Source organism: Theropithecus gelada, chromosome 14 (assembly GCF_003255815.1).
Source record: "Theropithecus gelada isolate Dixy chromosome 14, Tgel_1.0, whole genome shotgun sequence".
Classification (NCBI taxonomy): Eukaryota; Metazoa; Chordata; class Mammalia; order Primates; family Cercopithecidae; genus Theropithecus; species Theropithecus gelada.
Genome location: NC_037682.1, coordinates 51,711,848 through 51,856,026, shown reverse-complemented (window position 1 = coordinate 51,856,026; position 144,179 = coordinate 51,711,848). Strand labels below are relative to the sequence as shown.

General features: G+C 38.0%; 1 protein-coding gene and 1 non-coding gene across 2 annotated transcripts; one reads left to right on the top strand and one right to left on the bottom strand.

Moving 5' to 3' along the window:
- Nucleotides 1-75,767: 75,767 nt before the first annotated feature.
- On the top strand, nucleotides 75,768-140,329 carry FAR1 (fatty acyl-CoA reductase 1). The gene is made up of 12 exons (XM_025357092.1): nucleotides 75,768-76,238; nucleotides 102,164-102,359; nucleotides 107,716-107,891; nucleotides 115,432-115,611; nucleotides 118,226-118,403; nucleotides 119,293-119,337; nucleotides 119,453-119,571; nucleotides 120,540-120,607; nucleotides 122,070-122,241; nucleotides 129,288-129,417; nucleotides 135,147-135,274; nucleotides 136,593-140,329. The coding sequence occupies exons 2-12, from the start codon at nucleotides 102,171-102,173 to the stop codon at nucleotides 136,753-136,755; spliced, it is 1,548 nt and encodes a 515-aa protein (XP_025212877.1). The 5' UTR covers nucleotides 75,768-76,238; nucleotides 102,164-102,170; the 3' UTR covers nucleotides 136,756-140,329.
- Nucleotides 115,070-115,176, bottom strand: LOC112607551. The gene has a single exon (XR_003115871.1). It is a non-coding gene; the product is annotated as a U6 spliceosomal RNA (small nuclear RNA).
- Nucleotides 140,330-144,179: the final 3,850 nt, after the last annotated feature.

The following is a 144,179-nucleotide window of genomic DNA, read 5'->3' as shown; positions in this document are numbered from 1 at the left end:
AACCCTCCACCCCAAATCAACAGAATATACATTCCTCTCAGCACCGCATCACGCTTATTCCAAAATTGACCACATAGTTGGAAGTAAAGCACTCCTCAGCAAATGTACAAGAACAGAAATTATAACAGTCTCTCAGACCACAGTGCAATGAAACTAGAACTCAGGACTAAGAAGCTCAATCAAAACTGCTCAACTACATGGAAACTGAATAACCTGCTCCTGAATGACTACTGAGTACATAACGAAATGAAGGCAGTAATAAAGATGTTCCTTGAAACCAATGAGAACAAAGATACAACATACCAGAATCTCTGGGACACATTTAAAGCAGTGCGTAGAGGGAAATTTACAGGACTATATACCCACAAGAGAAAGCAGGAAAGTTCTAAAATTGACACCCTAACATCACAATGAAAAGAACTAGAGAAGCAAGAGCAAACACATGCAAAAGCTAGCAGAAGGCAAGAAATAACTAAGATCAGAGCAGAACTGAAGGAGATAGAGACATAAAAACCCTTCAAAAAATCAATGAATCCAGGTGCTGGTTTTTTGAAAAGATCAATAAAATTGATAGACTGCTAGCAAGACTAATAAAGAAGAAAAGAGAGAAGAGTCAAATAGACGCAATAAAAAATGATAAAGGGGATATCACCACCAACCCCACAGAAATACAAACTATCATCAGAGAATGGCAACAAAAGCCAAAATTGACAAATGGGATCTAATTAAACTAAAGAGCTTCTTCTGCACAGCAAAAGAAACTACCATCAGAGTGAACAGGCCACCTACAGCTAGGCTACTCCCAGTTAGGCTCTCCCAGTTAGGCTACTCGGCAGTCAGGGACCCACTTGAGCAGGCAGTCTGTCCATTCTCAGATCTCAGCCTCCATGCTGGGAGAATCACTACTCTCTTCAAGGCTGTCAGACAGGGACATTTACATCTGCAGAGGTTTTCGCTGCTTTTTGTTTAGCTATACCCTGTCCCCAGAGGTGGAGTCTACAGAGGCAGGCAGGCCTCCTTGAGCTGCGGTGGGCTCCACCCAGTTTGAGCTTCCTGGCAGCTTTGTTTACCTACTTAAGCCTCAGCAATGGCGGGCGCTGCTCTCCTAGCCTCCCTGCTGCCTTCCAGTTAAATCTCAGACTGCTGTGCTAGCAACGAGGGAGGCTCCATGGGGGTGGGACCCTCGGAGCCAGGTGCGGAATAAAATCTCCTGGTGTGCCATTTGCCAAGACCCTTGGTAAAGCACAGTATTAGGGTGGGAGTGACCCGATTTTCCAGGTGTTGTGTGTCACGGTTTCCCTTGGCTAGGAAAAGGAATTCCCTTCCCCCTTGTACTTCCCGGGTGAGGCGATGCCTCGCCCTGCTTCGGCTCTTGCTTGTTGGGCTGCACCCACTGTCCTGCACCCACTGTCTGACACACCCCAGTGAGATGAACCTGGTACCTCAGTTGGAAATGCAGAAATCACCCATCCTCTGTGTTGCTTACGTCTTCTGTGTTGCTCATGCTAGGAGCTAGAGGCTGTAGCTGTTCCTATTCGGCCATCTTGGCGCCCCCTCCTCAGTGGCATTTATATATGCCAACAGTGAATGAGTTGAAAAAGAAATCAAGAAAGTAATCCCATTTACAATAGACATAAATAAAATAAAATACCTAGGAATTTACTTAACCAAAGAAGTGAAATATCTCTACGGTGAAAACTATAAACATTAATTCAAGAAATTGAAGAAGACACAACAAATAGAAAGATAATTCATGTTTATGGATTGGAAGAATCGATACTTTGTGTGTCCATACTACTCAAAGCAATCTACAGATTCAATGCAATCCCTATCAAAATATCAATGACATTCTTCACAGAAAAAGAAAAAAAAATCCTAAGTTTTATATAAAACCACAAAATACCCAGAATTGCCAAAGCTATCCTAGGCAAAAAGAACAAAACTGAAGGAATCACATTACCAGACTTCAAGTTATACTACAGAGCAGTAGTAACCAAAGCAGCATGGTACTGATATAAAAACAGACACATAGAGCAATGGAACAGAATAGATAATCCAGAAACAAATCCACACACCTACATTTTCAACAAAGGTGCCAAGAACATACATTGGGGAAAAGACTGTCTCTTCAATAAATGGTGCTGGGAAAACTGGATATCCATATGCATAAGAATAAAACTAGACCCCTATCTTTTGCCATATACAAAAGTCAAATCAAAATTGATTAAAGACTGAAATCTAAGACCTCAAATATGAAACTACCACCAAAAAAATAATTGGAGAAACTCTATAGGACATTGGAGTGGGCAAATACTTCTCTTGAGAAATACCTCACAAGCACAGGCAACCAAAGCAAAAATGGAAAAATGCGATCTACATCAAGTTAAAAAGCTTCTGCACAGCAAACAGTCAATGAACTGAAGAGACAATCCACAGAATGGGAGAAAATATTTGCAAACTGCCTATCTGACAAGGGATTAATAATCAGAATATAGAAGGAGTTCAAATAACTCTATTGGGAAAATGTAATAATCCAATTAAATATGAGCAAGAGATCTGAATAGACATTTCTCAAAAGATATACAAATGGCAAACAAGGATATGAAAAAGTACTCAACATCATAATCATCAGAGAAATGCAAATCAAACTCCAATGAGATATCATCTCACTCCAGTTAAAATGGCTTTTTTTCCAAAAGTTAGGCAATAATAAATGCTAATGAGGATATGGAGAAAAGGTAACCATTGTACACTGTGGGTAGGAATGCACATTAGTACAACCATTAGAGACAACAGTATGGCACTTCCTCAAAATACTAAAAATTGAGCTAGCATATGATCTAGCAATCCCACTACTAGTTACATGCCCAACAGAAAGGAAATCAGCACATCACAGAGATATTTGCACTCCCACATTTATTGCAGCACTATTCACAATAGCCAGGATTTGGAAGCAAGCTACGTGTCCCTCAACAGATGAATGGATAAAGAAAATGTGGTTGGTACATATACACAATGGAGTACTATTCATCATACGAAAGAATGAGATTGTGTCATTTGCAACATGGATGAAACTAGAGGTCATTAAGTGAAATAAGCAAGGCACAGAAAGAGAAACTTTGCATAGTCTCACTTGTTTGTGGGAGCCAAAAAGTAAAAGAATTGAATTCATGGAGATAGAGAGTAGATGGATGTTTACCAATGGTTGGGAAGGGTAGTGCAGGGAGGAGGCAGGAGAAAAGTGGGGCTGATTAAGGGGTACAATATAAGACAGAATAAGACATAGTATTTGATAGCACAACAGGGTGACTATAGTTAATAATAACTTAATTGTAGATTTAAAAATAACTAAAAGACTATAATTGAATTGTTTGTATCACAAAGAATAAATGCTTGAGGGGATGGATACCCCGTTTGCCCTGATGTGATTATTGTGCATTACTTGCCTGTATGAAAATATCTCATGTGCTCTATGAATATATATACCTATATGTACTCCCAAAAATTAAAAATAGCAACATTTTAAAAATTAGATTAAAAGTAAATAAGGACGAGAGGAGGCAAGAGGGTTCTAAGAAACTGTGTGTTTAACTAGGCCAGACATTAGTCTGAAAAACAAGTATATGGAGGGCAGAAAAGAAAATAAGCAGAAATTATGCTACATGGTTGTGGAGAATGGGCTGTCTGGTGATTTAGTGATTTTATAGGCAGAATTGTTCTAGGTGAAGGCAGGATCCACGGTGTAACTTTGGGCGTATGTGGATAAGGTGAGAAGGGTGGAGAAGTCCACTGAAAATAAAATAATCAAAAACCTAAAAGCCAGGGTTTTGGATAATTATTGCTGTCTAGATACTAAAGTTACCAATGTTAATGGGCAGATTAAGAGTAGAGAGAAAGATTGACCAGCTGAGTGACTGAGTCTTTGATGAATGAGAGTTGGCACCCAGGACGTCAACAGATGACAGACACAGGAAGAAGAGAAGGTAATGTGCCAAATGGCAGCAACTGTGTCAAAGCAGAGGCTTTCACAAGCATTAAAAGAGAAATGGTGAAAATCCAGCATTAAGAAACTGTGAGGAGAGAGGTTTCTGACCCCACCTCTGGTCCCTGATGCAGAGAAGTACACAGGGTTGTGAAAGAAAATTCCGCCTTCAGGTGACTGGGCTGCAGTGGACTCTGATCCAGGGAATATCTTTTAGGGACTTTATTATTTTAATACTATAGAGACATCAGATTGCATGACCATCATAACCATGAAGAATCCTCTTCCCAGCCAGCTTTGAGAATGATCTTGTAGGAGGCATGTTCCAAATGTCAGCAGCACCTGCAACTCCAGATTCATAATTTCAGGTTAAGGCCTATGAGATCTCAAATGCCCTTCAGCTTTTACATTGGGGCACAAACATGCATGATCTCTTTCCAAGGAGAGGTGAGAATGGGACAGAGGAGGAGAGGAGAAGATTAAACGTTTGAGGGAGAGATCCTCAGTGAATGAGGAGAAATGGGAGGCTGAGGACTCCTGAGGTCATATTAATAGCTCACAGTTATAACTGAGTGTTCACCTCTCAGTACTTTATGTCTAACAATTCACTGAAACTCCACAAACAACCTAGTGTTGTAAGTTCTAATATAAAACACTCTTGTTTTTCAAATGGGAAACTAAGATGCAGAGAGGTAAAGTTTCTTGCCCAAACTGAGTCATACACTGGTAAGCAGAAGAACCAGGATGGAGGCTCAGGCAGTCTTGGCCCCAGAGACCACGCTTTTACCCACCCTATCTTATGGCTTCCTGCCAAACTACATCCAGGGCCTGCCCTGGGAATCCTGAAGTATGACATAGATTTTCTTGGTTGTATTCCTTGAAGCTTTCCCATTATCCTTCAAATGGAATATCAAAGACAGTAGTCTTGGACTGTGCCAAAAATTAAAAGGAGATATAGCAGGGAACAATAGAATCAGAGTGTTACATGACAAAAAGCAAAAAAGGCTAAAATAGAGTAGAGCTCGCTCAGTAAGGTAGGAAGGTTTTCCCCATAAAACCTAGGTAAAACCAAAGGGAGAATTGGCTTTTCTGTTGGTTCCTCCATTATCTGTCATTCTTTTGGCCTTGTGGTCTGGGACTTTGAGGGAGGCACAGTCATTTTGGAGTAATGCTCTGAGTTTCATTACTCAGCTCTTAAAATCTAGGGATTGGGGGGACTTCAGGGAAGAGAGAGGAGAGGCCTCCCTTCCTCCTATATTAGTCTCAGTCCATCTTACAAAGCTCCAGACCAACTCAATTCTTTGGCATCTTTGAGGAATCCAGGCCAGGAGGGTCACTGACATATTTCAAATAATTGCAGAGTCTTTGTAATAACCACAATAAAACTTTTTTTTCACTAGTTGTTCAGAAAAGCAAGTCACAAAAGTATATACTGTTTCAGCCCATGTTTCTTGACCACCCTCCCAGAAAAACATCTCTGTATTGGTTTACAAAAATGCCATGTGGCCTATATAACCAACAGTGATTGACTTCAAGGAGCTATTACAGGTGTTTCTATAATTTTCTTCTTCTTTTTTTTTATAATGAATGTGGAACTTAAGAAAAATAAAATAAAATAATTACAATAACATTGACTGGTCACAGTGGCTCACATTTGAAATCCTAGAACTTTGGAAGGCTGAGGTGGGTGGATCACCTGAGGCCAGGAGTTTGAGACCAGCTGGGGGACATGGCAAAACCTCAACTCTACAAAAATACAAAAATTAGCTGGGCATGTAAAGAATCTCTTGAACCTGGGAGGTTGAGGTTACAGTGAACCAAGATTGTGCCAGTGCTCTCCTGCCTGGGAGACACAGCAAGACACTGTCTTCAAACAAACAAAACAATAACATTAAGAGTAGGTAAGGAATTCATTCTGCAGGATGAGGTCAAAGACATGAAGGGTTATTCCTGAAAGTTCTGCCTTTGAGAATATCATCTTTCATCATGTTTCTTTCAGGAGTGTGCCCCAGATCACCCTCTCTACTTTCTCCAAAGTGACCAATCAACACAGGGCCACATCAGTGCTCAGCACCTTCCATTTGACTTCACCTGACCCTCACTGGTTAGTTCCCATCTTGAAAGCTTCACATCTGCATTGTCAGCTATGCCTGGGTGTAATTCTGCACACCTATACCATGGCTGAACACCTGAGTAGACCATCCCATTTTTTGATGCTGTGATGCCAGAGCTGATACAACTGTGTATCTCCCAGTGTCAGTCGCAGTCTCCCATGTGAGCACCAACACTGCCACCCCCACATACTGCAGTTCTCTCATTTCTCCTCAGCCATCTTTTCATTCTCCCTGGCTTTTCTGCTATATCAAGTTGATGCATCCCAATGACATGTTTAATCCTCACTTTCCTCTTACCTGCTAGTAGCAGAGGAGAGGAAAGAAGGAAGATACCATCTCTTCTCAAAAAATGCAGCTGCTAAGGCTTACTCCAAAGACATTCATATCCCAGCTCTCTCTCTGTTAAGAGGGACTATGTCATGGAGTATGGTCCTGTGGCAAAACTGTAGTTTTACCCTAACATTTGCTGCTGAGGCCTGACTGGAGAGGCCAGCCCAGCATTATCTATATGCCTATGTTGTGCTGTGCTTAGCCCTTCCTTGTACTAGACTTCCTATGTGAGCTGAGGACGTGGGCCAGGCTCACGCTTTCCTTAGCATCTACTCTACTCGACATGAGCCATTTTCTCATGCCAAAACAACTTAATGTCATATGGATGAGAGAATTTTCCTTGGATTATTTCACTAGGAGTCTCTCAATTCTCAAGTATCTAGGAGCCCCATTTGCAAATATGCTCATGTAATTTGCATATTATGTATTCATGCCATTTTTCTCTGATGCAGACCTAATTAGCCTCTAGATTAACCAGGAAACACTAAGAAGGCCATTTTAGCCAAGACAAGTGTAATATGATGAGTTACTTAGCATTAAGCAGAACCAGATGTTTACGTAAATACTCCACAGTATTATTTGCATTCTGCCACTTAGAAGCAGCATGCTGCTTAGTTAGGAATACCAGCTTTTAATTTTCTAAAGACTGGAAAGTGTTATCTCCAGAATATACTCTTGAGGATGTTAAGTTAGGGTACTCATTGTTTTATTTAGAGCATCTTCACAACCTAGTAAGTCCATTATGAAAGAGAGAAAATAGCGGGAAAAGAGAGCCAGGGTGTTTGTCTCATGTTGGAGGAGGGAAAAGCCAGCTCCCTGCAAAGTCAGATTAGGAAAAAGTGGGAGACAGCCAGTGAAGAAGTAGGGAAGTGGGTTTCTTTAAGTGACAGAAATCAGAACTACTCAAATGCAGTGCACTGAGAAGATAAAGGTACCTGCCTTGAAACAGGGCAGCACCCTCAGTGCCAGGGTTTGGGGATCTGTGGCAGAGGTCCTTGGAGTTGAGTGGCCACAACTGAGCCATCTGCCTTCTGTGTAATGAGGTCTCATGAGCTGTCGTCCTGTGGCAAAACTCCTGGACTAAATGATGTTGGGCCTTGAACATATCTTCAGCAATGATCTCAACAGACTGAATGCCAGAGAACTCTCCCTTATTCATCCAGAACCCGAAGAAGCTCCAGAATCCTGATAAGGCCCAAAGAAAGAGAAGGGAGAGGCCAGGCGTGGTGGCTCGTGCCTGTAATCCTAGCACTTTGGGAGGCCAAGATGAGTGAATTGCCTGAGCTCAGGAGTTTGAGACCAACCTGTGCAACACGGTGAAACCCTTTCTCTACTAAGTACAAAAAATTAGCCGGGTGTGGCAGCGTGTGCCTGTAGTCCCAGCTACTCAGGAGGCTGAGGCAGGAGAATTGCTTGAACCCTGGAGGCAGAGGTTGCAGTGAGCCGAGATCGCGCCACTGCACTCCAACTTGGGTGATAGAGGGAGACTCCATCTCCAAAAAAAAAAAGAAAGAAAGGGAGTCCTGAAACATGACTGATATCAGGCTTATCACTGCTCTTGGCATAAGATTTAACTTGATACAAAAAAGAAAAAGAAATTACTGATACCTGCTGTGGTAATGGGAAGGCCTGGAGGGGCCAGTTCCCTGGAAGGAACCTGGGTGAATCTTTATATCAGTGTTTGAAGACAGAGTCAGCTTCCTTACCCCACTCTAATACCAAGGTCCCCAAAGCCTTTACATCATATCACAATCACATGTGTGAAAGTTAATTTGGTTTACTGAGTAGTGAAAGTTGTCTCTTGTACTTTCTAGGACAGATGTATATATTTATGTGTGTGTGTGTGTGTGTGTGTGTGTGTGTACACACACGGGGGTGGGGGAAGGAGAGAGAGGGACAGAAAGAGAGAGAGAGAGAGAGAGATCTATACACTTTTAAACAAACATTTACATTTCCCACAAGGAAAGTCTGAAACAGACTTGGGTGCAGGAGCTCATCCCAGGAAGGAGGATTCTGGAAATAAAGACCATGAGCAGATAAATGGAAATTGCTGAGAAGGGATGTGTTTTTCAGCTAGTCACTACATGGAAAAGTGAGATTCAGTCTCTCCTGGGAGCCTCTGAAGAACCATATAAAATGAGCCTTAGCCTTGTCCCTCTGCAGGATGAGTGTCTGGGGCATTTTTTTTCGTGGATTCCCATCTCCCACTGAGGTTTGCTCTCAGGAATATTTCCTGGCTACCCTGTGAGGGAATGACTGATGTCCCCTTGCCTCAGGAGAAGCTTTAAGGCTGAACAAAGCACAGGGAGACTGAGAGGTGGGAGAACTTGTGCATGGGAAGTACCCACTAGAGCTGCTACTAAAATCCTTGCTGGGCTGAGGGCACGTGGCTTGGACACAAAAGGCACATGCTTCAAAAACCCACATCAGGAAAGTTAATGGAAAATGTTTAACTTTTTAGAGAAGAATCTTCCTATCCCCCATCTTCCACTGCAGGGTTCTCCAGAGGAGGGTAGGTATGACATTTCCTGCTGCCTTTGCACATGCATTTTAACCTTAACTGAATTCTTTACTCAGTCAATTTCTCACTCCTGCTCTCAGTCCTGTCTGCCCTCTCAGACTTCAGAGCCTTTAGAGGTTGCCAGGCAGATCCTCTCCCTCCTAGTTATATGGCAGCCCCTTGGAGCTTATTCCAGGATTCTCATCCAGTAATACATTCTTATTCACTTTTCATCATTTAGAATTTTATTGAAATCTTTCCTGTTCTGAAGAAGAAATGTCTATTCAAAGTTTTTGCCCATGTTTTCATTGAATTGTCTTTTTATGATTGAGTTGAAAGTCTCCTTTATATATTCTGGATTCTAGTCTCTTAGTAAACTTATGATTTTCATGTTTTATCCCCTTGTGGGGGTCGTTTTTTTACTCTCAATGGTGACCTTTGAATCACAAACATTTTTAATTCAGAGGAAGAGAAATTTTAAAATATTTTCTGTAGTTGGTTGTGTTCTTACTTTTATATATAAAAAATTTTTGCCTAATCTAAGGTCATGAAGATCTACAACCTATTTTTTCTTGTAAGCATTTTATAAACTTATACATTTAGGTCTTTGATTCATTTCTAGTAAATTTTTGTGTAAGATATGAGATAGAGGTCCACATGCATTCTTTCGCATTGGGATATTCATTTGTCCCAACACCATTTATTGAAAAGATTAGTCTTTTCTGAGTGAATTGTCTTGAGGCTCTTATTGAAATATACTGACCATAGAATGTGAGAGTTTATTTCTGGACTCATAGTTCTACTTCATTGATCTATACATCCAGATCACACTGTCTTGTTTAATGTAGCTTTGTCAAAAGTTTCGATATTAGGAAGCTTGAGTCCTCCAAATGTATTCCTCTGTTTAGAGATTGTTTTTGATTAGCTATTCTGAGTTCCTTGAATTTCCATACAAATTTTTGAATTAGCCTGTCAGTTTCTGCAAAGAAGTCAATTGGAACATGTCTCACATATGATCATAACATTTGAACATGAATCTTGTGAGTTATAATTGTATTCATTATCATTGTTAATCTGCACTATGAAATTCTATGAAGTTACTCTTAGAAGGTGGCATTTGAAAGCCTAACAGAAACTTCTGTTTGTTTATGAAAATCTACTCTTTTTTTAAAAATTATCTTTATAATGCACAATAATATACACAGAAGAGTAGCACAACATGAGATGTGTTGTTATTCTTTTCAGATGTACCATGTAATAATTTTGTTGTGGAGGATGGATATTACCATAGGGCAGACAGATTTTTCTTCTTTTTGTTAACACAGTGCTGAATAGTAACAATAGAATTAAACTTTCTTTTCCTTCCTCCTCCTCCTCCTCTTCCTCCTCTTCCCACTTTTCTTCTTCTTCTTCTTCCTCTTCATTTTCTTCTTCCCTCTTTTTGACACAGTCTTGCTTTGTTGCTCAGGTTGGACTGCAGTAGCACAACCTTGAGTCACTGCAACCTCTGCCTCCTAGGCTCAAGTGATCCTCCCATCTCAGCCTCCTGAGTAGCTGGGACTATAGGTGTGCACTACCATGACAGGCTAATTTTTTTGTGGTAGAGACAAGGTTTTACCATGCTACCCAGGCTGATCTCAAACTCCTTGGCCTCCCAAAGTGTTGGAATTATACGCATGAGCCACACTTGACCAATTACACACTTGACCACTTTGGCATTAATCTTAAAGTTCAATTTTCATTTGGAGAACTCTCACATTCTTTCCAAAAAGAAAAAAAGAATACCTGTGAGTCCATCAAATATAACACTTTTAAACTAGAAATGATAAACTGAGCCCCTGTGGTATGTCTACCCATCTCTTCTTTGTGCAACTTAAGTTATCTACGCTGGTCACTTCTTTCTAACCCAGATAAAGTGTTTCTTTAATTGTTGGAGGTGGCTTCCTTACCTCACTATACAGACAGTTCTTGCCAAGGACTCCTGTGTTGCCACATCCAATGATCAGTTTTCCTTTGACCCATGTAACCTCTGCACTTCATTAGACACAATTGCCTGCTCCTTACTTTGTGAACTCACCTCCACAGCTGCTCTGGGATCATGCCACCTGGATCTTCTACTTCTGACCACCTGGTCTCTGTTTTCTCCAGTACTCTCTTCTCTCCCTCCACCACACCCCAGGCACATGCCCTAGGCTACCCTAGTCCTTGCTCACAGGTTTCACAACCATTCCTACCCTGACCTCATCTTCTCACCCAGGCTCACACCTCCTCCTTCCTACAGGACAAATCTATTTGGACATCACTTCACCTCAAATACAGTATGTCCAGTATGGACTCTCTTGACACTCCAAACCAATTTTCTTTTAACTTCATTTCTTAGTGGTAACACCCATTTCCCAAGGTCATTAGATTTCAGCATCTGCCCCCTGCTTATGCCCTGTATTCCAATCAATTGCCATAAAGTCCTGGTCAGTTGCAGTGGCTCATGCCTATAATGCCAGCACTTTGGGAGACCAAGGTCAGGAGTTCAAGACCAGCCTGGCCAACATGGTGAAACCCCGTCTCTATTAAAAATACAAAAAGTAGTAAGGCATGGTGGCACACACTTATAATCCCAGCTACTCAGGAAGCTGAGGCAGGAGGATCACCTGAGCCCAGGAGGTGGAGGTTGCAGTGAGCTGACTTTGCGCCACTGCACTCCAGCCTGGGTGGGAGACAGAGGAAGACTCTGTCTCTAAATAAATAAATAAATAAATAAATAAATAAATAAATAAAGTCCCACGATATTTTCTGACAGAATTCTCAAACCAATTTATTCATCTTCATTTCACTTCTACCACTTCTTTACTTGTTTATGAAACTTCTTGTGCGTGAGGTCAAGGGTAGCCTTGTAAGAGCTCTAATCTGACAGACATGTACCAACCTAGAAGGCAAGTTGGGCCCTAAAAACTAGGTCAGATAAAATAAGCTGTTGATCAATGTTGAGGGTCATTTTCAGATGATATCAGGAAGAACTGATGCAGCTGTTACCTCACGATTGTATTTCTACAAGTCCCTAACATGTCCCCATGATACTCTATGTTACTACCATGTTTGGCTCACACACACTTCTGTACTTTTATTTATTTGGTTAGTCTAGTTTAGTGGTACTAGTTTAGGATTATCACATTTAAAAGTGCTAATTAATGTAAAGGCTTTGGTGCCATGGTCAAAGGAAGAATGTGGTCAAGCCCATCCCTAAGTTGGCTTCCATGTGAACCAGCAGGTAGACAGGTACAAAAAGTTATAATTTTTAAGACCACAGAGTCACCAAGATTGTTTCAGACACTGGAGTTGACATGGAGTTTTCCAGAACCGGAGGGGACGAAAACCAACAGACAAATTTTGACAGGAGTTTTTCTAAACTTTCTGGCTCCTGTAAAATAAGAGCAACCCAATTCTTTACACTGGTCAGTCCCATGTGAAATTTCCTTGTCTTTGATGTCTAACAGGACTCAGTATCCCCTGCATATGAGTAGCTATCACTTATACAGCACTTTCCATGGGTTAGTGTATTCATCACAGATTTTCTATTTTATGACATTTTGACTTTTTTGGGGGAGGCTAGCTTGGCAGAAAGAGACTGCCCCTCCCAGGGTCAGCTAACTTTTATAGATGATAAACAACTGGCCTGCACATATATGTCTCATTTGCAGGCCACCAATCCCAAGTCCATATCCCCAACCTCCTCTTTCATCTAATTCATATACCAAGCCCATACTTCCTGCCCCAAATCACCCAGGGCCAGGTACTAGACAGCTAGAGATCATCCTATAACCCACAGCCCACAAACATTATTCAAAGTAGCCCATTCTAACTTGTATCCTCTGCCTTGCCTTGTTTTCCCATTGAAAACCCAAGAAAGGCTCTGGGCCAGGCTTTCCCTTTGCTCTTTTCTGCCTCCTCACGGACACTGATGCTTCCCCATGTAGCCCTGCATGGTAGGGCATGCCCCCTCCTCTAGGAAGTAACTAAAATCCTCCTTCAATGAGATTATATTTTGCTTGTGTTTACTCAATCACTTCCATAACTTAACATCCTGTAAGTATAAGACAGCTAGGAACCATTCTAAGTACCGTGGATAGATAAACTCGTTTAATTTTCAGAACAACTCTCTGAGGCATGTACTACTATATCCTTATTCTAACAAGGAGGACATGAACATACAGAGAGGTTCAGGAAGTTGTTCAAGGCCCTATGAGTGAATGGCAGAGCTAGGATGCAAACCCATTTAGCCTGTTGTCAGCCAATCTGTGATTTCACAACTGACTATACTGTCTCTTGAGGAAGCTGAGGTGTGTTATGAGCTCAAGATGCAAATCCCTAGCATTCTCCTCACCACTGCAGGTCTCTTGCAAGAATCGCCCTTTTTGTTTGAAATTCTGCTTTAAATTAGTCATCAGAATGAGGAACAGACATATCTGAGGCTAAAAAGAATCATTGTTCCTATTCCAATTGGTCCTATTCCAATTGTTCCTATTCCAATTGGTTGGCTTGGGTTGAACAAAGAAAATAACATCCACATACAATTGCCTAGAAGACTATTGTCTTACTCTGTCCCTTGGATTTATCTTTTGATAAGAATGTAGTGCCAGTAATGAACACATAAGAGCACAGTTCTTTGAGCTGCCCTAGAAGTGAACCAAATACCATGTGTAAGCCAACTACAAGCCATCCAGTATTTCTAGGGCATAAAGTGCCAGAGAGCCCTGGTGTTAGATGAGGCCAGAGAGATCCACAGGACCCAGGCCAAGGATGGGCCACAGGACTTGCCAAGAGCCTCATACGGAATAGGGAGCCAAGTTCTCTCCCTCCCTCACGCTTGAGGAATGGGAGTCTCTTAGTGATTGCCCAGTGGCTACTACATAAACAGTCATTTGGATTACCCAACATATAGGGAAAACTTTTTTATGATACTAATAAAACTTAATATCCGCATTTGACAGGCATTACTATTTTATTTTCAATTACTGCCTTGGGCCAATTCCCAGAATAAGATTGAGTCAAAGAAAATTATTATTGATTGTACTCATTACTTTTAATCTTTTTAACTTCCAAATTGCTTTCACCAAGCCCATCATTGTACATAATATACAGAGACCTGCCAGCATTGTTATGCCATGTATATTTATGCTGTTACCCTACGTTCTCTGAAAATCATGTTCACCCTTCTCCATCTTCAAATCCTCAACATCCCCTTCCCTTTTCTTACTCTCAACTGATCATCATGTAACTGCCCATCACAAATTTACCAAACCTCTAGCATATACATTCATTTACTCCATTGTCCCTTGGATTACAATGAATGGGATTGCCATTCTCTTATCTATGGACAAATCCTTACTTGTGCATCCATCTCTTCTCCTCTGCTCAGAATTCTGCTCTCCTCTCTTTTCTGAATGTCCCATGACTTTAGCGAGCTTACCGGTCTCCCCTGAGCTTAAAGCTTGTCAAACAGGCATTTCAAATGTAGCATTTCCAGAGTAAGACTCTGTTTCCTCCATCTCCCAAATCTGCTTCTCCTCCAGACTTCCTCATCTCAGATAATGCCACAGTCATTTATTCAGTTGTTCAGACCCCAGACTTGAAGTTATCCTTGATCCTTTCTTTTTAAAAATTTTTAAATTATTTTTTAAAATTTTTGTGGGTACATAGTAGATATATATATTTATGGGGTACATGAGATGTTTTGATACAGGCATGCAATGTGAAATAAACATGTCATGGAGAATGCGGTATCCATCCCCTCAAGTACTTATCTTTTAAATTATAAATAATCCAATTATATTCTTTAAGTTAGTTAAAAATATGCAATTAAGTTATTATTGACTATACTCACCCTATTGTGCTATCAAATAGTAGGCATTTTTTTGTACGCATTAACCATTCCCACCTTTCCCTCAACTATCCACGACCCTTCCCGGCCTCTGGTAACCATCCTTCTACTCTCTATCTCCGTGAGTTCAATTGATTTGATTTTTTATTACACAAATAAGTGAGAACATGCTGTTTGTGTTTTTGTGCCTGGCTTATTTCACTTGACATAATGATCTCCAGTTCTATCCATGTTGTTGCAAATGACTGGATCTCACTCTTTTATGGCTGAATAGTACTCCATTGTGTATATGTACCATATTTTCTTCATCCATTCATCTGTTGAGGGACACTTAGGTTGCTTCCAAATCTTAGCTATTATAAACAGTGCTGCAACAAATATAGGAGTGCAGATATCTCTTTGATATACTGATTTCCTTTCCTTTGGGTATATACCCAGCAGTGGGAATGCTGGATCATATGGTAGCTCAATTTTTAGTTTTTCTGAGGAAACTCTGAACTGTTCTCCATAGTGGTTGTACTAATTAGCATTCTCACCTAAAGTGTATGAGGGCTCCCTTTTCTCCATATCCTTGCCAGCATTTATAATTACCTATCTTTTGGATAAAAACTGTTTTAAACTGGAGTAAGATGATATCTCATTGTAGTTTTGATTTGCACTTCTCTGATGATCAATAATGTTGACCACCTTTTCATATGCCTGTTTGTCATCTGTATGTTTTCTTTTGAGAAATGTCTATTCAAATATTTTGCCCATTTTTGATGAGATTATTAGATCAATTAGATTATCAGATTATTCCTGTAGAGTTATTTGAGCTCCTTATATATTCTGGCTATTAATCCCTTGTCAGAAGGATAGTTTGCAAATATGTTCTCCCATTCTGTCACTTGTGTCTCCACTTTGTTGATTGTGTCCTTTGCTGTGCAGAAGCTTTTTAAATTGATGTGATCCCGTTTGTTTGTTTGCTTTGGTTACCTATGCTTATGGGATGTTGCTCAAGAAGTCTTTGCCCAGAACAATGTCCTGGAGATTAGATTTCCCCCAAAGCTTCATAATTTGAGATTTTAGATTTAAACATTTAATTCATTTTGATTTGACTTTTGTATATGGCAAAAGGTAGGGGTCTAGTTTTATTCTTCTGCATACGGATATTCAGTTCTCCCAGCACCATTTGTTGATGAGACGGTTTTTTCCCCAATGTATGTTCTTGGCACATTTGTTGAAAATGAGTAGGTGTGTGGATTTGTTTCTGGATTCTCTATTCTGTTCCGTCACTCTATGTGTCTGTTTTTATGCCAGTAGCATGCTGTTTTGGTTACTATAGCTCTGTAGTATAATTTGAAGTCAGGTATTGTGATTCCTCCAGTTTTGTTCTTTTGCTTAGGATAGCTTTGGCTATTATGGGTCTTTTGTTGTTCCATATAAATTGTAGGATTGTTTTTTTCTCTGTTTCTGTGAAGAAGTCATTTTTTAAAAAAATTCTTTTATGCTCTCATGTCCTACATCTAATCTATGTGCAATTTCTGCTACCTGTAACATCAGAATATATTCCAAATCCAGGCATTCCTCACCTTCTCCTGCACTGTCTTCTCAGCCCTAGCCACCCTCATTCCACATCTGGCTGTTGCAATAACCACCTACCTAGTCTTTCTGCTTTCACCCTTACCTTCTATATAGTGGCCAAAGTATTTCATAATATAAATCAGATTATATCACTGCCCTTATCTTAGAGCTCAAATGACTTGCCATCTCCCTACATTATCTGCCCTCTGATTGCATCTCCAGCCTTGCCTCCTCCTTCTCTTTCTCTGCTTACTCCATTCCAGCCACAGCATTCCTGCTGGTCTTCAATACATCAAGCTTGTTCCCATCTCATGGTATTTGTGCCTGTTGGGTTTCCTCTCCCAGAAATGTTTCCAGTTGGGTCACATGACCTGCTATCTCACTTCAGCAGAGTCTTCATTTATCACCTCCTTAGAATGACCTTCCCCGTCCATCTTATCTGAATAGCCTCTTGCCCCTCTCCGCTCTGCAATCGTTCACTCAGCAATATCCGTGTTTTTGCTTATTCATTTATTTTCTGCACCCTTACCCCCACCTTCCAGACCCTAGAACATAAGTGCAATGAGAAAAGGGATTTAATTTGTTCACTTCTATAGCCAGTGCCAGGAACATAATATTTGTTGAGTTATGGGTAAATAATTTAATAAAAGGAATCAACAAGGTAGTTTGCATTTTTAAGAAATATAATAGGATGTATTGATAGAAATGCAATCTTGGAGAGTTCAGATTCTGTTCATTACTCTTCAGCCCATTTGCAAAAGGGGTGTGGCCAGATGAATTAGGATCGTTATCTTCCCACATATGTCTAGTTGTATCTGCAATTTAACAGAGGCATAAAGATATTGAAAGATGTCTGATGGACCAGAGTAGGCCTGACCAAAGTCTAAATAAAAGATAGGGGGACAATGCCTGTAAAAATATACTCCCCATGAGAATCAAATTTGTATGGATCAGTGGGACAGCTTTCACTTTCAGGCCAGAGGGGAGCACTCCTTACGGAGACTGTTTCTGCCTTCCCACACTGAAGCTGTGGGTTGTTAGGTGAAAAATTGTTTTTATGTGTGAATTGAAAGAGCTGTACCACTCAAGAAATGTGCCATGTGGAACTCAGACTGTTTCTGTCACGGGAGATTGTGTCAGAGATTGTTATTTGTCCCCAATAGCTCTTCTTTCTGTTTTTTTTTTTTAAAGCAAATCCAGCAAACTTTTTCTGTGAAGGGCCAGATAGTAATTATTTTTGGCTTTGAGGGTCATGTAATACATACACAATTGGGCAGGCTCTGTTCCAATAACTTCATTTACAAAAATAGGTGCTAGTGGAAGTTGGTCTCTAGCCATAGTATGGCAACCCTTGTTATATATAACAGTAAAATTTTTAGCTGAGTATATGGCTGCCTAGCTAAAGGCTATGTTTTATAGTCTGCCTTGTAGCTATCTGTAGCGAAGTGACTGCATTTAGCATGTATTTGAATCAGAGTTTCCTTTTTCTTTCTTTCTTTTCTTTTCTTTTCTTTTTTTTTTTTTTTTTTTTTGAGAAAGAGTCTCACTCTGTCGCCCAGGCTAGAGTGCAGTGGTGCAATCTCACTGCAGCCTCAACTTCCTGGGCTCAAGTGATTCTCCCACCTCGGCCTCCCGAGTAGCTGGGACTACAGTCACATGCCAGTATCCATAACTAATTTTTATACTTTTTTTGTAGAGACAGGGTTTTGCCATGTTGCCCAGTCTGGTCTTGAACTCCTGAGATCAAGTGATTTGCCCACCTTAACCTCCCAAAGTGCTAGAATTATAGGCATGAGCCACTGAGCCTGGCCTAGACAGGATTTCTTAATTTTCAATACTATTGACATTTTAGGCCATATAATTCTTACTTATTTTTATTGATATATATTTATACTGTAAAAAATACACTGTTTTAAAGTCTACAATTCAGTGGCTTTTTAGTATGTTCACAAGTTTGTGTTCAAGAATCACTATTATCTATTTCAGTACATTTTTTTTACCCCAAAAAGAAACCCTGTAACTATTAGCAGCCATTCCTCAATCCTATTCCCACCCACAAGCCCCTGGCAGCCACTTACTTACTTTCTGTCTCTATGGATTTGCCTATTCTGGACATTTCATATAAATGGAATCATAATATATGCCCTTTTGTGTCTGGCTTCTTTTACTTAGTGTAGTGTTTTCAATGTTCATCCATGTTGTAGCGTGTATCAACAGTCCATTCTTTTTCCATGGATGAATAAATAATATGCCATTGTAGAAATATATTATATTTTGTTTACCCGTGCATCAGCTGATGAACATTTGAGTTTTTTCCGCTTTTTGGCTGCTATGAAAAATACTTTCGTGAACATCATATACTAGCTGGCCATATGGTAACTCTATGTTTAACCTTTGAAAAATTGCCACACTGTTTTCCAAAGCAGCTGCACCACTTTACATGCTCTCTAGCAATGCATGAGGGTTCCAGTTTCTTCACATCCTCACCAACACTTATTTACATTTGCTTTTTGATTATAGCCATGCTAGTGGATATGAAATGGTATCTCATTGTAACTTTGATCTGGAAATACTGCAATTTATTTATCCATTCTACTACAATAGCTTTTGGGTGACAGTTGGTTTGAGCTATAATGAATACTGTTCTGTGAACATTCTGTTACATGTCTTCGGATATGCATATTCATTCATTTCCTATATCAAGGACTGAAATTAGTTGCATCATTATGCATTTCCACTAACAGTGTTTTGAGAGATACCGTTGCTTCACAATTTCCCAGTAATGGCATTTTCACTGTTTTTTAGTTTTCGTTGTTCTGGTGAGTGCAAAGTAGTATTGCAGTGTGATTTTACCTTGTATTTCTCTAATAACTGTGCACCTTTTCAAATGTGTATTGGCCACTTGATATCCTCTTGTGAAGTGCCTGATCAACTCTCTTGCCCATTTCTAAAATTGAGTTTTCAATTTTTTCTTCTTGATGTATAGGCGTTCTTTATGGATTCCAGATACAAAGCTTTGATTAGATATAGTAATTTATGCATAGAAAGACACATATAATAATATCTTCTCAAAGCTTTTACTCTCTCTTTTTTTCTCAAGCCAAACTGTATCCAGCTTTATTAAAGATACTTTCTATAAACAATCAGGAAGGATATGGGCAGAAATTGTTAATAGTATACCACAACTTTCAAACTCCCTTCTTCAATGGATTATCAAAAATTAGAAAGCCACTGTGAAACAGAATAAAGTCTTCATCTGATGCTCTGAACGGGGGAAGTTTAGAGTGAGGGTTGACATTTCATATTCAGCATGTTGTTTAACAACTTTTCATGAGCCGACCCTGACTCTCAGGAACTGGAAAAACAATGGCAGAATTTATCTGAAGATCCACAGTCTAGAAACAGAACCACTGCTCTTTTGAAGGGCACCATCTCAGTGGCATCACTGGAAAGTCCAGATTGCCTGACACACTGGTAACCAATGACTGGGGGTCAGGTCCCAACAGGCATCTGTATTTAAGGAAGTTAAGTCTATGTTGAAAGGTGGAAAGGGAGAAGATGACATAAAAAATGGATCTCTTTTTTCATACCACAAAATATTTGTGCCAAGGTGGCCATGTGTCTCAAAGTCATGGAATCCCTCCTCCTGGGAGCCAAAAGGAAATCTGTCAAATCTAGAATGGAAAGGTGTTTTCCCCACATCAATCCAACTTTGGAGACATTCTATAAGTGACATATGTCCCTTCCCTCAAAAACAAGTGTTCTGTGTGCTAACAGCATAACTTAAAAAAAAAGTAAAACAGAATTCTGCATTTTTGTAAAACATGATAAAAATAATATTTCAAACTGTACAGTCACCAGGAGTGCACAGTTATAAAAAATGCACATACTTCACTTGGCATCTCCAGCGCCTTCAGCTTTCTGTGCCTCGTCTGTTTTGGCCTCTCCATTTTCTGCACAGTTATTTCCCTCCTTGCCAGCATCACCTTTTTCCTTTTTGCCTTTGAGTACCTTCTCTCCATTCTTTGCAGGGCCCTTTTTAGGCTTGGACCCTGGCTTTGGAGGAGCAGGTTTAGCAGTCAACCTCACAGATCTTCTCTGTGGTTTGTCTTTCACCTTGGCTTTAACTCCTTTAGCATCCCCTTTAGCCTTTCTTCTTGGGCATGGTGTCGGAGATGGTGGTAGGTGGTAGGCCCTGAGCATGGGTTGCAGTGGCCGCAGGATGCAGTGGCTGTGGTTGGTCCGGGAGTCATTCTCACCTCTTCTTCACTCTAAAGCTTTTTCTCCTAATGGTGTCTTATATTCATGAACTATATTTCTTAACTTTAACCTAATTCAATTTATCAAATAATTTTGTATATTCTAAAATCATGATAATATTCTCTGTAATACTGTAGAGGCTTTATAGGTTACTAGCTTCCACGTTATACCTACAATTTACTTGGAATTTTTTTTGTGCTCTATGTATGGTAGAGATCAAGGTATAATTACATATTATTTGTTGGCATTTAATTAACTTAGCACCATTTATTGATCTTCAGTAAAACCTTCATCATAAATCAAGTATCTAAATTCCTTGGGTCTATCTGGATCTTCTATTCTGTTCTTTGGTCTATTCATCTACTCTTTTGACAATTCCACAGTGTCTAAATTATTGTAACTTTATAAGAAGTTTTGCTGTTTTATAGAGTAAGATCTTTGTTCTTTTATAAGAGTATGATGCTACTCTTAGCTCTTTGTTTTTCCATATAAATTTTTAAGTTAGTTTGTCAGTTTCCACATATACAAAAGTACCTACTGGCATATTGATTAAAACGGCACTAAATCTAGGAATAATTTGGGGAAGAACTGATATTTTTTAATATTCAGTTTTATAATTTATGTGTAATTGTGTCTTTTTAACTTCTTTCAGTAGTGTTTTGTGATTTTCTTTTCTATTTCTTTTTTTTTTTTTTTTTTTTTTTTTTGAGATGGAGTCTCCCTTTGTTGTCCAGGCTGGAGTGCAGTGGCATGATCTTGGCTCACTGCAACCTCCACCTCTTGGGTTCAAGCAATTCTCCTGCCTCAGCCTCCCTAAGTAGCTGGGACTACAGGCATGTACCACCACACCCAGCTAATTTTTTGTGTGTGTGTTTTTAGTATAGACAAGTTTTCACCATGTTGGCCAAGCTGGTCTAGAACTCTTGGCCTCAGGTGATATGCTCACCTCGGCCTCCCAAAGTGCTGGAATTATAGGTGTGAACCACAGCACCTAGCCATGTTTTGTGATTTTCTATGTAGAAGTCTTGTGCATCTTTTTCTAGATTTATTCTTAAGTATTTACGGGTTTAAAATGTTTTTTAATTCTGAGAGAAACTATCCCATCTGAGGAGTTGTCCTATACTACTACTACTAGTAGTAATATCATAATAACTGACATTTATTGAGTGCTTACCATGTGCCAGGCACTGTGGTAGATGCTTTACACATACTAACTCACAACAAGCTTATGATATGGGCACATTTATTATCTCTATTTTACAGGTGAATACATGGAAGTTCAAAGAGAATACCATAGACACATGGTAGTAGCAGGACAAGATTTCAGCCTTTGCAGTCTGATTCCACAACCTATAATTTTAACCAGATGTGTCCGTGTTCTCTCTCTCTCTCTCTCTCTTCCTCTCTCTCTGTCTTTGAATCTGAACCCTAGTCTTGGGCAGCCCCAATCCACAGACTGACTATAACCTATGACATTGTTTCCTGTGATGCTGTGAAAATATGAGCTTGGATAATCAGATTTCCACTCTCACATCTTTGAATCAACAAATAGTAAGAAATAGAAGCATATTATTAGTGGGAGCTAAAGGAGAAAGTTTTCAATATGGAGAGAATCTGTCAAAGCCATGCTAGGCCATGTGTAAAGTAAAGACAGAGAGATTAAAAAACTATGAATAAGCCAAAGTCATGAGGCACACAAAGGGCACAATGAGAGTAGAAGAGGAGGAAGTAATCAGTAAAGAAATGGGCATATGAAGAAAATAGCTGACTCATATTGACGACAGAGTATCAAAGTGAGGATCAATAAACTCCTGTGCTGAGGTCTGAAGGACCGCCTTGGTTCCAGTTTCTGCTCCTGGGAAGCTTGGCTGTACTATAGATCCTGCTTTTCTCATAGTCTGATTGACTCATCCTGGGTTCCCAAAGCACATGGAGGGTTAGTATAAATGTGCTTTGTCAATCATGATCCAGCTAATTAATTAAATGGGTTATGGAAGCACTGAGAAGTCAAATAGGGTATGATAAGTAAAATCAGAGATTAACAATAGCAGGGATCTACTACCATGTCTAGGGCCAGAGGACAAAGGAAAGAAGTGGAATTACAAGAGCCCAAAAATGTTGCCCAGAGGGAGCTGGGACCATAGAGAGAGGAGCTATCTATCAGGAATTGGAACCAGAGACATTGCTGGAGATAGAGCAAGACATGGAGAAAAATCTAAGTTTCCTCCCTCACCTTCTGAATTCCAATTTCTCCAAAGGCCTCCCATTGGCTGAACCTACCTGGAAGCCAGTTGTCAAAGAAACTTGAGACACGGAGCTCCCTACAATGCAAAGTAAGGAATAGATTGCAGTGTAAACAGCAAAAAAACAGCATATCCTCTATTATTTGAGGTAAACCAAGGCTGTTTCTTATCCCCAAGGAGTATAATTCACAAAATTTTATTATCCTAGTGATCTCTCTTCATAGATGAGGAATGTCTTGTTAGCTATTGTGTGCATTTTCTGGAGGCGCAAGATAAGCCCCACACCTTGGAAACCATAAACTGCTCTGTGGTGACTTTGCAATGGATAGCCCAGGAATATAAGCATCAGGAGCTCCTATGAGACTAGGTCTGGAGAGGAAATCCAGATATCATTTAATAATTATATTATTATTATTCATTCTACATCCCTTCTTACCCACACCTTGGAGAATTATTGTCATAAATTGTTTAAAACTGCTAGGAGTGCTGCATAGACTGAAGGACCCAAATATGTATATTGGGAAAGTCATCTTCTATTGGTGGTCTCCTAGAGTTGGATATAATTTTTTTTCTAACCTGAGGGCCTGGTTTTGTGAAAACATGAGCCTCTCTGAGTTGGTCTGCTAAATTGGGAATATGTGGGAGTCGGCACTGGGTCATTTTATCACCACATTAAGGACTGACAGTCTTAGAAGAACTGTTGCTTACAATGTTTCATTTTTCTAAAGAGGACAGTACTCTTTGTGGGAATAATTAAGAAACTAAAAAATGCCTACATACATTTATGTCTATAATGTCCCAGAGGAAATGAACCTCTGGCTGTAAGTAGGAATGTTTTATTTTATTTATTTACACATTAACCAATGTTTTGTAAACATCTACTACACGCTAGCCACTGAGAAGACTGGAGTGGTCAAGACTGTCTTCATCCATTTCATTTTGCTATACACAATACCACAGCCTGAGTAATTTGTAAAGAAAAGACACTTATTTGGCCCACAGTTCTGGATGTTGGGAAGTCCAAGAACATCTGACAAGGACCTTCTTGCTGCTTCAGAACATGGCAGAAGGCATCACATGGTGAGAGGGCAAGAGCAAGAGAGCCAGAGAGAGCTCACTTTTATTATAAAACCATTCCTGTGACGATGAACCCACTCTGGTGATAGTGCCATTAATCCATTCATGAGAGAAGAACTTTCATTATTCATGAGAGCAGAGGGATTAGCTTTCCAACACATAACCTTGTAAGGGACACACTTAAACCATAACGAAGACCAATACAGTTTTTTCCTTCATGCTGTATATAGGAATTCAGGTCCTAATAATACAGCTATAATTGCAGTGGAAGAGACTTTTCCACATCCACCTCTGAGGACATGAAGCTCAGTATCAGTTTTAGGGTTTTTACCAAATACAACCAAGGACAAACAGGAAACATGTTCAGTGAATGAGGATAAGTTGCCTGGAATATATAGTCCATAAAAAGTTCTATTTGGACTGTCTCATAGTATCTATCGCTATTCAACATGTTTCACAGATCTGTTTGCAGGAAATACAGACAGGTGCCAAGTAATTTTTGAGGATGATCTTCATTGGTAAATTGTGTGATAAATTATATGATTTTTTAGGTTTTATGTTTTCAGAGATAACTTAATTTGTACCTTGGTTGATTCTTTGTGAATAATGCATTTACATGGACAACTGAACAAATGATGACATTATAGCCCATAATTTTTTTCTTTCCAACTTTTATTTTAGATTCAGGGAGTACATGTGCAGGTTTATTACATGGGTAAATTGCATGTTACAGGGGTTTGGTATACAGATTATTTCATCACCCAGTTAATGAATGTAGTACCTGAGAGTTAGTTTTTTATTTTCACTCTCCTCCTACCCTCCAACCTCAAGTAGGCCCTGGTGTCTATTGTTTCTTTCTTTGCATCTGTATGTACTCAATGTTTAGCTGCCACTTATAAGTGAGAACATGCAAAGTTTGATTTTCTGTTCCTGCATTAATTTGCTTAGGATAATGGCCTGCAGCTACATCTATGTTCCTGCAAAGGACATAATTTCATTCTTTTTTTATGACTGTGTAGTATCCCATTGTGTGTGTATATATATATATATATCACATTTTATAAACACAATCCACCACTGATGGGCACCTAGGTTGTTTCCATGTTTTGCTATTGTGAATAGCACTGCAATAAACATATGAGTGAAGGTGTCTTTTTGGTAGAACAATTTATTTTCCTTTGGGTATATATCTAGTAATGGGATTGCTGGGACATGTGGTTGTTCTATTTTTTAGTTCTTTGAGAAATATCCAAACTAGTTTCCACAATGGCTGAACTAATTTACATTCCCAGCAGCAGTGTATAAAATTTCCCTTTTCTCTGTACCCTCACCAACACCTGTTTTTTTTGTTGTTTTTTTTGTTTTGTTTTGTTTTTGCTTTTTTTTTTTTTTTTTTTTTTACTTTTTAGTAATAACCATTCTGACTAATGTGAGATGGTATCTCATTGTGGTTTTGATTTGCATTTCTCTGATGGTTAGTGATGTAGAGCATTTTTTATAAGCTTGTTTTATAAGCTTGTTGGCTGTGCATATGTCTTCTTTTGAGAAGTGTCTATTCATGTCCTTTGCCCATTTTTTAATGGGGTTGCTAGTTTTTTGCTTATTAATTTGTTTAAGTTCCTTATAGATTCTAGATATTAGACCTTTGTGAGATGCATAGTTGGCAAATATTTTATCTGATTCTATAGGTTGTCTATTTACTCTATTGATAGTTTCTTTTGCTGTGCAGAAGCTCTTTATTTAATTAAGTCCCATTTGACAACTTTTGTTTTTGTTGCAATTGCTTTTGGAGTCTTCATCATGAAATCTTTGCCAAGTCTTATGTCCACAATGATCTTTCCTAGGTTTTCTTCCTGGGCTTTTATAGTTTTAGGTTTTACATTTAAGCCTTTAACCAATCCTCAGTTAATTTTTGTATATGGTGAAAGGAAGGAGTCCAGTTTCAATCTTCTGCATATGCCTAGTCAGTTATCCCAGGACCATTTATTGAATAGACAATCCTTTCTCTATTACTTGTTTTTATTGACTTTGTCAGAGATCAGATGATTGTAGGTGTGCAGCTTTATTTCTGGGTTTTCTAATTTGTTTCATTGTTCTATGTGTCTATTTTTGTACCAATACCATCTTGTTTTGGTTACTGTAGCCTTGTAGTATAAGTCTGGTCAGGTAGTGTTATGCTTCCAGCTTTGCTCTTTTTGCTCAGAATTGCTTTGGCTATTCAAGCTCTTGTTTTGGTTCTATATGAATTTTAGAATAGTTTTTTCCTAATTCTATGAAAAATGTCTGGCAGTTTGATAGAAATAGCACTGAATTTGTACATTGCCTTGAGCAATATGGCCATTTTAACAATATTGATTCTTCGAATTCATGAGCCTGGAATGTTTTTCCATTTATTTGTGTAGTCTGTGATTTCTTTCTGCAGTGTTTTGTAATTCCCTTTGCAGAGATATTTCACCTCCCTAGTTAACTGTATTCCTAGCTATTTTATTTTGGTGTGTGTGGCTATTGTGAATGGGATTGCATTCCTGATTTGGCTCTGACCTTGGAAGTTATTCATGTATACAAGTTTTATATTAATATTTGTAATTGATTTTGTATTCTGAAATTTTGCTGAAGTTGTTTATCAGCTCTAGGACTTTGCGCAGAGACTATGGAGCTTTCTAGGTACAGGATCATATTGTTTATGAAGAGAGATAGTTTGACTTCCTTTCTTCCTATTTGGATGGCTTTTATCTCTTTCTCTTGCCTGATTGCTCTGGCTAGGATTTCCAGTGTTATGTTGAATGGAAGTGGTGAGAATGGACATCCTTATCTTGTTCAAGTTCTCAAGGGGAATGCTTCCAGCTTACACATGTTCAGTATGATGTTGGCTGTGAGTTTGTCATAAATGGCGCTTATTATTTTGTGATATGTTCCTTCAATGCCTAGTTTGTTGAGGGGCTTTAACATGAAGGGATATTAAATTTTATTGTAAGTCTTTTCTGCATCTATTGAGATGATCACGTAATTTTTGTTTTTAGTTCTGTTTAAACAATGAATCACATTTCTTAATTGGCATAGGCTAAACCAACTTTGCATCCCAGCAGTAAAGCCTACTTGATCATGTGGATTAACTTTTTGGTGTGCTGCTGAAATCTATTTGCTTGCATTTTGTTGAGCAGTTTTACGTCTGTGTTCATCAGGGATATTGACCTGAGTTTTCTTTTTTCATTATATCTCTGCCAGGTTTTGATATCACAGTGATGCTGGTCTTATAGAATGAGTTAAGAAGAAGTCTCTCCTCCTCAATTTTTTGCAACAGTTTCAGTAGGATTGGTACCAGCTCTTCTTTGTGTGTCTAGTAGAATTTGACTGTGAATCAATCTGGTCAGGACGTTTTCTGGTTGGTAGATTTTTTTTATTATTTAATCAATTTTGAACCTTGTTATTGGTTTACTCAGGATTTCAGTTTCTTCCTGATTCAATTTTGGGAGACTATATATTTCCAGGAATTTGTCCACTTTTCTAGTTTGTGTGTATAGAGGTGTTTAAAATAGCCTCTGAGGGTTTTATGGATTTCTATGGGGTTTGTGGTAATGTCCCCTTTGTCATTTCCAATTGGGTTTATTTGGATTCTCTTTTTCTCTTTATTAGTCTAGGTATGGATCTATCAATCTTATTTATTCCTTCAAACAACCAAATATTTTTTTCATTGGTCTTTTGTATGGTTTTTCATGTCTCAGTTTCATTCAGTTCAGCTCTGATTTTGGTTATTTATTTTCTTGTGCTAGTTTTGGGGTTAGTTTGCTCTTGATTTTCTAGTTCCTCTAGTTGTGATGTTAGGTTGTTAATTTAATATCTTTACAACTTTTTGATCTGGGTATTTAGGGCTACAAAATTTCCTCTTAACACTATGTTAGCTGTGCCCCAGAGATTCTGGCATGTTGTATCTTTGTTTTCATTACTTTCAAGGAATTTATTCATTTCTGCCTTAATTTCATTGTTTGCCCAAAAGTCATTCAGAAGCATGTTGTTTAATTTCCATGTAATTGTATGGTTTTGCAAGATCTTAGTATTGATTTCTATTTTTATTGTGCTATGTGGTCTGAGAATGTGGTTGGTATGATTTGGGGTTTTTTGAATTTGTTGAGAATTGCTTTACAGCTGAGTATGTGGTGGATTTTAGAGTATCTTCCATTTGCAAATGAAAAGAATGTATATCTGTTATTGTTGGGTGGAGTGTTCTATAGATATCTGTTAGGTCCATTTGATCAAGTGTTGAATTAGATCCTGAATATTGTTTGTTTGTTTTCTGCCCCAATGATCTGTCTAATACTGCCAGTGGGGGTGTTAAAGTCTATCATTTTTATTGTGTGTTTATCTAAGTCTCTTCTCAGGTCTCTAAGAACTTGTTTTATGAATCTGGGTGCTCCAGTGTTGAGTGCATATATATTTAGGATAGTTAAGTCTTCTCATTGAATTTGTTCTTTTTGATCATTGTTGGTTTAAAGTCTATTTTGTCCACTCTACAGACATACCACCCTGAATGCTCCCTATCTTGTCTGATCTTGGAAGCTAAGCAGGATTAGGCCTGTTACTACTTGGATGGGACAAACTCTATTTTGTCTGAAATTAGAACAGTAACTCTTGGCCTTTTTTTGTTTTCCCTTTGCTTGGTAGATTTTTCTCCGTCCCTTTACTTTCAGCCTATGGGTGTCATTGCATGTGAAATGGGTCTCTTTAAGATACCATACAGTTGGGTCTTGCTTCTTTATCCAATTTGCCACTCTGGAACTTTTAAGTGGAGCATTTAGCCCATTTACATTCAAGGTTAATATCAACATCTGTAATTTCATCCTGTCATTGTGTTGTTAGCTGGTTGTTATGTAGACTTGATTGTATAGGTGTTTTATAGCGTCAATGGTCTGTGTACCTAAGTGTGTTTTTGTGGTGGCTGGTAACAGTTTTTCGTTTCCATATTTAGCACTTCCTTAAGAACCTCTTATAAGGCATGTCTGATGGTAATAAATTCCTTTAGCATTTGCTTGTCTGAAATGGATTTTATTTCTCCTTTGCTTGTGAACTTAGTTTGTCTAGATATGAAATTCTCAGTTGGACTTTCTTTTCTTTAAGAATGTTGAATATAGGCCTCCAATCTCTTCTAGCTTGTAGAATTTCTCCTGAAAGGTCCACTGTTAGTCTGATGGGGTTCCCTTTGTAGGTGACCTGCCCCTTCTCTCTGGTTGCCTTTAATATGCTCTCCTTCACATTGACTTTAGAGAATCTGGTGAGTAGGTCTCTTGGTGATAGTCATCTTGCATAGTGTGTCACTGGGGTTCTCTGAATTTCCTGAATTTGAATGTGATCTCACTAGCAAGGTTGGGGAAATTTTTGTGGACAGTATCTCCAAATATGTTTTCCAAGTTGCTTCCTCTCCCTCTCTTTCAGGGACACCAATGAGTTGTAAATTTGGTCTTTTTATCTAATCCCATATCTCTCAGAGGTGTCATCCATTCTTTTTCATTCTTTTTAAATTATTTTTGTCTGACTGAGTTGATTCAAAGAACTAGTCTTTGTGTTCTGTGATTCTTTCCTCAATTTGGTCTTTTCTCCTGTTAATACTTTTAATTATATTATGAAATTCCTGTAATGAGTTTTCTAGCTGTATCAAATCAGTTGGCAGTTTGGTTCTTTCTTAAAATGGCTATTTCATCTTTCATCACTTGTATCATTTTATTGTATTCCTTAGATTCCTTGAATTGGAAAGTTTCAGTTTTCTCCCGAATCTTGATACATCTTCATTTCTATCCAGATTCTGAATTCTAAGTCTGTCATTTCGGCCTGATTAAGAACCATTGCTGGCTGGGCACGGTGGTTCATGCTTGTAATTCTAGCACTTTGGGAGGCCAAGGTGGGCGGATCACGAGATCAGGAGTTCGAGACCAGCCTGACCAACATGGTGAAACCTCATCTTTACTAAAAATACAAAAATTAGCCAGGTGTGGTGGTGTGCATCTGTAATCCCAGCTACTCAGGAGGCTGGGGCAGGAGAATCACTTGAACCTGGGAGCCGGAGGTTGCAGTGAGCTGAGAATGTGCCATTGCACTCCAGCCTGGGCAGCAGAGCAAGACTCCATCCCAAAAAAACAAACAACAACAACAAAAAAAACACAAACCATTGCCGGGGAGCTAGGGCAATCGTTTGGAGATTTGGAGGTAGGAATACACTCTTGCTTTTTGAGCTGCCAGTTCTCACACTGTTTCTTCTCATCTGTGTGGGCTGATGTTCCTTTAATCTTTGAAGTTGCTGCCTTCAACTGAGGGGCTCAGATCAGACTGGCCCCAACCCATGGACAAGATAGCCCTGTTCTGACCAGGTCTGACAGTCAACAAAAGCCAAATCTTTGAAGTTGCTGAAGTTCCTTTGGGGAGGGGTTTTTACTTCAATATTCTTTGATGCCCTCGAGGGTTTGACTATGGTGTAATTTGGGTTCAGTTGACTGGCTTCATTTCTGAAGGACTTCAGGGTACCCAACCTCATCTCAGCACTCCCAGGCTATGTGCTTTAATCCCAGGGGCCTGGGACCAGGCCCACAGCTTTGTTCTCTGGCCCCCAAGGTTAAGCACCTGCTGTGCTAGAGAGGTCAAGATGCTTTCAGTCTGCTGGCAGCAACACTCTGATGGTGGGTGCCAGCTAAAGTGCTTCATCAGGACGCTGGCAACAAGGTCTATGTTCATGTGCTGGCAGCAGCTTGGCAGTGGCATGGCAGGCTCTGCATGCACATGTGCCAATGGTGGCTGTGCAGCAGGGTCCGTGTGCACCAGTAGCAACAGGGTGGCAACACAGTGAGGTCCACACACACGTCAGCAGCAGCAGGGCAGTGAGGTCCCTACACATAACACATACACACACATGGAAACCAATAGGGGTAGGCTGTGGCCAGGTACATGCAGGCAAAGTGGTAGGGGGAAGCTGCTGGTGGGTTCATATTGGCAGGGACCCGTCTGCTGAAGCTCTCCAATGTTATACAGGGTTTGCTGGTGAAGAAGCTATGGTGGCAGCCACCAGGAAGTGCCCTGGTTGGGCCTCCAAGGCTGAGCTGCAAGCCAGCATGGCTAAGGAGGGACCCCAGGAGAGACTGGTAGACAGGGGGATGCTCAGATCAGACTGGTCCCATCCCATGGACAAGATAGCCCTGTTCTGACCAGGCCTGACAGTCAACAAAGGCCTAAGCCATCTAAATAAGCACAGTGAACCGTGGGGAATGGGTGTCCCTGGCCATCCTCCACTTCAGCTGTTTCCATACCAAACCCTCTGGGCCCCACACAGGCTGGAGTCCCATCCCTGCCACTTCTCCAAGCAGCTCTCCCTTCCAGCTTAAATGTCCCTGGGGAATCATGGGGTCTCCTGCAGTTAGGATTCTGGAGGTTTGTGGTAATGGTGGGCCACTCTTTGCCTATTTAACTGACACTGTTTTCAGGAGCCATTAGGGGCCAGGAACAAGTCCTGGTACTTGGCAGCTCCATACAGTGTTCCCAGCTTCCTACCCCTTCAGCCTAGGGTCTGCATCCACTCTCAATGCCTTCCTTCTGAAGATCTGTTCAGAGTGTGCCAGTATTCTTCATGGTCTGGTCTCTCAGTTGGAGATACTCTTCCTGGCTCTATCTAGTCAACCATCTTGGCTCAACTTGCCCATAATTTTAAAATAATTAAATGTATGTCTTAGATTTAAGTAAGTGGGATTTTTTTCCTCTTCTCACTCTTGCCTCTGGAATCAGAAAATGCAAACTCTTCTTTAATGGTGTTAATTTTAAATGTAATGATATTTTAACCTTGAAGAAGAAAGGGGCCTTAAAAAGGGAGAAAACAATCTCATGGTCTTTTGCTTATTAACATACAGTGCAGTGATATATATATATGTGTGTGTATATATATATATTTCTCACATTTAGTTTCTATGTGAGATATATAACATAGTAGTGTCTTTAAGAAAATATACTAATGTATTATATATTTTAATACATTAAAATAAAGACACTAACGTATGAATAAAGAGCTAACATTTATTGAGGGCTTAATATGTGCTAGATGCTGTTCTAAGAAATATTTATTTCCTTCTTTCACTGCCTAACAGTTTTACATATTGGGCACTTTTCTTAAGCCATTTTACTGAGGCAAGGAGAAATTAAGTAATTTTTCCAAGCCTCCATATTTGTTAAGGTGTGGAACTCACCTTTGAATCAAGGCAATCTCACCCAAGAATCCCCATCTTATTTACACTCTGCTACTGCATCACTTGAACACATAATTCTCAAAAACATCTGTTTTGGGTGCATGAGAGAGACTGATATATTTTAGTTATGTCAGTGAACCTGTGAGATAGGCATGGCTGTAGTGATATAAATGATTCAGCTGGTGATCGTAGAGCAGTTTTTCTGCAATGATCTGCAAAACATGGGCATAATCCTTGGCGATTACACTAATAGGCAAAATATAAAGAATAAAGCTGTACTGGCTTAAAGTTAGGTTCTCTGGAACAAATCTGTCCCAAGTCTTTTGGCAGCTCTTCTCCTGAGGATTTTATGTTACTGAGTGGATCTCTTTCACCTTTCTCTTTTGAATTCTTTTGATCCTGTTACTACTTTTCAGTTTATAATGCTTTTCTCAGCAATCCAGTGAGTTATGCAAGGCAAGTATCCTTATTCTCATTTTACATGTCAGTTAAGTGTTTTGCCTAGGTCACACAACTAGAAAGTGGTGGAGTCAAACTTAGCCTATGTTATTGACTCCAGATCCTGTGCTTTTCTCATTGTGTCATAATTAGCATTATAAAACACTGCTGCCACCTCTCTTTTTTGCAATTACCGTTTTTTTTTTTTTTTTTTTGCTTTTTAATTTGTTCCCCTCGCCCCCTACCCATAGTTTATTGTACTAAATAATTATATGCAGCAACAACAGCCCTTCCATACATAGCATCTGTGTCTATATTATTAGGAAACCTTGATGACACAATTCAAGGATTTTTTTTTTTTTTTTTTTTTGAGATGAAATTTTGCTCTTATTGCCCAGGTTGGTGTGCAATGGTGTGATCTCGGCTCACTGCAACCTCTGCTACCCAGGTTCAAGTGATTGTCCTGCCTCAGCCTCCCTAGTAGCTGGGATTACAGGCGCCTGCCACCATGCCCAGCTAATTTTTATATTTTTAGTAGAGGCAGGGTTTTACCACGTTGGCCAGGCCTGTCTCAAACTCCTGACCTCAGGTGATCCACCAGCCTCTGCCTCCCAAAGTGCTGGGATTATAGGCATGAGCCATTGCACCGGGCCCAATTCAAGAATTTTTGCAAGAGTATTCCTCCCTGATAATTTTTCAGGTTTTGGATGTTTGGAAAAACTTTTCTAATGAATTTTCAGTATAACTGAATAATTAATTCAAGTTTTTTTTCTTTTTCTTTTTCTTTTCTTTTCTTTTTTTTTTTTTTTTTTTGACCCAGGCTGGAGTACAATGACATGATCTCAGCTCACTGCAACATCTGCCTCCTGGATTCAAGCCATTCTGACGCCTCAGCCTCCCAAGTAGCTGGGACCACAGGTGCATGCCACCATAACCAGCTAATTTTTGTATTTTTTGGTAGAGATGGGGTTTCACCATCTTGGCCAGGCTGGTCTCGATCTCCTGACCTCAAGTTATCTGCCTGCTTCAGCCTCCCAAAGTGTTGGGATTATGGGCATGAGCCAGTGGGCCCAGCCATATGTTCACCACTTAAATCTTGGCTTTTGAATCTAATTTTTCTTTATTATTATCATCATCCCTCCATGTAAAATATATTTTAGATAAAGCTAAAATTCTCTTTGATTACCATCAATAATCTGGATCCTTCCCCTTTCACCATGAATAACTACTGACATTACTTAAATTTTTGACCTTCTAGACTTCTTTCTCTGCTTTTATATACATTCATCCATATATTTCCATGGGGAATAAATAATTTTGTAAGTTAGTTTAAATGTTATATAAATGAAGAATGTTCTGAAACATGCTTTTTCTCATTCAATATTATATGTTAGAGATATTTCCATATTAACATTATTTATTTTAAGATTATGTAGTATTTTATGGTGCGGCTCTACCACAATTTATTTCCCCATACTCCTTAGTCTACTTCTTATTTTTGCATACACAAACAATGCTGCAACGAACATCTTTGCATGTGCATCCTTGTGCACTTACATTGATATTTCTTTTGAGCAAATATGGGGAAGTAGAATTGCTGAATCACAGGGTGTGTATGTTTTAAAGTTTTATTAGTTTACTGCAAAATTGTGGCAATTGGCAGCATATGAGATCATCTTTTTCTCACCCTTAGCTACCCCTGATATTTTTAAACTCTTTCAGTTTTGCAAATCTACTACTATCTCATTGATAATTTGCATGTTCCTGTTTTCTGGTGAGATTCAGTCTCTTTTTGTATCTTTCTAGACTACTTCTATTTCTCTTATGAGTTGTCTTTATGTCACCTACCCTTTTTCTAGACGGGCCATCTTTTTCACATTGTTAGTGTCTTGTTACTGAAAAAAAAAAATTTACAGGTTGATGAAGCAATTTATGACTTTTGATTTTTTTTTTTTTTGAGACAGGGTCCTTCTCTCTCTCCCAGGCTGGAATGCAGGGGCATGATCTCGGCTCACTGCAGCCTCGACCTCCTGGGCTCAAGTAATCCTCCTGCCTCAGCCTCCCCAGGAGCTGGGACTACAGGTGAGTCACCATGCCTTGCTAATTTTTGTATTTGTTTTAGAAACGGGGTTTTGCCATATTGCCCAAGCTGTTCTCAAGCTCCTGGGCTCAAACCATCCACCCACCTTGACCTCCCAAAGTGCTAGAATTATAGGCATGCACCAGCACACTAAGCCAATTTTTTAAAATTGAGGTAAAATTTACATTAACAATTTTACCTTTGGAACCATTTAAAAAATATACAATTCAGTGATTATAATATGTTCACAATGTTGTACAACCATCATCACTAATTCCAGAACATTCTCATCACCCAAATAAGAAAGCTCCTAGCCATTAGGGTTTCATTCCACATTCCACTCCAACCCTCGTCCTCAACCTCTGACAACCAGTAACCAGCTTGTGTCTCTATGGATTTTCCTGTGCTGGACATATCACACAAATGGAGTCAAACAATATGTGGCCTTTTGTGTCTGGCTTCTTTCACTTAGCATAATGTTTTCAAGGCTCATCCGTATTGTAGTATGTATCAGTACTTCATTTCTTTTTATTGCTGAATAATATTTTATTATATGGATATACCACATTTTGTTTAATTCATTCATCAGTCATGAGCATTAAATTGTTTCTACCTCTTGGCTATTATGAATAATGCTGCTATGAATATTCCTATACAAATTTTTGTCTGAACAATTTGTTTGCAATTCTCTTGTGTATATACTTAGAAGTGGAATTGTTGGGTCTTATGGCAGTAAGTTTTGAAGTCTGGAATTATGAATCCTCCAACTTTTTAATTTTTTTCAAGATCGTTTTGGCTATTGTGGGTCCCTGGCTCTTCTACATGAATTTTCGGAGCAGCTTGTCCATTTCCACAAAACAGGAAGTTGGAATTTTGATAAGGATTGCATTAAATCTGTAGATAAATTTGGGGAAGATTGCCATCTTAATAATAGTAAGTCTTCCACATGAATAGAGGAAGGTTCACTTATTCACAAGGTCTTCTATAAAGACAGTATTACAAACAACAGTTTGTAGTCTTTAGTGTACCAATTTTGCATGCCCTGAGTTAAATTTATTACTATTTTATTATTTTTGATGATATTATAAACAGAATTGCTTTCTGCCACAGCCTCTCAAGTAGCTGGGACTACAGGCACGTGTCACCATGCCCAGCTAATTTTTGTGTTTTTGGTAGAGATGGGGTTTCACCATGTTGGCCAGGCTGGTCTCAAACTCCTGACCTCAGGTGATTCACCCACCTCAGCTTCCGAAAGTGCTGGGATAATAGATGTGAGCCCCCTCGCCCAGCCTTATTGTAATTTTTTTTTTTTGGTCTGACTTTGGTATTGGGTGATACCAGACTCATAGAATGAGTTATGAAGTTCTCATTTTCTCTTCTACTTTTTGGAACGGTTTGAGAAGAACTGGTGATAATTCTTTAAATGTTTGATAAAATTCTTAGTGAGCCATCTGATCCTGGGCTTTTCTTTTTTCAAAGTTTTAACATTGTTGCAGGAAGTCAGGGACCCCGATCAGAGGGACTGACTGAAGCCACGGTAGAAGAACATAAATTGTGATGATTTCATGGACATTTATTAGTTCCCCAAATTAATACTTTTATAATTTCTTACTCCTGTCTTTACTGCAGTCTCTGAACATAAACTGGGAAGATTTCATGGACACTTATCACTTCCCCAGTCAATACCTTTGCGATTTCCTATGCCTGTCTTTAATCTCTTAATCCTGTCATCTTCTTTGTAAGCTGAGGAGGATATATGTCACCTCAGGACCCTGTGATGATTGCATTAACTGCACAGATTGTTTGTAGAGCATGTCTGTTTGAACAATATGAAATCTGGGCATCTTGAAAAAAGAACAGGATAACAGCAATGTTCAGGGAACAAGAGAGATAAGACTTCTGGCTGCCAGTGAGCCGGATGCAACAGAGCCATATTTCTCTTCTTTCGAAAGCAAATAGGAGAAATACTGCTGAATTCTTTTTCTTAGCAAGGAACATCCCTGAGAAAGAGAAAGCGCCCTGAGGGTAGGTCTATAGACGGCCCCCTTGAGGCAGCCGCCTTTTACGGTCGAAGTCGAAGGGATGAAATAAGCCCCGGTCTCCTGTAGTACTCCCAGGCTTATTAGGACAAGGAAATTTCTGCCTAATAAATTTTGGTCAGACAGGTTGTCTGCTCTCAAACCCTGTTTCCTGATAAGATGTTATCAATGACAATGCATGCCCAAAACTTCATTAGCAATTTTAATTTCACCCCATCCTGTGGTCCTGTGATCTCACCCTGCCTCCACTTGCTTTGTGATCTTCTATTACCTTGTGAAGTATGTGATCTCTGCAACCCACACCCTATTCGTGCACTCCCTCCCCTTTTGAAAATCGCTAATAAAAACTTGCTGGTTTTATGGCTCAGGGAGCATCATGGAACCTGCCAACGTGTGATGTCTCCCCTGGACACCCAGCTTTAAAATTTCTCTCTCTTGTACTCTTTCCCTTTATTTCTCAAACCAGCTGAGATGCCTAGGAAATAGAAAAGAACCCACGATAAATATCAGGGGTGGCGTTTTCCCCCGATAAATATAACTGATTCAATCTCTTGACTTGTTATAATTATATTCAGATTTTTTATTTCTTCTTCCATCAGTTTTGGCAGCTTGTGTATATCTAGAAATTTATTCATTTCATTGAAGTTATCTAATTTGTTGGTGTATAACTGTTCATACTATTCTCTTATAAATCTTTTTATTTATATAAGATCTGTAGTGAGATGATCTAGGGAGGGAAGATATATAGAGAAGGGAGCTGGGCATTGAGCCCTGGTGGACTCCAACATATGTTGAGGAGGAATCAACAATGGAGCCTCTGAAGGAGCAGATTATGAGGTAGAAGGAAAAAATCAAAAGCATGTAATGTCATGGAAGCCAAGTGAAGAAATATTTCAATGAACAGTAAGCGGTCAACTGTGTCAAACACAGCTGAAAGATTAATAAAATGAAACTGAGGAATAACCATTGGATTTGGAACATGCCACCCAAAATAGGCCCTTTTGGCAAATTCATTACTTTGAGCTGCAGATGTTTGTGAAACAGCAGATGCAGGAAGGGCTATCTGACTTCCCTTTTTCTGCCTACAAGCAGATCATAAACTTTTCCATGAAAACAATGCCCTCCATGGACCAGGAAGATAACATTTTTATCGTCAGAGAATGGAAGTCAATGCTGCAATGGATCTATACAAATAAACCTACCAAAATAACCTTTATCTTCCTTTAGCTTCTCTATATTTCCTAATCACTTTCTAGAAATTTCTTCACAATTTGCCACTCCTAGAAGTGGTAAATATCCTATTAATAGTAGAAATCCTATTCTGTCTTGCCACTTCTCTGCAAATTTATTGTTCTTTATTTTTAAACAAGTATATAAGCTCTCAGTCCTAACTGCTTCTTCAGGTCTTCATTTTTCCTGTGAAGGCTCCTATTAAATAAAATGCACACATTTTTCTCCTGGTAATCTATTTTATACCAGTTTAATTCTCAGGTCCAGCCACAGAACCTAAGAGGGTAGAAGAAAGGTTTTCCTTCCCTAAGGCATCATGAGTGTGTTGAGGAGAATAACTGAAAGTTTGAGTGTACAGAAACAGTGAGCTAGAGAAAAGATAAAAGGTGAAGAAATTGATTGGTGATAGAGACACAGATTTGGAGAGCAGCAGTTAGGCAAAGAGTAGCTGACCATGGTCACACTGGAGCAATGGTTCTGAATTTCTCCTGCTGAGGACCGAGGGCTGCTTTGGATTCTGCATGACCATCCAATCTCACTGGACCCAGTCCTACCAGAGTTCCTGCCATTCATGAATGAATCTTTTTGTGGCAAACCACAGAAAATGGCTCTAACTTAGGCAGAAGGGGATTTATGTAGAGGAATTAGGAATAGAACCAAATTGACAAGAGCCAGGAGAATCAGGCTCAGGAACTGGTGAGAACCAAGACAGCTCTGGAGACAATAGCCGTCTCATGGCAGGAATGGTTTAGTCAGGGTGCTGCTATGCAGACCGAGGGGAATCTTTAGTCTCTTTATCCCTGTGCCAGAGATTCACATTCCAGTGAGGACTTATACAGTTGCCCTAGCTTGGGTCACAGACCTGCTCCCAAACAATAACAAGTCAAGTCCCAAACAATAACAAGTCAAGTCCCAAACAATAACTCTACTAATTAAAGTGGACAAGGCAATGGAAAAAAATGGAAAGTGGGGTGCTGAGAAGGGGAAAAAGAGAAAAAGATGAATATTGGAAAGCTAAAGCTAGAACTGTCCACTGCCAAGCAACATGGCTTATTGTCCTTTCCTGATTTCCCACAGGCCTTCTCACATGATTGACATTTCTGTCTTTGTTCCTATAAGTATCTTACACCAGCTATCCCATAACTGTTATTTGATGATTCTCAATGTCTTGCAACAAAACAACTGAGTCAGACCACTGAGGAAAACGGTGCTGCTCTGTTTTTCTGTGTATATTTTCGACAGCAATGATTACAGCCTCTCAAAAAAGACCCCAACTTTCTTCTAGGAGTATTTGGTTCTGCTGGATTCTATTAATTTGTCTTTTCTATCAGCTTTCTCTTGGGGCATTTTCCATGTGGGAAAGGAAGGGGTCATAATATTATAGTTATTTCCTTTCTCAGTTAATGCTTTAGGCTAGTATGTCTCAGAAGACCAGCGCAAACAAGGGCAATACCAGGACTCTCACACTCCCTCATTCTTTTTTTTTTTCAACTGAGATATAATTCACATGCCATAAAATTTACCCTTTTAAGGAATACATTTCAGTAGTTGTTAGTATATTAATAAACTTGTGCAAACATCACCACTGTATAATTCCAGAATGTTTCCATCAGTTACTCCCCATTCTCCCCTCACCCTAACTCTTGGCAACTACTAATCTACTTTCTGTCTCCACAAATTTACTTATTCTGAACATTTCACATAAATTGAATCATATAATATGCAGCTCTTTGTGCCTGTCTTCTTCTACTTAGCATAATGTTTTAAGGCTTATCCATGTTATAATGTGTGTCAGCACTTTATTTCTTTTAATGGCTAAATAATATTGTGTTGTATCATTATACCACAATATATTTATCCATTCATTGATATTTGGGTTATTCCCACTTTTGGCTACTGTGAACAATGATGCTACAAACATCATGTACAAGTTTTTGTGTAGACATGTTTTCAATGATTTTGGGTATATACCTAGGAGTGGAATTATGGTAATTCTATGTTGAACGTTTTGAGGAATTGCCAAACTGTTTTCCGTAGTGGCTGTACCATTTTACATTCTCGAAAGCAATGCACTGGGGGTTCCACTCCACATCATCAACACTTGTCTGTCTAAATTTTATACATACTTGTCTGAATGTTAACCATCCTAGGGGGTGTGAAATTGTATCTCATTGTGTTTTGATTTCCATTTCCCTAATGGCTAATGATGTTGAGCATTTTTCTCATGTGCTTATTGCTCATTTGTGTAACTTCTCTGCAGAAATATCTATTCAAATTCTTTGCTCATATTTTAATTGGATTGTCTTTTCATGGTTTAGTTGAAAGGATGAAAGTATCTTTTATGTGTTCTGAATACTAGTCTTATCTGACAAATGATTTGCAAATATTTTCTTCTATTCCGTGGTTTGTTAATTTTTTATTTCATTTTTGAGACAGAGTCTCTCTGTGTTGCCCAACCAGGAGGGCAATCATGGCTCACTGCAGCCTTGACCTCCTGAGCTGAGGCAATCTTCTCACCTCAGCTTCCTAAGCAGCTAGAACTACAGTCTCATGCCACCACACTTAGCCCTCTATTCTCTGGTTTGTTATCTTACTTTTCTGACATGAAAGTACAAACATTTTTAATTTTAATGTTGTTCAATCTATTTTTTCTTTGGTTACTTGTGCTTTTGGTGGCATATCTAAGAAACCATTGCCTGATCCAAGATAACAAAAACCCACACTTGTTTTCTTCTGAAAGTTTTATAGTTTTAGTGCTTATATTTAGGTCTTTTCTTCATTTTATTTTATGTTGTGTGTGGTGTGAGGTAGGGGATCCAAATTCGCTCTTTCACATCTAGATATTCCATTGTCTCAGCATCATTTGTTGAAAAGATTTTTCTTTTTCCCATGAATTAATTGTCTGGCACCCTTGTTTAAAATCAAATGACTATAAATGTAAGCATTTATTTCTGGACTCTCAATTCAATTCTATTAATTCATATTTCTATCCTTATACTAGCACCATGCTGTCTTGATTACTGGGCTTTGTAACTTGTTTTAAAATAAAAATGTTTATGTCTGCAGCCTTGAATCTTTTTCAAGATTATTTTTGCTATTCTGAGTCTCTTGCTGCTCCATGTGAATTTTAGGATTAGCTTGTTCAACTTCTGCAAAAGCAAAGCAGCTGGGATTTTGATAAGGATTACACTGAATATGTGGATTAATTTGGGGAGTACTACCATCTTAATAATATGTCTTCCAATCCATGAACATAAGATGTCTTTGCATTTACTTAGATCTTCTTTAATTTCTTTCTTTCTTTTTTTTTTTTTTGAGACGGAGTCTGACTCTGCCGCCCAGGCTGGAGTGCAGTGGCCGGATCTCAGCTCACTGCAAGCTCCACCTCCCGGGTTCCCGTCATTCTCCTGCCTCAGCCTCCCGAGTAGCTGGGACTACAGGCGCCGCCACCTCGCCCGGCTAGTTTTTTGTATTATTTTTTTAGTAGAGACGGGGTTTCACTGTGTTAGCCAGGATGGTCTCGATCTCCTGACCTCGTGATCCGCCCGTCTCGGCCTCCCAAAGTGCTGGGATTACAGGCGTGAGCCACCGCGCCCGGCCTTTAATTTCTTTCAAAATTGTAAATAAGTTTTGTTAAATTTCTTTCTAAGTGTTTAACTTTTGTTATGCCATTATAAATTGAATTTTCTTAATTTTATTTTCTGGCTGTTTATTGCTGCTGTATAGGAATACAATGCTTCTACATTGATCTAGTATCCTGCAAAACCTTGGCAAATTAATTCATTTGTTAATTTTAGTGGGTTTTAATGGATTCCCTAGGATATTCTATGTACAAGATTATGGCATTTGCAAGTAGAAGTAGTTTTACTTCTTCTTTTCTAATACAGATGCTTGTTAAATGTCTGTTTTTTGCCTAATTGCCCTGACTATACTGTCCAGTACAATGTGAAATAGAAGTGGAGTGGCAGAATCAAACATCCTTGTCTTATTCCTGATCTTATGGAGACAGCTTTAAGTCTTTCATCATTAAGTATGATATTAGCTGTGACTTTTCGTATGTGCCCTTTATAAGACTGAGGAAGTTTCCTTCAATTCCTAGTTTGTTGAATGTTTTTATCAGAAATACTGAGATGATTATATAGCTTTTTACACATTTTATTCTATGAATATGGTTGATATTAAATCAACCTTGCATTCTTGGGATAAATCTCACTTGGTCATAATACATTCCTTTGTATATTCAGCTGAATTTGGTTTGCATATGCAAAACTATGCTCTTGTATTTTGATGAGGATTTTTGTGACTATCTTGATAAGGAATATTGGTCTGTAGTTTCTTTTTCTTTATTTGTGACATCTTTGTCTGGTTTTGGTATCAGAGTAATACTGACCTCATAGAGTGAGTAAAAATGTGTTCCCTCCTTTTATTTTTCAAAGAGTCTGAGAAGACCTGTAGTTTCAACAACCAAAGGTCAAGAAAATGATAGATTCTGCTTTGTCTACTCTTCTGGGATAAAAGAATACAATAGTATTACAAAGATACTCTTGTGAACAAGGTACTAAACATGTGAAAGACAAAAATCTAATCATGTTGTATCCCAGAAAAAGTTTACCCCCTCCTAAATATTTCTAAAGATAATGTATTTAAACTATATCATAAATGTATTTTTATAATGATTGTATCTATGAAGATAGAAATATAGCATATTCTTGGATAAGCATTCAATCAACATAACGACATATTAATGGGAACATAAAAAAATCAAAAGTCCTACTACCTAGTAATAATCATCAAAGGTATTTGGTAAATACCATTTCCAATGATGCTTTGTATCACAGCTGTTTAATTCTATATTAAATGTATTCGTTATTTACCACCAATCTTTTTTCTTAGTTTGTCTACACTCAAATCACATGGATATATGGATTTTATTGAAAGCAGTTTTGTTCTAGAATTTCTGGGTACTGTAGTTTCCGAGTTCTTGGATGCTTAGGAATGTAAATATTCTTCTTTTATATGCGAACGACTAGGCTATGAAATATTCTCGTATCACGTTTTAACCTTCCAGATTTTGCTCTGTTATCTTCAGGCATTGATTGAATATTGCTAAGGAGGAGTAGAGGATAATTTGATTTTCCCCTCTTATTTTTCTGTACGGATGCCTGAAGAACATTCTTTAATCCTCAAAATTTAACTTAATTTGATGTGTCATCTCAGCTCAATCACTTTCTTTTCTGGAACAAGACGGTCCCTTTAATTTTCAGATTTTATGGTTTTGTGTTTTTTTTTTTAACACATTTTTGTTCTGCTGCATGTTTTAGGCTTGCTCTTTCGGGGACAGTTATTAGTCTCATGCTCTATGTTTGTATTTTACATTGACTAACTTATCTCCAATTGATTTAACCTTGATTTGCTTTTCCTCCACCATTGTAGTGAGTAAGCAGGCTTGCTTTTGGGTTAGAAATCTCATTTCAGTTATGTCCATTCCATGTCATGTTAATTTATTAACTGACAGTTGTTGTTACTTTGATCCTTGAATTGTTTTCTTAACTCTGCTATTCCCTTTTCCATCTTCTGTTGTTGTTTTATCTGATATTTGAGTTCTTGCTTTATTAAATGGCTATTCTTATTAAATTTTCCTAGTGTAAAGCACTCATTTACATTTTCTCCTGTTTCTTAGTACTGAATATACACAGTATTTTAAGTTATGTTTGTTTCTTTTTATTTTCTTTCTTTGTTTACTGTAATCCCATGACGGATTAACACTTTTTTTTCAAAGACAGAATTTTAATACTTTGCCCAGGATCGCCTGTAACTCCTAGGCTCAAGAGATTGTCCACCTCAGCCTCCTGAGTAGCAAGGACTACAGCTATAGGCATTCGCCACCACACCCAGCTTTGTTTCTTTTTAAACACCCCACACCTCTCTACACTTGTACGATTTAGGTATTTTTCAGAGAGTGGCAGAATTCTTAATATGGATCCCTAATCCTATTATGTTTTAACCCTATCTTTTAGGATGCTTTGGGCTGCAAATAACAGAATCTCTAACAGTTTAAACAATAAAGACACTCTCATATACCTAATATCTAAAGGTAGTCAGTTCCAAGGTTGATTCAGTAATCTAACTATGTCATTAAGGATCTGAGCTGTTCTTACCTTTCTGATCTGCCATACCTCAGAATCAGAAGATAGTGGCTACAGCTTTATGAATTCAGTCCATCAGCGTCCAAGGCAGCAAGAAAGAAGAAGAGACTAAAAGGACTTTGTCTTTAATTTTTTTTCAGAAAGGAGCATCTTCCTCAGAATTCTTTTCCTTTCTCCCCCAGCCCCTGAACAGATTTTCTCTTTCATCTTGCCAGAACTGGATCATATGCCCTTCCCTATATAAGTGCCTTATGAAAGATCGGGGGGAACCAGTGAGATTCCCCACTTATTTTTTTTTTTTAAATTTTTTTATTTTTCCCTTGTGCCTCCTATGATGAAAGGACACAGCAACAAGGCACCTTCTAAGAGGGCATCTCTTAGAGGCAGAGAGCCCTCAGCAGACACCAAATCTACTGACAACTTGATCTGGAACTTCTCAGCCTCCAGAAATGTAAGAAATAAATTTCTATTATTTATAAATTACCCACTCTTAGATATTTTGCTATAGCAAAGCAAATGAACTAAAATAAGCACTAAGAGTTTTCACCATTTTTCGTAGTGAGATAGGAACTAGACATTTCTGTGGGAATTCACCGTGTTTTTGTTACAGTTTGATGTATGCATTAGCCAGAGTTCCCTAGAGATCTCTAAACAGAACCAATAGGAGATTGTGTGTGTGTGTACATGTAGTTGTCCCTTGGTATACACAGTGGGTTGGTTCGAGGACTCCCCTCATTTACCAAAAGCCCCATGAGTTTTGGGGAATTGTTTCTAAATACAATTTTACTGTAAAAAGACACAGGAGATAACCTGTAAGAATTCTCAATGGCCAAAGCTGGAACAATTTGAGCAACAGAATATTGATGGTATTCTGTTATAAACCAAAGAATAAAAAATACATACATGAGCCCATATTGCTATAAATAAATGATAAATATATAGGTAAGTGCAGGAAAAGCAGAAATTTTTCTGTACAGAAGAATTTTAAACTGTTTTTGTAGATATTTGTTTCTCCAGGAGGTAGGGCTTAATTTCCCCCACCTTAAGTGTGGACTGAACTGAGTGACTTTCTTCTAAAGAACAGAATATGAGAGAAAAAAACTGGCAGATATTACATGAACCAAGTAGATAAGTTTAGCATCATCAGTGATAATTCATGTTGATAGCATGTCCTCCCTGATATGATATGATGTAATGAAAAAGGCACTTCACCTTTGTGGTAATTTTCCCCAAAACTCATAACTTTAATATAATCATGAGAAAAACAGAAAAACCCAGACTGAAAGATATTCTACAAAGTATCTGACCAGAACTCCTCAAAACTGTCAAAGCCATGAAAAACAAGGAGAGATTGAGAAAACATCAAAGATTAGAAGGGATTAAAGAAACATATTGACTAAATGCAATGTAGGATTTTGAATTGGATCCTCAAACCGAAAAAGGACATTAGTGAAACAACTGACAAAATCTGAATGAAGTCCATAGTTACTTGTATTGCAGAAATGTTAATTTCTTAGTTTTAACAACTACACCATGATTGTATAAGATGTAGACATTAGGGGAAGCTGGGTTAAGGGTATATGGAAACTTTATAGACTATCTTTACAACTTTTTAGTAAATCTAAAATTATTTAGAAAGTAATATTAAAATGTGTAAGCAAGTTCAGAAAAGCAAATTCTGGCAGTGTCTAGTATAAGTAAAGTATTATTTTGTAGGTCAGGAATATTTCCTCAGTCCTCTGCATGAGTTGTCTGAAAAATGCCTCAAGTCTAGATCTCTCCTTTGACTAGAATTCCTTGTTTAACCAGCAAATTTTGGAATACAGCAAAATGGGACTGTGGTCCTGAGAAAAGGAATGCATCAAAGAGGGCACATGAGCATCCTGTCACTAGGAAGATATATCCTGTATTAGTCAGGGTTCTCTAGAGGGACAGAATAATAGGGTAGATACATATAAAAGGGAGTTTATTAAGTGTTAACTCACATGATCACAGGATCGCACAATAGGTAGTCTGCTAGCTGAGAAGTAAGGAAAGCCAGCCTGAGTCCCAAAACTGAAGAACTTGGAGTCTGATGTTCAAGGGCAGGAAGCATCCAGAATAAGACAAAGATATAGGCTGGGAGGCAAGGCCAGTCTCTCTTTTCACATTTTCTGCCTGCTTTATATTCTAGCTTCACTGGCAGCTGATTAGATGGTGCCCACTCAGATTAAGGGTGGGTCTGCCTTTCCCAGCCCACTGACTCAAATGTTAATCTCCTTTGGCAACAACCTCACAGACACACCCAGGATCAATACTTCGTATCCTTCAATCCAATCAAGCTGACACTCAGTATTAACCACCACATATCCTCAAATTGTAAATCAATTAACTAGCATTCAGGACAACTGCATCAGCCTCAGAAAATTTAGTTACTGAGTTTCTCTCATCCTAGGATCTAAAGTCTGCTTTCTGGACCACCAAGGCTCAAAATGAGGCCCTACAAACTGTTGGGCTACATTAGTCCGATCTCACATTGCTATAAAGAACTACCTGAGACTGGGTAATTTATAAAGAAAAAAGGTTTAATTGGCTCACAGTTTCACAGGCTGTACAGGAATCATGGTTGTGGAGGGCTCAGGAAACTTACAATCATGGTGGAAGGCAAAAAGGAAGGAGGCAGGTCTTTCATGGCTGGAGCAGAAAGAAGAGGGCAAAGGAGGAGGTGCTACACACTTTTAAACAACCAGATCTCATGCGAACTCACCATCATGAGAACAGCAACGGGGTCATCTGCCCTCATGATCCAATCACCTCCCACCAGGCCCCTCCTCCAACACTGGGGATTACAATTTGACATGAGATTTGGACGGGGACACAAATCCAAATCTTATCATGGGCTTCCCCTACACACACCCCTAGTCACCTCCCCGCTCTCTTACCCCTTCACTCTTTTGTCCTTATTGCTGTTCTAGCCCATTTGTCGTGGTAGCCAGCTCTTTCAGGAATAGCCCCAGCAACACCAAAGCTGCTACATATAATCAAGCCTATTTCTTATACTTTGACATTTCTTTTACTTTCTTAAATAATAAGAACACTAGTTTCTCCCATTTTCAAAAGTGTCATCCCTCTCTCCCTTGACATTTTTATTAATTAAAAGCTTTGGTCGTATTGTGCAAAATATAGAATAATAATCAATGGCCCTAGAATCCAGTCTCAACCAGGTTTTTACTGTGTTAAAAGAAAAAAACTTGATTCACTCCCTCTTGTGTAATGAATCTTTCTTTAATCTCTGTGTACTTTCCTTGTGCTTTTAATCATTATGTGTTCGAAGGCCCATGTAACCTGAATTGCCACTTTTCTTTTCAGAGATAAAGAGAAAAGTACACATTTCGTTTGTATGTCAAATGTTAGGTCCTTCCTCTTTCTCACTTTTTATGGCTTCTAAGACTTTGCCTTTAACTTCAAGTTCTTCTGACCAACATGACTGTAACCTGGTTGTCAATAATTTTTAGTACTTACGGTAACTGAGGGCTTTTCTTCCCCACCCAAAGATCACCAAATGCTACGCTGTTTTGTCAACTAGAATGTGTCAGTGAGTCAAGCATAAGGCATGCAGGGTATCTTCTTAGGTAAGCCAGAATGAAAACCAAAGTTACTGAATATTTGTTTCCTCTTCACTGTTCAAACTTTATTTCACATAACTTATTTTGATGATTCCTCATTCCACAGTTGACAGGCCTATGCAAACCTACCCCTAAAAATTCAAGGAAGCAGAGAAGCTGAAGAAAAAGGCTGACATATTCAGTTTCTCAGAAAGAAACATTTAATAGAGACTTTCGAACAGAAACCATGTCTATGTCTCAGGTAGAGGTGAGGCAAGGTGGTGGCTCCATCAGTCCCCAGACCCAGGGCTTATATACCACAGGGAAGGAATATGTGGGACAACTATAGGGAAAGGCAAGAATGCTATAGGAATAGCATAAGGGCAGGATGTATGGTCAAGGTTGTTCTGATCTGAGAACAGGATCTAAAGTAAGTATGTGTTCTTACACAAGGAACAGTATGTAAAATAGAAATCTTAGAGCTATTCCTGGAACTAGGGTTAATCCAAAATCAAAATGGCAGATTAGTATTTAAGATGGAGTTGCTTTGGCCTCCACACTCCACCTTGCTAACCTGGCTTTTATAATCTCATGCACCTTCCTCTTCTGTGATGGTCCCTGAGCTTTTAGAGAGAGTGGTTAATATGGTACAGCTTTAGTAGCAGTGCACCGGCAATGGAAAACAGATCAGGCCCAGTGGGATTCCAAATAAGGGAGAATAACAGGCTCTATTGAATCATCTCTTGTCTTTGAAATACCATGGCTTCAGTTTCCTTTGAAAAAGTAAAACAATGAGATACAAAACATTAATAATTGGAATAGTAAAAATATGATGCACACAATGATTACGTCAAAAGAGAATTTGTGTGTCAGAACAATAACAAAAAGAACCTACTCCGTTAGAGAGCCACCACAGGAAGAAAATTAAAACCCTATTCTCCTTTAGAGACTTCTTGTAGCCAGGAAGTAATTTGGGTATGAAATAATTTGGATATAGTATAATTTCAAGCTATAAATAGCTTAAGAGAAAAAGGTTTTCTTTTTTTTTTCTTTTTTTTTTTTTTTTGAGATGGAGTATTGCTCTCGTCGCCCAGGCTGGAGTGTAATGGCGTGATCTCCGCTCACTGCAACCTCTGCCTCCTGAGTTGAAGTGATTCTCCTGCCTCAGCCTCCAGAGTAGTTGGGATTACATGCACCTGCCACCATGCTTGGCTAATTTTTGTATTTTTAGTAAAGACGGAGTTTCACCATGTTGGCCAGGCTTGTCTCAAACTCCTGACCTCGGGTGATCTGCCCACCTCAGCCTCCCAATGTGTTGGGATTACAGGCGTAAGCCACCTTGCCTGGCCAAAAAAGGTTTTCTTGACTCTTCTTCAATCAGAGTAGCAGACTTCCAAACAAGATGTTGTTTTTTCACTTTACAGCTGCCATCCACAAACCACGTAGCTCTTTGTCAGTCCAGTAAGAGCTGTTTATCAGTCTCCCTAGAATCCAGCAGCTCCTCACACAGTTGCAGAGTTAGTCCCAGGGGAAAAAGAGGTTCCCTGCTCATGCATATCTCTGCATGCCTTAGGTAGCAAAACGCTATATAAACCATTTCAACTTTATCATGGAACTCTTTTGGGCACTGCTATCCCCATGAAAGTGGTTCCCTGACATCACCCCGTGAGTCCAATAAATGTTCCACTAGGGGCCATTGAGTGGAGAATTTGTCCTTACCAGCACTCCAGCTTCTACTCTACACTGTGTGGGCTTGGGCAACCTCACTGGTTCCCATTTAGCATGCCCAATTAATACTGCTCAAAGAGCAGAATTACATGCTTCTCTTTTGAAGTACTAGGTAGGGAAAAACATTCCCCAGTTAAACATAAGATTCACTTTCATAAAACATTTAGGTAAAAGATACACAACTACTCTACATGAAGCTTTTTTAAACTTTTCAACTTTCATAATGCTGTCAATCTTTACATTTTCTGTTCTGGTCCCAGAAACTTCATATTTCCACCTTCATGACATTTTACACTCTCTTGCGAAAAAGGATATGGGTTCCCAGCACAGGGTGAAGCCTTTTGGTCCATATTTGCTTCAAGTAACTCGCCTCAACATTGCCCCAGGCAATTGGTCAGCATTCTCATTGTAACCTTTGCCTTCCGATATTTTTTTTTTCGATCTGGAGTAAATATAGAAAACTCATTTGGGGCTCCCTTTGGTTCACTCAACTTTTGATAGTGTTGTATTAAAATCTTTGCTCTAACCTCATCAATTTCTATTTTACTCATTTCATTTCTTAATAACCATCTACAGATTTCCATCCTGTTGGAATGAGTCCCATGACTTTTTTTTCTTGTAGTTTCACCCCAATGTTTTCTTTCCTTTTTTTTCTTTTTTCTTTCTTTTTTTTTTTTTTTTTTTTTTTGGTGAGATAGAGTCTCGTTCTGTTGCTCAGACTGGAGTGCAGTGGCAGGATCTCAGCTAACTACAACCACCGCCTCCCAGGTTCAAGCGAACTCTTGGGCTCAAGTGATCCTCCTGACTTGGCCTCCCAGAGTGCTGGTATTACAGGTGTGGGCCACTGCATCCAATCCAATGTTTTCTTTATTCACCTTATTGCTTAGTAACTTTTCAAAAATTCTCACCTTCATGAGATGATTCTTTTGACTCTTCCCTCTACTCTTCACCATTTTCTTGTTAGTTAATTGCATGTTTTTATTACCATCTGTAAGACCCATGAGAGAAAGCCGTGATGGCACATTTGATAAGGTTCCTGGAACCAAACCATTATTGGATTTACAGAAGTAATGGCATCACATGGGATGCCCATGTAGAAGGAGTCTCCCAAGCCACAGTATTTATCATGACCTGGGTAATGGGCATTTTGAATGGCCCTGTGGTCATGAAGCCAGTCCCACATGGTTTGCATATGAAACGTATGAGCTGCTTCATCTGGTGATATGGTTTCAATTTGTGTCCCCACCCAAATCTCATATAGAATTGTAATTCCCAGTGTTGCAGGAGGGGCCTGGTGAGGCGATTGGGTCATGCGGGCAGACTTCACCCCTTGCTGTTTTCGTGATAGTGAGTGAGTTCTCACGAGATCTGGTTGTTTAAAAGTGTGTAGCACCTCTCTCTTCACCCTCTTCCTCCTGCTCTGGACATGTAAGATATGCCTGTTTCCCCTGCGCCTTCTGCCATGATTGAATGTTTCCTGAAGCCTCCTTAACAGTGCTTTCTGTACAGCCTGTGGAACCATAAGCCAATTAAACCTCTTTTCTTTATAAATCACCCAGTCTCAAGTAGTTCTTTATAGCAATGCAAGAACAAATTAATACAGCTGGGGTAGTTCACTGGGCATTTATAGGGGCTGTTGGGCAGGCCCCCGTCTCCGGGTAAACATATCTTACAGTGGCTTTTATCTAATCCACCAGACTGGCTGTTCCTTCAGGTATAACCCACAGCATATCTGGATCATGTATAGTCATCTGCTATACATTGTTCAATACTGAGCTGTGGGTCCTGCATCAACCCAAACATGCTCTTTCACTCTGCAGCATTTAAAACCAAGATACTGCCCCTAAATTAGTTATTCTCACAATCCACTTTAGTAAAGGCTACTCAGGGAGCTGATGATACCTGTCTATAAAATGGAACACTTTATGCACACTGTATTCTCTGGTTTCAATAATTAACTTGGTTTTTCCTTTCCCCCACATTGACTATCTTCTTGGTGACCACAGGTCTTAAAGGTACTTTCTGTTGCCCTGGCATAATTTTGCCCCTCATGGGTAGTTTTGAGGCTGGTGACCTCAGCTCAGACAGACCACATCTGAGCTTGGTCCAGCCTCAAGACCTGATCCAGCACTCTCTTTTACTTTCATTTTAGCTATCATAGATAACAATAACCAAGGGATTGAATATATTGCTTTTTCCTTATTAGTTTGCATTTCCTTATGCATCCAGTGAACATTCCTGCAGGAGTGGAATCCATCTCTGAATTCCACTGGTAACTTTTACCTTTAGTAACTGAGTGCAGCACAGCTGCAGCTCTATACCACGAATGGTGACCACATGGCCACCTGGGAATGAAAAGTTCCTCATCCCCACCCTTTTATCCTTTCTCTCTCTCTTTCTCTCTCTTTATATAAACACACACACACACACGTATATATGTGCATATACATATGTGTATATAAGTATACAAGTGTGTATATATGTATACATGTGTATATATGTATGTATGTGTAATATGTATATGTGTGTAATATGTATTTGAATGTATATGTATTCATAAATGAACGTATATATTCATAATGTGTTCATTATATATACTATATACTCATACATACATTAACTCAAGACAGGGTCTCACTCTGCCACCCAAGCTGGAGTGCAGTGGCATGATCACAGCTCACTGTACCCTTGACCTACTGGGATCAAGTGATCCTCCCACCTCAGCCTCCTGCCTCAGCAACGTGAGTGGCTGAGACTGCAGGGCTGGTCTCAGATTCCTGGTTTCAAATGACTCTTCTGCCTTGGCTTCCCAATGTTTTGGGATTATAGATATTTGCCACCACACCTGGCCTATCCTTTTTTTTCTGTTAGTTTAATTTTATCTATACCATCCTTCTCCTCCTCCTTGTCCTCCTCTTTCTCCTTCTCCTTCTTCTTGGTCTTCCCCTGAGGCCATGCTGGAGTGCAGTGGAGCCATCATATCTCCCTGCAACCTCAAACTCCTGAGCTCAAGCGATGCTCCCATCTCAGGCTCCTGAGTAGCAAGGAATACAGACATGTGTCACCTTGCCTGACTGATTTTGCTTATTTGTTTGTTTTGATAGAGATGGGGTCTTGCTTTGTTACCTAGACTAGTCTCAAACTCTGGGTCTCAAGTAATCCTCCTGCCTTGACCTCCCCAAAAGCTGAGATTACAGATGTGAGCCACCACACCCAGCCTTTTCCTGCATTTTGAAACAACCTTTAACTAACATCTAAACTAGACAAAAATCACTTCTTCTTTAGCAAAAACCACATCTTTATGTCATTTTTATAAACTTCCTTACCAAAAACACATCTTTCTTTGCATACTCTCCATATAGATTGTTTCTGTTATATATAGTAGTTTTAATTACACATACTAACTACTGTTTAAACTCTTAGTAACCCTAATTTCCAGTGAAAAATCTAGGATTACTTAATTTAACATAACATGACTTTAAAATTTTAAATTACTGAAGAAAATGTTGAAACAAGTTTTATTTGTCAAAGACCACTAAAGTCATGTGAACTAAAAGGCATTTGAGTTGGTTTTTATTTTTCTATAAGTGTGTGCTTTTTCTTTCTTTTTTTTTTTTTTAATTATACCTTAAGCTCTAGGGTACATGTGCATAACGTGCAGGTTTGTTACATATGTATACTTGTGCCATGTTGGTGTGCTGCACCCATCAACTCGTCGCACCCATCAACTCATCATTTACATCAGGTATAACTCCCAATGCAATCCCTCCCCCCTCCCCCCTCCCCCCTCCCCGTGATAGGCCCCGGTGTGTGATGTTCCCCTTCCCGAGTCCAAGTGATCTCATTGTTCAGTTCCCACCTATGAATGAGAACGTGTGGTGTTTGGTTTTCTGTTCTTGCGATAGTTTGCTGAGAATGATGGTTTCCAGCTACATCCATGTCCCTACAAAGGACACAAACTCATCCCTTTTTATGGCTGCATAGTATTCCATGGTGTGTATGTGCCACATGTTCTTAATCCAGTCTGTCACTGATGGACATTTGGGTTGGTTCCAAGTCTTTGCTATTGTGAATAGTGCCGCAATAAACATACGTGTGCATGTGTCTTTATAGCAGCATGGTTTATAATCCTTTGGGTATATACCCAGTAATGGGATGGCTGGGTCATATGGTACTTCTAGTTCTAGATCCTTGAGGAATCGCCATACTGTTTTCCATAGTGGTTGAACTAGTTTACAATCCCACCAACAGTGTACAAGTGTTCCTGTTTCTCCACATCCTCTCCAGCACCTGTTGTTTCCTGACTTTTTAATGATCGCCATTCTAACTGGTGTGAGATGGTATCTCATTGTGGTTTTGATTTGCATTTCTCTGATGGCCAGTGATGATGAGCATTTTTTCATGTGTCTGTTGGCTGTATGAATGTCCTCTTTTGAGAAATGTCTATTCATATCCTTTGCCCACTTTTTGATGGGGTTGTTTGTTTTTTTCTTGTAAATTTGTTTGAGTTCATTGTAGGTTCTGGATATTAGCCCTTTGTCTGATGAGTAGATTGCAAAAATTTTCTCCCTTTCTGTAGGTTGCCTGTTCACTCTGAGGGTAGTTTCTTTTGCTGTGCGGAAGCTCTTTAGTTTAATTAGATCCCATTTGTCAATTTTGGCTTTTGTTGCCGTTGCTTTTGGTGTTTTAGACATGAAGTCCTTGCCCATGCCTATGTCCTGAATGGTATTACCTAGGTTTTCTTCTAGGGTTTTTATGGTATTAGGTCTAACATTTAAGTCTCTAATGCATCTTGAATTAATTTTCGTATAAGGAGCAAGGAAAGGATCCAGTTTCAGCTTTCTACTTATGGCTAGCCCATTATCCGAGCACCATTTATTAAATAGGGAATCCTTTCCCCATTTCTTGTTTTTCTCAGGTTTATCAAAGATCAGATGGCTGTAGATGTGTGGTATTATTTCTGAGGACTCTGTTCTGTTCCATTGGTCTATATCTCTGATTTGGTACCAGTACCATGCTGTTTTGATTACTGTAGCCTTGTAGTATAGTTTGAAGTCAGGTAGCGTGATGCCTCCAGCTTTGTTCTTTTGACTTAGGATTGTCTTGGAGATGCGGGCTCTTTTTTGGTTCCATATGAACTTTAAAGCACTTTTTTCCAATTCTGTGAAGAAACTTGTTGGTAGCTTGATGGGGATGGCATTGAATCTATAAATTACCTTGGGCAGTATGGCCATTTTCACGATATTGATTCTTCCTATCCATGAGCATGGTATGTTCTTCCATTTGTTTGTGTCCTCTTTTATTTCACTGAGCAGTGGTTTGTAGTTCTCCTTGAAGAGGTCCTTCACATCCCTTGTAAGTTGCATTCCCAGGTATTTTATTCTCTTTGAAGCAATTGTGAATGGAAGTTCATTCATGATTTGGCTCTCTGTTTGTCTGTTACTGGTGTATAAGAATGCTTGTGATTTTGGCACATTAATTTTGTATCCTGAGATTTTGCTGAAGTTTCTTATCAGCTTAAGGAGATTTTGGGCTAAGACAATGGGGTTTTCTAAATATACAATCATGTCATCTGCAAACAGGGACAATTTGACTTCTTCTTTTCCTAACTGAATACCCTTGATTTCTTTCTCTTGCCTGATTGCCCTAGCCAGAACTTCCAACACTATGTTGAATAGGAGTGGTGAGAGAGGGCATCCCTGTCTTGTGCCAGTTTTCAAAGGGAATTTTTCCAGTTTTTGCCCATTCAGTATGATATTGGCTTTGGGTGTGTCATAAATAGCTCTTATTATTTTGAGATACGTTCCATCAATACTGAATTTATTGAGAGTTTTTAGCATGAAGGGCTGTTGCATTTTGTCAAAGGCCTTTTCTGCATCTATTGAGATAATCATGTGGTTTTTGTCTTTGGTTCTGTTTAAATGCTGGATTACGTATATTGATATGTGTATGTTGAACCAGCCTTGCATCCCAGGGATGAAGTCAACTTGATCATGGTGGATCAGCTTTTTGATGTGCCGCTGGATTCAGTTTGCCAGTATTTTATTGAGGATTTTTGCATCGATGTTCATCAGGGATATTGGTCTAAAATTCTCTTTTGTTGTTGTGTCTCTGCCAGGCTTTGGTATCAGGATGATGCTGGCCTCATAAAATGAGTTAGGGAGGATTCCCTCTTTTTCTATTGATTGGAATAGTTTCAGAAGGAATGGTACCAACTCCTCCTTGTACCTCTGGTAGAATTCAGCTGTGAATCCATCTGGTCCTGGATTTTTTTTGGTTGATAGGCTATTAATTATTGCCTCAATTTCAGAGCCTGCTATTGGTCTATTCAGGGATTCAGCTTCTTCCTGGTTTAGTCTTGGGAGAGTGTAAGTGTCCAGGAAATTATCCATTTCTTCTAGATTTTCTAGTTTATTTGCATAGAGGTGTTTATAGTATTCTCTGATGGTAGTTTGTATTTCTGTGGGGTCAGTGGTGATATCCCCTTTATCATTTTTTATTGCATCTATTTGATTCTTCTCTCTTTTCTTCTTTATTAGTCTTGCTAGCGGTCTATCAATTTTGTGGATCTTTTCAAAAAACCAACTCCTGGATTCATTGATTTTTTGGGGGGTTTTTTGTGTCTCTATCTCCTTCAGTTCTGCTCTGATCTTAGTTATTTCTTGCCTTCTGCTAGCTTTTGAATGTGTTTGCTCTTGCTTCTCTGGTTCTTTTAATTGTGATTTTAGAGTGTCAATTTTAGATCTTTCCAGCTTTCTCTTGTGGGCATTTAGTGCCATAAATTTCCCTCTACACACTGCTTTAAATGTGTCCCAGAGATTCTGGTATGTTGTATCTTTGTTCTCATTGGTTTCAAGGAACATCTTTATTTCTGCCTTCATTTCATTGTGTACCCAGTAGTCATTCAGGAGCAGGTTATTCAGTTTCCATGTAGTTGACCGGTTTTGATTGAGTTTCTTAGTCCTGAGTTCTAGTTTGATTGCACTGTGGTCTGAGAGACTGTTTGTTATAATTTCTGTTCTTGTACATTTGCTGAGGAGTGCTTTACTTCCAATTATGTGGTCAATTTTGGAATAAGTGTGATGTGGTGCTGAGAAGAATGTATATTCTGTTGATTTGGGGTGGAGAGTTCTGTAGATGTCTATTAGGTCTGCTTGGTGCAGAGATGAGTTCAATTCCTGGATATTCTTGTTATCTTTCTGTCTCGTTGATCTGTCTAATGTTGACAGTGGAGTGTTGAGGTCTCCCATTATTATTGTGTAGGAGTCTAAGTCTCTTTGTAAGTCTCTAAGGACTTGCTTTATGAATCTGGGTGCTCCTGTATTGGGTGCATATATATTTAGGATAGTTAGCTCTTCCTGTTGAATTGATCCCTTTACCATTATGTAATGGCCTTCTTTGTCTCTTTTGATCTTTGATGGTTTAAAGTCTGTTTTATCAGAGACTAGTATTGCAACCCCCACTTTTTTTTGTTCTCCATTTGCTTGGTAAATCTTCCTCCATCCCTTTATTTTGAGCCTATGTATGTCTCTGCATGTGATATGGGTCTCCTGAATACAGCACACCGATGGGTCTTGACTCTTTATCCACTTTGCCAGTCTGTGTCTTTTAATTGGAGCATTTAGTCCATTTACATTTAAGGTTAATAATGTTATGTGTGAACTTGATCCTGCCATTATGATATTAACTGGTTATTTTGCTCGTTAGTTGATGCAGTTTCTTCCTAGCCTCGATGGTCTTTACATTTTGGCATATTTTTGCAATGGCTGGTACCGGTTGTTCCTTTCCATGTTTAGTGCTTCCTTCAGGGTCTCTTGTAAGGCAGGCCTGGTGATGACAAAATCTCTAAGCATTTGCTTATCTGTAAAGGATTTTATTTCTCCTTCACTGATGAAACTTAGTTTGGCTGGATATGAAATTCTGGGTTGAAAATTCTTTTCTTTAAGAATGTTGAATATTGGCCCCCACTCTCTTCTGGCTTGTAGAGTTTCTGCCGAGAGATCTGCTGTTAGTCTGATGGGCTTCCCTTTGTGGGTAACCTGACCTTTCTCTCTGGCTGCCCTTAAGATTTTTTCCTTCATTTCTTTTTTTTTTTTTTTTTTTTTTTTTTTTTGAGACGGAGTCTTGCTCTGTCGCCCAGGCTGGAGTGCAGTGGCCGGATCTCAGCTCACTGCAAGCTCCGCCTCCCGGGTTCCCGCCATTCTCCTGCCTCAGCCTCCCGAGTAGCTGGGACTATAGGCGCCGCCACCTCGCCCGGCTAGTTTTTTTGTATTTTTTTAGTAGAGACGGGGTTTCACCGTGTTAGCCAGGATGGTCTCGATCTTCTGACCTGGTGATCCGCCCGTCTCGGCCTCCCAAAGTGCTGGGATTACAGGCTTGAGCCACCGCGCCCGGCCTCCTTCATTTCAACTTTGGTGAATCTGGCAATTATGTGTCTTGGAGTTGCTCTTCTTGAGGAGTATCTTTGTGGCGTTCTCTGTATTTCCTGAATTTGAATGTTGGCCTGCCCTACTAGGTTGGGGAAGTTCTCCTGGATGATATCCTGAAGAGTGTTTTCCAACTTGGTTCCATTTTCTCCCTCACTTTCAGGCACCCCAATCAGACATAGATTTGGTCTTTTTACATAATCCCATACTTCTTGCAGGCTTTGTTCATTTCTTTTTCTTCTTTTTTCTTTAGATTTCTCTTCTCGCTTCATTTCATTCATTTGATCCTCAATCGCTGATACTCTGTCTTCCAGTTGATCGAGTCAGTTACTGAAGCTTGTGCATTTGTCACTTATTTCTCGTGTCATGGTTTTCATCTCTGTCCGTTCATTTATGGCCTTCTCTGTGTTAATTATTCTGGTTATCAATTCTTCCACTCTTTTTTCAAGCTCTTTAGTTTCTTTGCGCTGGGTACGTAATTCCTCCTTTAGCTCTGAGAAGTTTGATGGACTGAAGCCTTCTCTCATCTCGTCAAAGTCATTCTCCATCCAGCTTTGATCCGTTGCTGGCGATGAGCTGCGTTCCTCAGTTGATAATGCAGAAATCACCTGTCCTCTGTGTCACTAGCGTTGGGAGCTGGAGACTGGAGCTGTTCCTATTCGGACACCTTGCTCTGCCCCATGCATGCTTTTTCTTTAAGCCAATCAATTAGAGTTCTCTCATATAAGTTGGTAGTAAATATCAAATACACGTGACACATATAAGACATACAGAGACACAGACAGAAGCTCATCTTATAGATTTATAACATTCTTCATTTGCCAGTTTTCAAATAGTTTCTTTACCCCTGTTAGAGACTATCAGTCATTTCCAGAGACATGACTTTTAGGTAAAAAAAAAAATAGAAAAGTTTCATTTCAGGTTGCTTCCAAGATGCCTGAATAGGAACAGCTCCAGTCTACAGCTCCCAGCGAGATCGATGCACAAGACAGGTGTTTTCTGCATTTCCAACTGAATTACCTGGTTCATCTCATTGGGACTGGTTGGACAGTGGGTGCAGCCCAGGAGGGTGAGCCGAAGCAGGGCAGGGTGTCGTCCCACCTGGGAAGTGCAAGGGGTTGGGGGATTTCCCTTTCTTAGCCAAGGGAAGCTGAGAGTGAATGTACCTGGAGGAATGGTATACTTCTGCCCAAATACTGTGATTTCTCCCATGGTATTTGTGACTGGCAGACCAGGAGATTCCCTCCCATGCCTGGCTCGGCAAGTCCCACACCCATGGAGGCTTTCTCGCTACTAGCATGGCAGTCTGAGATTGACCTGGGATGGTGGGGCTTGGCTGGGGGAGTGGCATCTGCCATTGCTGAGGCTTGAGTAAGTGGTTCTATGCTCACAGTGTAAACAAAGCAGCAGGGAACCTCAAACTGGGTGGAGCTCACCACAGCTCAGCAAGGCCTACTGCTGCTCTAGATTCTACCTCTGAGGGCAGGGCATATGTAAACGAAAGGCAGCAGACAACTTCTGGAGACTTAAAAGTCCCTGCCTGACAGCTCTGAAGAGAGCAGTGGTTCTCCCAGCATGGAGTTTAAGCTCTGATAATGGACAGACTGCCTACTTGAGTGGGTCCCTGACTCCTGTGTAGCCTGACTGGGAGACACCTCCCAGTAGAGACCAACAGACACTTCATACAGGTGGGTGCCCCTCTGGGATGAAGCTTCCAGAGGAAGGGTCAGGCAGCAATATTTGCTGTTCTGCATCCTCCACTGGTGATACCCAGGCAAACAGGGTCTGGAGTGGACCTCTAGCAAACTCCAACAGAACTGCACCTGAGAGGGCTGTTAGAAGGAAACTAACAAACAGAAAGGAATAGCATCAATATCAACAAAAAGGATATCCACACCAAAACCCCATCGGTAGGTCACCAACATCAAAGACCAAAGGTAGATAAAACCGGAAAGATGGGGAGAAACCAGAGCAGAAAGACTGAAAATTCCAAAAACCAGAATTCCTCTTCTCCTCCAGAGGAACACAATGCCTCACCAGCAAGGGAACAAAACTGGATGGAGAATGAGTTTGACGAGGTAACTTCTATTACCTTGTAATAGAAACCTTCTGAAGAAGGCTTCAGAAGGTCAGTAATCCCAAACTTCTCTGAGCTAAAAGAGTATGTTCTAACCCACTGCAAGGAAGCTAAAAACCTTGAAAAAAGGTTAGGCGAATGGCTACCTAGAATAACCAGTGTAGAGAAGAGCTTAAATGACCTGATGGAGTTGAAAACCAGAGTACAAGAACTTCGTGAAGCATGCACAAGTTTCAATAGCCAATTTGATCAAGCAAAAGAAAGGATACCAGTGATTGAAGATCAAATTAATGAAATAAAGCAAGAAGACAAGATTAGAGAAAAAAGAGTGAAAAGAAACCAACAAAGCCTCCAAGAAATATGGGACTATCTGAAAAGACCAAATCTACATTGCATTGGTGTACTTGAAAGTGATGGAAAGAATGGAACCGAATTAGAAAACACTCTTCAGGATATTATCCAGGAGAACTTCCCTAACCTAGCAAGGCAGGCCAACATTCAAATTCAGGAAATACAGAGAACACCACAAAGATAATCCTCGAGAAGAGCAACCCCAAGACACATGATTGTCAGATTCACCAAGGTTGAAATGAAGGAAAAAATGTTAAGGACAGGCAGAGAGAAAGGTTGCGTTACCCACAAAGGGAAGCCCATCAGACTAACAGCAGATCTCTCAGCAGAAACCCTACAAGCCAGAAGAGAGTGCAGACAAATATTCAACATTCTTAAAGAACTTTCAACCTAGAATTTCATATCCAGCCAAATTAAGCTTCATAAGTGAAGAAATAAAATCCTTTACATACAAGCAAATGCCAAGAGTTTTGTTAACACCAGGCCTGTTTTACAAGAGCTCCTGAAGGAAGCAGTAAACATGGAAAGGAACAACCAGTACCAGCCACTGCAAAAACATGCCAAAGTGTAAAGACCATCGATGCTGTGAAGACACTGCATCAATTAACAAGCAAAATAATCAGGTAACATAATGCCGACAGGATCCAATTCACACATAACAATATTAACCTTAAATGTAAATGGGCTACATGCCCCCAATTAAATGACACAGACAGGTAAATTGGATAAAGAGTCAAGACCTATCAGTTTGCAGTTTTCAGGAGACTCATCTCACTTGCAGAGACACACATAGGTTCAAAATAAGGGGATGGAGGAAGATCTACCAAGCAAATGGAAAGCAAAAAAGGAGCAGTGATTATAATCCTGGTCTCTGATAAAACAGACTTTAAACCAACAAAGATCAAAAGAGGCAAAGAAGGCCATTACATAATAGTAAAGGGATCAATTAAACAAGAAGAACTAACTATCCTAAATATATAGGCATCCAATACAGGAGCACCCAGATTCATAAAGCAAGTTCCTAGAGACAACCAAGGGACTTAGACTCCTGCACAAAAATAATGAGAGAATTTAACACCCCACTGTCAATATTATCAACAAAACAGGAAGATCAACAAGACAAAAAACTTAACAAGGATATCAAGGACTTGAACTCAGTGCTGGACCAAGCAGACCTAATAGACATCTACAGAACTCTCCACCCCAAATCAACAGAATATACATTCTTCTCAGCACCACATCACACTTACTCTAAAACTGACCACATAATTGGCAGTAAAACACTCCTCAGCAAATGCAAAAGAAGAAAAATCACAACAAACAGTCTCTCAGACCACAGTGCAATCAAATTAGAACTCTGGATTAAGAAACTCACTCAAAACCACCCAACTACATGGAAACTGAACAACCTGCTCCTGAATGACTACTGCATAACTAATGAAATGAAGGCAGAGATAAAAATGTTATTTGAAACCAATGAGAACAAAGACACAATGCACCAGAATCTCTGGGACACATTTAAAACAGTATGTAGAGGGAAATTTATGGCACTAAATGCCCACAAGAGAAAGCAGGACAGGTCTAAAATCGGCATCCTAACATCACAATTAAAAGAACTAGAGAAGCAAGAGTGAACAAATTCAAAAGCTAGCAGAAGACAAGGAATGACTAAGATCAGAGCAGAACTGAAGGAGATAGAGACAGAAAAAACCCTCCAAAAAATCAATGAATCCAGGAGTTGGTTTTTTGAAAAGTTCAACAAAATTGATAGACCGCCAGCAAGACTAACAAAGAAGAAAAGAGAGAAGAATCAAATAGACGCAATAAAAAATGAAAAGGGGATATCACCAGCGATCCCACAGAAATACAAACTACCATCAAAGAATACTATAAACACTTCTATGCAAATAAACTAGAAAATCTAGAAGAAATGGATAAATTCCTGGACACATACACCCTTCCAAGACTAAACCAGGAAGAAGTTGAATCTCTGAATAGACCAATAACAGGTTCTGAAATTGAGGCAATAATTAATAGCCTATCAACCAAAAAAAGTCCAGGACCAGATGGATTCACAGCTGAATTCTACCAGAGGTACAAAGAGAAGCTGGTACCATTCCTTCTGAAACTATTCCAATCAATCGAAAAACAGGGAATCCTCCCTAACTCTTTTTATGCAGCATCATCCTGATACCAAAGCCTGGCAGAGACAAAACAGAAAAAGAGAATTTTAGGCCAATATCCCTGATGAACATCAGTGCAAAAATCCTCAATAAAATACTGGCAAACTGAATCCAGCAGCACATCAAAAAGCTGATCCACCATGATCAAGTTGACTTCATCCCTGGGATGCAAGGCTGGTTCAACATATGCAAATCAATAAATGTAATCCATAACATAAACAGAACCAACCACAAAAACCACATGATTATCTCAATAGATGTAGAAAAGGCCTTCGACAAAATTCAACAGCCTTTTATGCTAAAAACTCTCGATAAACTAGGTATTGATGCAACATATCTCAAAATAGTAAGAGCTATTTATGACAAACCCACAGCCAATATCATACTGAATGGGCAAAAACTGGAAGCATTCCCTTTGAAAACCAGCACAAGACAAGGATGCCCTCTCTCACCACTCCTATTCAATATAGTATTGGAAGTTCTGGCCAAGGCAATCAGGAAAGAGAAATAAATGAAGAGTATTCAGTTAGGAAAAGAGGAAGTCAAATTGTCTTTGTTTGCAGATGGCATGATTATATATTTAGCAAATCCCATCATCTCAGCCCCAAATCTCCTTAAGCTGATAAGCAACTTCAGCAAAGTCTCAGGATACAAAAATCAATGTGCAAAAATCACAAGCATTCCTATACACCAAGAACAGACAAACAGAGAGCCAAATCATGAGTGAACTCCCATTCACAATTGCTACAAAGAGAATAAAATACCTAGGAATCCAACGTACAAGGGATGTGAAGGACCTCTTCAAGGAGAACTACAAACCATTGCTCAATGAAATAAAAGAGGACACAAACAAATGAAGGGAAATTCCATGCTCATGGATAGGAAGAATCAATATCGTGAAAATGGCCATACTGCCCAAGGTAATTTATAGATTCAATGCCATCCCCATCAAGCTACCACTGACTTTCTTCACATAATTAGAAAAAACTACTTTATTTCATGTGGAATCAAAAAGGAACCCACATAACCAAGACAGTCCTAAGCAAAAAAAACAAAGCTGGAGGCATTACACTACTTGACTTCAAACTACACTACAAGTCTACAGTAACCAAAATGCATGGTACTGGTGCCAGAACAAACACATAAACCAATGAAACATAACAGAGGTCTCAGAAATAACACCACACATCTACAACCATCTAATCTTTGACAAACCTGACAAAAACAAGAAATGGGGAAAGGGTTCCCTATTTAATAAATGGTGCTGGGAAAACTGGCTAGCCATATGTAGGAAGCTGAAACTAGATCACTTCCTTATACAAAAATTAACTCAAGATGGATTAAAGACTTAAATTTAAGACCTAAAACCGTAAAAACTCTAGAAGAAAACCTAAGCAATACCATTCAGGACATAGGCATGGGCAAAGACTTCATGAGTGAAACACCAAAAGCAATGGCAACAAAAGCCAAAATAGACAAATGAGATCAAATTGAACTAAAGAGCTTCTGCACAGCAAAAGAGACTATCATCAGAGTGAACAGGCAACATACAGAATGGGGGAAAATTTTTGTAATTTACCCATCTGACAAAGGGCTAATACCCAGAATCTAGAAAGAACTTAAATTTGTAAGAGAAAAACAGACAGCCCCATGAAAAAGTGGACAAAGCATATGAACAGACACTTCTCAAAGAAGACATTTATGTAGACAACAGACATATGAAAAAATGCTCACGATCACTGGTTATCAGAGAAATGCAAATCAAAACCACAGTGAGATACCATCTCAACAACAGATACTGAAGAGGATTTGGAGAAATAGGAATGCTTTCACACTGTCAGTGGGAGTGTAAATTAGTTCAACCATTGTGGAAGACAGTGTGGTGATTCCTCAAGGATCTAAAACTAGCAATACCATTTGACCCAGTAATCTCATTACTGGGTATATACCCAAAGGATTAGAAATCATGCTACTATAAAGACACATTCACATGCATGTTTATTGTGGCACTATTCACAGTAGAAAGATGTGGAACCAACCCAAATGTCTATCAATAATAGACTGGCTAAAGAAAATGTGGCACATATGCTCCATGGAATATTATGCAGCCATAAAAATGGATGAGTTCATGTCCTTTGCAGGGACATGGATGAAGCTGGAAACCATCATTCTCAGCAAAATATCACAAGGGCAGAAAACCAAACACCACATATTCTCACTCATAAATGGGAACTGAACAATGAGAGCACATGGACACAGGGAGAGGAACATCACAAACTGGGGTCTGTTGGGGAGTGGTGGGCTGGGGGAGGGATAGTATTAGGAGAAATACGTAATGTAAATGATGAGTTGATGGGTGCAGTAAACCAACATGGCACATGTATACCTATGTAACAAACATGCACATTGTGCACATGTACCCTAGAACTTAAAGTATTAAAAAAAAAAAAAGTTTAATTTCAAAGGCACAGAACTTAGACCTAAACATCATTATCTGAAGATAAGATTGACAGAAAGTATCTTCTTTTTAACTTAGCTTCTTAATTAGATTACCAGCTTCAGGGTGAAGCCCTTTGCATTAACCTGTTTTCATGCTGCTAATAAAGATACACCCAGGACTGGGTAATTTATACAGGAAAAGGGTTTAATGGACTTACAGTTCCATGTGGCTGGGGAGGCGTCACATCGTAGGGGAAGGCAAGGAGTATGGTGGGAGGCAAAGAGAGATTTGTGCAGGGAAACCCATTTTTAAAACCATCAGATCTCGAGACTTATTCACTATCACGAGAACGGAACAGGAAAGACCCACGCTTATGATTCAGTTATCTCTCACTGGATCCTTCCCACAACACATGGGAATTATGAGAGCTACAAGACGAAATTTGGGTGGGGACACAGAGCCAAACTATATGACCCTTCAATGAACAGAGGAAAGAAAGCATGCAGTTTTTAGGGCCTAATGTTTACTGAAAGGCAGAAGACTTAGATCCCACGAAATCAAGGATTCCATTTTATGCTGAATCCTGGGTCCTTAAAAAGAAAAACCATGACCTGGTTAATGCAATGCTACCACAGTGCACCTCCTGCAAGACCATTTCCCTGAGGCTGGTGGGCAACCCCATGCCAATCAGCCAATTCAGTGATCAGCCCATCCCCCATGGAGTTTTATCTCTCAGTATCAAGAGTTTCTGTATCCTCTAGATACATAAACCAAAGAAAAACAGGTAGTTCCTTGTGGAAATAACCATTTAGTGTAAGCAACTGTCATCAGTCACCTCTAACACTGTAGCTCTTGCCCATGACTTCCAGCCGTTATACACACTGATGTTAAGTCCTCTCATAGTACAAAGTAACCTCTTATGTCCCCACATACCTAAAATATACAAAAGATAAAACAATACAAAAGAGAGCAGTTTTAAACTTGAGTGGAATCTATCCATTTACAACTTTTAGGGTTCCATGAGGAAAAACAGAGATTCCTTCCCAAAAAAGGAGTCTTTGTCACCTTTCCCTGTTTTTCCCAGAGATCTCAGGTGACATGGTTTGGACCTGTGTCGCTGCTCAAATGTCATGTTGAAATTTAATTCCCAGTGCTGGAGGTGGGGCCTGGTGGGAGGTGACTGGATCATGGGGGTGGTTTCTCATGAATGGTTTACTACCATCCACCTAGTGCTGTTCTCGTGATAGAGTTCTCACAAGATCTGATTATTTAAAAATGTGTGGCACTTCCCTCTATCTCTCTCCTTCTACTCCAACCATGGGAAGTGCTGGCTCCTCCTTCACCTTCTGCCATGATTGTAAGTTTCCTGAGACCTCCCTGGAAGCAGAAGCCACTGTACAGTCTTCCTGTACAGCCTGCAAAATCATGAACCAATTCAACCTTTTTTCTTATAAATTACCCAGTCTCAAGTATTACATTATAGAAGTGCAAGAATGAACTAATACAGAAAATTGGTACTGAGGAGTGATGCAGTGCTACAAAGAAATGTGGAAGTAGTTTTGGAAATGTGGAAGTACCTGGAAATGTGGAAGTAGTTTTGGAACCAAGTAATAGGCAGAGGTTGGAAGAGTTTGGAGGGCTCAGAAGAAGACAGAAAGATGAGGAAAAGTTAGGAGCTTCCTAGGGACTTGTTGAATGGTTGTGACCACGATGCAGATTGTGATATGGACAGTGAAGTCCAGGCTGATGAGGTCTCAGATGGAGATAAGGAACTTATTGGGAACTGGAGCATAGGTCACTTTTGTTACCTCTTGGCAAAGAAGCTATCTGCACTATTGCCTGTGGCCCTGTGAATCGGCGAAAGAACTTTAGAGTGATAACATAGGGTATCTGATGGAAGAAATTTCTAAGCAGCCAAGTGTTCAAGATGTGGCCTGGCTGCTTCTAACAACCTATGCTCATATATGTGAACAAAGAAATTATGTAAAACTCAAACTTATATTTAAAAGGGAAGCAGAGTATAAAAGTTTGGAAAACTTGCAGCCTGACTACGTGTTAGAAAAGAAAAGCTCATTTTCTGGGGAGGAATTCAAACAGCTGCAGAAATTTGCATAACTAAAAGGAAGGCAAGTACTGATAGTCAAGACAATGGGGAAAATGCTTCGAAGGCACTTCAGAGACCCTCTGTGGCGGCCCTTCCCATCACAGGCCCAGAGCCCTAGGAAAACAATAGTTTTGTGAACCATACCCAGGGCCCTGCAGCACTGTGCAGCCTCAAGACACTGATCCCTACATACCAGTCACTCCAGCTCCAGCCGTGCCTGAAAGGAACCCAGGTACAGCTTGGGACACCGCTTCAGAGGGTGCAAGCCATAAACCTTGGTGGCCTCTACATGGTGTTAAGGCTATGGGTGTGCAGAATGCAAGATTTGAGGTTTGAGAGCCTCTGCCTAGATTTCAGAGAATGAATGGAACAGCCTGGATGTCCAGGCAGAAACCTGCTGCAGGGGCAGAGCCCACATGGAGAATTTCTATAAGGGCAGTGTGGAAGGGAAATGTGGGGTTGGAGCCCCCATACAGAATCACCACTGTGGCACAGCCTAGTGGATTTGTGGGAAGAGGGCCACTTTCCTCCAGACCCTAGAATGGTAGAGCCACCAACAGCTTACAACATGCACTTGGAAAGCCATAAGCACTCAATATCAGCCCATGAGAGCAGCCATGGGGGCAGAGTTGCCTGAGGCCTTGGGAGCCCACCCCTTGCACCAGGTGCATCCTGATTGTAAGACATGAAGCCAAAGAAGATTATTTTGGAGCTTTAAGATTTAATGGCTGCCCTGCTGTGTTTCAGTCTTGCTTGGTGGCTGTAGCACCTTTCTTTTGGCTGATGTCTCTTTTGGAACAGGAGTACTTACCCACTGCCTATACCCTCATTGTATCTTAGAAGTAAATAACTTGTTTTTTATTTTACAGGATCATAGGCATAAGGAATTTGCCTTGTCTCAGATGACACTTTGGACTTCTGAGTTAATGCTGAAATGAGTTAAGATTTGGGGGGACTGTTGGGAAGGCATGATTTTATGTTGCAATGTGAGAAGGACATGAGATTTGGGAGGGATGAGGAGCAGAATGATATAATTTGGATCCGTGTCCCCACCCAATTTCATGTTGAATTGTAATCCCCAATGCTGGAGGTGGGGCCTGGTGGGAGGTGATTGGATCATGGGGGTAGTTTCTCATGAATGATTTAGCACCTTCCCCCTAGTGCTGTTCTCGAGATAGCGTTCTCATGAGATCTGGTTGTTTAAAAATGTGCGGCACTTCCCTGCCCCACTTATGCTCCAGCCATTGCAAAATGCTGGCTCCTGCTTTGTCTCCTGCAATGATTATAAATTTCCTGAGGCCTCACTAGAGGCAGAAGCGGATATGCTTCTAGTACAGCCTGCAGAACCTGAGCCAATTCAACCTATTTTCTTATAAATTACCCAGTCTCAGGTATTTTTTTATGGCAGTGTTAGAATGGACTAACACACCAAGCTATTTCAAATTCCCTTTTTCAGGTCCCTCATGTGATATCAAGGGCGTCAAGAGAAAGGAGGGACAGACAGATAGAAAAACAGAATTCAGTCAACTGAGAAGTTTTACAGAGAGAACAGAGGTCTTAAAACAGTATACATGTACTTTTGACTATAGAGCTCTTTAAAAAACACTTTTTAAAAGTGTTTCCTCAAGCCATCTTACTTTGCTTCTGCTGTTAGCTGGGCTTCCACTGTCAAATGGACAACCCACAGAAGCAGCCAACTGACTGCATCAGCTACTCACTACTCTTCCTTACAGCAGTGTGATGTGTGACAGATGGCTCACAGTTAATGATCGCTCTAAATCCATCAGCATTTTCAGGGTGTTTCTGGATTTGCTTGGTGGCCTACCAATGTCTAACAGGTAAGCCACACCACTCCACATTGAAGTGGCTGGCCACCTTGGGATTTCCCCCATGGATGCTTTATTTCCTTTGCCCATTTCTTGGTCTCTCAGCTCCTGCCTGGCTTGCCACATATCTGTGGTGGGCAGGTCTACGCAAATCTACCCACAGAGGTCCAATGGAGCTGAGAGGTTGAAGAAAGAGGCTAAAAAACTAAGTTTCTCAAAAACAAAACAAAAAAACATTTAATAGGGACTTATAAGTGGAAGCCATGTCTGTGTTTTGGGCAGCAGCAAGACAAGAAGATGGACCCCTATAACATTACCTCCTAGACCCAGGGCTTATATACCATAGGGAGGGAATGTGTAGGGCAACTATAGGAAAAGCCAAAAATGTTATGTGAATATGCCTAGGGCCTGATTTATGGTCAAGGTTGTTTAGACCTAAGGACAGGATTTAAGGTAAGTACATGCTCTTACACAAGGAACAGTACATAAAATAGAATTTTTTTTTTTTTTTGAGACAGAGTCTCTCTCTGTTGCCCAGGCTGGAGTGCAACGGCATGATGTCAGCTCACTGTAACCTCTGTCTCCTGGGTTCTAGCCATTTTTCTGCCACAACTTCCCAAATAATTGGGATTACAGGCACGTGCCACCATGCCCGGCTAATTTTTTTTTTTTTTTTTTGTATTTTTGGTAGAGATGGGGTTTCACCATATTGGCCAGGCTGGTCTTGAACTCCTGACCTCAAGTGATCCACCCACCTCAGCCTCCCAAAGTGCTAGGATTACAGGCACCATGGCTCATGCCTGATCTCTAGTAAATGTTTTAAACCGAATCACACAACGTTATGACATTGTCACTGGCAGCCCATTAAGCACCAATACCCTACTACCTGGCACCCGTATGGGCCTTCAGCATATCTGTTGAATGAACAGAAGGAAATTGTCACTCCAGCCTATGACCTAGTGGGAACACTTTCGGCCATCTCTCTTAATTCCTCTCTTTCCTTTACTTCTCCTACATGAGTTACCAGTTTTCGTCAATTCTACTTCTGAGATACTTTTTGTGGCCCTATCCTCTGCATTCCCACTACCATTGCCCAAAATTATAGTCATTTAAACTTCCTACCTTTGTTTCCTATTCTCCCACCCCAAGTCTTTTCTTCTCTTTAGTTCAACTTCCATGTGGCCACTGGAGTTACCTTTCTAAAGTTCAAAAAACATCACTCCTTTTTATTAAAAATATCAATAGTGCGTGGCTTTCATGACTTTTCATATCTTGCTTTAATCTATTTTCCCAACTTCATTTCTTACTACTTTTCAGCGAGCACCCTGCCCTCTATGCCAAACTTGAGAAACAGCAAGCTATTTTTAACGTTTCAACTTGCTAGTCACTCTTTCATGTTAATGTAACATTCTACATGCTCATCTTCTGCCTGGGAAATACGTATCAATATCCTTACTCACCCATTGGGATTCAAGTCATATATTACCTCCTCTGTGATGCCTTCCTAGAATCTCCTACACAGTTGTTCCTCTGTGTGCCCACAATACTTTCTATTGACTTTTCCTGTAGCAGTTACATTTTATTGTGTTTATCATTTTTTGCCTTTTTTTTTTTTGAGACTGAATCTTGCTCTATCGCCCAGGCTGGAGTGTACCAGCACGATCTTGGCTCACTGCAACCTCCGTCTCCCGGGTTCAGGTGACTCTTGTGCCTCAGCCTCCTGAGTAGCTGGGATTACAGGTGTCTGCCACCGCACCCGGCTAATTTTTGTATTTTTAGTAGAGACAAGGTTTCACTATGTTGGCCAGGCTGGTCTTGAACTCTTGACCTCAAGTGATCCACCCACCTTGGTCTCCCAAAGTGCTGGGATTACAGGAGTGAGCCACCACCCTCGGCCTTTTTTGCCATCTTGATCAATGCTGTCCAACAGGAAGATAATACAAGTCACAAATAATTTATTTTTATTGTTTTTTAGAAAGAGTCTTGCTCTGTTCCCCAGGTTGTAATGCAGTGGTATGATCATAGCTCACTGTAACCTCAAACTCCTGGGCTCAAGTGATCCTCCTGACTCAGCCTTCTGAGTAGCTAGGATTATAGGCATATGCTACCATTCCTGGCTAACAGCCACATATAATTTTAACTTTTCTAGTAGCCACATAAAAAATGTAAAAAACCAGATGAAAATAATTTTAATTTTATATATATATAAAAATAACTGGCTGCTCTAAGAAATACCATAATAGAATGATTGAATGGCTTTGTTTATGGAGAAACTATAATCTGTGCACTGTTCTCTACTTTGGATAACTGGAGATTAGCAAATGAGTCAAATGTTTTATTTCCTTAGAGTCATACCTTTGTAGACACTGACAAGTTTTTTTACACATAGGTGTGGTTGGCTGTGTGAAGTTCTCCCAGTCTAGGGCCTTTCTTTGCAAATCTATCCAGGAGGAGGCCTTACCTTAGAAGCCCAAGGGTGTGCTGATAGAGACTTTAGAGACTTTAGGTGCTATTCTCAAGAAGCACCACGCAAAGAACAGGGCAAGTCAGAGTCTGGGGCTTACACCTTGGACATGCTATGACCTTAGATAAAATATGTCAAATTAGTCATTCTCATTTCTGGGCATCTGTGGCAGCTCTGTTCTGACTCATGTGCAAAGGGAGTAAATCCCTAAGAAAGAAAGAAAAAGAAAAGAGGACAGGAAAAAGAAGAATAATTTCCAGAGTTCTGTACAGTTACTATTGCTCCCAAATGAACTCCAAACCATGGCAATGCTACCCACAAAAGACAGGCAGAACAATGACCATCTAATGAGATGTGGAAATAAATTGGCCAACAAGCTACTTTCTTTTCACAATGATGCTTGGGAAATTGACAACAGATGGTATCTAAAACGTGTTACAAATACTGTGCCTCTTCTTTCCAAGACCTGGGAGCTCAGTAATACCAGGGCACTTTTAACAATAAACATCTAGAGGAGATAGTTGAGAACCAGAAAGTCAATAGTCAAGACACAAAGAATAATTTAGAAGATCGAGGGACATAGCAGCTCCATTTTTGTTCCACTTAGATTAAACTTGTAGAATATCTGAGGGTCAGAGCACTCCCTTTTAGATGAAAACCAAACTTATTTCACACATCTCTGAAACACCCAGAACAGATACTGAGGAAATGAAGCCACAGGAACCTGTGTGTACTTGCCTAGACAGGCAATCGATGTACTGGTGGAAATGTTAAAACCTTAATAGACCTTAACAGGATTTTTTGTTTTTGTTTTTACTAACAGGCTTTAAAAATATTTTTAAAGTGGACCTATTCTGGAAGCATCTTTGGGTGCAGGGCAAGGCAGATATCATAAAATGAACTATAGAGAATACTGCTCTCATTAAAATTTAGTTCACTTGGGAAAAGTTGCCTGTAACTCTGTCTATGCTGAGAGTGAACATCTCTGGTGCATTCTAGACAGCTATGATGGGTTTTCTACAGCAACTACAAAGAAAGTTGTATTCTCATTAGTTTTATCAAAACACATATTTTTAATGTACTATAGTTACTTTTAAATAGTTTATATTTTCTATTGTCATGCAATCTGTAAAGTAAAGCATGGTGAAAAGAAGGATTAATTTGGTGAATTCCGTGAGGGGTGTGTATATAAGATTCTGGGACAGGCTTGGTGGCTCACGCCTGTAATCCCAGCACTTTGGGAGGCCAAGGCGGGTGAATCACGAGGTCAGAAGTTCGAGACCAGCTTGGCCAACAAGGCAAAACCCTGTTTCTACCAAAAATACAAAAATTAGCCGGGCGTGGTGGCGGGTGCCTCTAATTCCAGCTACTTGGGAGGCTGAAGCAGCAGAATCGCTTGAACCCAGGAAGGTAGAGGTTACAGTGAGCCGAGATTGCATCACTGCATTCCAGCCTGAGAGACAGAACAAGAACAAGACTCCGTCTCAAAAAAAAAAAAAAATAAAAGGCTGAAGGCTGGGCACGGTGGCTCACATCTGTAATCCCAGCACTTTGGGAGGCCAAGGCGGGCAGATCACAAGGTCAAGAGAGTGGTGGTGAGTGCCTGTAGTCCCAGCTACTTGGCAGGCTGAGACAGGAGAATGGCATGAACCCAAGAGGCGGAGCTTGCAGTGAGCTGAGATTGCACCACTGCACTCCAGCCTGGTGACAGAGCGAGACTCCGTCTCAAAAAAAAAGATTGTGTACTACTCATTGTGAGGAATACAAAGATGTATAATGACAAGACATAATGACTTGGTCTGGTTTTGGAAGAGGCAAATGTAGCATGAGTAGAAAGATAATGGGGCTTGCCATCAAATCGATCTAGATTTTAATCCCACTTCTGCCACCTAACAGCTATATGTCTTTAGACAAGTTACTTGTCTCACTGAGCCTCAAGCTTGTCTTCTATAGAATTTAGATGAATAGATGAATACTTGCATAGGGTTGCTGTGAGGATAAAGTGAAGACTTCATCATAACTATACTGAATAAGACATTCCCACAAAAAAATATGTTAGAAAATGATACATGCCAGAAGAAAAGTGTTTCCTCAGAGCAGTATTTGCATAAAAATGCTTGAACTTGTTTTTTGTTTCTAAAAACTTATGAAATTCTGAGAGTCATAATAGCCACGTTATGGCCAATATGCTAACCACGTTAAGGGTAGCATATTAGTTTTGGTCTTTATTCCTATATATTTTCTCAATGATATATAGTATCTCAGTGATATATAGTGTCTCCCTTTAGGCTAGAAACTATAATAGTACATTTTTGGCTTGATGTAATTTACCTTCATTTACAAGATATTGTTTTTATAGCATGGATCAAAAGCATGAAGAGTTGTTTCATGTTTGGATAAAATTATAATGCAGTTGATACTAATCAATATTTGGCAGCCCAATTTTCAGGGATCTTGTTGAATAAAGATGGGAAAGGCAGATGAATGAATGATTGATGTCATTACATTTTTCTAGTTTAAACTCTGGTGCAAAATCTTTCACTGCCTTTTATTTAATTACTCACTTTTTGTAGATTTGTTAATTCTCTGAATTCATTTAAGAATGATGGTATATTATGGAAGATTCAAGTCATACAACATGCCCTACCCATGAGATTGTACCATCTTGGAGAGTGATCTGTTGTTTTTTAAAATCTTCCTCCAGAAAGCACTCTGTCCATTTGTGTGGGTCTGCTGGAGGTACACATTTCATACACATTGACTTGAATCAAATGAGATCCCTTTATGCTCTCAAGTGTACAGCTATTTTTGAGAATCATTTATTAAGTGATTACTTACTATTTATATCATGTTTTCCTCAGAACTAAGTATTACTTTGCTTTTGTACTTATATCAGTTGTTAAAATTAAGACGTATGCACAAACAACGAAAAATTTATGAAGTATTTTCTGGAAATAGTGCCTATTTTCTATAGTGATATTACCCTATCAGTATACTGATAAACCTCATCAGTGGTTCACTTAGCTAAACATGTTCTAAGATGCTCCCGAATCCCCCATGCTGAGTTACATCTTCTTTCTAGGTATTCCCTCATCCTGTATTACACTGGCATTGTTTACGTCTGTCTCTCCATTAAACCCTATGTTCTGTGGAATACTGTCCTATTCAAGTTTATATGCTTAGTGTAGTGACAAGCACTTTAAATAAAGGCATTTACCTGATTTAAACAATTTTTAATGACTAAATTAATAAATATGAATACTGCAATCTTTGTTTTGTTGCTTGTGTTCTTTTACAGGTTAGAATTTGGTCCAAAGTTCTTACATTTGTTTTGGGAGACTATTTTGACCCACTTCTAAGAAGTGTTTCACCTGATCCTGGCTATTTATGAATTTGGCTATTGGACTGGATGGGTTCCAGGCATACAGTGTCTTGCCTCAAGTAGGAGAATGTGACATCCCTGAGGGTAAGAAAGTGTGTTAGCTTTGTGTTCTGTGCCCTCCTCCAGAAATGACAGTACTTGGTGCAAGACTGTGAGCTCATCGAGGCAGAAGCCATGGCATTCAAATTAGTTTCCTGAGCCAGAACTTAACATCTGCCACAAAGTAGGCAGCTCAGTGAGCTTTTGTAGTTTCCAACTGGATGCAGCACTATGACTGCTTTCAGCTACTAACAGGGCCAGGCACTGAAACAAGCTGTAAATCCCCACCGAAAAATCACTCTGAGCCATCCTGGCCCATCCCTAAATACCAACCTGTGCATGCTATTCACCTTGCCAAGAGTGTTCACTCATTTTTGCTTCTCACAAATCCTTTATTTTCTTCCTATGGCTTGCCTGTTTTGAATGACAGCTAAATCCTAATGCCGACTGTTTATACAATGGAGTCCCACGGAGCCCAAAGGTTGTGGTAATATTATTACAGAATTCTTATGATCCTTTTATTATTTTTTAAAATGAACTGTATGAGTCTGGTAATACTATTAAGTGTCCGGCTCGATGAATTTTTCCATGTGTACACAGCCCGGAACGACCACCAGGATCAACACGCAATGTTTCCAGCTTTCTATAGGTTCCCTCGTGCCCCCACCCCTCAGAAGTAAACGCTATTCTAACTCCTGTCACTACCGGTAAGTTTTGTAGGGTATTATTTTGGAGGAAGTGGAAGATGGAATGAATGGGCCCACAGTGCCTCGGGGCTGGGCGAGACCCGTGGAGGCTCCAGGGGTCCACAGAGCTCTCCGCTCTCACCGACCCGGGCCACACCTGCCAAGCTGGTAGTTCTCCGAACGGATCCCTCACGCCCAGCATTGGCCGCAGGGCCCCCAGGCCCCACCATAATAGCGCTAAGCACGCCACAATGGCAGCCCCGCTGTCTCCCGCGCGGGCCTCGCCGCTTGCTCCCAACCTTGGGGGTTGGCGCCCCTCCCGCGCGACGGACAGCCGGGCGTGGCCCTGGGCGCGACCCGACTGGACGCCAGCAGCCGGCGGGGGCGCTCCAGGACTCGGGATGTGGGGCGCGGGCCCATTGGCTGAGCATTCCCCCGCGAGCCGGCCGGCCGAAGGGCCCACCTCCCGGCCCTCCCTTCGCATCCCCATTGGCCGTTCGCGTTCCGCTGGCGTCCGCTCCTGCCCCGCTCCCGCCCGGAGGGAAACCGGGTTGGGGGGTGGGAAGCTAAAGCAGGGAGGAGGATGAGTGGTCCTCCTGCTAAGGGTGTGCGCGAGAGCCAATCAGAAGCGGATGTGGAAAAGAGGCGCCGCGCCAGCCACTCACATCACAAGGTGCGGTCGGGGCCGGCTGACGCGAGTGAGGGCCTCAGCCAATGGACGTACCACTGCCCGTCCGCTCTTCAGCAGCCGGTCGGGGGCGGTGGAAAAGCGAGTGAAGAGAGCGCGACGGCGGCGGCGGCGGCGCAGCTATCGCTGGACAGCCAGTGGGAGAGCGAGGTCTGAGCCTCTGCGTCTAGGTGAGAGGCGGGTGCGCCAACGGGAGCTGCCGGGCTGCGGGCTCCTCCTCGCCTGGCTGGGGCAGCGGCTGCGGGAGCCGGGGCTGCAGGCCGGGCCGAGGTGGGGGCGACGACCAGCCGTCCCGCCCCCGCCCCCGCCCGGGTACACCCAGAAGTGAGGGCGCCTGCCTCTGCGCGGGTGGTCTCTGCGCCGTTTGACCCCGCCACCGCCCTTCACGGGGCCGGGACCGCGAGGGGGACGTACGATGGGGCCTGGTTTGTAGCCGCGGAGGCCGGGGGGCCGCCTGGGGTGGGAGGCCGCGTAGAGGTGGCGAAGGTGGGGCGGGGTAGTTAACCGAGCAGCGGGCTCGCGTGCTTGCTGGAGGGTGGCGGCAAAGGGAGGCCTGTGATTGCAGGATTTCGGGTCTGGGGAGGAGGAAAGTGGTGGGAAATAAGGTGATGCTCTGAAAAGGGTGCTCAGGGAGAAGGCACGGGGCCGGGGAGTCTGGTTGGCCTCTTAGAAGTAAGCATTGATAGGGCTTGGGGGGAGATCAGCTGGGAGTGAAGGGAGGACGGGCTTGGGGTTTGAAGGTGAAGGTTTCTGGAGAACTGGGGACACGTGGATCTGGAGTAAGAGGCACCTACTGAAACCGGAAGGTGGCCGCGAGAAGGTTTTTTGTGAGGTGTGGACGGGAGGCTGTTGGACTAGAAGGCATTAGTTGGTCTGTTAGGACAAAGTATACTAGCAGCAAACGCGGTAGATTTATGTGTGGTAGGTGAAGGTTGTGAATCTTTTATGAGTAGTTGAGCAAGAACAGTTGTCTGATTCTGCAGTGTGGGAGAGTAGAGGTCTCAGGTAGTGTCTTGGTCAGGTTTGAAGGTTAATTTACTGCTAGTCGAGGGCCAAACACTGAAAAGTTTTTAATTCTCACTACCGGGGCTGATCCTCCTCCTGCACTCCACCCCTCCTGCCATCCCTGTGACAGTCTATCTCTTTGTTTTGCCTCAGCAGCACAAAAACTCACTCCCTCCGAAGTAATGGCATACATATTGTTTGCTTTTGACTGGATGGCAGTCAGGAATCCCTTAATTCTTTATATTTAAAAAAAAGTGCTGGTGTAAAGACAACATCAGAAGATACTCTCAGAAAAACTGCCCTCCAGGGGAGTTTCTCAACTGTCATGTTGGGCATGTGTAATATAACATAAAAATGATGCAAGATCTCTCACAGTAACACAAGTGAGAATTAATGTATAAGTACAATCCTGATGTCTTTTTTTCAAATTAATTAAAAAAGTAAACAGAGACAGGGTTTGCTGTCTCCCAGGCTGGAGTGCATTAGCGAGATCATAGCTCGTTCCAGCCTCAAACTTCTGGGCCCAAGAGATCTTCCCAGCGTGGCCTCTCAAAGTCTTGGGATTACGGGGGTGAACCACTCTGCCCCAGGCCCTGTTATTCCATACATTTTCCATAAAATTATAAATTTATTTATTTCTTTATTTATTTTATAAATTTTTTTGTGTGTGTGAGACAAAGTCTCGTTTTGTCGCCCAGGCTGAAGTGCAGTGACGTGATCTTGGCTCACTGCAACCTCGGCCTCCCGGGTTCAAGTGATCAGCTCCTGCCTCAGCCTCTCGAGTAGTTGGGACTGCAGGCACGTGCCACCGCACCGGCTAATTTTTGTATTTTTGGTAGAGACGGGGTTTCACCATATTGGCCAGGCTAGTCTCGAACTCCTGACTTCAAGTCATCTATCCGCCTTGGCCTCCCAAAGTGCTGGGATTACAGGCGTAAGCCACTGCGCCAGCCAAAATTATTCCATAAATTTATCCATAAAAATTCCATATAAATTTTCTGGAGTTCGATTGTGTATTAGGCTTGTTGGGAAATTTATCACCCTTGTGAAGAATTTTGTAGTTAAGTAAATTCAGTTTTGTTTTTTTTTTCACTCAGGAAAGACATAGTATGTATGCATCTCTGCTATTCTATATGAAGCTTTTGGAATTTTTATTTATGGGGTGTGGATAGAGGCTGGAGGCAGAGACTGAGGTCAGAGAAGAGGTAGTAGAAAAGAAGGTGGCCCACTACCATATTTCCAGTATATTTAAATGGGAGATAGAGTTTCTGTTTGAGGATGGGACAAAAGGTTTGTGAAGAGTTATAGAGTCAAGGACAGAAGCCACAGAGAGCATTTGTTGTGTAACATGTTTCCTTGTTAACCAGATCAGCAAAGCATTTTAACTAATGGACCATTATTTATGATCTAGAAACAATTTTGTGAAAGTGATTTCTTAGTGATGCTATTTCCTGTGATCACAGTTGCCCTTAGTATAACAATACCTAAGTGCTGAGGCGACTTGGAGTAGAATAGTAATCTGAGTGGTGTGGAGTGAATCAGGGAAGGTTTCCTGAAAGAGGTGAGTTTTGAGCCATCACTAGAAGTTGTGAACCAGAAGTTGGGATGTGGGTTATTAGAAGACATGAGAATGACATTCCGGGAGTTTGTACTTGGTATAAGCAACTATGGACAAGAGTGACAAATTAAAAATGGTAATTGAAGATTTGAATGAAGATTTAAGGGTTTGGAAATCAAGTAAGTCTATGTTGCAGCTTAGCTGATAAATAATTTTTTTATGTTGGTTAGGAGAGAAAATTAACAGTTAATGGATTGGAGATAGGTAATACAGGAAAGAGAATAAAAATATTATTTGATAGTTATAGGAGAATGAAGTGAAAGTAAGGTTATTGAGAGATAGGTTTAACGGTCAAACATATATCATAATCGAAAACATTTTTGAGTCCTGTGCTAGAGTGTATTGATAATAGCAAAATTTATTGGGTGCTACTTTGTGGCCGACACTGTTTTGAACCTTCCAAATATTTATTATATCGTCTTCTGATTATCTGTATTTTATAGATAAGGGAGATACGGCTCAGAGAGATATAACTTGACCAAGGTCACACAGCTAGGAAGGGACAGGTCAGGATTGGCAGAATCAGTCAGTAAACGTTAATTGAGCATCTGCTTGATGCCAGGCACTGTACTAAGTGCTGGGTATTCAACGTTGACAAGAAAATTCAAGTCAGACCTTATCTATTTTCTAGAGATTGTCAGTTTATGTAAGAAGAGCCAGTGAAGAAAGAAAAAGATTAGTTGGAGAGATTTCTATAGATACTGAGGAATACACTAGAGAAACCTGGGATAGAGTTTTAAAGAGGAGGTGGTTAGCAACAAAATATATAGCTGAGAGATTCAGAACAATTGAGAAGAAACCATTGAGTTAAGTAAGAAAAAAAGTAATGTGAATTTAGTCACAAGAAAGCTGGAATAAAGATATTAATGTTTGGGTTGGTAGTTAATTGTGTTTAGTGGCAGGTACTCTATACAAACTTAAATGTTTTCACAGTTATGGTCAGATTCATAGGAAAGATAATGGTATGGCCCTTTGTAATGTTTTAATCTTTGACTGGAAAGATCATGGATGCTTTAAAATGCTTGTACTTTTTAGTATTTTTTCAAATTTTAAAAAATGAGTGAGGCTGAGGCAGGTAGACCGCTTGAGCTAAAGAGGTCAAGAGTAGCCTGGGCAACATGGCAAAACTCCTTCTCTACCAAAAAAAAAAAAAAAAAAAATTAGTTGGGCAAGGTGGCGTGCGCACCTCTAATCCCAACTACTTGGGGGACTGAGGTGGGAGCCCGGGAGGTTGAGGCTGCAGTGAGCCTTGATCATGCCACTGTATTCCAGCCTAAGTGACAAAGTGAGATCCTGTCTAAAAAAAAAAAAAAAAAGAAAGAAAGAAAATAAAGAGTGAGCATTATTTTTATAATTAGTGGGGACAAGCATTCAACTGAAATGAGTGAATACTCAGGAAAAAGTGGGTTGGCTAGTCTGAACTTGGGGTAGGAGAGAAGATAGTCTTATTTCAGTCCCTACTCCGTAAGAGCCACCTTGGTAGGTGTGTTCCCATCTTGGAAATGACTGGATTGTCACTGATGGAAACTGAAACTGTATGTACTGAAAGATGGTATTTGCTTAATCTGAAGGATCCAGTTACTAACTAACACACCCGAATGGTGGAGATACAGTCTTGGCTTTCCTGAACATTTGTTTTCTTAAGAGTTTAATACATGAATTTAAAGTTTAAAAAAACCCAACAAACCACTGATAGAATTGTGTCATTTTAACTGTTTCTTTTGGCTTTATATCCTTCTTCTTCCTACACATTAGTTCTATAGTTCCTCTCATCAGTGGGTTTGTAATAGGCTTAGAGTTTCAGTTCAGTAAGACAAAATGAAAGTGCTGGATTTAGATAGAGCTGATCAACTTAAACACTTATAACTTCACCATTTTTTTTGGTTCCCAATTGAAGGGTGGAGACAGACTTCAAGAAAATAAGCTTTTCTTATTCAAAGAATGATGCCCAAACTAGTAGGATTTGCCCTAGGATCAGTACAGACTTATGATAGTCTCCTAAACAGAGAGGAAAGAATTGCGTAAATTAATCTAGCTTTTAGTTTAATTTCACTTAGCCCATAGGGATTCTGAGAAGAAATGATATTAATGTGATTCCTATTTCATCTAGGCACTGTACCATAATCCTTCAATAAATTATCACATTTGATTCTCATATAATTCTCTAAAATGTGAATACCGTATTACAGATGAGGAGAATGAGACTCAGAGAAGTTAGTAACTTTCCAAAGTTGGAGAGTTAAAGTGACATGGCTAGGATTCAAACCTTTCTTTGTCTAACTCCGAAACTCATGCTTGTGAAACTAATAGCAAGGAGGACTGATTTATACCTTCAGTTGAAAAAAAAATGCCACAAGCCTTAGGTGTTTAGTAACTATTTGTTACCTTAGAAGGTGAGACTCTTGCTCTCAGTGTTTGTGCTCTGTGACACTGCCTGTAAATAAATGACAGTGATTTTTTGTCATAGGATATCTTATATTTTCTTGCTTTAGAGATGGATGTTTTCCATCTCTAAATTCATATTTTAGAATTTTTTGAAGATGTCTGTATTTACTTCAAAATATTTGTGAAATGGATACTATGTCTTAAATGTATCTCAAAATTGATGAAGCCTGGCATATACATATAGTTTTCACACATAAGTATCTTATCAATTTGTTGTGCACTTTTTCTTCCTAGGCTTCCCCATCTTATCCTATTATTTAAAAAAATGATTTAATAAATAATTGAAATGTATACTACCAATAAAATAACTAATTATCTTTTGTTAGTTAACATTATAGTGTAGAGAAAAGCGTTATGATGGAGAAAATTCAAATTGGGTCGGGCGCAGTGGCTAACGCCTGTAATTCCAGCACTTTGGGAGACCGAGGTGGGCGGATCATAAGGTCAGGAGTTCGAGACCAGCCTGGCCAATATGGTGAAAACTCCATCTCTAGTAAAAATACAAAAATTAGCCAGGCGTGGTGGCACCCACCTGTAGTCCCAGCTACTCGGGAGGCTAAGGCAGAATTGCCTGAACCTGGGAGGCAGAGGTTGCAGTGAACCAAGATCGCGCCACTGCACTCCAGCCTGGATGACAGAACGAGACTCTGTCTCAAAAAAAAAAGAAAGAAAAAGAAAGAAAGAAAATTCAAATTGAACTGTGAATCGGTAGATCTGAGCTTTAATTTTTGTTAGCTACTTGAAGTGTAACTTTAGGCAAGTCACTTCCCCTCTATGGGCTTTAGTGTCTTCATCTGTAAAATGGAGGGGAGAAGAAATTTTAAACCCGTCTGCCTTGAATGGGTTGTATGCCTTCTTTCTAATTAAAAACATAGATGCCTTAGATGTCTTTCTTAAAAACCGTATTACTGCATTTTACAGTATTTTCTTTTCTCTTCATCTTCCTTCTTTCCCTTCTTAATTTATTAGAGAGGATAAATTATTTTTGGTATCCTACATTTACCAGGACAGCACATCTTAGGAAGTAGGGACCCAGAAAATAATGAATGAATATATGTTTTATTTGAGCTAATGAAAAATTATTTAAATAAAGTACCGTCAAAAAGATGTTGAAGTTTCATTGAAAAGTAGTTCTACCTAAAGAATGAAATGTGTTTTAGTAAAGTTCAATTTGTCTGCTCTGTATTGGATAGACGTACAAAGAGGAAAACACTTGAACTTGTGTTTAAGAAGCCCTCTAGTAAGAGAAGCAAACTTCTGTAAACTTTGTATTATGGAAAATTGACAGCGATAATACACACATCACCAACTTTAAGAGTTACCAACTTGTGGTCAGTCTTGCTTCACCCATACCTCTACCCACTTCCCTCTTTATTTTGAAGCAAATCCCTAGACTTTTTTTTTTTTAACCAGTTATTACCATGCAGTGTGATAAGTATAATAATAGGCATGTTAATCCAAGTGAGATGCAAATTTGTTCATATAAATGTATTTTGAGACGAGCGTTATACTGTTCTGGGCACGAGAAATTAGATATAGTAAGCTACTGTAGGGCAGGGATAATATAATTGAAGAGACTATGTACATATGTGAAACAGAATGTAGCAACACTGAGTCATGTGCCAAAATTGGTGGTGGAGACTCTTAAGTGGGAACTGACATTATTTTAGAATGAAAGTATAACTTAAACAAGTGGCAATAGAGAGAAAGAACATTTGGGGTAAGGTGAAGGTAATCACATGGATAAAGCATGCAGTTAGAAAACCTAACTTTGGCTTCATAGAATAAGTTATATCTAACTCTGTATCTCTCTCTCTTTATCTTGTAGACCACTACAACATGTAATTGGCATAGTGTAGATGTTACATCAGAACTTGAACTAAGCCAATTGCTGTAGTAGAAATTAGGACACACTCCTTTGTGAATATATCCCTGTTTGTGGTTAATTTTTTGGCACATTCTGTTAAAAAGCCTTCTAAATATCTTAATACCACATGTATTAATGGATCCATTCTTGTTAGAATGTTTGTGGGTTTGTGCCATCAGCTTTGGTGTGCAGTTGTTTGTGTGTGTGTGTGTGTGTTTAATTTAAATGTTAACTATTTGACAATTTTAAGATTATTTTGAAATATCTAGTTTAGATCATTCTTGTCTTACATGAAATTTTTTCCAGAAAAGTTGGCATGACAATTCATGAGAAATCCTTGAATTTAGGGAATTGTTATCATTATAGCTTATTATTTTGAAGTATTCTGAGAATAAAATCTTAAAGTATATTCCCTAATGCAGAAATTGCTTGTCAAAGGTCATGAACTTCTCTGAGCATCTCCTCAAAGTGTTGTGCTGTCTCATCAGAAAAATGTACATTCAGATATCCTTGGAGTCTGTGGATTCTGGCTTAATAATTTATTCTTTAATATGTAGGCAGAAAGCATACTGCTAAAATTCAACTCAGTTATCTTTCTGTGTGTTCTGCTTGCCTTTTACAAACAAGTGTTTTTAATTATTAGGAGTGATAAAATGATAAAGCTTATTATTGCAAATGCCTAATTAAAAAATTAGACTAATTCTTAATTGAATTCTTGGGGATAAACAAGCTGTAGCCAGTTTAATAAATAGGAATTATTTCACTGAAGATTTTGGAATAAGCGTGTGGTACTTTATTTAATGGCTCCCGTCCATCCTGTATTAGCAGGAAGTAGAATATATGACGTATGAATGAACAAATGCATAAATACCTTTTTTTTTCCCCCCGAAGTAAAAACTTTGACTTACTGTGTCCTTAGGCAGTTAAGATCTGTGGAGGAAAAGATCTGCTAAAGTATTTTGAGGTTCACATCTGTGTTGGAACAACCGGAAGTAATGCAGGAGCTTAGAAACCGTACTTTATTTAATGGCTCCTGTCCATCCTGTATTAACAGGAAGTAGAATATATGACGTACGAATGAATAAATGCATAAATACTTTTTTTTTTTTCCCTAGAAGTAAAAACTTTGACTTACTGTGTCCTTAGGCAGTTAAGATCTGTGAAGGGAAGGATCTGCTAAAGTATTTTGAGGTTCACATCTGTGTTGAAACAACCGGAAGTAATGCAGGAGCTTAGAAACTGTTTTTGGCTGACAAAAGATTGATTCTCACTGGAGCCCTGAGATACAAGTGCTCATCGTTCACTTAGTTTGAGGAGTGGCCCTAAATGAGTTTCTTAGAAATATATGGCTTTAAAAACTTGTAGATTATAATTAAAATGTAATTATGATAATGATTGTTAGCATAAGCAGAATTCTCAGGAGATAGGAACAGGTGAATTAGCAGGTAATGGGACATTTGACCCCGCAGAGCTGTGCACAGACTGTTCTAAGTTCAGTGAATATTAGGTGAATTGCTTTAAAGTGATACCCTTGTGACCTGTTGGAGTTAATAATTTTTCAAGTACCTAATCTACTAGTAGGAAACAACTTATTCCAATACATAGTAGTAGAAATACAGACTGTGTGAGCCAGAAGAGATTTTAGCAATCAGTGATCTGGCCTCTCCTTCAGTGAATTTAAAGAGTGACCAGAGAGGTTGACTTGCCTAAGGTCTGTTGGTTATGGCAATCCCAACAGCGTTGTTTCTCATTACCTGATTTTTGGTAAGTCTATTGTGCTTATTTATTTTGGCTGTCTTTTCATTCTGGATCTCAGTATTTGGAGAAGGAAGTATATTAACACTAGGATTTTTAGCATGGTAACTAAGTTATTGATAAATTGGCTAAGAATTTCCTGAACTGTTATACCATAATGTTTTTACTTTGCCATCATATATTCCTTCCATCTTTAACATAATCATAGTTACAAGATTTATTGGGGTAGGTGTTTTAGGAGCTTAATTCCATTCCATAGTTGGAAACAGATATTAAGAATCCACAATTCTTAAAACATTTTCATCATGCTTTTTTATACCTTTCTGGGGTGATCTTTGCCCAACAGCATTTAGTTGCAAGCTGTGTCTATGAACTTAGCATAGTTTTAAAAATAAACTAGGAAAAGATTTTTGAGAAGAGAATTTGTTATGGGATTTAGTCATTTAAATTCATTCCTAAAAGCTGTTTTTTCCCCACTCAAAACTAGACACTGGAAGGATCATTGACATCCAGGTTCAAAGAAGTTACTACTTACATGACTGATTCCGATTCTGAGTTCTTTTGCCACATTTGGTTCATGTGGAAAGGTTGGCTGGGGCTAAGACTTGCCCCGTACATTAGCGACGTCATAGCCAGAGTGAGGACCCTTAGAACAGGGCCTGTCAAGCTTTTTTAATCCTAGCCTTTTAGCTGAGTCATTCTTTAGCTCAATAATTTCTACTTTCTATTGGAATAATTAGAAATAAAAATGTTTTATTCTAATGGAATAATAACAATTGTCAAGGTATAAGCATTTTTTGGAAAGAGCGATATGGATGGTTCTTAATTGAGTCACAAAAAATATACTTGTCATAAAGTCTAGACTAATTAGAAAACTGCAGGCCTCAAATCCTAGTGATGGAGCTGTATCAGTATATTCTCTACAGTTATAATAAAATAACTAAAAACTAAATTGATAATGATGAGCCAAACCTAATGGTAATTTTTAATTAAAAGGTAAGAATAATGACAATTGAAAATGAAGACCAACTAAAGACAACACAGTTTCATTGATGGCAAGTGCCCCTCTTGAAAGTTACAGACTTCTACATTTTGAGTGTGCATACGTGGTAGGAGCTTCCAGCATTGCCAGTTGCAGCAACTGGACATACTAGTGGAATACAAATTGAAGTTTTTGGTACATTCTAGTAAAGTCTTCATTTTTGCAACTCTTAATAACTAGCTTAGTAGTTTATTCGTAAGTAGCTTTATGGATTAAAGGAAGGTCATGTTTTCTTTTTCTTTCTTTTTTTTTTTTTTTTTGAGACTGATCTTGCTCTGTCGCCCAGGCTGGAGTGCAGTGGCGCAATCTCGGCTCACTGCGAGCTCCGCCTCCCGGGTTCATGCCATTCTTCTGCCTCAGCCTCCCTAATAGCTGGGACTACAGGTGCCCACCACCATGCCTGGCTAATTTTTTGTGTTTTTAGTAGAGACGGGGTTTTACTGTGTTAGCCAGGGTGGTCTTGATCTCCTAACCTTGTGATCCACCCGCTTTGGCCTCCCAAAGTACTGGGGTTACAGGCATGAGTCACTGCACCTGACCAGGAAGGTCATGCTTTCTAAATCATTTATAGTCCATCAGGAGTCTTGGCCCTTTCTTGGAAAATCATTACTTTTGAAGGCTGGTTTAGTAATCCTTGAGCTTCTCATGAGCATTGTTTTCCTAGCCGTGTTGGAAAATTTATGAAGGGCAGGGCTTAGATAGAATTTAGTGAGTTTTTGTTTTGTTTATTTTTTTTTAACCTCAGGACATTTGTAGTCTTTGATATGCTAATACACATCTTTAATCTCCTTGGGATAAGGCATACACTTCCCATTTACCTTTACAAATGCTGCCTTAAAGAACTGAGTCCTGTTTTTAGGTTCAGCCTTGAGAACAGATTCAGAAGGCAGCAATAAGAAAGTGACACAAGAAACAGAGAGAGAAAATACAGCATATATATGAAGCATACATAATTTACCTGTGTTAATTTCGGGTGAAGCTGTGTGTAGTGTATATGTAGTGTTCAGGGTAAACATGGTACATTTTCCTATAACATCAGTTTTACTCAGTAATTTGAAATATTTTATATAAATCTTTAGGTATATCGTGAAGTCAAATTTTATAAATTTTTAAGCAAAAAAGATATTGCAATTCTGTTATAAAAGTTTGAAAAGCTCTGTCTTTGGTAGTACACTTAAAATATTAGTATATCTTTGTATATTGGAATACTATGTTTCACTTCTCTGAGTCTGAAAGTATTAGGATTACAATTTCATGTCTTAATATGAAAACATTTTTATTAAGGTAAAAAGTGATCAAGCACAATAGTTTACCTAAAAAAAGAGTCATATATGACTTACGGGAATTACTTTATTTAAAACACTGTTTTCTTCCCCTAAAAGAAAATTGAGTACATGTTTTTGCAAGCAGCAGACTGTTTTTTTTTTTTTCCCTCTAATTTCACTAACTTTACTAATTGTTAGAACTGTTTACTTCTTTGTTATTTTGGGTGCTTCCTCCTGTTTGTTATTCAGTGTTATCAAGCCGTGTGTTAACAAGAACACAGCCCACCTTCTGTAGGCTTTATAGTAGAGAAGTTACCCTACTGGTTCTAGCCTTAAGGACAGAAACAGAAACAAAGGAAAATGTATATTATTGAAAAATTTGTTTTCTGATCAGCAGATAATTTTAATGCTACAAAACTGACATTTCCTCTCTGATAGAGTAGAATTTGACTTTTTTAAGGTGTCTTTATGTTTGATTTTTACATCACTCAGAGGAATTCTGAATCTTATTTTTCTCAGTGTGTAACATTTCCCAGGATAGTAAGATCCTAGAAGCATTTTAACTCTTGTCAAAGTGCCATGCTTAGGGAACAGCATCACTATATGAAACCGTTGTATAGTGGCCTAAGAACTCATGAACGTCTTTAGATTCCTTAGTACCAAGAAGTGCCTTAGGGGGAAGTATTGGGAAAAATAGGATATAGACAGTTAAATATTGGTAAATCAGTGCTTGTGTAGGCAAACAGAGTGGCCATTATATCTACTTCAATGGGTACTTACCACAGGGTTGGACACTAGCGTCTTTTATTGAAAAAAGAAATGTTAACCAGGATGCTACAGCTGATCTTTATTTGTGGAAAATGCTCAATAAGCCTTAATTTTTGGAAAAGGAGAAAGGAACCCACTGTTATTATGAGCTTGACTACACTAAATAGTTTGTACAGTTTGGGTATGCATTTTGGCTCTTTTTTTGTTGCTTATAGATTTCTTTCAGGTGAGGTTTTCTTTTTTGAGATAGGTTCTCGCCCTGTTGCACAGGCTGATCTCAAACCCTTCACCTCATGCGATTCTTCTGCCTCAGCCTCCCAAGTAGCTGGGCACACAGTTGTGTGCCACTGTGCATGGCTCAGATGATGTTTTCTTTGATGTTGAGTCTGTCTTAGTCCATTTGTAGTGATATAAAGGAATACCTGAGGCTGGGTAATTTATAAAGAAGAGAGGTTTATTTGGCTCACAATTCTCCAGGCTGTGCAAGAAGCATGGCATCAGAATCTGTTTCTGGTGAGGGCCTCAGGAGGCTTCCACTCCCGGTGTAAGGTGAAGGAGAGCAGGCATCACACAGTGAGAGAGGAAGCAACAGAGAAAGGGGAGGAGCTACCAGGCTTTTTTCAGCAGCCAGTTCTTGTGGCTGAGAACTGAGCCAGTTCTCACTTAAGAGTGAGAATGCTTAGTGGCACCAAGCCATTCATGAGGAATCTGTCCCCATGACCCAAACACCTCCCACCAGGCCCCACCTTCAACATTGGGAATCAGATTTCAACATGAGACTTGGTGGGACCAAACAAACCATGTCTAAACCATAGCAGTCTTAATCAAAACATTAAGTGATGATTACAGTTACCAAAATATAGTAGAAAAAACACTGGATCATTGGTTTTCAATATGTTTCAGATGGGAATCAGAAAATCTTAATGGATATACTTAGCTCGAGGCTTCTTCGTAGTCTAACTTCTGTAAAACAAGTTGTCTTGCTTTTGACTAGAGTTGTGTCAACTCCAGATGGTAATGCTGCAGAACTTTGCTTCTTAGTTCAGCTAAAACTGGGTTCAGGAGTTCATAGTTAATTGAACGTGGGAAAGTTAATTGAACATGGGAATGTGAAATTATTGTTCAGTAGATGAGGTTATTGGGTAGACAGAATATTTCAAAGTGTGAGGTCCATGAGTCCATATTTTTAAAATGGGTTTTGAGTGGCTAAAAAAATATGCAGTAAGAAACAACTCTTTGTTGTACCATAGACCTGTGAAATAGGTCCAACATGGGTTGGTGGTTGACAGTCTCAAGAGTAACAGGCAGTTACTTTACTTGATGCTCTTTGTGACAGACTGTATTTTCTAAGGATGGTTGCAACAGTATTTCCCATTGCACATGTGTGAGCTTGTACATACCCTAACTGTTCTCTCATTCTGAGATGCGATTTAAGTCCCTTGAATTTGTTCAGTCTTGTGAATCACTTGTAGCCAATAGAATGTGGCAAAAAATTACACTGTATGACTTCCAAGGCAAGGTCAGAAAAGGTGAGAGAGCTTTTGCCTAGCTCACAAGAGTACTGGTCTTTAAGCTATTAGCAGCGTTGTAAGCATCTGACTAGTCTGAGGTCCCCATGCTATAAGGAAGCCCAGACTATCTCATTGGGAAAATCAAGTCCGGAGCTAGAACCACTCAGCCAGAATTGCTTAGCTGAGCCCTTTCCAAATTGCTAACTCATAAAAATTGTGAAAGAAAATAAAAAATGGTGGTTGTTTGAAAACACTGTTTTAGAATGATTTTGTTACCTAGTGATAGGTAGCCAGAATACTACTGTCCATTCAACACTACTATCCATACTTTTAAATTCTCTGCTTTTTTTTTTTATTGTTGTATGAAGTTTTTGAACAAAGTAGTGGGCAAGAGTTTCTCTGAGTTTGTGACAGGATTATATTCTGTGCTCTTGTTCACTTGTAGTCTTTTCTGCAAAATAATGCAGCCCAAGCCTCATCCCTGCATATCTTAATGGACTTTCCTTTTAGAAATACAGATTTTAAAAAGTATATACCTAGAAAAAGGCTATAGGTAATGTCATCCTTTTGCATTCAGCCTCTGGCATATCTATATTTCTGAAGCCTGGCATTAATTTGTTGTTTTGTTTATGAAGATATTATTGTATCAAACAAGCATTTATTGCCCGTTTTACAGTGTTGTGCCAGTAACAATAGTAGTAGTGAAATCATAGACAACGAATATTTAGACTGTACTGCTTTCCCATTGATGTCTTTCTCATTTATACTTCATTTTTCTGAATGTTTGTGGAATATTGGAAATCATTGTTTAAAACAGAGGTTGGCAAACTATGGCCTGCAAACTGTCTTCCTGTTGTTTTAAAGTATTATTGGAACACAGCCACACCCATTCATTTATTTATCATCCATGGCTGCTTTTGTGGTACAGTGGCAGAGCCGAGAAGTTGTTGCTGAGATTGTATGGCTCACAAAGTAGAATACTTGTTAGCTGGCCCTTTACAGAAACCTTTGCCAGCTCCTGGTTTAGACTATTTCTTAGTTGATTATCCTTTTTACTTTTTAAATTTTTTACTTTTGAGGCAGGGTCTTACTCTGTCACCCAGGCTGGAGTGCAGTGGCGCTATTAGGGCTAACTGTAGTCTCGACCTCCTGGGCTCAAGTGATCCTTCCACCTCAGCCTCCCAAGTAGCTAGAATCACAGGTGTGCACCACTACTCCTGGCTTATTTTTGTATTTTTTTTCAAGATGGGGTTTCGCCTTGTTGCCAAGGCTGGTCTCAAACTCATGGGCTCAAGCAATCTGCCCACCTTGGCCTCCCACAGTGCTGGGATTGTAGGCATGAGCCACTGCACCTGGCCAGTTCCCCCTTTTAAAGGACATTTGAAGTTATTTTTTCTTTTACTTTTAAAGTCATACAATCTAATGAATATTAAAAGATTATTTAACTTAACTTTCTATCTGCTGCTAGAATTTCTTTCAGTACTCCTACCATGTGGTCTTCCAGCCGAAAGGCATAAGATAATGAGATAAGCAGAATTAGTTAAATAATTAATGACACCCGGAGCGGTGGCTCACGCCTGTAATCCCAGCACTTTGCAGCACTTTGGGAGGCTGGGGCAGGTGGATTTTTTGAGGTCAGGAGTTAGAGACCAGCCTGGCCAAGATGGTGAAACCCCGTCTCTACTAAAAATACAAAAATTAGCCAGGCGTGGTGGTGGCTGCCTGTAATCCCAGCTATTTGGGAGGTTGAGGCAGGAGAATTGCTTGAACCTGGGAGGCGGAGGTTGCAGTGAGCCGAGATCACGCCACTGCACTCCAGCCTGGACGACAGAACAAGACTCTGTCCCCCCCCAAAAAAAAAAAAAAAGTTAATGACAAAGCAGCCTTGGATATGGCTGTGTTAAACACAGGAATTGCACCTGATTGGGAGTTTAAAAAAAAAAAAAAAACAGGTGAAATATTAATATTTTGTTCTTTGTCCATTTGCTCACCCCACTGTCTCTCCTTTGGTAAGTTTTTTGTTTTTTTAAACAATTTTTCATAGAGATGGGGTCTAGCGATGTTGCCTAGGCTGGTCTCGAAATTAAACAATTTTTCATAGAGATGGGGTCTAGCAATGTTGCCTAGGCTGGTCTCAAACTCCTGGCCTCAAGCAGTCCTCCTGCCTGGGCTCCCAAAGTGCTGGGATTACAGGCGCGAACAGCTGTGCCCAGCTTCATTGGTAGGTTTTGATTTAGAAGAGCCAATTTTAATAGAAAAAAACAGGTAAATGGGCCAGACTTCCAGGTATAGCTATAGGTGGTAAAATTTTTAGGTAACTGGATTTAATGGTTAGATATTCAATTTGAGACTTTCCATTGCAGTACTTAGTTTCCCTAAATAAATGTGTAGCAGCTAAAACATGGAACTAAGAGGCCTTACAAACATACCTGTTGTTAGTTACTGGGTTTGTACAATAAATGATGATACAGAAAGATGCATACGAACAGAGCCAGTCTAGACTTGACTGCAGTACTATATTGAGTATTGTACTATATTTGTATATTCTATGTAGTTTATTGCTTTGTGAACATAGTGAACATTGTGAACGAGGTGAATCTCACAGGAGATAGTACATCCAATCCCAAGATCAACATTATCTCAAGAGGGAGAATAATTTTTCACACTCCATTCAAGAAATCCATCCTGTTAGCATCCTGTGAATTATTTGTTTCATACATAAGTAACCATGTAATGTTTTTAGTACATTTTCCATCTAATAAAGAAGTGAAATGAATTTAAGTAATAAAGATTAGTAAAAGAAGGAAAATATAGGTTGAGCATCACATTAAAAATTTTTAGACTATTTCTGAAATCTTACAGATCAGACTGACAGCTGAAGGACCATACTGAGAATCATTATCATAGAAGTAAAGGGAAGATGCATGAGGAAATGTAATTGTGTGCCCAGTGTTTTGTGTTTAACTTCACAAAAATGCTATGAGGTGGAGTTGGGTGGACTGGGTGTTTTATCTGTATTTTAAAGATAAAGAAACTGCGGACCCAAACAGGTAAGCAAGCTCAATGGCAAGGTAAACAGGTAAGTTTAGATTCTAACCTAAACCTGCTAGACTCAGTGCCCCAAGGATTTCTGCTGTGTCTTGGCACCGGGTTATCCGAAAGGCTTATTTCTATGAAGGGCCTACGTTATCTAGGAAGGAGCAGTTTATAAGCTGGGCCTCATTTCATTCAGTATTGAAAATGTTTTCACTAAATATTTAGTTTCCTAATAGCTCACTAGTCTGTGTACTTTATTGCTTTGTGAACATGGTGACCATTTAAGTTTAAGGCATTTAAGTTCCAATGCATATTTTCAAACTGAAGTGATCCATAGGATTACCTTGGTATAGGTATTTGTAGAAACATGTTTGAATTTATTATTAGTCTTAAGCGAGACCCCAAAACTTCTTATCTTCTACCTTACCTTATTACCTCTACTGCCCTGCGGGTTTTTTGTTTCTAATATTTCAATAAAAGATTCTCTCTAGGTAAGATTCTCTCTGTGGGTCAGGTAGGGTGGGGTTGGAAATAAATCTTTGATATGTGCATCTTACCTGAAAATGTTATCTTTTTATTCAAATTGATAGTGTCAATTAAATCCACCTGGAACATGGTCTTCTGAGTAGTGTTCTAAGGTTGACAGTAGACCACTTATCTTTTCTCTCTCTTATTGGCTGCCTCTGGAAATGGCCCTCAGGGAATTCCTGGTAAAGTCTAATTGCCTTTAGATTTTAACTACCTGATTTTTTATTTTTTTTTTGAAATGCAAGGTCTCACATATTTGTTATTGAACCCAGCCAACTGGTACCTTCATAGCACATACATAGCACATAGCACAAAAATATATTCCCAATAAGACATGTCCAACTGTCCAGATAGTGGTGACATTTTCAGCTTGATATGGTAACATGGTCATGACCTTGACACAGCATAAGTATGTGTGCCATCTCATGTGCAATTCTTTATAGACCCAGTCTGGTTCTTCTCCAGTGTCTCCTTTTGGAGTTGTACCTGATTTTATTACCAGTTTTCATCTAAATCCACTGGGAATGGGACCATTTTTTGCTTTTGTTTCTTGGCCAGGAAACGCTTAATCTGGAAACTCTTGTGAGAAGACATGGTGAGAAGCCGAGTCGAGCACACACAATGATGGTGGAGAAAGGAAGAGAGAGCCTGAATTTTTTTACAGTAAAATTTCTATACTGAGTTGCTTGTTTGGCCCATCAACTTTTAATTAAAGCAATGATGTGGAATTTTTAAGGATTCTCAGCAAAGTTTGTCTTATTTCATATGTTAAAGTTTTCTGTGGAGCAGATTCTTGTCTATTGTATTCAGTTAGTAAAAGCTGAGGCCTTGTAGTGGAGACTGCTGTTGTTTCCTCCTGTGGTGAGTCATACAACTTTAGAACTGGGTAGGACCTTCCGGATCATCAGTTCTAACCCCTTCACTTTCTCTGAACTCCTAGTGCTGTGCACTCAATTCTCTTTCATGTTGTGATGCCTCACCGCGCTGAAGGACAAGTAAAAACTTTATGTGCCTTCTCTAAAAGTGGGATTTAGTTAGAAGATTTGGTTCCAATTTCACCCTACCCATATACATGAACTGAGGGACCTTAGGCAAGAAAAGTTATTAAGGAGACTTGGAAAATAGTATCTGAAGGCATGAGAAAGAGACAGTTTGTGCTAAATAAATTTTTCTTTCCCTGTCTTCTCTTCACTATATATTTTTCTCATCACTGGTGAGTCTTCTTTCAAACTTCATTCTTATTCTACCTGGCTGGCCCATGGAATTTCCTCTCATTTCCTTTCCTCATCCCCCACTTCTTATATATTTGTTCATATTTGTCTTACTGCTTAGCAAGTATCTGAAATAATCAGCTAACATTATGGTAAAAGTTTTAATTAATTTGAGCTGTTTTAAATTCTAATACAGAAAAAGGAATTCTCATTTCTTGGCGCCAAAAAGCAGCCTTTTTTAAAAAAAATGTTAATTTTTTCTGCTTTTTAAAAAATGACTAGTCAAGTGCAGTAGTGAGAAGGGAAAGAGTAGAACAAAGAGTTCTGTCTATAACTGTGAACAATCAATTGTGATAACTCACGATCTTCGGACCAGGTTTATACTTTTCTGATTATTAGAATACTCCAATCTCTCATTTTAATTGCTTTATCTATTTAAAAAACTCTTTTAAAAAGTTGAAAATGAGAGGATCTTGTCTTTAATTACCCAAAATTTCTAAAACTAATGAAACAACATGATTAACCTTCCATTAATATTAGGGCATTTATTAAGAGAATACAATCATGTTACAAAAGTGCAGGTTTATGTTGAGTGGAGTGTTACCTTAGAAGTTCTCTGTGATTCTCCATTTGTGATCATTTCAGACTCTTTTGGTCCATGAGACCCGCGTGTTCTTTTGCCTATGAGGAAACAGGTTCAGAGTAGTAGCTTTATCTTAGGATCTCATAGCTGCTAAATGGCAGAGTTTGGACTTGAACTCCTAGCAAGTAAATATGTCTTAAGTAGCTTTGTAATGTGTTTCTCTTAAGGCACTTACAAATGCAAATATGTGATTTTTTTTTTTTTTTTTTACAGCCACTAGGAAAACCCACTTTGTAAGTAAGCCTAAGTGAATTCCTTGAAAATAATGGTGATACATGGTACTCAGCATTTTGCTGATCTTCAGAAAGATTTCTCCTTCTTTGACTTGAGTCAAAAGATAAGGTGTGTTTTGAACAAAATAGCTAGCTACAACTGCTAGCTGATATTTCCTAAAGCAGCCCAAGAACAGTGAAAATAAATGTGAATCACCTTCCACAGTCCTGTCATCGCCTTCACCAAATGTGTGTGAATGCTAATGTTGCAGCTTTTCTCATATTGCAGTGGTGCAGCTACTTCTCAACAGATGATAGGCACTTGTAGATATCTTGCTGTGTAGTAGGAATCTGAACAGCATGCTCTGGAAGGATTGTCAGCATTCCTTTCATGGCTTTTGCTTTTCTAGTTGCTTCTGGCCACTCTGGCAGAACTGTGGAAGATAGGACAAGTCCGAACTTCCCTTAAAAGAACTCTCATTTTTATTGGCTTTGCCAGTAAGTTTGTAGGGTAAAGTGTATTGTTTGGATGGGGAAGCCAAGAGTACATTTCTTTTCAAATTAATGCGGCTTTCCTTTGAGCCAGAGGCAGAGTTTAAAAATATGTAGTGCTTGTAAAGTTTTTGGTGGCATTGTGCTAAGTTGTGGGAATTGTTTTTTTTTTTTTCCCTAGGAGGAAAACCGTAAGTCATTATAGTAGTATAAAATCATTTGTTAATAGCTTTGAAAGGAGCCACTTCATTCTACAACTCTCTTAGCAAGCAATCTTTATTCTGTTAGGCTTGAGGAGAATTAAGTTTGGTAAAAATTTTCTGCTATTTGGTGGTGAGAGATGAGCTGTTTAGGCTTTGGTAGGGCAGATGTCTTGATAACTGAAGGAAGTACATCATTTTGGTTTTTTTTTAGGGTTGAACTAATCACATATTCAGGCTCTAAATTCTCAATTGTTAGAGGGAAAACTGCTTAATATCTTTCCCTGTCTTAGATGCATATGTACACCTATGGAAAACTTTCTGGTGCCTGGTACCTAGTAGGTCCTTAAAAAATATTTGTTGAATAAATTTTTACGTAAGAAAAACAAAAAGCTCAAACAATTAGCTGTCCTAGGTATGTTCTAAGTATACTATTTAATATATATTTAGTAATTGTCATTAATATCTACTTGTTAGGAACTATATTGATGCAGAATTATTCTTCATATCTCCCATATGAGATTATTGACATCAAACCATTTTATTTATTTATTTTTAAAGAAATGGGGGTCTTCTGTGTTGCCCAGGCTGACTTTGAACTCCTGGGCTCAAGTGATCCCTCTGCCTCAGCCTTCAGAATAGCTGGGACTGTTCATCTGAACTTCAATCCTCTATAGTTTTAATTAGGCTTTTTGTCATTGAAATCTTGAAATAGTCTCAAACCTGAAGTAGATTACAATGAAGGTAACCATATAGTTTATTATGCAAACTGAGACACTTCTGATAAATTAATTAATCAAAATTAAGCAGGAGCAGCATGTATAAACCAGGCTTGTTCCAGGCAAAGTAGGACATGTGGTCACCCTGTTTGTTTTTATTTTTCAAAGTAAATGTTTTATCGAAATATAATAAATTCAGAAAGTCCATATTTTCTAAGTGGACAGCTTGATGAATTTTTAAAAAATGAGCCTCCCAGATCAAGAAATAGAACATCACCAGTATCCCAGAAGTCTCCTTCATGTTACCTTCTAGTCACTCCATCTTCTTCCCTGCAAGACCTTTGGCCATAGATAAGTTTTGCCTAGTTTGAACTTTATACAAATGGCATATAGTAGTACACACTTTTTTACCTGGCCTTACTGGCTCAATGCTCCCTTTGTGAGATCCCTTCACATTGTGTTTTAGCGATCGTACCTTCATTTTTATTGTTCTTAAATATTTCATCATATGCATATACCACACTGTGTATGTTATACTGTTGATGAACACTTTGGTTTTATTTTGGGCCAATGGAAATGGTGCTGTTATAACCATACTTGCTTGTTCTTTTGATGAACATATGTACTCATTTCTATTGGGTGTATAATTAAGAGTGGAATTGCTAGGTCATATGATATGTGAATGTTCAGCTTTAGCAAGTAGTACCACCTTTCCCAAGTATTATATCAACCAGTACTTCCTCCAGCAGTAAGATGAGAGTTCCAGTTATTCTGCACCCTTATTCTGAGGGTCAGTGAAGTGGGATCACATAGGGGTTTTAACTCAATAACTAATAAGTTGAGCCCCTTTTCATGTGCTAATTGGTCATTTCGATCCTTTTTTTTTTTTTTTTTTTTTGAGACAGAGTCTTGCTCTGTCGGCCAGGCAGGAGTGCAGTGGCACGATCTTGGCTCACTGCAACCTCTGTCTCCCGGGCTCAAGCAATTCTCCTGCCTCAGCCTCCCAAGTAGCTGGGATTAAAGGCGTGTGCCACCATGCCCAGCTAATTTTTGTATTTTTAGTAGAGACGGAGTTTCACCATGTTGGCCAGGCTGGTCTCTGAACTCCTGACCAGTGACCTCCCAAAGTGCTGGGATTACGGGTGTGAGCCACCGCTCCTGGCCCGATCCTCTTTTGTAATGCCCATTGTGTATACTCTTCCTTGTTTGTTCAAACCTTGCCCATTTTTCCATTGGTTTATCTCTTATTGATTTGGAATTTACATATTTATGTATTCTGGATATTAATGTTTTCATTATATATAGATTACAAATATCTTTTACTTTGGTTTGCCTTTTCTCTTTATTGTTAATGTCTTGGGATAAATGTAATTTTAGTTTTGTCCAGTTTAGCAATATTTTCCTTTTTATATTCTATTTAAGAAATGACTACATGAAAGTCATGGAAATGGTCCTCCTCTGTAATCTTGTAGAAACATAAGTGTTTTACCTTTCACATTTAGATCTCCAGTTTATCTGAATTTCTGTGTATAGTGTAAGATAGAGGTCAAAATTTCATTCTTTCTATATGGCTAATTGACTCCGCACCATTCTCTTCTTGTCCCAATACTACATTTCTGTAACTTTATAATACATCTCAATATGTGGTAATGTAAGTTCTCCATCTTTGTTCTTTATGTTTGTCTTGGCTAATCTTGGCTCTTTGTATTTCCATAAACATTTTAAAATCTCAGTTTCTATATTAAAAAAACAGCATAGATTTTGATTGGGATTATATTGACTCTAAGGATGGTAAATTGACATCTTCAGTCTTCCAATCTAGGAATATAGTATATGTCTCCACTTATTTAGGTATTGTTTAATTTCTGTCAGTATTTAGTAGGTTTTAGAATAGAGGTCTTATATATCTTTTCTATCCCTTTCCAATTCTTGATGGTTTTTTAAAAAATAATTTATTGAGATGAGATTCATATAATATAAAATAACCATTTGTCTCCATCTGTTTTGTGCTGCTATAACAAAATATCTTAGACTGGGTAATCTATAAAGAACAGAAATTTATTTCTCACCATTCTGGTGGCTGGGAAGTTCAAGATCAAAATGTACCAGTTGTTTTGGTTATCTGGTGAGAGCTGCTGCCTGCTTCTAAGATGGCACGTTGTTGTTGAACCCTCCAGGGGGAAGGAACGTTGTGTCCTCGCCTGGCAGAAGGCAAAAGAAAAGTAAGAGGGCAAACTAGCCCAATGTTGAGTGAAGCCACTTTTATGAGGCCCTTAATCCCATTGATGAGGAAGGAGCCCTCCTGCCCTTATCACCTCTTAACCCTCCTCTTAATAGTATCACATTGGCAAAAACTGATTTTTGGAGGGGACACATTCAAATCATAGCACCATTAAAGTGAGCAATTCTGTTGCATTTAGTACATTCAGTGTTGTGCAACTGCCACCTCTATCTAATTCCAAAATGTTTCATCATTTGAAAGTAAAACTCCCTTAGCAGTTTCTCTATACTCTCTATTCCCATATGCCACAGGCACAGGCAACTACCAATTTGCATTCTGTCTCTGTAGATTTATCTGTTTTGGATATTTCATATGAAAGGAATCATACAATATGTGACCTTTGGTGTCCGACTTCTTTCACTTGATATGTTTTTGAGGTTCATCCATACTGTAGTAAGTATCAGAACTTTGTTCTTTTTTATGGCTCAGTAGTATTCTGTTGTATGTGTATACCACAACTTGTTTATTCATTTGCTGATTGACATGTGAGTTATTTGTGCCATTTGGCTGTTGTGAGCAGTGCTGCTATAGATTGAGTGTCCCTAATCAAAAAATATGAAATTCAGAATACTCCAAAATTCAGAACTTTTGGCTGGGTGCAGTGGCTCATGCCGGTAATCCTAGCACTTTGGGAGGCCAAAGTGGGTGGATCACTTGAGGTCAGGAGTTCAAGATCAGCCTGGCCAACATGGAGAAACCCCATCTCTACTAAAAATACAAAAATTATCTGGGCATGGTGGCGGGCACCTGTAGTCACAGCTACTCAGAGGCTGAGGCGGGAGACTCACTTGAACCCAGGAAGTGGAGGTTGCAGTGAGCCGAGATCGCGTCACTATATTCTAGCCTGGGTGACAAAGTGAGACTCTTTATCCAAAAAGAAAAACTTTTAAGCACCAACGTGATGCTCAAAGGAAATGCTTCCAGATTTCAGATGTTCAGATGTTCAGATACTGGGGATGTTCAACCAGTAAGCATAATGCAAATAATCCAAATTTGAAAAAAATCTGAACTATGAAATACTTCTGATCCAAAGCATTTCGGATAGGGGATAATTAACCTTACAAACCTGTGTCAACTTGTTTGAGTACTGTTTTCAATTTTTTGGTGTGTTTACCTAGGAGTGGAATTGCTGGATCATACTATAATTCCGTTTAACTTTTTAAGGAACTGCCAAACGTTTTTCCACAGGAGCTGAGCCATTTTACAGTCCCACCAACAGTGTATGATTGTTCTAATTTTTGTACGTCTTCACCAACACTTACTTTTTTCTGTAATTTTGGTGTTTTGTAGTGTTTTAAGTGGTGTAATTTTGAGTTTAAAATTTTTCACTATTTGTTGTTGGTATATAGAAATACATTTTTTCTCCATATAAACCTTGTAATCTGGTGACCTTCTTAAATTCACTTGGGGGCTATTAATTTTAATAGTCTATTTATTTATTGGATTTTGTACTTACACCTGAATTTCCAATTTCTAAGTGCTTTCATATTATTTGTTTCCTTTTTTAGTAATTATGGATGCAACAGTCTTGTGAACAACTTGGAAAATATAGGAATTTAAGTTTTCTTAACATTTTTCCTTACCTTAGTTTCCTTTGTAGTTCTATTAGCTTTTCATTTTGGTCTTTCTTTATTTTGTAGGTATTTTTCTTTAAAATATCTGGTGATCTGTGAGTATCTATTCATATTTATAATGGAATAGGGTGGTTGGTTTTGGTAGCTGATACTGGCTTCCTTTAGTTTTTTGAGGTCTGTTTCCTCAAAAGAGCTTTTTCACAGATGGTATGGTTGAGAGCTCTGCATGAGTTTCCTTTTAGGTGGGGATATCCAAGCTTTTGGCTTCCCTGGGCCGCATTGGAAGAAGAATTGTCTTGGGCCACACATAAACTACACTGACACTCATGACAGCTGATGAGCTAAAACAAACAAACAGAAAATCACAAAAAAAACTAATGATGTTTTAAGAAAGTTTATGAATTTATGTTGGGCTGCATTCAAAGCCATCCTGGGCCACGAGTTGGACAAGCTTGCATTAAGGCCAGAAGCAGAGGCTGAGGACCTAAAATGTATTCTGAGTGCTGTAAATGCTTTTTTCTTTTGGTAGTTTTTGTTAGCTCTCTCTTGATCCACTGCCTTCCCCACCTTCAATTGTGGAGGTTTGAAGCAACCATCAGGATCAGTTCCACTTCTGTTTTGTCCCTGGTACCCATGCTGGATGCTCTTCTCAATCAGATCTAGATACTAAGCCTGGGAGCCAAAGTTTATGCAGAATGTAAGACTGTCATGAGCAGCTCTGCTGTTCTATGAACAGTCTTTTAATTACCTTGATTTCCTTATGCTTTAGTCCAGCTTCTGGATCCTGACCTTGGTGTTTTCTCCCAGGTTCCATTTAGGGGACTGGTAAAAAGAGCTCTTGCCTCGTTATAGTCCTTTCCTGTGCTTGTTTTGCTTGGGTTGCTGTTTCTTTTGGTATGGCTATTCTACCAATTCAGTCTTATCTATTTCTTCTAGAAATTCTTCTATTTCTTTTCTTTCTTCCTTTTTGTTTGGCTTGGTTTAATGGAGCTATTTTTTCCAGGTTGTTAATGGGAATATATATATTTTTTAATTATGAAAAATTTGGACATAAATCACATGTATCTACTCCCCAGCTTAAATAAAACATAAATACAATTCAAACTCCTTACTCTGTCTCTGGTTGTATTGCACTCCCTCTCATGCATCTATTAATATTTTTCCATCTGTATGCATTTCTAAACAATACAGAGCATTGTTTTGAATGTGTTAGAGCTTTTTGTAGTGATATAATGCATGAATTCTTCACCTTGTTTTTATTTTTCCTTTCATTATGGTTTGTTTTCTTAATATATCTTTTCTGCTGTTTCAGTGGAATTTGGGTAGGGAAGATAAGTCAGCTCATGTATTTCTTACTCTAACTTTTTAAAAAGGGAGATTTAAGCACTTTTTGGATATACTGTCACTAAGAGACACGTAGTAAAAAGGGCTTGGTGTTACCTCTTCTTGTTTCAGTTAGTGTTGATAGGCGAATATGACACCTCCAGTGTTACACAAGCTAGGTAATTGAGTCTTGCTGCTGACCTGTATTTGGTGTTATAAATCCCTTTGGAGTCAGAGAAACACCATTCATTTGTGTTTAGGGTGTAACTGAGATTGAATGAAGATTTGGGTTCTTACTGCTGGAAGGAATTTTTACACATCCTTTAGTACAAATTGTACCAAAGAAGCTCAGGTCCAGAGAAGGTGAGTGACTTGCCTGAGGTGATACAAGGGTAAAACACAGGGTTAAAATAAGCTATAGTTCTCATTCTTCTTTCCACTTTACTATATTGAACTAGAGGTTAGAGTCCTGTCTTGTTAATGTTCTATTTTGACTTTTGCCTGCTTTTAAAAATACTTATTTGAATACCAAGAGATTTTTAGTATGTAAGAATGATGGTGAATCCTTAAACTAATGCTTATTTGCCATGTTTTTCTTAGGATCAAAATGGTTTCAATCCCAGAATACTATGAAGGCAAGAATGTCCTCCTCACGGGAGCTACCGGTTTTCTAGGGAAGGTGCTTCTGGAAAAGTTGCTGAGGTCTTGTCCTAAGGTGAATTCAGTATATGTTTTGGTGAGGCAGAAAGCTGGACAGACACCACAAGAGCGAGTGGAAGAAGTCCTTAGTGGCAAGGTAAGTATGGAAAATGAGCACTCGGAACGGAGAAAAAAGTGTGTGCTTGTGTGTGTAATTATTGTAAGCGTCAGTAGCTTAGTATATTTCTTCCGTATTCTGAAAAAATTGGTAAAAAAATTTAGTAAGTTCCTACAGGATGGCAAGAAACTGGATATGACTTTTGAATCACAAGGAGAAAAAGTTTTCCTCTGTGACTGGCAAAATTGTATAACAAGCTCTAAATTACCTTTATGGTAGGTATTTAAAGTATGTTTTTAGAACATTTGAGGGAGGTTGTTTGTAACTACTAAATAATTTAAATAGTCTTTTGATAATAATAGTAATTAGGTGGTGAGACTACCTACTATTCTGTGAGACACTGTGCTTTGATAAAATTTATAAACACCACTTACTCCCCCACAACAGTATTAGGAGGTAGAGAAGTCACATATTCCCATTTGATAGATGACAGAGGGGCCATATAGAATATAAGACTATGTCAAACATTTTGAGCCTTGGGAAAAATATTGTAAGAAAAAATGGAAATGAGCTGGAGTAAAATTATTTCACTATCATAAGTTTGTGAATTCTCTCAAAGTGAATGAATTTATCTGGCATTTACTAATAAATAATAAGTTGAATTGGAAAGCTATAAGCTCAATTTTGGTACACATAAGGAATCTGACTGCAGGCATATCTCAAAAAGGAATTTCAAGTAGAACATTTCTTTTATAATTAGAGTAACACTCATTTGAATATCTACATTCTTATAGGCCTCTTAAAAAATCCTGAAACTGTAGCAACCCTCTTCATAGCAACAAACTAGAGTTTGACTTTGAATGAACTTCATATACCTTTATGATAGTTCTTTGGAATTAATTGTCATATCCCATTAGCATTTGTTTGACACCATGCAACAGATATTCCTCATTATGTTGGTTTTATTTTTTAATGATGGGATGTAAGATTCTTTCTTAGAAGTTTAAAATTTATTATTATACTTTGAAATTATTCAAATTAGTCGACATTAGTCTCCCTTACTCATTTTTTCTCTCTGATTCTTTGCTGAACCCTTCTGGAATCCTTTGCTTCCCTTAAAACCTATAAGGAAGGAGTCATCAATGGGGCTATAAAACCACAAGACTTGTTCTAAGTAAAATGTCTACATGTGTGTTTTGTTGCTGTCTCTGCCCTTTGCCCTTTGTTTACTCATCTTGGCATTTTTATTATGAACCTCTTGTAATTGGTATGTTTTAATTTTTCTCCTAATATTCCTCTCCCCGCTGTGAGGGGTTATTTGTTCTGACTCACTTTTTATTTTTTAGATGATATTTATTGTGCCTGTTTAGTCCTGTGGGTTTGACTTGTTGCAGGGGGTTGAATTCAGGGATAAGTAAGATACATTCCTGGCCTTTTAGACAGTTTTTAAGAGGGAAGAGGGAAGGAAGAGGAAGTGATAGTCGTGTCAGGAGGAGATAGGAACAGATATTTAAGTTGATGTGCTGGCCAGAATTGAGGGTCTGAGTAAAACATGAAGAAGACTTGGGCATCTTCTTCAGGGTCTTTAGAGCAGTGCTTCTAAAATTTCTTCCACACCAAGCCTAAGAAAATGAGTATTTTCTACTTAGAGCCTGAGGTTTCATTGAACTTCAGTGGTTTAGCCTGAACATACAGCTGTTATTTTCAATATAAAAAAAGTTTTTTCCCCAAATATTTGACTAAACTTGATACTTTATGAAATTATGTAATTTTATCTTATGCCTTCAGTTACCTCCTGGCATATCCTACCACTTAATCCTAAAGCCATGTATTCTCCATTATGTATAGCATTGCTGGTGAGTCCATAAAAATGAGCCCTTTTTATGTCAGATAGCAGTGCGTGTGCACTTAAAGTTAGTAGGAAATTTTAGGTATGGTCTACCTGATTTGAAATAGGAATAAAGAACATAATTCCAAGAGCACATACCACCATATGGGACATTGACTTATAGTAGGGTTTCTCAGCTTCAGTACCATTGACATTTTGGGCTGGCTAGTTCTTTGTTCTGGAGGCCTATTCTATGCATTATAGGGTTATCAGCAGCATTCCTGGCCTCACTCCCTCTTGTGACAACCAAAATGTTTTTAGACATCTCCAAATGTCTGTTGGGGACCAAAATCACCCCTGGTTGAGAACCACTGATTTATGGGAATGTCTCAGGTAACAGAAACTCCATTGGGTGATGAAGATTGAATTAAAATAATTGATCATGGCTGGTCACAGTGGCTCATGCCTATAATCCCAGCACTTCGAGAGGCCAAGGCTGGTGGATCACTTGAGGCCAGGAGTTCGAGACCAGCCTGGCCAGTATGGAGAAACCCTATCTCTACTGAAAAATGCAAAAATTAGCTGGACAAGGTGGTACATGCCTGTGGTCCCAGCTACTCGGGAGGCTAAGGTGGGAGGATCGCTGGAACCTGGGAGGCGGAGGTTGCAGTGATCTGAGATTGTGCCACTGCACTCCAGCATGGGTGATGAATGAGACCCTGTCTCAAAAAAATAAAAACTAAAATGAAGTAGTTGATCATGAAGTAAATTCAGGAAAGAGAATCAAGGATATTAAAAAGGCATTCGTAAACTTAAAGTAGGAACTAATTGGGTACTAGTGGGTTGAAAGCACCAGAAAAGATGGTATTGCGTAAAGAGATGTTGGCTAAAGAAGGGAAGAATATCACATTTAAGATCTAGCAAATTTAAGAGCAGCATGATCATGTCCTTGTGGTGGTGGTATAGATAGCTGATATTAAAGGGAATTAAAGGTCATCAGTGATCAGGAGAATGAAGAAATATGACTTTAGGGTGTTAAAAAGTACTTTTTTAGTCATTCCTTAGGTTACTTTTCCTCTGCTTGCCCTATAAGGATTGATATTCTTCAAGTTTCAGGCTTAGGCCTTGATATCTTACTAGGTCCAGTGAGATGGTTACTCAGCCTCCCTCTGTTTTATGTGAGATGAATGGGTGTCCTTTAAATTAGATTTGGATTTAGTTTCATATAGTTAGGATCTTTGGTAGTTATTATTGCTGCTACCTGGATAAACTCTTTCCTATTCCCCGGGCTTCAGTTACGACCTGTATGTGGTTAATAAAATCTATATTGATAGTCTAGCTCTCTCCCTGAACTTAGACCCACAAAGCCAGTCACCTCTACTAGACCTGTCTTCCTGGGGTGTCATGTAGGCACTTTACACTCGACAGTTACAAGACTGAATTTGTATCTCCAAAACAGTACTTCTTTCTCTCCCTGTGTTCCTCAGTCCACTGAATTTATTCACTTAACAAATGTTTAAAGTATTTATCTTGCCAGGCAAGATCTGCTCTCTTGGATTTGTATGCTGAGCAAAATAGATATGGACCCTACCCTAATGAAGTTTGCATTCCTTATCTCTCAAATCCAGTCATTGGCCAAAATCCTGAATGTTCCATCCTGAATCTTTCATTGCCATTATTTTGATTCAGACCAGTAAATATCTTGATATGAGTAACCACAAGAGTATCCTAAAACTCATTACTGCCAAAGGATTTTTTAAAAATTATGAACATGCTTGTATCACCTCTCTGCTTAAAATCTATCAATAGCGGCCAGACGTGGTGGCTCACGCCTGTAATCCCAGCACTTTGGGAGGCCGAGGTTGGGGGCATCACGAGGTCAGGAGATCGATACCATCCTGGCTAACATGGTGAAACCCAGTTTCTACTAAAAATAAAGAAAAATTAGCTGGGTGTGGTGACAAGTGCCTGTAGTCCCAGCTCCTCAGGAGGCTGAGGCAGGAGAATGGTGTGAACCTGGAAGGTGGAGCTTGCAGTGAGCCAAGATCGCACCACTGCACTCCAGCCTGGGCAACAGAGCGAGGCTTCCATCTCAAAAAAAAAAAAAAATCTATCAGTAGCTCACCATTACTCCCAAATAAAATTCATCTTTTTAACATGGCTTAAAAGACACAGTTATCTGGCCTTTCTTATCTCCATACAACTCTGGCCGCTTTTTCCTGCATACTCTATGTTCTAGGCTGACTGAATTATTTTTAATTTCCCAAGCATGTTAATGCTTTCTGATTTCTAAGGGGTTATACATACTACTTCTTCTGCCTAGAAACACTATTATTCTACTTTGCAATTTCAGGGCCTTCCTCCCTCTCTTTTGTCCCTAACTCACACACATACCACACACACACACACACACATTCTGTTAAGTGTCATTTTCTCTGAGAAGCCAGCTTGTGTGTGTTCCTTCAAAGCTGGGTTAGTTGTTTCTCCTATGCAGGCCCATAACACTTATCTGTTATTACTTAGAACACTATATTTTAATTGTACATTTACTTGGACCAACGGCCATTTCGTTGTGTCTTTAGAATCTAGAAGGTTCCTGCCTGGCTCATATGAAATAGTAAGTTTTTATTAATATAAGAATACATTAATATTCAAGTCATGTGCTAGCAGTGGAAGTAGCAGTAGAAGCTATCAGTAAGAGCGAGAAGACTGTTATATACTAAAGTCATCCAGGAAGGTAAAAGTGAGCACTGATATGTTATTTGTCTTTCTCCTTAAGTTAAGACTCCCATTAAACCTCAAGTATGAACTTCAAATGTGTTAGTGCAGTGACCTGGAGGTAGCATCAGTGTTCCTCTGTCAAATCTGGGATAAAAAGTTTAACTTGACTCACAATCGAATATGCCTTTAAACTGTAATCATTTTGTGATCTGATTGTCTAGCAAAATTTATTCCTTTGGGTACACTTAAAGAATGTTGAATTTGCAGCTTAAATCCTGTATATGTAATACTTCCAAAGTTTGTTCAGTTTCTAGTTTGCATTTGCTTACCAACTTTTTCCTTTAACGTGTTGACTTTGTTTTCCTTTTTAAAAATTTGTTCTAAAATTTTAGGTAGAATGTAAATCATGTTTTTCTCTAATCTACCAAAAGGGAATAAAATAAAAATGAAGTGAAGTGAAAAATTAAGATCTAGATTTTAGAAATCTGAATGATCATTTTAAACATTGTCCTGATGTCTATTGCTGAAGTCTATTCTGAGGGGTGATACAATCTAATCAGCCAAGGCATGGACAGTTCAAATTCAACTCTGAACTACCAGCTTTATGTACTTAGCAAACTCCTTAACCTCTCTGAGTCTCAGATTCCTTATCTGCAAAATGGGGATGATAGTGTAGGACTCATAGGGTGTTTTCTATACAGAATAATAGCAATTAAGAATAGCAACTTTAGGAATTGCATAGTTTAAGTTTCTAAAAAAATAGTCATCCTTGTTGGGAAAAAATGGTGATAATGAGTGTTAGAAAGTGGAAAAATACTGCCCTAAAATACTTTTCCCCTTTGATAGCTCTTTGACAGATTGAGAGATGAAAATCCAGATTTTAGAGAGAAAATTATAGCAATCAACAGCGAACTCACCCAACCTAAACTGGCTCTTAGTGAAGAAGATAAAGAGGTGATCATAGATTCTACAAATATTATATTCCACTGTGCAGCTACAGTAAGGTTTAATGAAAATTTAAGGTAAGTACAGGTAATTATATAATATTTGGACTTCAGTATAGTTATTTAAAAATCTCATTTTAATTCTACTTTTTAGTCAAGTTGTTTTGAATGTGATTTGAAACTATTTGCCATATGTTAACTGTGGCTTTCAGTATCCTACCAAGTGTTAAAAGAATTTTCTTCTTCTTCTTCTCAGTTTAAAAACCTTGGATAACTAATACATGTTTATTGGAAGAAGTTGCCATGAATTTAAACATGCAACAGGGAAGAGGCAAAAAATGGAGTAGAAGAAAACTTAGTCTTAACAACTAATAGTGTTTATCTTCTGTTTCTTCAGAAGCCTAAACCCCAGCAGCTTTATTCTTCTAATTGACATCCTATCCTTGTGAAAATAAACAAAATTAGGCTCAGGTTTTACAGGATAAGGTAAAATTGCTTAAAAATTTAAATCACACACTTATAAATTAAAATAATAAAGTTTTTTTGTTTTCAAACTTTTGTGGTAGTGCTAGGGGCAAGGTATGTTGGACATTAATTTAAAAAATAATTTAGACATCTTTCACGATGCCTGTTGCAAGAAAAAGACTCTAAATGTCCACTATTCCTAAAAAATGTAATGAGTATGCATTTCAAATAATGGTTCTGAATTCAGAGCATTCTTTTCGACAGTGTGGCTAAAAATACAGTTTTTATAATGTCAATCTAATTGTATAGTCTCATGCCAATTAAAATGGTATAGACTTGGTATAGGTTTCAAAGCTACTTGAAATGTAAAACGTTCTCTTTAAAATGTTTTAAAGATAAATAACTAAAAGGAGGATATTGAATGCTCTAACAAAGAAATGGTAAGTGTTTGAGATGATAGATGTGCCAGTCACCCTGATCTAATTACTATACATTGTATGCATCAAAACACCACTATGTATCTTATAAATATGTACAGTTATGCCAATTTTAAAAATAAAATACATTTTTAGAAGTTTAAAAATTGAGTTCTGAGGCTGAGGTGGGAGGATCGCTTGAAGCCAGCCTTGGCAACATAATGAGACCCTGTCTCTACAAACAAAATAATTAGGAATAAAAAAATATTAAAAATTAAGTTCTAATTACAAAAGATTTGCTATTATTCCCCATATTGTCTTTATCTAATACGGAAGTATAAACATCAGTCAACATTATATAAGGTGACAGTTCAGTGCCAAAGCATTACAGTATGTTTTGCCTGTATTCCAGGTGAGGGCACTGTAATAGTCCCTTAGATCTCTGCAGTAGTCCTTTGTGGGTTTTCAAGTTATTTTCTCATTAATTATTTTATTCCATGGTCACCTTACCTACTATAATATTATAGGCAAATTCATTGTACGCTTGAGGAAGCTGAGGCAGCATTGTAATGGAAGGGCCATGAGCTTTGGAATTACATACATTAGTTCTAATCTTGACCATATCATTTATTTACTGGTGAGTTTGTGTAAGTTATTAACCTCCTTAAGCCTCAGCTTCCTGATTTATAAAATTGAAGTAACATTTCTCAAAAGATTATTTTTTTTTCCTTCAGGAAGTTTAAGTGATGTCTGTTTGCCTGTCCATGACAGGAAATCTGAATGTGTAGCAGTTACTTTATTTATTTTTTAGCTCTTTCTGTGCAGCCGACAGGTAAAATATTGTGCAGCCGTTATGTGTTAATGATTCAAAGGTGACAAAAGAATGTTATTAGGACTATAATATCATCTTATTTTCATAAAATATATGTGTAGATGTATTTATGTACATGTCTTTCTATATTTGCTGATAATACATTTATCTTTGAATGTTGCAGTTACAGGTAGGTTTTTAGTCTTACCTGCATATTATTTTTTCTACTGTGAACATGTATTAATCTTCAAATAAAGCTGTATACAAATGACTTTTAAAAATTATTTTTAAAAGTAACACCTATAAGAAATCTTAAAGGGACTGATGCCCTCATAAACTAACAAAACTCCTTATTTTTTACATTTAAAATTTTCGTTGTGTGTATATATTTTTGTATATAGGTCTAACTATTTGTTTTTAACTAGCAATTCCAAGATTGAGAATGTGATCTCTAATTTTTGGTGCTTTATCTTTTCCTAAAATTCATTAGTGTGAAGTGGTCAGTATAATAGATTTTTTGCCCCCATAGTTCTGGCTTTTATTATTGCCTTCATAGACAAAAGAAAGAGTTCACACAGCTTTATGAAGCTTAGCATGTTTTCATGAAAAGCATATGTAGATATTGGCTAATGGTGGTATAGTCCTCATTGACTTAACGGGGGAAGTTGTATGCTTTGAAAGGTGAACAGGAAACATTGATTAGGGTAAAACTCATAAAGGGAAGCTTTACAAGTAGAATCAAAGTACAGCACTTTCAGGGAACTTTCTTTCTGTCCCCCTAGGGTAAGCAAGGCTACCATTAATGAAAAGGACACCTTCTCATTATTATTTTCTTATTTTACTAGAGATGCCATAGCAGAAGGCATCTTACATATTACATTGTTCTTCTCTTCCTTTTTCAAGGCATGTATGTTCATTGATCTAGCCCTTGTCATTACATTGAAATTATTTCTGGGAAGCAATTTTAATGTATGTTGACATCCAAGTGGTGATAGGACGTTAGGTTTGGGTCAGACACTCTTTAATACTCCCGGTAGGCATATAACAACTTCGTATGAAAGAATTACTGTTTGTTTTTGTTTGAGATAGGGTCTCACCTTTATTGCCCAGGCTGAGAGTGCAATGACAAGATCACGGCTCACTGCAGCCTCGACCTCCTGGGCTCAAGTGATCCTCCCACCTCAGCCTCCCTAGTAACTGGTACTACAGGAATATGCCAACATGCCTGGCTAATTTTTGTATTTTTTGTAGAGACAGGGTTTCACTAACAGTTACTCTTCATAACTACTTGTTAAGTTAACCCACAAATAAAAAATGGCATGAAGCTTTTACTGTTGGGAGGAAGTTTTCAGATGTTACTACAACGTTAAGCCCAATACCTTGGGAGAGAAACCAACATAAATTGCACACAGATCTTATTTGCAAAGTGCATGTGATCTAGAGGAGATAGGATATGCAAAATAACCATAATATAGGATAGAAAATAAGGATTTATTAAGGAACATATGTGAAATGCTATTAGAGTTGAGAGAAGGTAGATAGAGCTCACTTATTTTCAGATGTGGTGGTTCCTAAATCTTGAGACAGGTGAAAAATAGATATCAGGCTTAGGATTCATAAGGAAATACTGACAAAAAGTGTGGGGAGGGTCGGGCCTGGTGGCTCAACGCCTGTAATCCTAGCACTTTGGGAGGCTGAGGCAGGTGGATCACCTGAGGTCAGGAGTTCAAGACCAGCCTGGCCAACATGGTGAAACCTCGTCTCTACTAATAATACAAAAATGAGCCGGGCATGGTGGTGCACACCTGTAATCTCAGCTACTTGGGAGGCTGAGGCAGAACAATCAATTGAACCTGGGATGTGGAGGTTGCAGTGAGCCGAGATGACACCATTGCCAGCCTGGGCCACAAGAGCGAAACTCCATCTCAAAAAAAAAAAAGCGAGGGGAGAAGTGAAGGTAATCAAAGGAGTGACTTAAGTAGTTCATCATGGGATCTGGTATAAGGGAAGGTACTAGTAAAGGAAGTGCAAGTAAGACAGGGTCAATAGAGTTGACAGTAATGGAGAGGCAAGAAACTGAGGACAAAAACCAAGCTGAAGGGAGAGATAGATGGACAGATGGTGTGGTTTGGGGAAAATTCATAGTACAAAATTTTAGAAATAGAAGAATTCTGGGTGATAAGACCCAAGGTATGAATATGGAAGATTTTCAGAAAGGAATGGAAGTTAAGATTGATGCTTAGAAAAGATCAAGAAACTTGAGTTTGTTGGTCATTGATTATCAAACTTTAGAAAGTATTAAGAATCTTAAGAATTACTGGAAAGTGTGTTAAAAATGCATATTCCTAGACTTGCCAAAGTTTGACTTTTTAATTTTGGAATCATACTCCAGAGTTCTTGTTTTTAGCAAGAGTCTTAGGTGTGATTTAGTCACTGTTGGACCTTGTTTTGTCCCTTTAGGACCATTGCTGTCAGAATCAGCTTTGGAGACATGTTTTAAATTACAGATGACTGAGCCCCTTACTCTAAGATTGACTCATTGTTCCCTAAATGTCTGTGTCTGTATTTTCATTAAGATTTTTAAAAAATGGTGGTAGTAGTGATGAGATCTCATCTAGACAATATTTTCTCAGAGGCAGGAGGGTGGAAAAGAGATTTGTGTCAAAATGGCCTGGAGAACTTATTTAAAATAGTTTTCCAGACCTCATTTCATGTGTTAAAAGTATCTGATGATGAGGTCCAGGAGTCTGCATTTTTAATACACTGCTAGGTATATGTTATGCCAAGTATGAGAACCCTGATTTAAGGTCGTTAGAAATATTATCAACATAGATTTCTTTGAAGAACCTAAGATGCCTGTAGAAGAAAGATGAACAAGAAAATGTATTGGCATTTCAGGTCATTGAGCTTTTTTTCTTCTTAAATTTTTCTTTGAAGTGATTTCCATGTCTTCATTTAGTGAAGGATTCTAATTACAAAGACTTTCTCATTTTGTACCCCTCTCCCAAAAGCCTGTCTTATTGAAGATACATTTATGACTCTGTATGACCAAAACAACGAAAATATTATTTTTGTTTAGTACTAAATGACTTCTGATATCACATGTCAGAGTCTCATTCTGAAGGTCAATGGAGTAGAAATTGGATTGAGGTAAAACAGAGTTAGGTTAACTAGCCTGGCAGAGAGATACTAGACATTACTCATGTGGGCGCAGAATGGCTTCAGGTTTGGGCTCTCAGGTACAGATGCAAAGGGAAAAAGGCAAGGCACAGAAGTGTTCCTCTCAAGTTATCCCTTATTTTCGGTGACCTAGAAACCCTGTCACCATCCTCAGGGACATGTAACAGAATATCCTTTGTGTACTTTTCCCAAAACATTGCGCTTCCTGCCCCTATTGTTTTGCAAATGTAAAAGAAAATAGTGCATTCCCTTATAGTCTAGTGGACAGTATCTTCTGTGTGAAATGTCTTTCTTGTTGGATTTTCACTTAAACAATTGAGATTTTCTCCCTCAATTGAGACAAGGAAGAAAAAAAAAAAGATGCATCCATGATTTTAAGAGCTCAACCCAATTATTTCATTAAAAAAAATTATTTCTAGTATGTTTTCATAGGGTCTCGGATACTATTAAATTAAAAGAAAAAATATGGCACAGGACTTTTTTTCTCTCCTGGAGTTATTCCTTGTTCCTGGTGACCCAGAACTTGTCCTGTCCTCAGGAACCTGTAACAAAATATTCTCTGTATTCCTCTCCCAAACAGTACCCTCCCTATCCCCATTGTTTTGCAAATGTGATAGACATCAAAGCACTGCTTTACAGTGAAGTGGACTGGATTCTATCTATGACATATCCTGGCGTTTTAAAACAATAGTTGGATTTTTTTCTTAAATACTGAAAATAAAAGAATTTTGGAAAGTACTGAAAACTATTTTTGTTTTTTAAAAAAATTTCCTTTGTGTTTGAACAGTATTTTTCTTTGTTATAAATATAGACTTTCTAATTTTACTTTAAAAACTTAATATAGAAACAATTTCTGTATTTCTAAGTTTTTCTGTAGTTATAATTTTAGTGATTTGATGATATTCCATCATGTTGACATACCACAGTTTATGTATTATTCACTTAGAATAAACTTTAAGGAATTTTAGTTTCTTTTTATTTGAAAAATGAAGATTAGAACAAGTTTTTCCTCTGAGTTAATTTCAACAGGTTAACTAGATTAATAAATATACCTTTTCTGTAATTCCTGGTACTTGAACATGTCCTAGTTTCCTTCAAATCATTTGTGTCAGTTTGTAGTATCAACAACAGTGTATTACTTTGCCATTTTTCTCACTGGTATTGAGTATTTAAGTCTTTTGTTTGTTTTTATTTTTTTAGTTGACCAAAGTTTTTGTGTACAACATGTTTTGAAATATGTATACAGTGTAATGGTCAAATGAGCTAATTAGCATATTCATTATCTCATACTTTGTGTGGTGAGAATGCCTAAAATCCACTCTCTTCATAATTTTTAAAGATAACAATACGTTGATATTAACTATAGTCTTTATGTTGTACAATAGATCTCTTGGTCAGTTTTTAAAAAGCTGTAAACAGAAGTTTAATACAAAGCAAATCTATCCACCATCTCATTACCTTAAGAAATATTTGTTGACTGCCTGTTTGGTGACTATGTTAGAAATACTGCTAAATGCTTGCAAGCTATTTGTTTAATTTTATGCCAGTCTTAGTAGGTAGGTTTCATTACTGTTCCCATTTCCAGGTAAGAAAACTGAGGCCTGAGTGCTTCAGTAACTTTATGTCCTGATAGGTAGGCCAAGTCAGGATTTGAACACAGTCCTGATTCCAGAGCCTTGTTTTTAATCCTGCTTCACATCATATTGTATGTATTTTTTTGGTATTATTCATACAAATTTTTCATGTTTTTATAGACTTCATATAATTATTTTAGTGACTTATATTCTTTCATTGTGATAAAATACCTACTTTATTGAGTCATTCCATATTCCATAGGGAATATTTGGGCTCTGTAGGTTTTTATTATTACATGATGCTTCATTGATAACTTTTCTGCTTATATGCTTTTGCTTTTGTGGAATTATTTACTTCAAGTAAATTCCAAGAAGGGAATATATAGATTATTTTGGGGTTTTGCATATGCCTTGTAACAAATGTACCAGTTTTATTATAATGTCCCTTTGAATTTTATAAGGTAGCCTTAGAAAAGTGTTTGGATTGATTGCTACAAAGAGGGAAATACACATATTCTTTCTTGATTATATGTTAATATAATTTAATGTTTCTGAGTTTTCTCTGACTGTATCACCCTTATTAGTGACTGTACCTTAACATTTTAAAATTACTTAGCCATTCTGTTTTTTTCTCCCTGAGGCACATCCATATTATGCAAGATTATACTTTTTAAAAATAAGTCCAGCATGACTTCAAAATGTGTGCATAGAAGCTAAAGACTGAAATTATCTGTTTGTTCCTGGACAATTACATAATTTTTAAATTTCTACTTTAATTATTATTTTTTTTTTTTAATGTTTTTTTTTTTTTTAAATATGGAACGCTTCACGAATTTGCGTGTCATCCTTGCGCAGGGGCCATGCTAATCTTCTCTGTATCGTTTCAATTTTAGTATATGTGCTGCCAAAGCGAGCACTCTACTTTAATTATTAAGTGCTGCAATGCAGTTTATTTTATAATCAAAAATTTTTTTTAACACAGCTGATAGAGTGAACATATTTAATATGGAAATAAAATGCACACAATCACAGCTAAAGGCTAAGTTGTAAAGAAACAAAAATTTCTGTCTCTGTTTCTCTACCTTTCTAATGAAAATAAGATTTCTTTTTAACAGGTAAAATAAATAACATAGCTTCCTAATTTTCTATTGTTACTTTTTCTTTTTAAACAGAGATGCTGTTCAGTTAAATGTGATTGCAACGCGACAGCTTATTCTCCTTGCACAACAAATGAAGAATCTGGAAGTGTTCATGCATGTATCAACAGCATATGCCTACTGTAATCGAAAGCATATTGATGAAGTCGTCTATCCACCACCTGTGGATCCCAAGAAGCTGATTGATTCTTTAGAGTATGTTTGTTTGAAATTTATATACATTTACTTTGATCCCAAAAGAGGCCAAGGCGGGTGGATCATGAGGTCAGGAGTTCAAGAGCAGCCTGGCTAACATAGCGAACCCCATCTCACTGAAAATACAAAAAAATTAGCCAGGCGTGGTGGCGGGCGCCTGTAGTCCCAGCTACTTAGGAGGCTGAGGCAGGAGAGTTGCTTGAATCCGGGAGGCAGAGGTTGCAGTGAGTCGAGATCGCGCCGCTGCACTCCAGCCTGGGCAACACAGCAAGACTCTGTCTCAAAAAAGAAAAAAAAAACAACCTTTGGATTCAAGCTCTTCTCCCTCTGCTCGTCACCACACCCCATATACACATGCACAAACACACACATACGTTTATCTCTTTTCTTAAAAAATTTTTTGCATATCCCCTGTATTCTTTTTATTGTATAGATTAATATCTAAATAAATGTTAGTGAAGTCAATGTGTAGTTTTCACTTTTGACCAAGTATAATGGTAACATTTGGAGGAAGGCTCCTGAACATCTTATTAGTGATATTAGGTGCTCTCTTTTTCAGGGAATCAATCTTAGCAACCAAGAAGTACCTGTGGAGACCCATGACTGCCTGTTTAATAGCAGGCCTCTAATTTATTAAAGGATTGCACTCACCACCCCCCACCCATGGAGTATATCTATAGAGGGGCCTTTAATTATTAGAAAATCAGAGGAATCATAGTCTTTTAATTCATACCCTTTGTCTTACTGTTTATCATCTTTCTGAGGATTGAGATCTTGTCAGCAATTATTACATGAAAATTATTTGTGAGTATTGATAGATAGGGATTAAATGAGGTAGTGTATACCATGACCTTGTTCTCATTTGCTGCAGCTTAGGCTTTCTCATCAGACAAGGTTCAGCCAAGAAAAAGAGAGATCTGTTTTACTTCTATAGACTGCAATTATATAAACATTCCAGTATCCACCATATTTTCGCATTTGTTAATCCTTATATAATATCTTTGAATTTTTTTGTCCTTTCTTTTTCCTTGTCTCTTTTAGTCTCCTTTCTTTCCAGAGATTCTATCCGCTTTAACTACTTAGTTAACATCTGCTGCTTTCTCTTAAAATAAGCACAGTCTTTTCTTTAAGGCTTTCCTGCTAATATGAGGAAACAGATTGTAAAAAAAAATAAGTATGAGAAATTACCAAGACGTTTTCATTGTAATTCCCTAATTTCTATTTTCTCACTCGTTTTCTTAGATGGTCCCAAATATCTACTTCATTTTCTTCATAGGTCAATAGACAGAAGTGTTTAATATCTGTGGGAAAAGTTGAGTGTGGAAGTTAATGAAGCATTTTACTTTTTCTCTTACTAACAATATATACAAACATCTGAGAAACTGAAAAAGAACTTGTAAGCTAATGCTGTATCTCCTTTCCTTGCTGCAAAGAAATCTAGGTAACATAATTTTAAGATAACTCATGGGTTTGTTCTGTAAACTCGTTCTAATAATAAGGCTTACTGGCTAAAGTTTCTCCTGAGTTTAGGCAGGTTTTTTTCCCCCATGTGTCAACTATCCCTTTCATTTTTCAAATCTCATCTCCATGGTGGAATTTTTCCTAAGTTGGGTAGCAATTTCCCTTCAATTTAATTAATGTTCTTTTCCTTTCATATACAAAAAGTACTTCCATATACAGAAGAAAATTTTATCTTGATCTCCATTTTATGCCTTTTTGTCAATTAGTATGGGTATCATTAGAGTATGACAATATACTGAGTCTACTTGCATACATAACATTATCGACAAGAAGGAAAAACAAGTACATAATGTATTAGAACTGAAAACAAGTACATAACATATTAGAACTGAAAACAAGTACATAACGTATTAGAATAGAAGTTTAGGAAAAACCATGGACACCACCTAGTATACCACCCTCCTTTTACAGATGAACAGAGTAGACCATTTCTTCAAAGAGAATTGGAGGAATTTTTTGACTTCATAGTAGGTTGCTAATTGAATTTTTATAGCATGGTTCTATTTATTTTTATTGTTCATCATACTAGGCCTTTATGCCTTTTATGTTCATTATAAATGTATGTTAATTGTAACTGTATATAATTTAACATGTTACTTCATTAGGTGGTAATATACAGATCTATATTTCCTAATCTGCAACCTTCTAAAAGGTTTCAGATATATTTTGGAATTTATTTGGACTTTAGAGAGGGAATATAACTTACGTACTATGTAATAAGAAAAAACTTTAACTTAATCTGGGTTAGTATTCCTCATCAAATATATATATAAAATATATGAACGTTTAAACTAAGTTGTATCAAAAAGAAGACCGTAAGTCAGTGTAGATCAGATTTTTCTATCCACCGTATGATTTATGAAAGAACTCTTAGTTTTCAGATCTTTTTGGATATAGAAATTGCTGATAAGGGATTGTGGACCTGTAGTTGATGTTTAAGAAAAATAAGACTGAGTTCCATTTTTCAGTAAAAATTGTCAAATGATTTGAGTCAGAACAACAGGTATGTTTGAATGTGCAAAGTTCAATTAAGTAGCTTTTCATTTTATAGTAAAATATCTGGAAATATATTTGTATGCAATTTCTTTACCAGGTGGATGGATGATGGCCTAGTAAATGATATCACGCCAAAATTGATAGGAGACAGACCTAATACATACATATACACAAAAGCATTGGCAGAATATGTTGTACAACAAGAAGGAGCAAAACTAAATGTGGCAATTGTAAGGCCATCGATTGTTGGTGCCAGTTGGAAAGAACCTTTTCCAGTAAGTTGTTAGAAACCTTTGTAAATAATTGGAGTTGAGAATTTTAAGTTGTATAAAAAGAGCTGGCAGTTCTTTAAGAACAGGTATTATTTACTAAAGGTGAATTACCATGGCAAAGCTGTTTTGTGTTCATAGAGTTAATTTTATTGGTACTTTCATTTCTGTAATGTGATGCTGGGTGTATAGAAATGTAGATCAACATTTTAAAAATCCTAATTGAAAATTAAATCAGAAGCTGTGACATTTTCTTAAGTCAGAGGAGATTTGGTTTGTTTCTTAGTACCAAAAAGAAGCAGATCTTCCAAGAGGTAGACCCCTTCCTCTGTAGATCACAAAGCTAAAAAAGGTACAGGGTGTTAAGGTATTTGTGAATTCCTGGAATGAGAGAAAGCAGAAATATAAACCAGTTGGGTAAATTGATTTAGGCAAAACCTAGGTCTGTGTAATGGTAGTAAGTGACAGCATCTCTTGTTGCTTTGACAATTATTCTATTTTTCTGTTTTATTCATAATTTTGAGGAGGATTTACTATTTTCCCTAGTCTCAGGATACTGAATTAGTAAATAGCATAAAATCAAACTTGAACAAGCTTAATTTTACCAAAATATTTAACAATATAAACCCTCTTTTATAAATTTCTCTTTGCAGAGAGTTAATGGAAGAGTAGTAGGTAACCCTTTGAAAATGATTTTACTCAATCATTTTTGATCCCAGAGGAAGACTGCTTCTGTTTGGGACTGGTAGAAATAGTGTGGCCTGAATCTAGTATGTTTTTTAGTTTTTAGAAGACAGCTACCAAGTATATATTTGGGGTTGTAGAGTTCAAATAATAAGTCTCTAGCTTCATAATGTTTCTAAGCTTCTCCCCCTTTTAAAATTTTTGGTATTAGGGATGGATTGATAACTTTAATGGACCAAGTGGTCTCTTTATTGCGGTAAGTAAACCTTTTGATTTATTTAATATTCTGTACATTTTTCTGCTTTTTGTGTATCTTTAAATATACACTATGGCTTATATATCTTAAGGTGTTGTTTTTAATTTCAACAAAGGCAGGGAAAGGAATTCTTCGAACAATACGTGCCTCCAACAATGCCCTTGCAGATCTTGTTCCTGTAGATGTAGTTGTCAACATGAGTCTTGCGGCAGCCTGGTATTCCGGAGTTAATAGGTATATGAGGTGACAATGTCGCTTATTAAATATGTAGTAACTGAAAAGGGAAGACATACCTATTGAGTAATGTTAATTAATCCCTCCATCCAGATATTGCCATACCAATATTTAGGCAGTAGCACTGCCAACTCCAAAAGTTGGTATTATCACAGACAATAGCAAGTGCTCCCATCAGTAGTAATGAAAAATTAATGTTAATGCTCATGTATTATTTACAGGATAGACAAGTTCACTAGAGGTTAAAAATGGAAAAAAACAAACAAACAACAACAAAAAAAACTCCGTAAGGATGATTTTTTAATCCAAACTAAAACTTGGTATATATAAAAAGCTGAAATTCACAGAACGTAGTTTACATATATTAAACATGGTATTACATATATTAAACATGATTGATTAAACCAGAGCAGCTTTAATCAACCCATGAGCATCTTTCCTTTAAAAGGTAATAGTAGCATTCACAGGTAACACTTAAACTTTAAACTTCCCAATAACTTCTTTTTTCTAGGTAGTAAACTACCCTTATTTTTGATAATCAGTATTTTCTGTCCTAAAAAAAGAAAGATAGGATTATGTGAATATGTTGTTTCTGGCATAAGGAAACTTAGTCCATAATTTTTTTTCAACTAGATCCTCTGAAAAAGACAAGAAGAGCTGAGGTCGTTTGATGTTTTCCTCATGTTTAAAAACAGATATTCCTAATAATATAAGGAGGAAAAATATGAAAGAAAAAATGTCTGTATTTTTTTTTAATAAGTAATTCTTTTTGGTAGGGGAAGAAGAAAGGGTAATTGTAAATAGTCATTAATGTAAAAACTAATTTTTTAAGGATAATTTAAAAAATAATAATTAGTATAGAGGTAGATGCCCATCATCCTCATGTCTTCTCGAATACTATGTAGGACTTAGATTGGATATGTTTGGCCTCTTATTATGATTAATTGGTTTCATCTTTGTCTTTGCAGACCAAGAAACATCATGGTGTATAATTGTACAACAGGCAGCACTAATCCCTTCCACTGGGGTGAAGTTGGTATGATTTTACCTGTGTTTTTGAATGTTAGAATAAATTTTAAAGAACCAAGCTCCCTGAAGTTTTAATGTTAGAATACTTATGAGACATTAAGGCCACTGAGTTACCAATTTGTTCTTAATTGTCATCTTAGAAGTAATATCTACCAATACTACCTTGTGGTCCTTAATAATGTTTCACAAATTTAAAAGTATCCTGCTGTCTATTCTTACCCACCCACCCTACCCTTGTCTAAGCCTTGCTGTTTTTCTGCTGCCATCTGCAGTAGCCCTCATAGATACCTATAGCATGGGAACAGTGCTTTTTTTCTCCCTTGTGAGCACCCTTGGTCTTGATATTGCCTATCCATAGACAGTATCACTTCTTACAAGAGGTGGTATATCAAGTGGTACTCAGAGTAATAAATAAAGGAGTTAGGAAGTAGGATACAGTTTGCCAGAATATTTTCTATTAACCTTTATTAATCTATTTAAATTCACAGATTCACAGCAGATATATGTGTTCCTAGTTCTATAGGAATAGTATAACTTAAATAGAAATGGTTAAAACCCATTGAAATGGAATCATTTTTAAATTGTTGATGAGTTCAAATTTAAAGTAAAATTTTTTTTGGCATTGATTTAGTGATAGATCTTATTTAACCTCTAATTGAATAATTACCCCTGCAGAACAATTTTGATTTCAATGTAAATTTTGTATGACATTTGTCCTAGAATTTTTCTATGGCATTTTTATTTCAGTGTAAAATTGACCATTAGAGCATATAAGAAAAAGATAAAATCTAAGGTGATTTTAACTTTAATTATTTTCAGTATTCTTTTAAGAATAAACATTTTTAATGAGTTAGGTTTTTTGGTAATCTTTTATTGTGTCATAAAGTTTAGTAAAAGCTGAAATTGAGCATTATATTTTAGTGACTATCTCAGTATACATTTCCAGTAAAGTATTAATATAGATGATACTAGATTTGATTGTGTTGACATTACATAGCCTATGTAAATTACAACGGAAATTAATTTTGGGTTGTTTTAAGCCTGTTGATGTATGTTAATTTAAGCATCTTAAGCAAAGGATGATTATTTTCCTTTTTTAAGTAAGTACAGTAATAAGAGTCTGGAAAGAGGAACAGAAAGAAAGAAGCTATCGAGAGAGGTGAAATATAGAAAGTGACACTGTAAACTGACATAGGTAAAACATTAAAAGGATTTTAAGAGTGAATTTTAGAAAAAATTCATTCATCTAATTAAAATTCATGAATAGCAGCAGTTATAAAACCACTTGAGTTTAGCAGTCTAATAACCATATTCTCTTAGCTACTAGAGAGTAGAAAAGTTTGTTTTTTAAATGAACGAACTCTGACATCTTTGGTAAAATATTTTGCATTGTAAAAACGTGATTTTTTTTTTTCAAAACTTCATTACATGGTTATTATCAAAGCTGTTACACAACTTTTCTTCTTCAGAGTACCATGTAATTTCCACTTTCAAGAGGAATCCTCTCGAACAGGCCTTCAGACGGCCCAATGTAAATCTAACCTCCAATCATCTTTTATATCATTACTGGATTGCTGTAAGCCATAAGGCCCCAGCATTCCTGTATGATATCTACCTCAGGATGACTGGAAGAAGCCCAAGGTAATGGTGACTAGCTCTGTCTTATCTGTTCCTCTGACTGTTAAACAACCCATGCTTACACTAAAATGCATATTAACTCTGTATTTGTTTATGCTTATGATAAGGCTTAATAGCCTTTTGTGAATGAGAAGACTCTTGAATTTAAGACTTTGTCAGAAAAGCAAAGGTAGTGTTGTAAGTCACTCTAATTTGTTTAAAGTTTGGATAAGTTATCGTCATGTATTGAATTCTAGGTCTTACTTTAGGTTTCTTTCTAAATAACAATATTTAAAATGCTTTGACGCTTATTTTTCCTACAGGATATTATGTAAGTCATTCCTTCAAGATGAATCCTTTAAACCAAGTATTCAGGTGCCCCAGTTTTAAGTTTAATTCCAACAGCCTATCGCACCATTATCGGAAGGGTGTCAGCCATAGAGTATCTGCATTATTGCTCGATTGCACTCATGTTGACAGGTCAGAAACCGCGGTAAGAAGAATAGCAGTAAATACACTATGTATTGGTAAGGTGGTGGAAGCTTGCTGGAGAGATGGAAAATCACTAGCATGAGTTTTACCTTTAGATTTACTCACCTGATTAATCACAATCAGAATGCTAGGACATTTCTTAGAATTTGGAGGTCTTTGGGGACACTAACTATGGACCACATCGTATTGGGTCATTGATCCTCCAAAATTCCATAATATAGGAAATGTCCTACATCATGGTTATCATAGTTATTATAAGCTGAAATTGAGCCCTTCTCTCCCTCTTAAAAACCTAGGGATGAGTTATTATAGGTGATTAAGGGCAAAAGTTTTGCTTTGAACGGATGGTGCAGTTTTATGTGAAAAATATAGGATGCTTCTAGAAAATTACTTGAAATATCTCAACTGCGCATTCAGCTTATAATATGGTTATTTCAGTTTTTGACTAATTTTCCAGGTTTGGAATGGCATAGTTATGAAAAAAAAAGTTAATAACAAATGGAAAACTTTGTTTTCTTATAGTTGCTATAGCCTTACTTTCTTTCTTTTTTGTTTTTGTTGAAATCCCACAAACTTAAAGATCTCCTACTGTCTTTACCACACAATTACAGTGGGATATACTATAAAAATACTTATTTTTTTAAACTACGATGGCATTACAGTAGAGTCTTTGATTGGAGACTTCAGGATTTGAGTATTTTTGTATAAAGAAGATGCTGATCCCAGAACTTCCATCAACTACTCAAAAAATAAAAGTGAAGTATCTGCCAATTACAGTGTATCAGGATCTGAGTTCCTTGTAGGTATTGTCTGTGGATTCGCTTTTCCATGATGTTTCTAACCCTATATGTTAGCTAATTGAAATATGTGAGAGGTGTTGAACAACTTTAGAACAGATAAAGAAATATTTTCAGACTTTTCTAGAATGATCTGCAAAATGCAGTACTTGCCATTGGAAGCATTCTTTCATGGCTAAAAAGCAGGTGTAAATTAATGAATGATGGCAGTGCATGCTTTGTTTGTATTAAGATTGTTATAATTTAGGGCAGAAAAGTAAAAACTGGGTCAAAAAATAAAACAAGTTAAATATATCACATTGCCTTACACAAAGAAAGGGGGCTTAGTAAACTTTTAAAAAAATAAGTGAGCAGCTAGTTTACTAAACAATTCAGAGGAGATGTTGCTGCACAACAAATCATCTCAAAGTTAGAGGCTAAAAACAGCAACAGTCATTTTATTACTTCTTTCAATTATTTCTGTCAGGATCAGGAATTTGAGAAAGAATCCGCTGGGCAGTTTTGGCTTGGAGTCTTTCGTGTGTTTGTGATCAGATGAATGAGGCAGGTGGGCAGAGAGGCAATGGAATAGCAAGGGGACCGATGTTACTCTTTGTCATGTCATAAGGATCTCTCCGTGTAGTTCTTTGCAAGGATTAATGATAGCCTTAGGGGAATTAGACTTCCTACATGGCAGCTGATGGCTTCAAGGGGAAGTCTTTTAGCAAGTAAGGTGGAGGCTGTGTTGCCTTTTGAGCTACCCGTAGAAGTCATGCAGCATCACTTTTGCCTCATTCTTCTAGTCACGAGTGAGTCACAAATCTTCTTAAATTTTTTTTCATATGTTCATAATTTTATTTTGGTGCCTGACATAGCACATTTTTTTAATACTTTAAGTTCTAGGGTACATGTGCATAACGTGCAGGTTTGTTACATATGTATATTTGTGCCATTTTGGTGTGCTGCACCCATTAACTTGTCATTTACATTAGGTATTTCTCCTAATGTTATCCCTCCCCCCTTCCCCCACCCCACAACAGGCCAAGGTGTGTGATATTCCCCGCCCTGTGTCCAAGTAAGGGGATTTAGAAAGTAGTCAAGATGAAGGGTATTGTTGCCATCGTTTTTGGAAAGTACAATCTGCTATAGTCAACCTTCTGGCCAAAACAGTTCATATTTCTTCTACATGGAAAGGACAGTTGCTTCTTCCCCCCTCATCCTGCCTTCCCCTTCACGCGTCCCCACCCCCCGACCGCCCTAGATCCCTGTGACATCAGCTGGAAGCCAGGGTTCTGTCTTCTAAATCTGGTCAATTGAGATTGACAAGATGAGGCTCTTTAGGAGTGATTTTGTCAGTATAGCTCCTCAAGTATAGTTCCTCAAGAATTGATCTGTGAACTAAAGCAACGATTTATATACACCCATTACAAATGATGGTAAGCATAGGAAATGGCTTTAGACAGTTTTATTCAAAAAGAGAGAAATTGGGAGACACCCAGCAAACACTGGTCTATAACATTTCTGAATTCCAGTCAGATATATGTTGATGATTTCTTGATTAGGAGCTCAGTCTTATTCTCTGGGAGTTCTCTGAGGTTCTTGCCTCTGCCCTCTGAGTCATCCTTCTTTATGCATAAAAACTGGCCTGTGGGCTCTGTGTGCAGCCGAGTAACCTTCTTATCCTGCTTCCTGCCCATGAAAGGTTAGAGGATCAGGGCAGGAACTGGCAAGCTTTCCTTGTAAATTAGGGCCATATAGTAAATATTTTAGGTTTAGCAGGACATGTGGTTTTTGTTGAAGCTACTTATCTTTGCTGTTAAAAATGAAAGCAGCTGTAGACAATAGGTAAATGAATGAACATGACTGTGTCCCAGTAAAACTTTATTTACAAAAACAGTTGGTGGACTGGATTTGGTATATAGGCCCTGGTTTGCTGACCGTTAATATAGCAGTTTCTTCATTGTTTTGTTTTTTTTGTCTATCCCTTTACATGTAATCTGACATGATTGCTTAAAAATTGTGTGGGTTTCCGGTGTATCTGTTTTCAAGGAATCCAATCCATTAGACTAAAGCCATACCCATAAATCTCTTTGACACAAGCCCTTCTCTATCTTGGGTCCTCTAAAAGTGGGACAACACTTTTAGATCTTAGATCCTTGCCTCTTAGATCCTGCCTTTTGAACAGTAAGAGTTTCTGTTACACATTTCTTTAAGATTTGGAGAGTGCCTTTTGTCTGTCTGAAAGTTCTAAAAGGTACTACCTAGGTCTTTCTAAAGTCTTAGCAAAGGATTCATCTTCCCTACCCTGCTATGCTCAGAAACCATTTCTTAAAGAATTCCTGGCTGACATTGTACATTTCCTCCAAATTTCCACTCAAATAATTCATTTTTTAAAGATCATCTTTGTCCTCTTTTGCCCTCTTTCAGCAAATTTCGGCTAGATCATTGAGTTTATTAGGTACACTTTCTATATTCCATATAACCAGAAGTGACAGTTTGTTGTCCTTACTTCAAGCCCTCACCAACAGCTTTCTTAAAACCCTTTAAGGCTTCCATTAATAATGTTTTCCTGGTCCTTTCACATTTCACTACTGCTCACCTAACAGGCCTTACAGATTTTGTTTACCACTTGACCCTGAAGCTAATACCACATGTTTTAGGTTTTTATTATAGCAGACCCTCTTAGTATTGAGATCTGTGTTGAGATTTGTTAATCTGTTTTACATAACAAGTCACCTCAAACTTAGTGTCTTAAAGCAATCATTTTATTTGTGTGTCACAATTTCTGTGGGTCAGGAATTCTAGAAGGGTTAGCTTGATGGTAATGGCTCAGGATCTTTCAAATGATTGTAGTCAGACAGGGACTGGAGTAGCTTTGCTGTGGAGGGAGTGGTAAAGGGGGGAAGGGGACAGTAGCTGGGGTGGCTGGGCATCTCTCTCTCTCCAGTAGTGTCAGACCCTCTCCATGTGGCCTCTCCCTATGGACTAGTTTGAGCTTCCTCGCAGCATGGCAGCCTCAGGGAGAGTTGGACAGCATACAAGGTGACTGAAGGCTTCAAGGGTGAGTATTCAGTGAGCAAGACAGAAAGCTCTACGCCTTTTCTGACCTAGCCTCGGAAGTCGCATCGTGTCACCTCCACCTCATTCTGTTGGTTCTAAGTTATTTTCAACTCTCATTGAGAAGACAGTCAAGGTGACATTGTATTGTAGGTGGGCATGTAGGATGGGAGATCATATCATAGGCACCTTTGGAAATTAATCTTTCCTAAATAGGAAATATTAAGTAAACAGTCTTCTTACCTGAGGTTTGTGCTGTGTGAGGCTTTCTAAGTATCAAAGCAGGACAGATCCTTGACTTCTGGGAGCTTATAGTCTGAAGGCAACAAGGAATATAAAGGTTTTTTTACTTAGACAATTTTATAAATGTTAAATACAAAGTCTTATAATTTATATTATTTCATTTGTTCAGAAATTTATTGAGCACAGTAATAGACTTTATACCTTATATGGGGGCCTTACTATAATGCCTAATTCTACATTAGACTGATGTCAGTCATGTCATTCATTTCATCCAGTTTACTCGTTTACGTAATTCTGAATGTGAGCTAGGTAAGCATCTGACCTGACATTTTTAAAAAAATGGCTCCATGATCTTATGTTTTGGTTAACTAGCATAACTTTATCTAGCTTAACTTCTCTAAACCAGATATCTATTTTTAATCCGTATACTTCTCAACTGGAGACATTTGACAATGTTCGCAGGTATTTTTAGTTATCACAACTGGGGGAGGGCTGCTGTCAGCACCTAGAGGCCAGGGATGGTGACAAGCATCTTAGAGCATGCAAGATAGCCCTCCACAAGAAAGAATGATCAGACCCACAATGTTTATAGTGCCAAGGTTGAGAAACCCTGGACTAGAGAATCATTAAGATCTTGCCTTAGTCTAAAGGATTGTGATTATTTTTAAGTTGCCGTAATAAAGAATAAATACATATTCAGAACATACCTGGCAATGTAGTCATAAACATCTGTTCTATGGTATGTTTAACCAAGGAGTGATGATGCAAAGGTTTACATTTCTTCTTATTCCTCAACTGTTTTCAATCCAGTGTTTTTGTTGCATAATAAATATTCTATAAATTTCACACACAAATATATGGCCTTCTAAAATATCTTCCCCCTCCCCAATTTTTATTGCAATTATTTTTTGAATGGCTGAATTACTGATTGATGTTAGGGTTGACTGTGTCACTTGAATGAATCTGAAGATAAGATTAGGTGAGAGAATTATCAGTGAAAAAAAGTTAAGAAGAAAAAACTTTTAATAAGATATATATAGGAAAACCATGTTAACTGTGTGTGAGAGAGAGATTTAAGTATGCTAAACTGGCATGAGAGTATGGGTTGATTTAGTGACAGATTTGTTGTATCTTTTTGTTTTTTAGAAAAAAATAATCACCTAACCTTTTCTAAGAGCAGCATGTGTTTTTCCCCCTCAGATGCTTTTTATCTACAGCACTATCCCTGTTCAAAAACTACCTTTGATGCTTGATAATTCATTTTGTGTTTAATTGAGATTTTATTTTGAAATTACTTTATTGAATGAAATATAGTTTTTCTTTACCTAGTTTATATTGTTTCATTTTCTTCCAGTATTCTGGATTCATAGTTTATTTCTAAATGTATTGAATGTGTTATCAGAATTGCTTAGCTAATGATACTTTCTTGTTTTTTTTCTCCTCATTTCTAATGTAATTTTCCTCCATGCCCCTCCTATTTCTAAAGCCCCTAATTTTGAGACTGTCTAAACTATTTGATACATATAATGCTAATTGTTATTATAATATAAATGAAATCTTTAAAAAGTACTTCTCCACAAATTATTTTTCTATTCACAGAAGTTGGGATTTTTTTGGTGTTTGTTTTGTTTCAAAAAGTTCTTTCTTCCCTTTCCCTACTTATCATAAATATTATTGTGTAGATGTTACTGCTTAAGTTAGTGTTATGATATCAATGACTTACAGTGAGCCATGATATATAAAATGACAGATTTGAAGATTAAAGCTCCTTGTACTTTCAAAAACAATCACACTCTTTCTTTAAAGACACACTTTTAAAAGGGTGTCACACTCCTTTATTTCTATAAGGATGCGTATTGGTGGGGTATGCGGAGGTGAGTGGGTATCTGTTTCAGATAGTTTTCAGCATGAGTCATTGATTTCACAGCACATCCAGATGATCAAGAGTGGTGCCAATCATTGTTAAAGAAAAGTTGTTTTGTTTTTTTAAATGAATAGAGTTGACTATGTGGCAAACGAACATTTCTGTATTCTTTGCTTCAGCAGTGCTGAAGAGTTGGAATTATAAATATAACACAGTATGTTATGAATTCACAGGAAATCTTAGGAAATGCAGCTGTGAATTAAAATGTAGTTTAAGGAATAGAAAGCAACGAAATATTAATTGAATCCATTCATTTGCTTAGTATTTTGTGTAGAAAATTTAAGAGTATTGTGTCTCCTTTGAGAATTAATTTTATATATCAGCAGAACTCTGTTTAGGTAGTATTAAATGCATTTGCTGCTGCTTTCAAAAAGCATTTAGTTTCCTTTTGGATTTATAAGTTGTTCATTCAAGATGCAGAAATATTCTTATTCCCTGCTGATTTGGTACACTTAATGATTAAATGTTATAATTTTAATATTAATGTCTATATTGGGGGAAACTTGCACCCTGGGTGGTGATAGGATTTTTCCTAATCTATACAAAATATAAATCTATCAATTTTTCTTACAATACAGGATGATGAAAACAATAACTCGTCTTCACAAAGCTATGGTGTTTCTTGAATATTTCACAAGTAATTCTTGGGTTTGGAATACTGACAATGTCAATATGTTAATGAATCAACTAAACCCTGAAGATAAAAAGGCAAGCAAGTAGTTTCTGTTTTATATTAGAAAATAAGTAGCATACTAATTACAGAACCATTAGCAACCTGAGAAATATTTTCCACAGCTATTATGCAACAAGAAAGCCATTATTTATAGTCTCTCATAAAGCTTTAGTCATAATTGTTAGTGGTGAAATAAAATTGCTGTATCTTAACATTTCTAATACAAATATTTTAGAGTGGCAAAGGTATTTTCAAAGCATGATTGAAATGTTGATTCTTTTTTTCCCTTAATGTTGCTTTCAGAGAGAATTTTATCTTTATGTGTTTTTCTTTCAAACACTTTGTTTTCTTTGAGTTTTGAGAAAACGCTTCTCGAAGAAATTGTTTTTTATAAACTCTTTTACTGTTTGTTATTCCACATTTTGCCCTTTGTTAGTTTGGAACTTAAATTCTTTGTGTATGTTCTTTTTGAGCTTACTCTAGATGTTTTAACATGTATATCTAACACAGACTAAATTAAGCTTCCTCCTTAATATTATTTAGAACCTTAAAATGTTTTAGTTGTGATTACCACTCCCACTCACTTAAAATGGTTGTATTAATACATTACTTCAGTTCTCTAAATTTATTTTTTTTATTTTTTTATTTTTGAGATGGAGTTTCACTCTGTGCCTAGGCTGGAGTGCAATGGCACAATCTCGGCTCACTGCAACCTCTGCCTCCCGGGTTCAAGTGATTCTCCCACCTCAGCCTCCCTAGTAGCTGGGATTACAGGCACACGCCACCACACCCGGCTAATTTTTGTATTTTTAGTAGAGACGGGGTTTCACCATGTTAGCCAGGGTGGTCTTAAACTCCTGACCTCAGGTGATCTACCCTCCTCAGCCTCCCCAAGTGCTGGAATTATAGGCGTGAGCTACCACACCCAGCCCAGTTCTCTGTTTAAACCCCATGATGAGATATTATTTCGTTCATTTAGTTTTTATTTAGATTTCTCTCTCTTTCTCTCTCTCTCTCTATATATGTGTGTGTGTGTGTGTGTGTGTGTAATATGTATATATGTATACCAGTGTCTGTGCTCTCAGATTTTCTCCTTATGATCTTTTTTCTGCCTGAAATATATTCAGCATACCAAGAATATGTTTTAGTAGGGAGTCTGTTTTATAGTGAATTATCAGTTTTTGATTGTCTGATATGTGTGTTGTTTCACCCTTGGTTTTGGAACATGATTTCAGCACGTTAAAGAACTTTTTTACTGGGCATAGTAGCTCATGCCTGTAATCACAATACTTTGGAGGCTGAGGTGGAAGGATGGCTTGAGGCCAGGAGTTCGAGACCAGCCTGGGCAACATAGCGAGACCCATCTCCACAAAAATAAAAAAATGAGACAGGCGTGGTGACTTGTGCCTGTAGTCCCAGCTACACAGGAGTCTGAGGTGGGAGAATCAGTTGAGCCTAGGAGGTCAAGGCTGCATTGAGATGTGATCACGTCATTGCACTCTAGCTTGAACAATAGAGTGAGAGTCTCTCAAAAAAAAAAAACAACAACAAAAAACCTGTTTATTTATATTCTGTCTTACGTTGTTGCTATTGAAAAGTCAGTAGTTGACTCTTCCTTTATAGGTGATCTTTTATTCTTGTCTCCTCTTCCATTTTCTCTTTATGTTTGCCGCTTGGCAGTATCACTATGAAAGTGGGTGTAATTTTGAAAAATTTACCTTGATTGGATTGGGCTTTCTGAATCTGAGGTTTGGTGTCTTTCAGCAATTCAGAGAAATACTTAGCCAGTGTTTCTTCAAATATTGCCTCTTCACTATTCTTATATCTTCCAAAATTCCTAGTGTATGTTAGATTATTCTGTCCTCCAAATCTTTTAACCTTAATTTCCTATTTTGTATCTCTGTGTTTCTGGGCTAAACTCTAGATAATTTAAGATTCTGTGGCAGTCTGCCAGCTGTGTCTAAACTATCCAATTGAATGTAGAGTTTTAGTTGTCTTATTTGCAGTTTTAGAAAGTATAATTTATTTTTCAGATCTTATAAATGTTTCTTAAACAGTCTCTAGAATTTTTTCTTGAAACATATTAAATATGATTGTTTTGCATTCTGCTTCTGATAATTTAAACTTCCAGATGATTTGCAGCATCTGATTCTGCCATCTATTGATTGAGCTGAGTGTCACCCATGGCACCTAATTTTTTTAAAAAAAATTTGTTTGACTATAAATTTATATTCTTCGAGGATTTCTGCGAGAATTTTTTTGAGGCCAGGATTGAAATTACAGTTTTCTGATAAGGATTTGCCTTTGCTTCTACCAGTAGCCTAGTTAATTAGCTAACTGGCATTTATAAGCCAGGGCCCCTTTAAAGTATCTGATTAGGTTTTTAGCACAACTCAGATTAATGTAGGTCTTATATAGACAGTAGGGGCCAGGCGTGGTGGCTCACACCTGTAATCCCAGCACTTTGGGAGGCCAGTGGGTAACTTGAGCTCAGGAGTTAAGACCAGCCTGGGCAACAAAGTGAGACCCTGTCTTTACAAAAAATATAAAAATTAGCCAGGCGTGGTGGCGCATGCCTGTAGTCCCAGCTACTTGTTAGGCTGAGGTGGGAGGATGGCTTGAGCCTAGGAGGCAGAGGTTGCAGTGAGCCAAGATTGTGCCACTGCACTACAGCCTGGGTGACAGAGTGAGACCCTGTCTCCAAGAAAGAAAAAAGACTGTAGATTTGGTTCATTACAGTTTCTCAAGAGTTTCTTTTTTCATACAGTACTAACTTCCTTTCTCTTCCCATTTATTTTTTTAATTTTAATAATGTTTTATTTAACTCAATATATAATCAAAAATATTATTTGAACATATCAAAAATCTAAAAGTTATTTAAAGGATATTTTACTTTCTGTTTTTTCATACTGAGCCTTCAAAACCCAGAGTGCATTTTATACTCCATAGCATGTTTCAATTTGGACTAGCCATATTAAAAGTGCCCAAGAGGCACAGGTGGGTACAGAAACAGAAGTCTGTACAACCTGCAGAACCATGAGCCAGTTAAACCTTTTTATCTTTACAAATTACCCATTCTCAGGTAGTTCTTTGTAGGGATGTGAGAATGGACTAATGCACCTAATCACTAACTCCTTTGTCTTCTTCCCAAAGGGAACAGCTCTTGAATTCTAGCACGAAATATTAGTTTTACCTATTTTTGACTTCACATAAATAGTATTATACAGTATTTTTTCATTCTTCTGTTGATAGACATTTGAGTTATTTCCAGTTTCTGGCTATTAGCAATAATTATCATACGATCATTCTTTACGTTTATATGTACACATTTGTGTAGGGTATATACCTAGAAATAGGATAGCATAGGGCATTCATACGTTCAGTTTAGCAGGTAATGGCAGTTTTCCAAAGTGGTTGTATCAGTTTACATTCCAAAGGACAGTGTATGAGAGTTCCTGTTAATCCACATCCTCCATAACACTTGGCCTTTTAGTTTTGATTTTTATTTTTAGTCACTTAGGTGGTATATAGTGGTATAACAAAATGATATATTCCCTAGTACATACAATGCTTATATAAAAATTGTAAAAAAAAAAAAAAAAGAAAAGAAAAGAAAAAGTAATTAATCCTATCAGAAAATAGATTAGAGAGATGAATAGTTTACAGAAAATGATTCACAAGTTTGAAAAGATACTCAGCTTTACTCAGTGTAAATGCAGACTAAAGTTAGACTGGGATATTATTTACTATTTATCAAATTTGCAAAAATTAAAACTTGGACAATGTACTCTGGTGAGTCCCTGGACAAATCAGCATCCTTATACATTGCTGGTAGAACTATATGGTGTATGTTTCTCCATTCTTTTATTTTCAGTCATTTTGTGTCTTATCGTTTGGATATGTCTTTTGTAAGCAGCATATAGTTAGTTGTAAGCAGCGTATAGTTCTTAGTTTTTGTTTTCAGTCTCACAATTTTTGGCCTTTAATTGGAGAACTTAACTCCTATGTAATTCCTATCATTTTAGATTTAGCCTGACTTGTGCTTTATATTTGTCATGCTGGTTTTAAGTTCTTTTTTCTTTTCTTTTCTTTTCTTTTTTTTTTTTTGCTGCCCTTTAGATTATATTTTGAATAATTTTATTTTTTCCCATCTTATGTGTGTTGCATAGAATTATGTTCCTTTTTGGTTTAGTGGGTTACTCTAGAGATTATAGTATCCTTTAATTTAGCAAGGTCTAATATAAATTGATACTTTTACCCTTCTCTGATAGTGAAGGATCAGCATGTATCTGTTATTGTTGTTATTAGGTTGGTGCAAAAGTAATTTCGGTTTTGGCCATAATGCATGTTTTAATTCTGTATATATATATTAAGCCACACAAGCCGGTATATTGTGGTTTATGCAGTAAATATTCATACAAATTTACCAGGGTTAATTGTCCTTTTATTGCTCTTTATTTCTTCCTCTATCCCCAGACTTAAATCTAGAATCATTCTCCTTCTGCCTAAAGAATATCCTTGAGTTTACTTTCTCTAGCATGGGTTTTCTGCTGATGTCAGATTGTCTTAGGTTTTATTCTCTAGAAATATCTTTATTTCACCTTTATTTTTGAAGGATATTTACACTGGCATAGAGTTTTACCTTAGCACTTATTTTCATTGAGTACTTGGAAAACATCTCTCAGTCTTTTGGCTTTCATTGCTTCTATTGAGAAGTCAACTTACAGTCTAATAGTTATTCTTTTGGAAGTAATCTATAGGACCTTTTTCTGATTCTCATATGCCTAGATATGTATTGGGGCAGGGATGGGGGAGTGGGAGTTGTATTTGTGTTTTAAATTCGTGACTTGGTTTCTTATCATTTTTGGAAAATTTCCAGGCATTGTCTTCTCAGATACTGCTTCTCTTCCACTTTTTTAAAAAACTGTTCTTATGGGATTCCCAATAACATACACATATACCTTCTCAAAATGTCTCCTAAGTCTTCATTTTAATGCAGAGTTACTGCATTTTTATATTTTACTAATTTTTTATAGTAGCTTTTCCCTTCCTAGAATTGGCTATTTTTAAATAAGTGATGGTATATACTAAATAATATCTTTGTAACTCCAAAAAATTATCTGATTATATGCTAAGGGGCACTGGGCAGTGCATAGCCCTCTTACTTTGCCGTAACATTTCTGAAGGCTTTCTTTTCTGGATTTACCTATCATTTTCATCAAATAGTCGAATTACTGTTATCCAAACTCCTTTGCCAGCTTTCATCAAGATATGATGTCAGATGTTGTTTTCATAACGTCTGTTGATGTCAGAAATATTCTCCAGGAACATTGGTCTGTTCAGTAGGCTTGATGTACAGGAAGAGAGAAGAGATTGCAGATAGAAAGGAACTGGAAATGTATCAGTACATGCATAAAGTAGTGAGGAATACATAGATCTATTTGGACAATAGAATTTTGTCTTTTTTTTCTTTGTTTAGCAAAATGGTACAGGCTTTTTTCTTCTTACATTTAACCTAGTTCTCTTTAAATGCTGACATTAGTTTCCAGATTATCTTCTCAAATGTTTCCATGTTTAATGGATGGTATGAACTAGGAATAAGAACTTTTCTGTGACTAGCAGTAAGATTTCAGAAGTTAATTCTGTATTTAAGAATTTTGTAATTATGTCACTTGGAACTGGCCTTCAGAAAAAGTATGAACCTCTGACTGGTTGTGAGAAAAATTAGTCAAGAAAATAATCAGTAATTTTTTTGTTAACGTAGACCTTCAATATTGATGTACGGCAGTTACATTGGGCAGAATATATAGAGAACTACTGCTTGGGAACTAAGAAGTACGTATTGAATGAAGAAATGTCTGGCCTTCCTGCAGCCAGAAAACATCTGAACAAGTGAGTTTGATGCATGGATTTGATTGCTTCTTGTCTTCCTTATGAAATATTCCACAATTTTTTTGGTAAACTGGTATATTGAATAAAAGATATTGCTAATCTATTATATTAAGGAAAATTACTTACCTTTGGACTGGAACTATGGTAGTATTACTTTAGCCTAAGATTGTTGAAACTTACTGTCTTCAGTTTATATCTTTCTTAGTATGAAGTTCAGGTGGAATTGAGTTTCAGAAATTACTATTATCTTTCTTTATATTGCTACTTAAAGATATTAGAAGAAAGAAAATGTAGATAATCTATTTTAAAGGTTTGTTTTTTTATTTTAATCCTCAATAATCTTTGGAGGGAGAGAAGAGAATACATTATTCAACATAGAATATTTTTTCTTACATAAAATAGAGCTGTATCTTTATCTCTTTATACAAGTAACACATACTGTTTTTTTTTTAATACTCAGAAAATAGAAGAGGAAAAATCACTGGTAATCTATCGTTCAAAGATGCAGATAATTTTTAATGGTAATCTCTTATATTTGTAGTGCTTTTTAATATGATTTTTATGACACTTTTAAAGACTTTCACATTTTTATCCCTCTCATGCCTCATAACTCTGTGAGACTTTGCAGGGCAGTCAGTTCAATAGATGAGGAAATTGAGGCTTAGGAAAGTTGTATTTGCCTAGGCCATATTGTATTGAGTGGCAAAGCAAACTAGAATATTGATCTTTGACTCCTTATTCGAAGCTTTTTTCTCTACATCATTTTTCTTACATTGCAGTCCTATCTTGCACTGCCTGCTGAAGTGAGTATAATTTATGTAGCATTATTACATATCTAAAGGTTTGTATTTCTTTGAAACACCATCAGAAACATCAAAATTTGTTGAAACATGAGCTGAGTAATATGTTGTTACTCTTTGAGAAAAGGGAAGATCCTCCTTTATCGAGTTAATGCCATGTTTTATACTTGGATGAGGGCTTGTCTGGTTGGCCTGTGATCTTATGACTGTCAGCTGTAACTGAAGGAGTAAGTTACTTGTCTGACAACTTGTAAGCAACTAAAGATGTCACAAAAAAAACTTTGCTCTATTTTGTCTGTACTGTGATGTATGTAACGAATGAACCTTTTTAGATTAGATGGGAAGCTCTAGAAATTCAAGGAACGTATCTGTTTTATTTACAGTATACTTAATGTCTAGCATAAGTTTCAAATTAATACGGATTTGAGCTTTGATTTAGAAACTCAGTATTAGCTGCCATCTAACAATACTTTATTCTAGAAAATACTGTCTAACATATCTCTTGATTTGCTTTCCAGGTTGCGGAATATACGTTATGGTTTTAATACTATCCTTGTGATCCTCATCTGGCGCATTTTTATTGCAAGATCACAAATGGCAAGAAACATCTGGTACTTTGTGGTTAGTCTGTGTTACAAGTTTCTGTCATACTTCCGAGCATCCAGCACTATGAGATACTGAAGACCAAGAATTCAGCATTAGAACATCTATACATGTGGTGATCTAAATGCACAAAATGTAAAATGTACTTAAGTCATCTCACCTTTTGTCAAGACATTAAACCATCTTAGATCAGAGTGCGAAGTAAATTATGATACATTTTATGTAACATTTTAATGTTTATGCTCATAAAACTTAGTGAACACACTGTGTTATGCCAGCTCAAATCTACAATAGCCACCAAAACCATGACTTAATATTTTGAGCCCTAGAAGAAAGGGATGGGCTGAGGGCAAGAGTGGGGAAATAGGAACACTGACCAGTATAACTGTGCAATTCTGGAACATATTAATTAAAATATGCCTTAACATATAGTGAATTTCTAATTCTAATGTTCAGTGCAATGGAAGACATTTATTTGGACAGTAATACTAGCTAAGTTGGTAGATATTTGATTCTTCATTGTTTGATTTTTTTCATTAGTTGAAGTGGGTTTTAGCTTTGTTAAAATTATAACCAACCTATTTTCACATCATTCTGTAAGTTAAATGATATCAAACATGAAAGACATGTCTTCATTTTTCTTTTTCTGATTAAATGTCTGATGCATATCATTTTTCAATTAGCAATCAGTTGCTTTTAAAATCAGAAGGCTATATTATTCTAATGACCCTATTGCATCTAAATGGGTTTGAGAATCCATATCAACAACATATGCTACGTGTTTTTTGACAGAAAGTGAAAACAAATTCAGTAAAACTGTTAGTATCAAAAAGAATAGAAATACAGTTTTCTTGTCCACATTATGATCAAATAAAAATCCTGTGAGATTGCGTGTATGTTTTGAAGCAGGAGGATTTCTTGAGAATTTGTTGGAAGTGGGAGTTGGGAGGGATTCACCATACTTGTGTTCTCCTCCCTTTATAAATTTTATTCTTAGGACTTTTAAAAGGCTTGTGCTATCTTTCCAATGAAAACTGAAAGTGCATTATTATGGAAGAATGTATTTGCAGGTAGTAATAACGTTAAGAAAATGTCCTCGTGTGTAAACACATACTAATTTTGACCTTGAAAGTTGAATTCCTTCACGAAAAATAAAATAATGCTTCAGATAATGTGTATGAAATTAAATAAAGGACTTTATTTACATGCCACAACAGTAGCAAACTGTTGAATGAGTTTGAAGGTATCATTTATTTTTTATGCATGTGGTTTTAGCTTTAGAAAGAAATGCATTATAGAAACAAGTAATAGCAAGAAAATTGATGTATATTTTAATGATACATTAAAATTCCCTTTTAATCATAATAGTTAACTCTACTTACTGTTTTAACATACATTTGATTTAACAAATTGTTCAGCATAACACTTCTAATTAAGTTGATCAAGTTGTACTATATTAAATAACAGTGTATCTGGAGTATGTTTAAAGACAACAGTTCACAATACAAAAAGTTACATGGAGCTTTACATCTTAACTTTCTTTGTCAATTTAAATGCAATGTATAAGAAGTTTATTTTGCTATTATGAAAAACTAAATGTAAAGGAAATCACCTACTTTCATGCAGGTGTATAATCTTGAAAAGGAAAAATGCTTCCATGTTGAAGCCAGATTTTGTGTAGTAAAACTTTTAAATATTATTTTAAAAGAAATATGTATATAAATATCTCTATATTCTTTGGAATGATACTAAAGTCTCCGGTCTAGGACCATACCTTATATAAAGGTATAAGAGACCATGACAATGTCTGAAAATGGAATAAATAATGATGCCTTTTATTTAAAGTGGTCCACATAATATACATTGAGTACTCCATCTCTCCAAATGTATTTCCATAATGTGTCGAAAACATGCTGACGTTCGTATGATTTTTATACTTTTGCCGAATAGACTTAGAATCAGATGAATTGTCTTTGTGTCTTGCAAAAGAGTTGGGGACAACTTGGGCAGGCCTGTGAAGTGCATAGGGAGTGTATGTCTTCTGAACTGTTCTATTGTTCTTGTAATCTAGCTTAAAGAAATGTTAACTGGGAGGGTGCTGAGGCCGCTGCATTAATTTTGTGTGTTTAGAATTCTGTGGTCAAAAGAAAACTAATGAATAAATTGGTTTGTCATTCTAGAATTTAAAGTTCTAAGATTAGTATAAAGAGTATATAGATTGTTAATCCCCACCAACTAGACTTTGAACTTAAGTCAGACTTAAAGATTTGAGAAGTCATTTGTGTCATTTACTAGATGTGATTTTTAGTTCTGTTTGATTATGTTTCCTACACAAACTTGTCATTTAACAGGATAGCCTACTAAATTAAATGTTTCTTATTTCATTTAACTCATTTGATTAAACTGTATTATGAAACATTTGGGGTTTTTCCCCCTATTCAGTTTTAATCCTGGAATACGCATTTGTAAATTGTGATGTCATTGAGACTGTATTTAAATTTGACTTGACAACATTAACATGTCCTAAGATTCAGTGCAGAGAAGCATGGGCAGTACGTTCTTTGACTTAAGGATGGCATAAAATAATCATTTTGAACCTGTATAATAAAGCTTGAAAGCAGGGAAAAGAATTTCCTTTTCCCCCTTTTTTTGTGTTGTCTGTAGGAATTAACTTGGGATTTCTTGTTTTGTGGGTTTTTTTTTTAATGTAAATTGATAATCTTTTATAAGAAGGAAATAGAAGCATTATTGTGTGCCTTTGTTTGTAAACCAAAAAGTAATAAATGAATCCCTATATTTCCATTATAGTATTTATTGTATTTTTATGTTCTGAAAATTATCCATGAAACAATATGGTTAGGATTATAGGAAGCAGTCCTTACTTACACTTCTTGTCTGTTTTAGGTATACTTGTTAATTCTTATGTCCTAATTTTATTTAATTGTGAGTTGCTCACACGGCATTTTAGGGGAAGCGTACAGGCAGGATGAACACTTTGTGTTAAAGTGTTATTTTTATGTATTACCTGGAAGGAGGCAGGTTTTTTTCTATTTTCTAAAAAGAGTAACCAAGAGACCTCCAAGGTGTCATTAGGTTCCAGCTGCTCTCCTCCACACTGAATGATATCCTGTTAATTTATAGGTACATTTGTAGTAATGTATATGTCTATTAAGTATAAGAGATAATTCATTAGTAATAGAAATTAATTGAACCCTTTTGGATGGGGAGAGCATCAGGCTGGGGTCAGGTAAGTGTAAATGGCCTTCTGAGCATGCTCTTCTAGGCTGACTCCCAGCCCTGACTTGAAACCATTAGTGGTGACTTTCTCTGTTTTGAGAAAAATTTTCCAACCTTTTGCATGAGAAACTAGAAAAAGGAATGTATGCCACGTAACTGGATTACAGAAATGAGTTAATTTAATAGTCTCTGTGATTAAAAAAAAAATGAAATATTTTCTTATTGAATTAATATTTTTGTCTTGAAGCGTTTTCTAGTGATAGAATGTATTTGTCTTTTTCCTGGTGATACCCTCTTAGCTTATATCTTTGCTGTCCTTAAGATCCTAAACAAATCATCTTTGTCAGTTAAGTATAGTTGTGCAAAAATTGTTAAATAATTCCTTTGTCTTTATTAAAGAAAAATTTGAGTAACAGTAAGTTTGATGTGCTCCTTTGCAAGTTGATGTCTCTAAAGTTCATCTATTTAGAAAAACATGAAATGGTAAGTAAAAGTTTAATGTCTTTACCGTGGGCCTGAACTCAGAGAAATAAGGACATAATTGTTTTTTGGCCAGAGATCACAGATGATAGCTATAATACCTATAATTTTATACAAGGGACAAGAGAGACAATCAAGATTTTTCTGAATTCATTTATTTAAAACAAAGTTAACTTTCCTAGTTATTGTCTTCAAAATACTTTTCTCTTCTAGACATTTAATTTTCATTTTTAAAGTTCCATGAAGTTGAATTAGGTGTCTTCCAAAGATGCTTTGGAGGCAGAATTCCTTTATTTTCTGCTGTTGTACAGTAAACCTAATTCTTTCTTTCTCATATAAATCTAGAGAGCGTCCCTTCACTTGTCTTGAGCAAGGTGTAACTGGAAAGTGTTAGGTTGAGCCATATAAAAATGCTAATATATCTTTGACCTATAAGAAATTTCATATGGCTCAGTCTAGTATTATAGCTGCCTTTTGTTCTTTTGTTTTCTAACAAACAGCTGAACCTAAACAGATGGGTGTAGTTTTATTAGTCATCCAGATTGTTTATCAGTATTTAGTTGTTTGACATTTAATACCTAACTTTCTGCTTTATGTCACATCTTTAACAGGTTCTTGTCATTTCCCCTAACTTCTCCCAAGTTGGTTGTTGGTTTCTTGAGAGCGAAACCAGCATTGCATGTTGTATGTTATAAAAACAACAGTAATGACATTTGTTAAGTTCTTACAATGTGCCAAGCACTACTCTAAGCATTTTACATGTAATAATCCACTTACGCCCTCTGTGTTTGTAAGTGTGATAACTAAGGTTTATGATGTTAATAAAGTACCCCAGGTTACACCGGTAGTAGCAGAGCCGAGACTTGAACTCAAGACTAGTTCCAAAGCCCACGGTCCAGTCCATTATACTGTACTGCCTTTCACCATAGGAATACAGATATTTCTGGACTATTCAGAGGTTCCCTGACTTGTACTAAATGTCTTTGTTGACTTCATTTCAAAAACTCAACATTCATTCAACACATTTTGAGTGCCTGGTATGATTTAGGCACTGTGTCTTACATTGCAATTATCTGTATCACATAAATTAAGCTGCTCAGTGGCCCAGACCTGAATATGGCACACTGCCTTCCCTTAGGATTTTATGATTTGGTATAGATAAATAAGCAGATAATTTTAATATGTAATGACAGATAAGAACAAAATACTGAAAGCACAGAGGAGCGATTTCTTGCTTATTTCAAGAAAGCCCATGCAAACAGGACTTTTGAATTGTGGTTTTATGTCGTATTGGTGGAATGCTGGGGTAGGGAAGCATCCAGGTTTCAGGAAGAGCATTTGCAAAGGCTGGGGGGTGTAAGGAACCGAGAGGAAATGTTTTGGTGCTAAAGGAGAGGATGGCTAAAGAGAGATGAGGCTGTAGAGATTGTTGGGCCATCTGAGGGTCTTCATACACTCAGAATGCACTATAGGCTGTTCAGTCGCTGTTAGAAAAACACTAAGAAGGTTTTGCTAGCTAAAGCACATCTGTTACTGGAAAAGGGGTCCCGATCCAGACCCCAAGAGAGGGTTCTTGGATCTCATGCAAGAAAGAATTCTCAATCCATAAAGTGAAAGCAAGTTTATTAAGTAAGTAAAGGAATGAAGAATGGCTACTCCATAGGTAGAGCAGCCCCGAGGGCTGGTGGTTGTCCATTTTTATGGTTATTTCTTGATTATATGCTAAACAAGGAATGGATTATCCATGCCTCCCTTTTTTAGACCGTTTATGGTAACTTCCTGATGTTGCCATGGCATTGGTAAACTGTCGTGGCGCTGGTGGGAGCGTAGCAGTGAGGATGACCAGAGGTCACTCACATCGCCATCTTGGTTTTGGTGGGTTTTAGCTTACTACTTTACTGCAACCAGTTTTATCAGCAAGGTCTTTATGGCCTGTATCTTGTTCCGACCTCCTATCTCATCCTGTGACTTAGAATGCCTAATTTGGGAATGCAGCCCAGCAGGTCTCAGCCTTAATTTTACCTAGCCCCTCTTCAAGACGGAGTTGCTCTGTTCAGATGCCTCTGACATACCCAATTTCTATTAAATATGAGTAGATTTTGTACTTTAAGTGAACAGACTTTTAAATATATTTTCTAAATGAAAATTTAAGAGAAAAAAGTACTGGTGTGGTGTCGGTTGTTTTTTGAGAATACAGACCATACCAGTGTTTAAACAACCAGTCTCTGTTTTTCAGTTTTCTGTGATTCTCAAAGTGCAATCCGAGACCAGAGGAGTCAGCATGGGCATCACATGGGAACTCACTGGAAATGCACATTTCAGACCCCACCCCAGACCTATTGAGTCAGAAACTCTGGGGTGGGGCTCAGCAATCTATTTTAACAAGTCCTCCGGGTATTTCTGATGCACACTAAGATTGGAGAAACACTGGTCTAAGTCAGTCTTCATGCCATACCAACATGATCTAAGTAGAGTGCTTTTCTGGGATTTTGGGACAGGGTCAAGTAAGCACCATTTAAAAATCAATGATTAATGCCAAGTGCGGTGGCTCAAGCCTGTAATCCCAGCACTTTGGGAGGCCAAGGTGGGAGGATCATGAGATCAGGAGTTTGAGACCAGCCTGGCCAACATGTTGAAACCCCATCTCTACTAAAAATACAAAAAGCCAGGTGTGGTGCACACCTGTAATCCCAGCTACTTAGGAGGCTGAGGCAGACTTGCTTGAATCTGGCAGGCAGAAGTTGCAGCGAGCTAAGATGGCACAACTGCACTTTAGCCTGGGTGACAGCAAGACTCCATCTCAAAAAAAAAAAAATGTATAAAACATGATACAAAACGTGTGTACATAGAAAAAGGTCAACTGGTAAGAGTAAGGCCAAAATATTAAAGAAGTTAGCGCTATGTGGTGGTTATGGGCCCCTTGTTCTTTTATATTAGTTTTCTGCAGTGACCCTGAATGAGTTTTTAACCAAAGCAAAGTTTTTATTTTAAAGTAATGTAAGGATGAGGATGATTGGATCTAGAAAAATAAAAGTGTAAAAAATGTCTTATCTCCAATAAAGGGTGAGGGTTCATTCATTCTGAATTTTTAGCTTGAGACAATTTTTCTTGTGAGTAGGGAACAACAATTTATTAGGCTGCTATGGCCCATCAAATTGTCCAGGTTTTTTGTTGTTGTTGTTATGTGTTTGGTGGACTTGGTAATACTTCCAGCCTTACCAGTTTCTAACTTGATCTTTCTCTGATGACCTTGCCAACTCCCGAGTATACATCTTGTCCGTGTAATAAGTAATCACTCCTTCAGCTAACTTGGTTTTCCTTTGTGATTCCCATTATAATGCTATGTTGGCATTCTCATTTATAAATCAAGTAACTGAATTTATAGAGAATCAGCTCCCACAGAGACTGCTCAACTCATAGTAGACTGAGAAGGTATTTCTGGTCCTTAAAGCTGAGTTCTAGAGCCTGTGCCATGGGAACGTGTAACTACCATAGCATGGCACCAACAGTTGAAAGTATTGCTCATTTTCAAATGTCTTATTAGAAGAAATCTGAAATAATCAAGATTCTTTTGCCTTAACCTCTATGAAAACAGGGCCTAACCTACCCCATTACATTAAAAATGCCTATTTACATTGTTTTCTCTATTTGATGTATGAGCATTCTTACAGGGCAGGGCCTATTTTTTAAGGTACCTGGCACATAGAAGTTACTCAATGAATATTTCATCTTAACTTTAGAATGAAGTTTGTCCTTCCTTCCATCAGTCACAGGATTCTTAAGCT

What these genes read in the sequence shown, in the direction of transcription:
- FAR1 (XM_025357092.1), top strand. Translation starts at nt 102,171, where the DNA reads ATGGTTTCAATCCCAGAATACTATGAAGGCAAGAATGTCCTCCTCACG. An exon ending in AAGCTGATTGATTCTTTAGA is followed by an intron (nt 115,612 to 118,225) that starts GTATGTTTGTTT and finishes TTTCTTTACCAG; the next exon opens with GTGGATGGATGATGGCCTAG. An exon ending in ATGACTGGAAGAAGCCCAAG is followed by an intron (nt 122,242 to 129,287) that starts GTAATGGTGACT and finishes CTTACAATACAG; the next exon opens with GATGATGAAAACAATAACTC.